The 107,756-nt window shown below is 45.9% G+C and overlaps 1 protein-coding gene across 2 annotated transcripts; it reads left to right on the top strand.

Annotated features, from left to right (window-relative positions):
* Positions 1–17,445: 17,445 nt before the first annotated feature.
* On the top strand, positions 17,446–78,509 carry LOC137415581 (uncharacterized). Of its 2 annotated transcripts, XM_078767267.1 has the most exons (7): positions 17,446–17,650; positions 18,796–18,902; positions 40,371–40,563; positions 40,684–40,767; positions 74,725–74,869; positions 76,053–76,113; positions 78,266–78,509. In XM_078767267.1, exons 1-7 carry the CDS (start codon positions 17,572–17,574, stop codon positions 78,287–78,289), a joined length of 693 nt encoding a protein of 230 aa, XP_078623393.1. In that variant the 5' UTR covers positions 17,446–17,571; the 3' UTR covers positions 78,290–78,509. The 2 variants fall into 2 exon arrangements, with proteins under 2 accessions (XP_078623393.1, XP_078623394.1); XM_078767268.1 differs by lacking the exons at positions 74,725–74,869; positions 76,053–76,113; positions 78,266–78,509 and adding an exon at positions 67,052–67,509 and having other exon boundaries at positions 17,455–17,650.
* Positions 78,510–107,756: the final 29,247 nt, after the last annotated feature.

Below are 107,756 nucleotides of genomic sequence, written 5' to 3'. Positions count from 1 at the left end.
AAGATCGAGGCTCGTGAAAGAGCTAACACTAATCACACAGAAAGACAAAAAGACACATAAAACATATAACATGGGGAGCGGTAGACAAGATGGGGCGAGAGGGGGAGGAACACAAACACAACATCTGAGAGCAGGGACATCGAGAGATCTGTGGGAGGGAGAGGGCTTTGGGGGGGGGGGGGGGGAGACATGGGAAGGGGGGGTGGGAGAGGTAGAAAACATACGGACACTGCCGGGACTTCCAGGAAAGAAGTTGGAATTTCAAACAAGGTGGATCTGGGGTGAATTAGTGGGGGTAGGAAAGATCAAGGTTTTGGATGCGGAAAGATAAGAGATGGTGGTGAACAGCTGTTTTAAAGTGATTTAAGTGATTCTTCACTTGTGGTGAGGCCTATAAGTTGTTTTATTTAATACAAGTTCAAGAAACTGAAACCTCCTCCAGCAGCTGAGCCCGTAAATGGATGGGCGAGTTCATTTGAGGATCCTTCCACATCAACAGAATGAACTAATATTTGCCATGATTGAAGGACATGTTGCATTTGTCAGAAAAAATCTCTAATCAATACCCGAGAGAGAAAAAAAATCCACGTCTACGGAAAATAACTAGGCGTGTGTATGTCGCATTGACCACACTCCGTACTTCATCCAGGAAAATTCCATCTGAGGTTGAAAGAGTGGTGGAAGTTTCAAATCGTTTCTGTGATGTTTCCGTTACGTTATAGCAAAGCACCAATAGTCAGGTGGCTTAGTGCTATATTTAAAGATGACCGTTACCGGGCGGATAAACACAATATTTGGCATGGGCTCCCTTGGGGCCTATTAATTAATGTTAGCCTAGGAGCCCTCCAGAGTTTAAAAAAAATCATGTAAAACACCAAAATACAAGATGGCCGACATCGATGACAAAATATAGCTTTTCTCGAGTCCTGGTAGTCATAAGAAGACCAGATTGATTGCAAAATGTTGGTTTTTTAGGCCACTGAACACACGGAATAGGATTTTGAATAGCGCAATACTTCCAGTAGACCTACAACGAGTTCCAGCAAAGTATTTATGGAACTATACACAGAAACTGGGTTCTTAATATTCCAATATGCTTGTATCTTTTCAGTGTGTGACTCAACATGGAGCTAAACTGGGATCACTGCGTGATTTGCCAGCGGGACACTGCTGAACCCTTGAAGTGTCCCTTGCAGAGCCCTGGGAGAACTGGTGACAAAACAGATGCCTACACATAATTCCTGACCAACGTAGAACAGTTCCGGGCCATTGGTGCTCTTCCAGCTGAACTCTATTTTGGGAGTGATGAAACTGTTGACAATTTTGCTTCTCATTCTGCTTCCTGGCACAAATCTTGCCATTTAAAATTCAACAATTCTAAGTTGGCAAAGGCAAAGACGAAAAGAGAGCACAACCCTGATGATGAACAGAAAAGGCACAGTAAGCGCAAAGCACTGAACGTTCAAAAGTGTTTCTTCTGCGAGAAAGGCGAAGAGGAAAATGTTCTCCATGAAGTTTCAACATTTGATGCCGACAAAAATATCCGGTACATGATCACAGAGCTAAACGACACCCAACTTATGACGAGAACAGTTGGAGGAGATCTAATTGCAATGGAGGCAAAATACCATCTGGCATGTCTGGTCAAGCCGAGAAATCGCTACCGTAGTCTCACTCGCAAGGCAAGCCAAACACCTGAAAACACAGATGAGAAAATGAACGAGTCTCAGGCATTTGTAGAACTGACCAGCTACATTGAGAAATCTGTGGACTCTGGAACTCTCCTCTTCAGACTGTCCGAAATCTACTCTCTGTATGTGAATCGTCTTGAGGAACTGGGCATCAATAAACTAGTCAACAAGACCAGACTGAAGGGTCATTTGTTTATGCTTTCCAGAGGCACAAGAACAGTATGATCAGAGAAACACGGTTCTCATTTTCAAGGAAGGCATGAGAAATACAGTCACGTGAAAAAGTAAGTACACCCCGTGTAAAGTTTTGACTTTTTCAACATATTTCAACATACAGCTATTTGATCTTCATTTCAACAATTTTGATAGATAAAGGTGATATAATATAACAAATATCATGAAACATTTACATTTTGTAGTCCATTGTATAATTTAAATAAACATAAATGCAAATTTCGCATGTGGAAAAAGTAAGTACACCCCTACATTTATCACGACTTCAAATACCTAAAATTAGAATCAGGTGCACCAGCTCAGGTGCAAATGATTAGAACATCATTAGAGAGGATCTTGGAGGAACCTGTCTTATTTAAACCTTAGACATTTAGTTTGGTTTGCTCTTTGTTGTTGAAGTGTGTGGCGTCACCATGCCAAGATCAAAAGAGCTCTCTGAGTCCTTCAGAAAGAAGGTTATAGATGCCTACGAGTCTGGGAAGGGATTTAAAAAGATCTCCAAACAATTTGAAATCAATCATTCGACTGTCCGGAAGATCATCTACAAGTGGAGAAGATTCCAAACAACTGCCAACTTGTTCAGGCCAGGCCGCCCCAGCAAGTTCAGCCCGGGAGCAGACCGCAAGATGCTGAAAGAAGTCTCTAAAACCCCAGAATGTCATCACGGGACCTACAGGTAGCTCTTGCCACTGTTGATGTCAAAGTGCACGAGTATACCATTAGAAAGAGGCTGCACAAATTTGATCTACATGGGAGGTGTGCCAGGAGGAAACCTTTGCTGTCCAGAAAGAACATCAGGGCAAGACTAAAGTTTGCCAATGAGCACCGAGGCAAAGACCAGCACTTCTGGAACAATGTGCTCTGGAAAGATGAGTCAAAGGTAGAGCTATTTGGCCACAGTACCAGAAGACATGTTTGGCGAAAACCAAAGACAGCATTTGACCACAAGAACCTGATACCAACTGTAAAGCATGCTGGTGGAAATATTATGGTTTGGGGCAGCTTTGCTGTATCAGGGCCTGGGCAGCTCACCATCATAGAATCCACTATGAATTCTTCATTGTACCAGAGGGTGCTTCAGGATAATGTGAGGCCATCTGTCGAAAAGTTGAAGCTCAACCGAAGGTGGACCTTGCAATATGACAATGACCCTAAACATGCCAGTAAATCCACCAAGGAATGGCTGAAAAGAAAGAAATGGAGGGTTCTGGAATGGCCAAGTCAAAGCCCGGATCTAAATCCCATTGAGATGTTGTGCGGGGATTTGAAACGAGCTGTGCATGCAAGAAACCCCTCAAACATAGCACAGCTGAAATAATTCTGCATGGAGGAGTGGGCAAAAATTTCTCCCAGTCGATGTCAGAGACTGGTAGACAGTTATAAGAAACGCCTACTTGAGGTTGTTTCTGCCAAAGGGGGCAATACCATCTATTAGAGCCAAGGGTGTACTTACTTTTTCCACATGCGAAATTTGCATTTATGTTTATTTAAATTATACAATGGACTACAAAATGTAAATGTTTCATGATGTTTGTTATATTATATCACCTTTATCTGTCAGTATTGTTGAAATGAAGATCAAATAGCTGTATGTTGAAATATGTTGAAAAAGTCAAAACTTTACATGGGGTGTACTTACTTTTTCATGTGACTGTATGTTGAAGGAAGCTCTGAAGAATCGAGGCTTCTCAGAAGATGCTGTTATCCTGGCCAAAGCTGCTACGATAGTCAGAGAAGACATCTTCAGCCATCAAGGCTTCAAATTCAATGGTTGCTTCCCTGCAGAATGCCAAGAAGACTCACTGCCCTCAAGCCTCAAGTCTGTTGTCTCCATGATCTTGAATGGTTCCAACTTGAAAGATCAAGAAAAGCGTGACTCGCAGGCTTGCCTAACCATCGGCAGTGCATCGTTTACAACACAAAGAAAAAAACATCTCGTACTGCTGTGAATACCAGACACACTCTGGAGCATGAATCACTCCTCCCCCATCTACAACTCAAACTTTTTAAATATTGTGTCAACAATTGTATTGAACAATTTGGACAGAACTAACTATTGGTTGGGATCGCAAGTCTTGAACCAGTTACTTTATCCTACATTCATTGATTTAATCTCCTGCATTCAATCTGAGACGAAATGTCAGACATTCATTGATTTTGATCAACCACATTCAATCTAAGACGAAATGTCTGACATTCATTGATTTTGATCTCCTTCATTCAATCTGAGACGAAATGTCAGACATACATTGATTTTGATCAACCACATTCAATCTGAGACGAAATGTCCGGCATTTATTGATTTTGATCTCCTTCATTCAATCTGAGACGAAATGTCCGACATACATTGATTTTGATCAACCACATTCAATCTGAGACGAAATGTCCGACATTCATTGATTTTGATCAACCACATTCAATCTAAGACGAAATGTCTGACATTCATTGATTTTGATCTCCTGCATTCAATCTGAGACGAAATGTCAGACATTCATTGATTTTGATCAACCACATTCAATCTAAGACGAAATGTCTGACATTCATTGATTTTGATCTCCTTCATTCAATCTGAGACGAAATGTCAGACATTCATTGATTTTGATCAACCACATTCAATCTGAGACGAAATGTCCGGCATTTATTGATTTTGATCTCCTTCATTCAATCTGAGACGAAATGTCCGACATACATTGATTTTGATCAACCACATTCAATCTGAGACGAAATGTCCGACATTCATTGATTTTGATCTCCTTCATTCAATCTGAGACGAAATGTCCGACATACATTGATTTTGATCTCCCACATTTAATCTGAGACAAAATGTCCGACATTCATTGATTTTGATCTCCTTCATTCAATCTGAGACTAAATGTCCTACATTCATTGATTGTGATCTCCTACATTCAATCTGAGACTAAAAGTCCTACATTCATTGATTATGATCTCCAACATTCAATCTGAGACTAAAAGTCCTACATTCATTGATTATGATCTCCTACATTCAATCTGAGACTAAAAGTCCTACATTCATTGATTATGATCTCCAACATTCATTCTGAGACTAAATATCCTACCTTCATTGATTTTGATCTCCTACATTCAATCTGAGACTAAATGTCCTATATTCATTGATTTTGATCTCCGACATTCAATCTGAGACTAAATGTCCTACATTCATTGATTATGATCTCCAACATTCAATCTGAGACTAAATGTCCTACATTCATTGATTTTGATCTCCTACATTCAATCTGAGACTAAATGTCTTACATTCGTTGATTTTGATATCCTACATTCAATCTGAGACTAAATGTCCTACATTCATTGATTATGATATCCTACATTCAATCTGAGACGAAATGTCCAACATTCATTGATTTTGATCTCCTACATTCAATCTGAGACTAAATGTCCTATATTCATTGATTTTGATCTCCGACATTCAATCTGAGACTAAAAGTCCTACATTCATTGATTATGATCTCCAACATTCAATCTGAGACTAAAAGTCCTACATTCATTGATTTTGATCTCCAACATTCAATCTGAGACTAAAAGTCCTACATTCATTGATTATGATCTCCAACATTCAATCTGAGACTAAAAGTCCTACATTCATTGATTTTGATCTCCGACATTCAATCTGAGACTAAAAGTCCTACATTCATTGATTTTGATCTCCGACATTCAATCTGAGACTAAAAGTCCTATATTCATTGATTATGATCTCCAACATTCAATCTGAGACTAAATGTCCTACATTCATTGATTATGATCTCCAACATTCAATCTGACTAAATGTCCTACATTCATTGATTTTGATCTCCTACATTCAATCTGAGACTAAATGTCTTACATTCGTTGATTTTGATATCCTACATTCAATCTGAGACGAAATGTCCAACATTCATTGATTTTGATCTCCTACATTCAATCTGAGACTAAATGTCCAACATTCATTGATTATGATCTCCAACATTCAATCTGAGACTAAAAGTCCTACATTCATTGATTATGATCTCCAACATTCAATCTGAGACTAAAAGTCCTACATTCATTGATTTTGATCTCCAACATTCAATCTGAGACTAAAAGTCCTACATTCATTGATTATGATCTCCAACATTCAATCTGAGACTAAAAGTCCTACATTCATTGATTTTGATCTCCGACATTCAATCTGAGACTAAAAGTCCTACATTCATTGATTTTGATCTCCGACATTCAATCTGAGACTAAAAGTCCTATATTCATTGATTTTGATCTCCTACATTCAATCTGAGACTAAATGTCCTACATTCATTGATTATGATCTCCAACATTCAATCTGACTAAATGTCCTACATTCATTGATTTTGATCTCCTACATTCAATCTGAGACTAAATGTCTTACATTCGTTGATTTTGATATCCTACATTCAATCTGAGACGAAATGTCCAACATTCATTGATTTTGATCTCCTACCTTCAATCTGAGACTAAATGTCTTACATTCGTTGATTTTGATATCCTACATTCAATCTGAGACTAAATGTCTTACATTCGTTGATTTTGATATCCTACATTCAATCTGAGACGAAATGTCCAACATTCATTGATTTTGATCTCCTACCTTCAATCTGAGACTAAATGTCCTACATTCATTGATTATGATATCCTACATTCAATCTGAGACGAAATGTCCAACATTCATTGATTTTGATCTCCTACATTCAATCTGAGACTAAATGTCCTATATTCATTGATTTTGATCTCCGACATTCAATCTGAGACTAAAAGTCCTACATTCATTGATTATGATCTCCAACATTCAATCTGAGACTAAAAGTCCTACATTCATTGATTTTGATCTCCAACATTCAATCTGAGACTAAAAGTCCTACATTCATTGATTATGATCTCCAACATTCAATCTGAGACTAAAAGTCCTACATTCATTGATTTTGATCTCCGACATTCAATCTGAGACTAAAAGTCCTACATTCATTGATTTTGATCTCCGACATTCAATCTGAGACTAAAAGTCCTATATTCATTGATTTTGATCTCCTACATTCAATCTGAGACTAAATGTCCTACATTCATTGATTATGATCTCCAACATTCAATCTGACTAAATGTCCTACATTCATTGATTTTGATCTCCTACATTCAATCTGAGACTAAATGTCTTACATTCGTTGATTTTGATATCCTACATTCAATCTGAGACGAAATGTCCAACATTCATTGATTTTGATCTCCTACCTTCAATCTGAGACTAAATGTCCAACATTCATTGATCTTGGTCTCCTACATTCAATCTGAGGCTAAATATCCTACCTTCATTGATTTTGATCTCCTACATTCAATCTGAGACTAAATATCCTATATTCCTTGATTTTGATCTCCAAATTCAATCTGAGACTAAATATCCTATATTCATTGATTTTGATCTCCTACATTCAATCTGAGATGAAATGTCCTACATTAATTAATTTTGATCTCCGACATTCAATCTGAGACTAAATATCCCACATTTTTTAATTTTTTTTGTATACAAGATCGAGGCTCGTGAAAGAGCGAACATTAATCACACAAAAAGTCAAACCGACACACAAAACACAAAAAACAAGGGGAGCGGCAGACAAGATGGGGAGAGAGGGGGAAGGACACAAACACAACCGTTGAGAGCAGGGACATCGGGAGGACTTGGTGGGAGGTGGGAGAGGTATGAAACATATGAACACTGCAAGGACTCTGGGGTGAATTAGCGGGGGTAGAAAAGTTCAAGGTTTTGGATGGGGGAAGACAAGAGATGGTGGTGAACAGCTGTTTTAAAGACCTGGAGGGAGGAGTGGGATTGAAGGGATTGGGGGAGTTTGTTCCAGAGGTGGGAGAAAAGGGGAATGAAAGAGTGAAGGTGAGCAGAGAGCCTAGATTTTGGCAGTTTAACCATAAGAGGGTTGCAGGCAGATCTTGTGCGACCTAAAGGAAAGGAAGAGCTGGGGGAGCAAGGCCGGAGAGGAGTCGGTAGAAGACAGAAAGACCACCAACCTGCCTGCGGTGAGTGAGTGAAAGGCCCTCGGCGTTGACTACATCGCAGGAGATTCCAATGATTCTGAAAGCTTTGGCCTCAACAACGTGAAGCCGAGCAAGGTGTGAGGCAGGAGCACCAGCCCAGAGGGGGGAACAGTATTCCATTGAGCTGCGGATGAAAGCCTTGTATGTGGTGAGGAGCTTAGGTGTGCCAAGGAAGGACTTCGCACGACAGAGGATGCCCAGTCGGCGACTGGCTTTGGAGGCCAGCTTGGAAATGTGGTTTTCCCAAGAAAGATCATGGCAGATAGTGAGACCCAAAAGCTTGAGCGACAGAACTTCTTGGAGAGGATTGTTGAGAAAGTAGATGGGAGGGTTGTCCAGTCGGTCCTTTCGGAGAGACATTGTAAGAGTGTGAGATTTGTCAGGATTGAAAGACATGTTCCACTTGTTTGACCAGTCTGTGATTTTGTCCAGGTCTGCAGAGAGTGAGGAGGCTGCAGACTGCCGATCTGAGGGATGAGGAATGGAGCGACAGAGAGTAGAGTCGTCAGCAAAGAGATAGAGAGGATTTTCAAGAGAGTCAGAGAGATCATTGATGAAGACCAGAAAAAGCACAGGGCCCAGAACACTACCTTGGGGAACTCCAGCCTGAACAGGAAGAGGAGATGAGAGAAACCCATTCAGGGCCACACGTTGACTACGACCAGAGAGGAAGTCCGCCAGCCATGCGTGGAGATTTCCATGGATACCAAAGGAGGAGAGTTTGGAGAGCAGAGCAGGGTGCCAGACCGTATCGAAGGCACGTGAAATGTCAAGGGAGACAGCTCTAATTTCCTGTTTGGCGTTGAGGACCTCCATCCATTGTTGAGAAAGCAGAAGCAGCATGTCCAGAGTAGAGTGACCAGGTCTGAAACCAAATTGATGATCAGAGATCAAGCCATTGGAGAAGAGGAAAGATTTAATATCTGAAGCAATGATGGATTCCATGAATTTGGTGATAATTGGGAGAAGGCTGATTGGTCTGTAGTTGCTGGGATCTGTTTTTGCACCTTTTTTGTGCAAAGCGGTGATGTTGGCTGATTTCCAAGCAGATGGCAGATGACCTTGAGCAAAAGAGAGGGTGAAGATAACAGAAAGAGGGAGTGAAAGAGCAGAAGAACATGATTTTAGGACCCGTGGGCTGATGCCGTCAGGACCAGTTGCAGAATCAGAGTCGAGGGTTGACAGAAACTTTTCCACCTTGTCAGGAGGAAAGGACACAGAGTCCAGGAGCAGCTGGGTACGACTGGGTACGGTGGGTACAGAGAGGGATGGGTTTGGGACACAAGATTTAGAGGCAAACACAGAGTTGAGGCATTCAGCTTTTTCACGTGCGGAGTCAGCCGTTAAGCCATTTGAGGTGAGGGAGGGGATGGAGGGGGAACAAACACCAGAAACAGATTTGACCAGACGCCACCAGGATTTGGAAGAGGGAGACAGATAAGAGAGTTCGGTCTTGAGAATGGTGAGATATTGTTTCCTGGCTCTCCTGAGGGTGGACACACACTTGTTTCGGGCTTTGTGAAAGGAAATGAGATTTCCTTCCGTTGGATTTGCTTTCCAGGAGACGAAAGCAAGTTGTTTCAGGGCAACAGCCTCACCACAAGATTCCGTGTACCATGGACGGGAGGAAGGGTATGACAACTGAAGACGAGATGGTATAAATCTGTGCATGAGAGAGAGCAATTTACTTTGAAAGAATTCCCAGGATGAGTTGATGTCAGAGGCGGTAGAGATGGGAGACCAGTCCAGATGATTGATGGCTGCTTGAAGACCGTGCCAGTTGGCCTGAGTGAAATGCCAGACTCGTCGACGCTGAGGAGGCTCTCTGAGAATGGTCAGAGAGATGTCCACTTTGACAAGCACATGATCAGATGAGCCGATTGGAGCAGAAGAAGAGCAGCAGACATTTTCAGGGAAGTTTGTCATAACCAAATCCAGAAGAGAAGATGCTCCGTTGACTGAGATCCGGGTCGGGAAATTGACAGATTGTGTCAGTCCCAGTGAGTCGCAGAAGTCCTTTGCTGAAGAGCCATGGCTGGTGAGAGAGGTACCCACACCCAGCCAACTGGCATGGTGACAATTGAAATCACCACATATGAGGAAGAGAGAGTTGGGATGGGTAGATAGAAGTTGGTCCATATTTATCAGACAGTGAGATGTAGATGGAGTCATCGCTGATTGGTGGACGGTACAACACACATATGAACAAAAGGTGGGAGCGAAGGGGAAGCCGTAGCCAAAGGTATTCCTGGGGGTGAGGTGGAGAGAGGGCAGTGGAGGGCGAGTGAGGAAGAGAGTTTTTTATAAAGATAGCAACCCCACCTCCAGGACGAGGCTCAGGTCTATCATACCGGAGGAGGGAGTAACCTGGGAGAGATACCAAGGCATCAGAGACATCATGAAGGAGGAAAGTTTCTGTTAAGCAGATCACATCTGGTTTGTCAGAAGCAACCTGTATGGAGAGGTCAGTCAAGTTTGAGCGAAGGCCCCGGATGTTTGAGGTCCATACCGTTAATGAAGAGGAAGGGGGAGCATCGGGTCCAGAACAGGGGGGGGGGAGGGGTAGGGTAAGATGTGGAAGAGGAGGAAGAGGTAGGGAGAGCTGTTGAAGGTGTGTCAGAGATTTCAGAATAGCTTGGAGAAAGGGAAGAATGGGGCAGACAAAAGGTTTGATGGAGATTGGGTGAGGCACAGTGAGGTGTTATTTGAGGAGGGGGAAGAGCAAGGCAGGAGGTTTGGGGAGATGAAGGTGAAAGTTGGAAGGAGGAAGAAGCAGGGAGGATGCTTTGAGGAGGAGGGGTGAGAGGGGAGTCTAGGAGGGGAGGAGCGAGGGAGAGTCTCGGAGGGGAGGGGTGTGGGGGGAGTTTAGGAGGGAGGGGAGGGAAGGGGCAAGGGGGGAGATTTGAAAGGGATGGGTGATGGGGAGGATTTGGAGGGGAGGGGTGAGATTGGATTTTGAAAAGTGTACGATTCATGGGAAACGAACATTTTTTGCAAAATGAGTTTGAGACCTTCGAGTCAAAAATACGTTTGAGGACACTGGAGGAGGGATGGAGTTCTGGATAGTTTATGGAATGTAGAAAGGAGGAACTGTAAGAGATGGTATTATATATATTTTTTGGAATGAATAGATTTGGTGAGCAAGACGCAAGCATCCTTTTGTAGGAAAAGAAGAAAAGGGTGTTATAATATATGAGAGAAAATAGTTGTTCAGGGGAGAGATTATACATTTCTAACCGCGTGATCGCGAACGAAGAACGAACGAACAAAAAGAACTACAAATAAACGAATAAGACCTGGGAAGGAAATATTTTTTTGGGTTTTTTTTTTTTTTTTTTTGTGAGTACAGATATTAAACAAGGAGGTACGGGGTGAACGACTGGTACGAAACAGAGAACGAAAATAATTTCAGCGCATTCGACGAATCGCTGAGAGAAAAACAAACCACAGGGTCTGAGACGGTACGGTAGTCTAAGCCTACGAGTACTAGGCCGCAGAATACTCGATACCATTAACCGACGATTGTGTATACATGAACGAAAAATTAGCACCGAAAATTTTCCAAAAGATACGCTGTAGGTACATACACCGAAAGATAGATACAGTCTCGACAAAAACACAATTGAGAAATATCACTTAGCTTCGAAAGCGTGAGCGCATGGAGCAGCTTCGAAAAGACGTGACCTCGCCGTGATCTCGCGAGATCTCCAAATCCTGGCAGTGTCCATATGTTTATACCTCTCCCCCCCCCCCCCCCCCCCTTCACATGCCTCCCCCCCAAAGCCCTCTCCCTCCCACAGATCTCTCGATGTCTCCATGTCTCACGGTCCCTGCTCTCAAATGTTGTGTTTGTGTCCTTCCCCCTCTCTCCCCATCTTGTCTACCGCTCCCGATGTTATTTGTTTTATGTGTCTGTTTGTCTTTCTGTGTGATTAATGTTCGCTCTTTCACGAGCCTCGATCTTGTATACAAAAGAAAAGAAAAAAAAAAAAAAAAGCTTTGGCCTCAACAGCGTGAAGCCGAGCTCGGTGTGAGGCAGGAGCACCAGCCCAGAGGGGGAAACAGTACTCCATTGAGCTGCGGCTGAAAGCCTTGAATGTCGTGAGGAGCTCAGGTGTGCCAAGGAAGGACTTCGCACGACGGAGGATGCCCAGTCGGCGACTGGCTTTGGAGGCCAGCTTGGAAATGTGGTTTTCCCAAGAAAGATCATGGCAGATAGTGAGACCCAAAAGCTTGAGCGACAGAACTTCTTGGAGAGGATTGTTGAGAAAGTAGATGGGAGGGTTTTCCAGTCGGTCCTTTCGGAGAGACATTGTAAGAGTGTGAGATTTGTCAGGATTGAAAGACATGTTCCACTTGTTTGACCAGTCCGATATTTCGTCCAGGTCTGCAGAGAGTGAGGAGGCTACAGACTGCCGATCTGAGGGATGAGGAATGGAGCGGCAGATAGTGGAGTCATCAGCAAAGAGATAGAGAGGATTTTCCAGAGAGTCGGAGAGATCATTGATGAAGACAAGAAATAGCACAGGGCCCAGAACACTACCTTGGGGAACTCCAGCCAGAACAGGCAGGGGAGATGAGAGAAATCCATTCAGGGCCACACGTTGCCTACGACCAGAGAGGAAGTCCGCAAGCCATGAGTGGAGATTTCCATAACACCATAGGAGGAGAGTTTGGCGAGCAGAGCTGGGTGCCAGACCGTATCGAAGGCATGTGATATGTCAAGTGAGACAGCTCTGATTTCCTGTTTGGCATTGAGGACCTCCATCCATTGTTGAGGCAGCAGAAGCAACATGTCCAGAGTAGAATGACCTGGTCTGAATCCAAATTGATGATCAGAGATCAAGCCATTGGAGAAGAGGAAGGATTTGATATCCGAAGCAATGATGGATTCCATGACTTTGCTGATAATTGGAAGCAGGCTGATTGGTCTGTAGTTGCAAGGATCTGTTTTTGCACCTTTTTGTGTAAAGCGGTAATGTTTTCTGATTTCCAAGATGCTGGCAGATGACCTTGAGTAAAAGAGAGGGTGAAAACAACAGAGAGAGGGTGAGATAGAGCGGGAGAGCAGGATTTTAGGACCCATGGGCTGGTGCCATCTGGTCCAGTTGCAGAATCAGAGTCGAGGTTTGATAAAAACTTCTCCACCTTGTCAGGAGAGAAGGACACAGAGTCCAGGAGCAGTTGAGTTCGACTGGGAAAGGTGGGAACAGAGAGAGATGGGTTTGGGACACAAGAATTTGAGGCAAACACAGAGTTGAGGCATTCGGCTTTGTCATGTGCGGTGTCAACTATGTAGACATTTGAGGTAAGGGAGGGGATGGAGGGGGAACAAACACCAGAAACGGATTTGACCAGATGCCATGAGGATTTGGAGGAAGGAGACAGGTTTGAGAGTTCAATCTTGAGTGTGGAGAGATAATGCTTCCTGGCACTCCTGAGGGTAGACACACACTTGTTTCGAGCTTGGTGGAAGGAACTGAGATTGCCTTCAGTTGGATTTGCCTTCCAAGAGGCAAAGGCAAGTTGTTTCAGGGCAACTACCTCACCACGTGATTCAGTGTACCATGGACGGGAGGAAGGGTAAGACAACTGAAGACGAGATGGGATAAATCTGTGCATGAGAGAGAGCAGTTTGCTTTCGAAGAATTCCCAGGAAGAATTGATGTCAGAGGCAGTGGAGATGGGAGACCAGCCAAGATGATTGATGGCTGCTTGCAGGCCGTGCCAGTCGGCCTGAGTGAAATGCCAGACTCGTCGGCGCTGAGGAGGCTCTCTGAGAATGGCCAGAGAGATGTCCACTTTAACATGCACATGATTAGAAGAACCGATTGGAGCAGAAGAAGAGCAGCAGATATTTGCAGGGAAGTTAGTCATAACCAAGTCCAGAAGAGAAGATACTCCATTGACTGAGATCCGGGTCGGGAAATTGACAGATTGTGTCAGTCCCAATGAGTCGCAGAAGTCCTTTGCTGAGGTGCCATGGCTGGTGAGAGATGAACCCACACCCAGCCAGCTGGCATGATGACAGTTGAAGTCGCTACATATGAGGAAGAGAGAGTTTGGATGAGATGATAGAAGTTGGTCCATGTTGTCCGACAGCGAAATGTAAATGGAGTCATCACTGTTTGGAGGACTGTACAGAACACATATGAACAAAAGGTGGGAGTGGAGAGGAAGCCGTAGCCAGAGGTACTCACTCCTGGGGGTGGGGTGGAGAGAGGGCAGTGCAGGGAGAGTGAGGAAGAGAGTTTTTGATGAAGATAGCCACCCCACCACCAGGACGAGGCTCGGGTCTATCGTACCGGAGGAGGGAGTAACCAGGAAGAGATATTAAGGAATCAGAGACATCTTGGAGGAGGAAAGTTTCTGTTAAGCAGATCAAGTCTGGATTGTCAGAAGCAACCTGAATGGAGAGATCAATCAGGTTTGAGCGAAGGCCCCGGATGTTTGAGGTCCATACCGTTAATGAGGAGAGAGGTGGAGCATCGGGTGCAGGACAGGGGAGGGGTGGGGTAGGGTCAGATGAAGGGTGAGAGGGGGAGGTAGGAAGAGCAGTTGATAGTGTGTCAGAGATTACAGAAGAGTTACAAGAAAGGGAAGGATGAGGAGGACGAAAGGTTTTATGGTGATGGGATGAGGCACAGTGAGGGGTTGTTTGAGGGGGGGGGGCAGAGGAAGTATAAGGTTGGGGGAGGTGGAGGTATGAGATAGAAGGGAGACAAAGTGGGGAGGAGGCAGCTTTGAGAAGGAGGTGGGAGGAGGGAGAATTTGGGAGGGATGGTTGGGGGGGGAGATTTGAAGGGGAGGGGTTGGGGGAGGGTTTTGAATGGGAGGGGCAAGGGGGGAGTTTGGGAGTGGAAGGGCAAGGGGAGACTTTAGGAGGGGAGGGGCAAGGGGGGAGTTTAGGAGGGGAGGGGCAAGGGGAGAGATTTGGAGGGGAGGGGCAAGGGGGGAGATTTGGAGGGGAGGGGCAAGGGGGGAGATTTGGAGGGGAAGGGCAAGGGGGGAGTTTAGGAGGGGAGGCGCAAGGGGGGAGTTTAGGAGGGGAGGGGCAAGTGGGGAGATTTGGAGGGGAGGGGCAAGGGGGGAGTTTAGAAAGTGGATGATTAATGAAAGATGAACATTTATAACAAATTGGGTTTGTTGTGATTTTCAAGTTAGCGATCTGTTTAAGAACGATGGAGGAGGGGTGGAATGAATGAGAATTTAGAGCATGGAGTGATTTGGAATCATAAGAGATTGAATATTTTTTTGAAATGGAATGAGTTGAAGAGGAAATTGAAAGGAGCCTTTTAAATAGGAAGAAAAACAGCGTGTTGTAATATACGACTGAATAAAACATTCCAGGGGAAAGTTTAAACATATTTAAACAGAACCGTGAAGAACAAATTTATATTCACAAAAATACCAATGGGGAGAAGGAGCCTAGAGGGACGACCACAAGTCACTTGAACAGGGCAAAAGGTGGAAGGCAAGGGGAAAATGGGGGCGGGGCGAGACAGCGCACGTGGGCAGAGGCAAAAGCACACGATGGGACAAAAGCACACGAGGAGAAAGGGAAATAAAAGTTTTTTTTTGTTTTTGTTTTTGGGGGGGGGGTGGGGGGTTGCAACGTTAGACAAATAGTAGATGTTCGGTGAAGTTTGGGGGAGAAGGGAAAATCAAAAAACCAAGCAAAACCAGCGAAGGAAGAAAACTTCGACGGGGGAAACCTGAGGCTGCAAGGCCTCACACGCAGCGCGGCAAACAAACGATTAATTTATGAAAGATAAACACCGAAATACATCCAAGGGGCACACTATAAGTTCACACGCCGAAAGATAAAATACAGTTATGACAAAATACAATTGTGAACAGACTTAACTTTGAAAACGTGGAGACCGTGTGGAGCTTCGAAAATTCGTGACGTCCTGCATTCATTGATTTTGATCTCCTACATTCAATCTGAGACTAAATATCCTCCATTCATTGATTTTGATTTTGGGAGCCTGAACCCCAACCCCGTTTAAAATCCCATGCGGACACGGGCAACTTGCTAGTCTTATGTTATCCTCAATTTCGATTTCTTTAACTTTTTCCTTGCAAAATCGAAGATTTTTCAAGTATATTGGTCGGGTGCACTTGATAGTCTATCTATTTGTCACTCGCCTGCAGATCACAATTATAAACCGATCGTCATGAAACTTCACCAAGTTGTAGAGGTCGTCACAATTGAGAAGCCTGTTGATTTTGAGGTCAAAGGTCATCTGGAGGTCGAATTTCTAAAACTCCCATTTTTCATCCGATTGACTTGAAAATTGGACAGCATTTGTATATTGAGTCAATAAATTGGGAAACCAACTATTTTGAGGTCAAAAGGTCAAAGGTCAACTCAAGGTCAACTTCCAAAATCATAAATTTCCATCCAATTGACTTGGAAATTGAACAGCATTTGCACATCGAGTCACTAAATAGGGAAAATAACTATTTTTAAGGTCAAAAGGTCAAAGGGCAACTCACGGTCAACTTCCAAAAGCATAAATTTTCATCCAATTGACTTGGAAATTGAACAGTATTTGTATATTGAGTCACTAAATAGGGAAACCAACAATTTTTAGGGTCAAAAGGTCAAAGGACAACTCAAGGTCAAATTTCCAAAATCATAATCTGAAAAATCATCAATTTTCATCTTATTAACTTGAAAATTTAACAGCATTTGCATAGTGCCTCACTGAATTTGGAAACCAACTATATTTGAGGTCAAAAGGTCAAAGGTCAACTCTAGGTCAAACTTCTAAAATCAGCAATTTTAATATGAAAAATCGTCACTTTTCATCCTATTGACCCGAGCTTTGATCAAGATTGTCAATTTTAACCTTTATGAAATGGACAATTTGATGGATCAATGGCAACCTTTTTGGGTGGGGTGGATTTTGCAAGTATCGTGCTCTGCATGACGTCCGCTTGTTTATTTTTTGGGCTTCTTTGAAAGCTCCAAATGCTGAACGGTTTTCATTAGGACAACTCCAAAAAAAGTAGGCTGCATATCAGAATCCCCTAAACTCTAAAGTCACAAGGCATCATGGATCCTTCAAAATTTGCCAAAATAGTATTAATCCAAAACCACAAGCCCCACCTTTTCCTTTGTGACTGTAAATACAGTGTAGCGAGTGTGGAAGGAGGTACAACAATTAAAACAAATAGTGGTTTGGACAAAGATTAGCCAAACTGATAACATGGTGAGAATTTGTATCGATATAATTCGCTACACAAAAGTTCTTGTCCATTTGGCAGAACTATTTTCTTTACTCGTCATGGAAACGCTATATTTTATCAAACATATCGTTTTTATTTAATTATTTATTTTTCACATCAGATTACTCCCCTAGTAATAATTGCAAAACATTTCCTATTTCGCAGTTGTGTGTTTTCCACACTCGTTGCTTTGTGGTTTAAACCCATTTCCCCTTCTACTCGCGTTATTCAAAACTGAAGTGGAACTCTGTTGAGGAATCACGAGTCAAGAGTTGATGTTTCATATGAAGGAGCGAGTTTAGTCGAGGGTAAACTCCATCACCGTCGCCATTGTTGTACGCGGATGGTTGTCGATGACATGATTGCTGTACAACGATTGCAAATCTGTCTGTTTGCAGTTTCCACTGTCTGGAGACCATGTGGTAAGGAGATTGATAATGTGTGTTCTCATTACTTTGTTCCATTGCAGTGCAGCCTTGTGTTATTACCTCCGCTAACGAAGGTGGATGGAGATTATGTTTTCACTCCTGTCTGTCTGTCTGTCTGTCTGTCTGTCTGTCTGTCTGTCTGCCTGTTTGTTGCTTTGTTTGTGAACAAGAAATCTAAAAAAGTTGTGGACGGATTTGGAAGAAATTTGGTGGAGAGGTTTTGTGTGTGACAAGGATGAATTGACTCACTTTTGGGAAAGATTCGAATCTGGATAAGGGAATTTTTTAAGTGATTCTGCACCATTAAGTGATAGGGCCAAAAACGATATATAGCACGATATCTCAAAAAGTTGTGGATGAGTTGGATAGGTGACATGAACAAGCTGATTGGATTTTGGTTCTGGTCAGAATTCAGATCTGGCCTAACAGTGGGATACAAAATGTGAACTGTTCAGCCTGGTGTAGGTATGCTCTCCACCGAGTGCCATTCTAGTTGTGTAATGTAGTGATGTTGGCGGTGATTGGGTGAATCTGGGGAGGGCTGCATGGCTGGGGTGAAGCTGGAGTGTGGAGGGTTGCAAGGATCGGGCAATGTTAGGGCAAATCTAGGGTGGTGTGGGTCTGGGGAAAACTGGGGGTGCAGGGCAGGGGGAAGTTGAAATGTGGAGGAGCAGGAGAAATCGTGAGCATGGAGAGGTAAATACATCAAGATCAATAAATCAAAAATATCCTTTATAGCCACATCACATTTGAAAAATGGCCGCCAAAGCTGACCAAGGCACAATCTCGAGTGGCTCCATATCCAGAATTGTTCAGAATACATTAGTCAACATGTGTCCCAGTTTTGGTGCTTTTATGAAAAGTTGAACAATTGGTTCGCTGTGCTGCAGTACTACTGGTGGTTTCGGTATACTATTAGCCAATTGATTAAGAAAATATTTGATGATTATTATTTATTGATTTTAATTGTGCAATTAATCAATCAATTATTGTACACCTCTTCCTCCCAATACAGTCTATGAGCTGCACTGCGGTATTGCCGGCGTTATGATATTCGGCACAATAGATACTTGTTATGATATATTTTTTCATGATATCTCTGTGTTGTGCATGAGTAATGGTTGCATGACCATTTGCAGGTTCAGAGAGTGTTTACGCCAGAGAAGGAGAAGATGCGATACTGCCATGTGTCTTTCCAGGGTTGCTTACAGAGGTCAAGTGGAAGTTCAAGAAAAATAACAGCAATGTAAGCAGAAAGTGTGAATGATTAGCCTATATTTCTTGCCATTAAGATGCAGGTGCTACAATAGTGGTTAAAAGTGAAAAACAAAGGCCGTGTCAGGTTACTAATAAGTTATGTTGGATTAATGTTGAGCCAATTTATCTAAAGGGTGTTACTCATAGTGTGTGATTTATCAAACTGTCTGATCAAACAAAACCGTGTAAACTGTAAACTATTTATTTTACCAGGAAGTGTTTGACATTTTTGCCCCTCCCCTTTCCTTTTTAAAAATTGAACCTGAACTTTTTTTTTCGGTGGAGCCCATAGGGCAAAGCCGTGTAGAACAGTGTTTTTCCGTATGTATGTATGTATGTATGTCCCCTCAAATGTATACCAATCAGAGCTGAGGATCTGGTCACATGACAGGGTGTTGTGTGAGGCAGGAGAAGGAGGGGTGAGGAAGAGAGTGGGAGGAGTGGAAGGGGGTTCATTACCTTATCGTTAAATACATGCTGGCGAATGTGCCGTTCATCACGTTTCTGACTGAATTGTGATGCCTATCAGGAAGAAGAAGAAGCCGTACAACCAACTTCGTACACTTCTGGAATTGTTTGATTTATTTGTGTTCAAATGTCTGGTGATTGTTTTGTATTTATTTATGCGAATATCAGTTACTTGTATATAAAAATCAGTTCAATACATCAATGTTTCGGGGTCGCGCACAGTGACATGAGGATCCCATAATCAAAGATTTCCGGCACGAAGGCGATGAGTCGGCATCTATGGTAGGCCTACTTGTCTGAAGTTACAGTTGGTCTCACTCTTTTCGGCGACGATGTTGCAGATGCTGATAAACTCAAGATGGTCTCCAACATGAACTATGTGGAAGGATCCCTCGAGCCCAGCCCTCGTGTGTTGGCCGTCGCAAGAGACGTCGTTGCAAAAGATCTTCCGGGCTTCTTCACCTCCACAATTAAGAGGATGTTCCACCATCTTGAAATCGATACTGCATTCTTCTCAATGCTCCATGCGGCCTGGATAACATCAGATGGGTACAATCTGGGGAAGGAACGGGTGGGGAAGCTCCTCGTGACGAACGACACTGCTGAAAGAGGAGTGGCCGTCATCCACGAGCTCAGGGCATATGGGCGTAACAAGCACGAGGATCAGCTCCAATACATGATCCAGGTACCAAGCACGAGGATCAGCTCCAATACATGATCCAGGTACCAAGCACGAGGATCAGCTCCAATACATGATCCAGGTACCAAGCACGAGGATCAGCTCCAATACATGATCCATGTACCAAGCACGAGGATCAGCTCCAATACATGACCCAGGTACCAAGCACGAGGATCAGCTCCAATACATGATCCAGGTACCAAGCACGAGGATCAGCTCCAATGCATGATCCAGGTACCAAGCACGAGGATCAGCTCCAATACATGATCCAGGTACCAAGCACGAGGATCAGCTCCAATACATGATCCAGGTACCAAGCACGAGCATCAGCTCCAATACATGATCCAGGTACCAGGCACGAGGATCAGCTCCAATACATGATCCATGTACCAAGCACGAGGATCAGCTCCAATACATGATCCATGTACCAAGCACGAGGATCAGCTCCAATACATGATCCAGGTACCAAGCACGAGGATCAGCTCCAAACATGATCCATGTACCAGGAACGAGGATCAGCTCCAATACATGATCCAGGTACCAAGCACGAGGATCAGCTCCAATACATGATCCAGGTACCAAGCACGAGGGTCAGCTCCAATACATGATCCAGGTACCAGGCACGAGGGTCAGCTCCAATACATGATCCAGGTACCAGGCACGAGGATCAGCTCCAATACATGATACAGGTACCAAGCACGAGGATCAGCTCCAATACATGATCCAGGTACCAAGCACGAGGATCAGCTCCAATACATGATCCAGGTACCAAGCACGAGGATCAGCTCCAATACATGATCCAGGTACCAAGCACGAGGATCAGCTCCAATACATGATCCAGGTACCAAGCACGAGGATCAGCTCCAATACATGATCCAGGTACCAGGCACGAGGATCAGCTCCAATACATGATCCATGTACCAAGCACGAGGATCAGCTCCAATACATGATCCATGTACCAAGCACGAGGATCAGCTCCAATACATGATCCAGGTACCAAGCACGAGGATCAGCTCCAATACATGATCCATGTACCAGGCACGAGGATCAGCTCCAATACATGATCCAGGTACCAAGCATGAGGATCAGCTCCAATACATGATCCAGGTACCAAGCACGAGGATCAGCTCCAATACATGATCCAGGTACCAAGCATGAGTATCAGCTCCAATACATGATCCAGGTATCAAGCAGGAGGATGAGCTCCAATACATGATCCATGTACCAAGCACGAGGATCAGCTCCAATACATGATCCAGGTACCAAGCACGAGTATCAGCTCCAATATATGATCCAGGTACCAAGCACGAGGTTCAGCTCCAATACATGATCCATGTACCAAGCACGAGTATCACCTCCAATACATGATCCAGGTACCAGGCACGAGGTTCAGCTCCAATACATGATCCATGTACCAAGCACGAGTAGCAGCTCCAATACATGATCAATGTACCAAGCACGAGTATCAGCTCCAATACATGATCCAGGTACCAAGCACGAGGTTCAGCTCCAATACATGATCCAGGTATCAAGCACGAGGATCAGCTCCAATACATGATCCAGGTACCAAGCACGAGGATCAGCTCCTATACATGATCCATGTACCAAGCACGAGTATCAGCTCCAATACATGATCCAGGTACCAAGCACGAGGTTCAGCTCCAATACATGATCCAGGTACCAAGCACGAGTAGCAGCTCCAATACATGATCCAGGTACCAAGCACGAGGATCAGCTCCAATACATGATCCAGGTAGCAAGCACGAGGATCAGCTCCAATACATGATCCATGTACCAAGCACGAGGATCAGCTCCAATACATGATCCAGGTACCAAGCACGAGGTTCAGCTCCAATACATGATCCATGTACCAAGCACGAGTATCAGCTCCAATACATGATCCAGGTACCAAGCACGAGGATCAGCTACAATAAATGATCCAGGTACCAAGCATGAGTATCAGCTCCAATACATGATCCAGGTATCAAGCACGAGGATGAGCTCCAAAACATGATCCATGTACCAAGCACGAGGATCAGCTCCAATACATGATCCAGGTACCAAGCACGAGGTTCAGCTCCAATACATGATCCAGGTACCAAGCACGAGGATCAGCTCCAATACATGATCCAGGTACCAAGCACGAGTATCAGCTCCAATACATGATCCATGTACCAAGCACGAGGATCAGCCCCAATACATGATCCATGTACCAATCACGAGTATCAGCTCCAATACATGATCCAGGTACCAAGCACGAGGTTCAGCTCCAATACATGATCCAGGTACCAAGCACGAGTATCAGCTCCAATACATGATCCAGGTACCAAGCACGAGGTTCAGCTCCAATACATGATCCAGGTACCAAGCATGAGGATCGGCTCCAATACATGATCCATGTACCAAGCACGAGGATCAGCTCCAATACATGATTCAGGTACCAAGCACGAGGATCAGCTCCAATACATGATCCAGGTACCAAGCACGAGGATCAGCTCCAATACATGATCCAGGTACCAAGCACGAGGATCAGCTCCAATACGTGATCCAGGTATCAAGCACGAGGATCATCTCCAATACATGATCCAGGTACCAAGCACGAGGATCAGCTCCAATACATGATCCAGGTACCAAGCAGGAGGATCAGCTCCAATACATGATCCAGGTACCAAGCACGAGGATCAGCTCCAATACATGATCCAGGTACCAAGCACGAGGTTCAGCTCCAATACATGATCCAGGTACCAAGCGCGAGTATCAGCTCCAATACATGATCCAGGTACCAAGCACGAGGTTCAGCTCCAATACATGATCCAGGTACCAAGCACGAGTATCAGCTCCAATACATGATCCAGGTGGCAGAGGATCATGGGCGAGCGTACCCAAAGACAGCAAACAAGAAGGACCTTCTTCGCTGAAAAATGCAAAAATTCAATACATCCTCAACAAAGTCTGTTAGCAAAATGTATTTTTATGAATATAAAACACGAATTATGTCTTCATATGCTGTAATGTTTTAAATATTAAGAGTGTTAAACCAGACATAGATTTCATGGAGTTACTTCCCCTGAAAATAATCATTGAGGGGAAACTGATCCCAGAATAGAGGTAGTATGTCGTGTACAAACATTGTAGTGGATGCGCGACCCGAATTAAACAGTTACTCAAATGAAAATTTTTCTGTCGAGTTTCCTCCTTCAGAGGCTTAATAGTCAGGGCCCTTAGGGATATTTTGGTTCAAATTCTTCCAAAAGCATAAAATTTGTCGCAGATGTTGCCCATGCCATACTCTTTCGATTTTTGACGGGCGCCAAGGGCGGTATGTGTCGGGGACCATACCGGTCCATCCCGCCATGTCACCTGACCTATGACGTCATAATTAGGATATGCATCCAATCACATGGCGTACTATAAGTGGTCAAAGTTCAAAATGAATCGATCGAAAAATGAAGGCAGGGATCCATTTTTAAGGTTTTCATAAAATCCAATATGGCCGCCAGGTCACATGACCTATGACGTCATATTTATGACATGTATACAATCATGTATACATGAACCCGGATCATGATCGCACAAAAATTAAACACAAGGATATGGCATACAGTTCATAAAACATCAAAATCCGTACCTTTGGAATTAGACTGATGAACTGCATATGCCTGAAAATTAGGAAATAGACATGTAAATATTTCCTCTAATTGTCAAAAATAAGGTCAGAGTTCGATTACCCAACCCAGAAACATAAAATGGTGAACCTCGCGTAAATCTTGACAAAAAACTCAAAAACCGACATGTTTTGACAAACCCCCCCCCCCGCCCCTTCCCACGCCGCCTCCCCCCAAGCCCTCCCTCCCACACATCTCCCTGCTCTCAAATGTTATGTTTGTGTGCTTCCCCTTCTCTCCCCATCTTGTCTTCCGCTCCCTCTTTTTATATATTTTGTTTGTCTGGTTGATTTGTTTGTGAAATAAATATTAGCTCTTTCACGAGCCTCGATTCAGTATACAAAAAAAAAAAAAAAAAAGACCTTTAAGATGACCTTGAGGGTTGACCTTGACCTCGAATCATCAAAATAACATCATAATTGGATTCCTCGACCTCGTAAACCCCTGAAAAGTGGTATCATACATGATTCCAACCCTTTTGGTTATTTAACTGATTTTCCTCTAATCCGGGTGGCGGCCATTTAGTATTTCGCCAATATGGGGTCCCCGGGGGGGGGGGCGCCCGTCTTGGCGCCCGTCAAAAATCGAAACAGTATGGCATGGGCAACATCTGGGCCAAATTTGGTGCTTTTGGAAGAATTTGAACCAAACGGCCCCAAAATATCCCTAAAGGCCCTGACTATCTATCTATAATTCCATTAATCTCTGTGTGTATGTGTGTATGTGTGTTTGTATGTGTGTATGTGTGTATGTTTGTCTGTGACCGCTGTTTCTCGACAACTACCGGTCCGATATACTTGAAACTTGCCAGGTATATTGCTGGGGACCCGAGGATGTGCCTTTTCAAGGTTTCATATTAATCGGACAAGTAGTTACCGAGCTATGGCGATTTCTTTACCAAACACCGCAAGCCGTTCGCTTTGGACCAAACCATTTCATGTAAATAGAGGGGGGGGTTCTGTGGTCGTTGCGAATGGACCAAACCATTCATGTAAATAGAGGGGGGGGGGGGTTCTGTGGTCGTTACTGCCACGTGGTTTCAAAGTTTTTTTTGTTGTTGTTGTTTGCACGCATGTTTTTTTGCACCCACGTACGGGCACGCCCTAGGATGTTTACACACACACACCCCTACACAAATTTTTTTTTTTTTTTTTTTTGGCAAGGAACGGGCACCCACGTACGGGCACGTCCTAGCTTATATATAGTACGGGCATGCCCTAGTCTATCTATAATTCCAGTAATCTCTGTGTGTTTGTATGTGTGTATGTGTGTATGTTTGTCTGTGACCGCTGTTTCTCGACAACCACGGGTCCGATATACTTTAAACTTGCCAGGTATATTGCTGGGGACCCGAGGATGTGCCTTTTCAAGGTTTCATATTAATCGGAGAAGTACTTACCGAGCTATGGCGATTTCTTTACCAAACACTGCAAGCCGTTCGCTTTGGACCAAACCATTGCATGTAAATAGAGGGGGGGGTTCTGTGGTCGTTGCGAATGGACCAAACCATTCATGTAAATAGAGGGGGGGGGGTTCTGTGGTCGTTACTGCCACGTGGTTTCAAAGTTTTTTTTTGTTGTTGTTGTTTGCACGCATGTTTTTTTGCACCCACGTACGGGCACGCCCTAGGATGTTTACACACACACACCCCTACACAAATTTTTTTTTTTTTTTTTTTTTGGCAAGGAACGGGCACCCACGTACGGGCACGTCCTAGCTTATATATAGTACGGGCATGCCCTAGTAATTGATAAAGCGAGCAAAAGAAATGGACCAGCTTCAGGTTTTCTCCCTTATGCAGTGACGCACCCTAATAATATTCACGTTTTTTTTTTTTTTTTTTTTTTTTGTATACAAGATCGAGGCTCGTGAAAGAGCTAACATTAATCACACAAAAAGGTCAAACCGACACACAAAACACAAAAAATAAGGGGAGCGGCAGACAAGATGGGGAGAGAGGGAGAGAGGAGAGGGGGAAGGACACAAACACAACATTTGAGAGCAGGGACAACGGGAGAAATGTGGGCGGGGGAGGGCTTTGGGGGAGGTGGGACAGGTATAAAACATATGAACACTGCAAGGACTTCCAGGAAAGAAGTTGGAATTAAAGAAAGAAAAAAAAGTATCGAGGGTGAATTAGCGGGGGTAGAAAACATCAAGGTTTTGGATGGGGGAAGATAAGAGATGGTGGTGAACAGCTGTTTTAAAGACCTGGAGAGAGGAGTGGGATTGAAGGGAGTGGGGGAGTTTGTTCCAGAGGTGGGAGAAAAGGGGAATGAAAGAGTGAAGGTGAGGAGAGAGCCTCGATTTTGGCAGTTTAACCATAAGAGGGTTGCAGGCAGATCTTGTGCGACCTGAAGGAATATTGGGGGGACAGAGCACAGAGAGAGCTGGGGTAGCAAGGCCGGAGAGGAGTCAGTAGAAGACAGAAAGACCACCAACCTGCCTGCGGTGAGTGAGTGAAAGGCCCTCGGAGTTAACTTCATCGCAGGAGATTCCAATGATTCTGAAAGCTTTGGTTTCAACAGCGTGAAGCCGAGCTAGGTGTGAGGCACGAGCACCAGCCCAGAGGGGGGAGCAGTATTCCATTGAGCTGCGGATGAAAGCCTTGTATGTGGTGAGGAGCTCAGGTGTGCCAAGGAAGGACTTCGCACGACAGAGGATGCCCAGTCAGCGACTGACTTTGGAGGCCAGCTTGGAAATGTGGTTTTCCCAAGAAAGATCATGGCAGATAGTGAGACCCAAAAGCTTGAGCGACAGAACTTCTTGGAGAGGATTGTTGAGAAAGTAGATGGGAGGGTTTTCCAGTCGGTCCTTTAGGAGAGACATTGAAAGAGTGTGTGATTTGTCAGGATTGAAAGACATGTTCCACTTGTTTGACCAGTCTGTGATTTTTTCCAGGTCTGCAGAGAGTGAGGAGGCTGGAGACTGCCGATCTGAGGGATGAGGAATGGAGCGGCAGATAGTGGAGTCAGCAGCAAAGAGATAGAGAGGATTTTCCCGAGAGTCGGAGAGATCATTGATGAAGACCAGAAATAGCACTGGGCCCAGAACACTACCTTGGGGAACTCCAGCCAGAACAGGAAGGGGAGATGAGAGAAATCCATTCAGGGCCACACGTTGCCTTCGACCAGAGAGGAAGTCCGCAAGCCATGAGTGGAGATTTCCATGGATACAATAGGAGGAGAGTTTGGTGAGCAGAGCTGGGTGCCAGACCGTATCGAAGGCACGTGATATGTCAAGTGAGACAGCTCTGATTTCCTGTTTGGCATTGAGGACCTCCATCCATTGTTGAGACAGCAGAAGCAACATGTCCAGAGTAGAATGACCTGGTCTGAATCCAAATTGATGATCAGAGATCAAGCCATTGGAGAAGAGGAAGGATTTGATATCCGAAGCAATGATGGATTCCATGACTTTGCTGATAATTGGAAGCAGGCTGATTGGTCTGTAGTTGCAAGGATCTGTTGTTGCACCTTTTTTGTGTAAAGCGGTAATGTTAGCTGATTTCCAAGATGCTGGCAGATAACCTTGAGCAAAAGAGAGGGTGAAAAGAACAGAGAGAGGGTGAGATAGAGCGGCAGAGCAGGATTTTAGGACCCGTGGGCTGATGCCGTCTGGTCCAGTTGCAAAATCAGAGTCGAGGTTTGACAGAAACTTCTCCACCTTGTCAGGAGAGAAGGACACAGAGTCCAGGAGCAGTTGGGTTCGACTGGGAAAGGTGTGAACAGAGAGAGATGGGTTTGGGACACAAGATTTTGAGGCAAACACAGAGTTGAGGCATTCGGCTTTGTCACGTGCGGTGTCAACTGTGCAGCCATTTGAGGTATGGGAGGGGATGCAGGGGGAACAAACACCAGAAACGGATTTGACCAGACACCACCAGAATTTGGAGGAAGGAGACAGGTTTGAGAGTTCAATCTTGAGTGTGGAAAGATCGTGCTTCCTGGCACTCCTGAGGCTAGACACACACTTGTTCCGAGCTTGGTGGAAGGAACTGAGATTGCCTTAAGTTGGATTTGCCTTCCAAGAGGCAAAGGCAAATTGTTTCAGGGCAACTGCCTCACCACAAGATTCAGTGTACCATGGACGGGAGGAAGGGTAAGACAACTGAAGGTGAGATGGGATAAATCTGTGCATGAGAGAGAGCAGTTTGCTTTGGAAGAATTCCCAGGAAGAATTTATGTCAGAGGCAGTAGAGATGGGAGACCAGTCCAGATGATTGATGGCTGCTTGCAGACCGTGCCAGTCAGCCTGAGTGAAATGCCAGACTCGTCGGCGCTGAGGAGGCTCTTTGAGAATGGCCAGAGAGATGTCCACTTTAACAAGCACATGATCAGAAGAACCGATTGGAGCAGAAGAAGAGCAGCAGACATTTGCAGGGAAGTTAGTCATAACCAAGTCCAGAAGAGAAGATACTCCATTGACTGAGATCCGGGTTGGGAAATTGACAGATTGTGTCAGTCCCAATGAGTCGCAGAAGTCCTTTGCTGAGGTGCCATGGCTCGTGAGAGATGAACCCACACCCAGCCAGCTGGCATGATGACAGTTAAAGTCGCCACATATGAGGAAGAGAGAGTTTGGATGAATTGATAGAAGTTGGTCCATGTTGTCCGACAGCGAAATGTAAATGGAGTCATCACTGTTTGGAGGACGGTACAGAACACATATGAACAAAAGGTGGGAGCGGAGAGGAAGCCGTAGCCAGAGGTACTCCTGGGGGTGGGGTGGAGAGAGGGCAGTGCAAGGAGAGTGAGGAAGAGAGTTTTTGATAAAGATAGCCACCCCACCACCAGGACGAAGCTCAGGTCTATCGTACCGGAGGAGGGAGTAACCAGGAAGAGATATTAAGGAATCAGAGACATCTTGAAGGAGGAAAGTTTCTGTTAAGCAGATCAAGTCTGGATTGTCAGAAGCAACCTGAATGGAGAGATCAATCAGGTTTGAGCGAAGGCCCCGGATGTTTGAGGTCCATACCGTTAATGAGGAGAGAGGGGGAGCATCGGGTGCAGGACAGGGGAGGGGAGGGGTAGGGTCAGATGAAGGATGAGAGAGGGAGATAGGAAGAGCAGTTGATAGTGTGGCAGAGATTACAGAAGAGTTACAAGAAAGGGAAGGATGAGGAGGATGATAGGTTTGATGGTGATGGGATGAGGCACAGTGAGGGGTTGTTTGAAGGGGGGCAGAGGAAGGTCGAAGGTTGGGGGAGGTGGAGGTATGAGATTGAAGAGAGACGAAGTGGGGAGGAGGCAGCTTTGAGAAGGAGGTGGGAGGAGGGAGAATTTGGGAGGGATGGTTGGGGGGTAGATTTGAAGGGGAGGAGTTGGGGAGGAGTATTGAATGGGAGTGGCAAGGGGGGAGTTTAGTAGGGGAAAGGCAAGGGGGGAGTTTAGTTTTAGAAGTTAACTGTGTGTTCAAGGTAAGGGGTCACAATGCAAAACTGTCTCTGTAAAGGAGACAGGATGTTATACTTGTGAAAATAGTTCAGTCAAGGCGTCGCGTCTTATGTTCTCCTCTGTATAACTGGGTGGGCTGGGTGGTTTGGGGTAGGACATGTCACATTGTCCCTAATTATTGTTAAATCCTCCCCACAGTTGTTCACAGCTGGTTGTCAAAGTGTGAGAGGTGGAGACTTGCTCAATGCCTAGGGTAAAGACTATTGGAAGGCCTTAGGGCAGAGACGTGGTAGAAGGTCATAAAGCAGTGAATGATAGGATGCCATTGGGTGGGGAAAAGTAAAATTCCCCTCTCGATTTTTTTTTGTGTGGGGGGGGGGGGGGGACGACGATTTGTTTGGATTTAGTTTTGAAAATATTTAGTTTGGCGATTTTTGGAATTCAGCCTTTGACGTGCGACAATGGCCACCGGGTGTGGTCGTGTCCTGTCCGGTGGTTGCCGTATAGTATATTAATATTGTTACAGACGTGGCTTAGATGTTATTTACCGAGCGGTTTGGTATGATCACGTCTGCACAAGTTACCCGATTATACCCGAACGTTGACTAATCGCGCTACGCTAGGTCAATGAAGGAAAAGACACACGGCTGGGATTAAAATGACACGACACCATGGATACGGTTCTCAAGACCTCCGGAGGAGATTATATTCGTTCGGAAGGTCAGATTACAGGGACGAGAGGTACAGCATAGAAAGACAAGCACTTAGACACAATCGTATATTAACCCCAACAGACGACAGATAAACGGGACAAAAGGCTGACTCACACGGGGATTGATGGCTAGGAAAGGCAGGATCGATGGCTCCAGGTGCACCTGGGCTCAGGGACAGAATCGACTCGGGCCGGTCCAGAGATGCGGGAGGTCTCACAGCGCTCGAGGTAGTGACTTGCTCTTCTTCAAGCTGGGGGCGCATCTGACCTCACATCCGGTGAGTCGCTTCGTATATCCGGCGGGGAGTGACACGCCCTCGGCTCGTTAGCTCTGCCTCGTGGAATCGGCACGTTGCTTCTCATTGGGTGCGTGCGGGGGGTTTACCAGGCTCCGCCCTTGACGAGGAGCTGACAGCCAGCCCCTTCGTGGTAACCCCGTGGAGCGCATGGTCATGGCGGCTAACCGAGCTGGTGGGAGGACGCACACTCCCCCCACGCGCCATGGTTGTAGTTGTTGTTGTAGCTGTAGTTGTTGTTGTTGTTGTTGTTTGGGGAAGAAGATGGAAGGAGGTATGGGAAAGGTCCTAAACTCACTACTGGTGCCATATAATCACATTCTGGTGCAACGAAGAGTCATAATTAATGGAAACGAGTCCTTAACTGACATAGACTAAGAATAACTAGCAAGATGTCCGAAAGTTGTCTACGTGTGATGCGGTGGACCTGGGCACGACATTTAATGGGGGAAAAAGGGGAAGGTCGGTTCTACAGAGTGTTATTTACCGGCAATGGGACTAGGGAATGGGGGATTGGGGATAGTTGGGGAGTATTGGGGAAATAGGGGAATATTTACAAGCGGATATGGAGGCCAAATTCCATATTCGCAACATTGCACCCTTCTCTACCCTCGGGGCGTCCCGACCCGATAAATTTTTACCTACTTTAGTGTGGCACGCAATGTAGTTCCCTCTACTATTAACTCTACCCTGAGTGCGACAGTTTTACAGATATTCACAAATGAGTAAATATGTCCCCCTGCGACGTTGCACCCTTCTCCTCACAGAAACACACCCACAGGATAACCGAATCCGGAAAGAATCCTCAAACTAAACATACAGCCGGTAGGGAGCATTATTTACACAAGACTACGCTGATATTTACACTACGATCCAGGACCTGTTTTTGGAGGAACACATGCAGATGTTATGCATAGAGAGAGCACGCATGCTAGCATCGATACACCAACCCACGAGTGCTCTGTGGCCTACGGCCTTTAATAATGTGCAGAGCACCCCTTCCAAGCATCAAGCACCACCCCATCACACAGTGAGCACCATCCGGTGCACCAATAAAGTGTCTATAAATCATTGTGTGGTGTCGCAGCCGGCCGATGTTCTGCCGCTGGTCTTGCCTTCGTGTGGTGCACTTGGTGTTCTTACTTCCTTAGAAAAATAAAGAAAGGCGCCAACCGCGTCCATTTCTTTATTGTGGCCGTCAGGGGGCCAACTGTTAGTGGTTCACCTTGTATGGCATAGGTGCCACGTTGACCCATAGGTCCATCCATGGGTGGTGCTTGGCCGCAAAAGAACTGCGGTCCATTGTGGGTGGCCACAAACATTGCGGTCCATATGGTGTATCGATCCAAGCAGCAAGCAGCGAAAGTGCAGGCCCACAACTGCGAAGCCAGCACCTCTCTCTCCTCTCTCTCTACCCCAAAGCCAGATCCTCGGAGGTGGGAGACAAAAGAAGCAGACAAGTGAGTAAGGTGGTAAGGGCGCAAAAGTGCACGCAATGCAAGGTAATGCACACTGGGGGCACATGGGAACCAGGTGAGACAGGTACGTTCCTACCGTACGCTCCCCCCCCCCACCAGGTAACCTACATGGCCCCTCCCTTACCCCTTACTGTATCCACAAAACACAACACTACCCATAAACATCTACTTTACAAATCAACAAACATCCCTACTGTCTTCCCCGTTCCTCCCATATACCAAATTCGTCTTCTCTCCCTCCTAACCAATCAAATTTGCCATTTTCAACTTCCATCAAAATTTGCCATCTCCAACTCAACATCATAATTTGCCATTACCAATTCGTCATCAGTCCCTCCTAGGGAGGGAGAGATGGAATCACCCCAATGTCTCATCCACGTCGTGATGCGTCTCACAAATCCTCACAGCAATTTCATTTCCTGCAACAAAACAAAGAAAACACAGGTGTGGAGTCATCATCTTCACCACAGGTAAGTGGCTGCGTATGGTGCGACAGGTTCATCAATCCTAACTATCTCCTAAATGACTTTAACAACTTTACACTACCCGGGGTCTTTCTCCGGCCAAACCATTGGCCCTCTTACACTATGGGTTCTAAAAACCAATTCCCATTGGCCAACTGTGGTGCTTTTCAATTTGGGGTCTCACTCCCCCGATTCATCTCCCGGTGCCCTCGCACAATTTCTGGGCTGTGGCGTGTACCTCTCCCAGCGGGTCTACCCACCTGCACACCTCCACCACTGCGGTTGCCTCCGAGCTTACCTGCTCCTTACCCTAACCTAACTACCTGGGAAGGCCCTCTGGCGCTCTCCCCACTCGGTGCCCTCTCTGGCACTGGGCTGCCCGATCCACACCCGGGATCCTCAGGCACCCACTCACAACTACCGGCTCCCAGAGCCCACCTGCGGCCTCACCTGGCCGACATCCTCACAGTGGTGGAGTGCCCAACCAACTACACACACTAACAGGCTACACGCCCAGCCATTTCCACAACACTAATGCACCCATTCACAACACCATTCTGCAACCGCACCACAAATGCCAATATCCAACCACAATTTACCTGTACCCTCTACCTAACACTTACACTACCCGCCCCGGGTACTCGTGAAAGGGGTCCACTCTTCCCCATCCACACCTTCGCACCATGCACACCACTCCGTACCACTTACTCCAACTCTCTCCACACACCTGTACTTGCACACCTGTGCTCTCACACCTGGTGCCACCTGCACCCTTCTCTCCCCAAGCGCATTCGCGCTGATCCACAACACTCATTACTCACACACTGTTCCACACACCTGTCCAGTTGCACACCTGTGCAATCACACCCGTTCAATTCTCACACACACGGCATCATCTCAGCTAACTACTCCCTTCTGAAACTTGCGCTTCCCAGTCGTCCCTTTAAACTATTGCGCTCCCACGTCATTATCATCCATACTAATCTACCTGCGTCCCCACTACAGGTATCAGTCACTAACTAAACTTAACGTTACCTAATGTCATCTTCTAGGGCCCTATCAATATAACCTAACCCACCCGGGCTAGTTTTCACTGCCATACACCCCATAATCTATTGCTCCTTTGCCCCCACTTGGGCAGGGTGGCAGGGATGCCACTCTTACCCACCGGGCACATCGCTCACTACAAATTTTGCACATCAAATTTCAACAAATTAAAAATTTGCCAATCACTACCTATCATCTGCCAATCACTACCCATCATCTGCCAATCACTACTGCCAATCCCTTGCCAATCATCAAATTTTGTTTTTCTCCAATTTTGGGTCCAAAACACTAACCTCATCACCCAGTCGACTCACTAATACCTCTCGGTGCGCCAATCCCTGTCCAAAGCCCGGCTTCGTAAAGCCAAGCAATGGATGCTGGTTGTTTTGTGCCAGCGGCTGGATGCGTCCGGCACTCGGTGCAGGGACGGGGGCTTACCCGGGCCGAGATCCCACGCACCCTCTCGGCGTGGAGCCATCCAATGTCCCGATCTCGACCTGCCGGACTGCCTCAACAAAAGGTGGTCGCCATGACGACCCTTTCTATCGGGCTGCCCGCTCCGCCTAGTGGAGCACCGACGCGGCCGTTCAAAGCGAGGCCCAGCACGCACCGAGGGCCCGATTCGGCTATAAGTCGTTCTAAACTCCACCCCGTCTAACGTCGATGCTTCACCTGGACGCTTACACCCCGCAGCCCGTTCCTTGCTCACACATCCAGCCGTTCCCATCCTACCTTTCCTTACACACCCAGGTACACCCATTCCACTCACAGCCTTGGTCACACACCTGACCACCGAACACTTTGGCACACATTCGTTGGTAGCACACCTCACCAACACACCTCTTCGCACCCCCGCCTCTGTCACCTCCTCTGTGACAATCACAGGTGTGCCCTCATTCGCACACCCAACCACGTGCCTCACCACCAACTCCAGCGTGCATTCCCACTCACGCTCTACCATTCCAGGTGTGCATCCTTCCATCCCAGGTGTACATCCTCGCTCACCTGTCACACCCAACTCACGCTCCTTGTCACTCTCACTACTCTCACCACCACTCTTGACAACGCACTCACCCTTACTCTTGACAGCGCACTCTTTCCCCATGCACCTGTCCGTCACACACCTTTCTCGCGCACACTCTCCCGTTACACCCTCTGTAACACTCACCACAGGTGTGCATTCTTCCTTGCCTTTGACAGCGCACTCCTTCCCCATGCACCTGTCCGTCACACACCTCTCTCGCGCACACTCTTGCGCACACTCTCCCATCACACCCTCTGTAACACTCACCACACCACGCTTCCATGTGCTCCCTCGCACACGCGCTACGACAGACTCACTCTCGCCAGCACCCTCACTCCTTGGCACGCACTTTTTCCTCACACACCCCAGAGTCGGACTTTCTCGCACACCTCCTTTTTCGCACACCAGACCTGTCGCACACTTCACCAACGGCCTCTCACGAACACCCGGGTCCATCTCGACCCCCAAGCTTATTAAATCTCCTGGCGCATCATACGCACGACCATATTGGTCACCACTTACACCGGGTCCTCTTCCTCTTCGCTTCTCCTCCATCACCTGCGAATCCCTCATCCGGTTAATGAGCACATCATCACGATCCAAACACAGACTTTGGACCAATTCTTTTACTCCTCTTTTATCTCTTTCTTATCCCCTCTCCGTCGCTTCTTAATTTCGCTCACCCCTTCTTCCACTTCTTCTAATTTTTGCTTCACCTCTTTTATTCCCCGGTACGTCTCCTCAAGCTCGTCCTCCAAGGCTACCTTGACCGTTTCCATGTGCGTCCTCACCTGCCGGTCCTTCGTCTCCATTACCTCTATCACCTCGTCCAGCCTCGTTGTCAGTCCCTCACGTACCATCTGACATTCCCTCTTCGTCGCTACCAAGTCATCTTTTAGTTCCTTCTGTGTCGCTTTTAAACCTCCTAATACCGCAGTGTTCCTTTGAACCTGCTCCACTAACTCCGTCTGTCCCACCGTCAGCTGCTCCACCTCCTGCGTCAGGTCCTCTATGCCCCCTTGTAACTTTACAGTCCCCTTTCTCACCTCCTTCTCCATGCGCTCCTTACAGTGCCTCACCTCCTCGCGCACTCCTCCGACCTCCTCACTCACTCCTCTTCTGATCTCCTCTCCCATCACTTGCATCTCCTGCCCAGATGCCACCCTCATCTGCTCCATTTCCTCCCTGTGAGCATCCAGTTTAGTTTCTACCCCCATTCTGACCCCCTCTATCTGCTGCCCCATTTGGTTAACTTCCCTTTCCGCTTGGTTCCTCATGTCCCTCAATTTGCCTTCCATACTGTTTTCTAACCCCTCTAACCCATTTTTCACTCCCTCTATCTGATTCTCCTGGGCAGCCATTCTATTTTCTACCCCCTCTAACCCCTTTTGCATCCCTTCCATTTGATTCTCTTGAGCGGCCATTCTGTTTTCTACCCCCATTAACCCCTCCTGTATTTCCCCTAATCTATTGTCTAATTTCCCAAATTTCTCGTCTAATCCCTTAAAATTATTGTCTAATCCCCTAAAATTATTGTCTAATCCCTCACCAGTACCCCTCGCTTCGTCCCTCATTACCCCCATTTGGTTTCCCATTACCCCCAATTGCTCACTCTGAGCATCCATCCGGTTCCCCATTACCCCCATTTGGCCCCCCAAGTCATTCCTCAGGTCTTCACTTGTCCGGACCATGAGCGCCTTTATTTGTTCCATAAATAGGCCCCAATCCATCGGCGGCGCTGCTACGGTCGCGGGCGCGGTGACCAGCGAGGCGCCATTTTGTGCGTTTGCTACCCTCGCTGCTTCGCTCTCCTCACGTCCCTCAATTTGGTCCTGGACCGACCCTGCCTCACTCTCCACTACCGGACCCCAGCTGTCTTGGTCTGCCATAGCGCGACTTTCAAAATTCGGGTTTTTATTTCCGTATAACAAATTCAAATTTCACCGTTATAATTTCGCGTGGGAAACGCGCTCCGAATCGACTCTACTACAAATTTGGGCCTAATAAATTTAGTCCCGGGTCCGAATTCCACTCCTCGACACCAATTGTTACAGACGTGGCTTAGATGTTATTTACCGAGCGGTTTGGTATGACCACGTCTGCACAAGTTACCCGATTATACCCGAACGTTGACTAATCGCGCTACGCTAGGTCAATGAAGGAAAAGACACACGGCTGGGATTAAAATGACACGACACCATGGATACGGTTCTCAAGACCTCCGGAGGAGATTATATTCGTTCGGAAGGTCAGATTACAGGGACGAGAGGTACAGCATAGAAAGACAAGCACTTAGACACAATCTTATATTAACCCCAACAGACGACAGATAAACGGGACAAAAGGCTGACTCACACGGGGATTGATGGCTAGGAAAGGCAGGATCGATGGCTCCAGGTGCACCTGGGCTCAGGGACAGAATCGACTCGGGCCGGTCCAGAGATGCGGGAGGTCTCACAGCGCTCGAGGTAGTGACTTGCTCTTCTTCAAGCTGGGGGCGCATCTGACCTCACATCCGGTGAGTCGCTTCGTATATCCGGCGGGGAGTGACACGCCCTCGGCTCGTTAGCTCCGCCTCGTGGAATCGGCACGTTGCTTCTCATTGGGTGCGTGCGGGGGGTTTACCAGGCTCCGCCCTTGACGAGGAGCTGACAGCCAGCCCCTTCGTGGTAACCCCGTGGAGCGCATGGTCATGGCGGCTAACCGAGCTGGTGGGAGGACGCACACTCCCCCCGCGCGCCGTGGTTGTAGTTGTTGTTGTAGCTGTAGTTGTTGTTGTTGTTGTTGTTTGGGGAAGAAGATGGAAGGAGGTATGGGAAAGGTCCTAAACTCACTACTGGTGCCATATAATCACATTCTGGTGCAACGAAGAGTCATAATTAATGGAAACGAGTCCTTAACTGACATAGACTAAGAATAACTAGCAAGATGTCCGAAAGTTGTCTACGTGTGATGCGGTGGACCTGGGCACGACATTTAATGGGGGAAAAAGGGGAAGGTCGGTTCTACAGAGTGTTATTTACCGGCAATGGGACTAGGGAATGGGGGATTGGGGATAGTTGGGGAGTATTGGGGAAATAGGGGAATATTTACAAGCGGATATGGAGGCCAAATTCCATATTCGCAACAATATATTGCGACAGTATATTAATACCTGGTTAGTGTCATTTTGTATGTAGCCTGTGGCTGCTGATTGCGTCACTGCTGGGAGCATGGCTGTGCCGCTGATCCAGTGCCCCCTGTTTCCAGTAAGCTGGAACTCATTTTTCCGACTTCTGAAGGATTACAGGCTGAGTCAGCCCACCTGGTGTTATTTAATGGCACAACAGGCTTGAACTCAAGACCCTGAGATCTTAAGCCAGCCACCTTAACCGTTAAGTCAACACCAGATTTATTAGCCCTTGTTGGACTTATTCCGAAACGGGGGCTTATGGATTGGGTCTCGTCCGTCTGTCCGTCCATCCATCTGTCCATCCATTTGTGCGTCCGCAACCATATCTCAGATATGTATTGACCGATTTTGTTCATACTTGGCACAAAGACAATACATATACATACACTCATACAGTCGTGGCCAAAAATATTGGCACCCTTCCACTTTTTTCAAATAACTCACAATTTTCTCGAAAAATAAGTTGAAATTGACAAAAGTATTTGGTCTCCACAATTCTTTATTTCACTGTTAATTTTACAGAACATTTGATTTTGATTCAGAACTTAATAAATCCTTTTAAATCACAAAATAAAAAGAAGTGGCATTGACAAAATTATTGACACCCTCGACTTAATATTTGGTAGCACAACCTTTGGACAAAATAACTGCAGTCAAGCACTTCCTATAGCCGTGAATGAGCTTCCTCCACCTCTCTACCTGCAGTTTGGGCTACTCTTCTTGTGCAAAAGACTCCAGTTCTCCCAGATTTGAAGGGTGCCTTCTCCCAACTGCTGTTTTCAGATCTCCACACAGGTGTTCAATGGGATTTAGATCTGGACTCATTGCTGGCCACTTCAGAACAGTCCAGAGTTTTGTATTGAACCATTCCTGGGTGCTTTTTGAAGTGTTTTTGAAGTTTTTTGAAGTCAGGTCATTCTCCTGCTGCAAGACCCATATCCTTCGACGGAGACCCAGCTTTCTGACACTGGGTTGAACATTGCACTCCAAAATGCCGTGGTAATCTCCTGATTTCATGATGCCATGCACACATTCAAGGCACCCAGTGCCAGAGGCAGCACAGCAACCCCAAAACATCACTGAACCTACTCCATGCTTGACTGTAGGGAAGGTATTCTTTTCTTTGAAGACTTCATTTTGTGTTCTGTAAACATAGAGATGATGTGCTTTACCAAAAAGCTCTAATTTGTTCAGGTGTGTTTTGGCAAACTCCAGTCAGCCTTTCTTATGTCTCTCTCTCAGCAGTGGGGTCCTCTTTGGTCTCCTTCCATAAAACCACCTTTCATCGAGTTGGCGACAGATGGTGCGAGTTGAAACTGTCGTACCTTGTGTCTGAAGGTCAGCTTGAATCTGTTTGACAGCTCAAACAGTTTGACAGTTTGAGTGCTCTCTCCACCATTCGGACAATCCTTCGCTGCAATCGTCGATCAGGTTTTCTCTTGCAGCCACGTCCAGGGAGGTTGGCTGCAGTGCCACGGGCCTTAAACTTCCTTATAACATTGCATACGGTGGACACAGGAACATCAAGGTCTCGGAAGCTGCACGTGTAGCCTTGAGATTGCCCATGATTGGCTATAATCTTGTGTCTGACATCCTCAGACAATTCTCTGGTTTTCTTTCTTTTCTCCATTCTCATTGCGGTACACACAGTGACACAAAACAGCAGAATGACTCCTTTTCACTATTCAAACTGGTTGAATGAGTGATTTTATATTTCAGGCACCTACAACTCACCATTCATAGGTGAGTTCAATTCCAAAGTAAAGGAGAATCATCCACTTGAAATCTAATTATTTCTAACAACTTCTAAAAGGTGCCAATAATATTGTCCGGACCATTTTAGGATGGCAGTGTGGAATAATGGTAGTAATATTTTTGGCCACGACTGTATATGGGCATCATTTTGTTTCACAATGTAATCAAAGATGACCGACTGGTAGACTGGTGGCCATATTACTATTATTAGTTGTAAAAAAAAAACAATGTTGAACACGTCCTCAACCTTTTTCTCAGACATACATTTACCAATCTTGTTCAAACTTGGCACACAGATAAAGAATGATGGGCTACATGTGTACATCGTTTTGTTATGAGATCAGATTCAAGATGGTCGACTGGAGGCCATTTTATTACTTCAATATGGCCCCAACCATTTCTCGGACATGCATGGACCGATTTTGTTCAAACTTAGCACAATGACAATACCTGAGAGTAAACATATGCAGAAGATTTTGTTTTGTAATCTGACCAAAGATGGCCGACTGGTAGCCTTTAACTCCTAACAGCAAAATTACAAAAATCACGTGGGCTGACATTTTATGTCTTTTTACCCTCGCCAGAGGAGAGGGTATTGCATTTGAGTCCGTTTGTTTGTCCACACAGAATAAATATGATTTTCTCTCCAACAGTTGGTCTGATTGATAGGAAATTTTCACCATAGGTGCACCTCCACCTGCAGAATTTTTTTTATTGCTAATTATGACGTAATAGCTCACATGGTATGGGCGCCATTTGGAAAAAACGAAAAACTTTGCACCTCTGTATCTCCAAAAGTGCTGCATAGAAAAATTGAGACATGGCTCATTGTAAAGAACTCTCCATGGGGAATAACATATGTTGTTAATGATGATGTCATAGGTGCCTCTATTATGATGTCATAATTTGATGAGTACAAAACTTCATCCAATCAAGATGAAATTTCTTGAGTGTCATCTAGAGATAAATTGGTGGAGAAAAAAATGTAATGATGATGTCATTGGTCACGTGGTTCGGCCGCCATATTTATTTTAACGCAAAAGCCTTAAAAACCACTAAAAACATATCCTGGCAAGGGTCTGCAATCTCGAATTGCTCTTTCTTGTTCTCCTTGTCAAAGCCTTGTAAATATCTCGCACAACTCAAGATGAAAGCCGGTTTAGCACTCGTCTTATGGCAATAACTCCAGTTATCTATTCTGCCTTTTCTGTTCTCTCTGCAAACATTGTGTGAAAGACTGGACTTTGAATGCTGTGTGGCCTGGCAATCGATTGACGATCTTTATCTTTCGCCACCCTCAGATTCTCTACTATACAGGCAATGGATCTCAAGCTAATACAAGCCAGATGCGCGGACGCTTTCATGGGAATCTTCAGTTAGGAGATGGGTCCATGCTGTTACCTGCAGTGCAAAAAAAAGATGTGGGGATATACTTAGGATGCATTGTTCGGCCCAAAATCATTACCTCTTGTGAAGTGACCTTGTTCATTGATTGTAAGTATCGGAACTCCAATATATCCTCGACATTATTTGTGCTTATTTTGAATTGGAGGCAAATTGATGTTCATATGTCGCACCAAAAACAGACAAGCTCACTCCACAATCCCACCCCAGATAACAACACTGGGCCGACAGCACACATCGAGGTGAATGAAGATCAAACCAAGAACAGCACAGAAACGTTCATCTCATCTCACAGTAGGCATTGCAAAATCCATGTCTTTTTGCCATTTATTTCCGGTTGCCTCTCGTACGGTGTGATCAAAATGACTACAAAGCCAATGAAGAAGAGCATATGATGGGGAAGAGGCGTAAAGCTGTGGGATGCAGTACGTTGATGATGGATGGCCACAAGTGGCCAAAAGATCCCAAGTTAGTGGATAATTAGACCGAAAAGGCACAGACTACGGTGAGCGACCTTATTGGGCCTGGACACAAAATATCGCTGAATCAGACATTGTTTGGCCTCCATGTTTAGGACACGTTCACTCTTACATGCAGAATTTACAGAAAGATTAGCTTTGCCTTTCACCGTTTTTCATGTATGAACGGCACTTAGGGGTCCATTCAGTAAGAGTGAAAAACCAGGGCCACTTACGGAGTCAATTAGATCTTCTTTTTTTTTCCTTTGCTCTCATCTACACCAGACTCCCTGGAAATCGGCACAGGAAAAGGTGCCAACACACCCAGCACTCTAAGCCCCCGGAAAACATGCCCCAAAATATCATTTCATTGAAGCCAGAACCATCCAGAAGTCATTGTAGGCCGACTAGTGATGTCACAGCATGGCGATCGCGAGATGTTGTATTTGGAGATTTACTTTGGAAAAACTTTGGAAAAGCCATTCTTTTTCTTTTCACTTCATCAAAGCCAGGCAGTAGATTAACTTTTCATTTTCTAGAAATTGATTTAAAAAGGAGTACCCAATCCACGAAACAAAAACCGTCTCGGCGACTGCACAAGGACTTTAAGTGACGTTAATAAATTTAATATTTCAATCTTCATCTTTAGCCAATTGGCTTTGTGGCAGGCTCCTCCAACCATTGCTTGTCATGGTAGAATAATTGTATTTTTCACCCCCAAGTGCCAAAAAGACAAAGTCCCTTGGAATATGTCTCAACAACTCATTGATGTTTTAGACATTGCTTCAAAAGCAATGTGACATGGCACTGAACAGAACCATCGGAGATTTCCTTGCACTATAGGAAAACCGGAAAAGACATCATTTGAACGAGGAAGTCTGACACCAACACGGCACCACAACTCAGTGTGTTACATTGAGTGATAAGTCAGGCAGAGTTACCTAGTAGCTGAATACGACTGTTCACCTGCGACATGAGAACAACTTGGGACAACCCAGACAACAACCACACAGATAATACGCCATGTAACCTGGTGTCGAGGGATTCCCAAGACCACACCACATACCTCCTGAAGTGGAGGTAGGAATTTGTCATTTGGCCAGGGTGCCGCCAATAACTCACCTAATCGTAAAAGGAAGTGATGACTGATGCTTCCTCTGGATTAATATTGGATACTTCCGAAGGAAGGATAACTCCGATGCCGATTCTCTCATACAAATTTTCAATAATATTTGCGTCATATTCACATTTGCGCACAAACCTCAGTGTGGTTTGGCATAGTCTACATTTTTTAAACAGATTCTAAATCTACAGTCATGTGAAAAAGTAAGTATATTTTTACCCATGTAAAGTTTTGACTTTTTCAACATATTTCAGCATACAGCTATTTTATCTTCATTTCAACAATGTTGATAGATAAAGGTGATATAATATAACAAATATCATGAAACATTTACATTTTGTAGTCCATTGTATAATTTAAATAAACATCAATGCAAATTTCCCATGTGGAAAAAGTAATTACACCCTTGGCTCTAAAAGGTCTTTTACAGACCTCAAGTAGGCGTTTCTTATAACTGTCTACCAGTCTCTGACATCGACTGGGATAAATTTTTGCCCACTCCTCCATGCAGAATTCTTTCAGCTGTGCGATGTTTGAGGGGTTTCTTGCATGCACAGCTCATTTCAAATCCCCCCACAACATCTCGATGGGATTTAGATCTGGGCTTTGACTTGGCCATTCCAGAACCCTCCATTTCTTTCTTTTCAGCCATTCCTTGGTGGATTTACTGGTATATTTAGGGTCATTGTCATGTTGCAAGGTCCACCTATGGTTGAGCTTCAACTTTCCGACAGATGGCCTCACATTATCCTCAAGCACCCTCTGGTACAATGAAGAATTCATAGTGGATTCTATGATGGTGAGCTGCCCAGGCCCCGATGCAGCAAAGCTGCCCAAAACCATAATATTTCCACCACCATGCTTTACAGTTGGTATCAGGTTCATGTGGTCAAATGCTGTCTTTGGTTTTCGCCAAACATGTCTTCTGGTACTGTGACCAAATAGCTCTACCTTTGACTCATCTGTCCAGAGCACAGTGTTCCAGAAGTGCTGGTCTTTGCCTGGGTGTTCATTGGCAAACTTTAGTCTTGCCCTGATGTTCTTTCTGGACAGCAAAGGTTTCCTCCTGGCACACCTCCCATGTAGATCAAATTTGTGCAGCCTGGTTCTAATGGTAGACTCGTGCACTTTGACATCAACAGTGGCAAGAGCGACCTGTAGGTCCCGTGATGACATTCTGGGGTTCTTAGAGATTTCTTTCAGCATCTTGCAGTCTGCTCTCGGGCTGAACTTGCTGGGGCGGCCTGGCCTGAACACGTTGGCAGTTGTTTGGAATATTCTCCACTTGTAGATGATCTTCCGGACAGTCGAATGATTGATTTCAAATTGTTTGGAGATCTTTTTAAATCCATTCCCAGACTCGTAGGCATCTATAACCTTCTTTCTGAAGGCCTCAGAGAACTCTTTTGATCTCGGCATGGTGACGCCACACAACTCAACAACAAAGAGCAAAACAAACTAAATTTCTGAGGTTTAAATAAGACAGGTTCCTCCAAGATCCTCTCCAACAATGTTCTAATCATTTGCACCTGAGCTAGTGCACCTGATTCTAATTTTAGGTATTTGAAGTAGTGATAAATGTGGGGGTGTACTTACTTTTCCACATGCGAAATTTCCATTTATGTTTATTTAAATTATACAATGGACTACAAAATGTAAATGCTTCATGATATTTGTTATATTATATCACCTTTATCTATCATTATTGTTGAAATGAAGATCAAATAGCTGTATGTTGAAATACGTTGAAAAAGTCAAAACTTTACATGGGGTGTATTTACTTTTTCACGTGACTGTATATATGAATGATCGTTTTAAGGCCATTTTCCCAGCTAGAGCAGAGGTTAGCCTTGCGGGCCCCACGACAATCATGGTTCCCTGTTTGAGACAATGTTTTTATGGCCGGATGCCCTTCCTGACGCCAACCCTTGGTCACGCTCTTACGATGTGCAGGGATACGGTGTACCTATTCTAAATCGGGGTACACACCGTGGTCATTCATCCCAGCAAGCTGGTACTCAATTTGCCGACCTCGGAAGGATGACAGGCTGAGTCAACCCCCTGGCGTTAATTCAGCGATCGACCGGGATTCGAACCAAGGATCCCAAGCTGGCACCCTAACCGCTAAGCCAACACCAGGCTATGGCTAACCAGGCTATATATATATGTATATATATATATATATATATATATATATATATATATATATATATATATATATATATATATATACATACATATATATATATATATATATATATGTGAAGAATCAGCTCTTCGTTTGCAAAAGAAGTCCACAATAGCCTGGAATGGCGCAGCTTTATTAATAACCAACTTATACGGATCCGGAGGAGACCGACGTCTACAGCAATCTACAGCAAGAACATGCCAAGTCAAGCCTTCCTGGAAACACATTGATTCCCAGTCCATTTATATAGGGACACGTTTTATCAGGAAATCTCCGAGGGAACAAACAACACTGGGAGAGGTTCCTCCCACCGTTATCATTCGGGGGAGTCAGCCCGTCCTTATCATTTGGACCAAATGTTTCTCTGGGCTCCGAGAAAACAGAAATGTAACTCACAATGAGGAGAGTGTATGCTTAGCCAAACAAACCCATATATTTTATGGGTTTGTGTACATGAGTAATCCAAAGCATGTTTATACAGAGTCATGCGTTGCTGAGATTAAAACAAAATATATATAGTTAACGATAGGTTCATGTCATTCTACTTGCATTACGCAAAAACAAGCGCATGTGGGCGTGGTTTTATGACCAGCCTTGAAAAAAGCACACGTATACCATTGTCCGGCATGACCTCATTTTAAACACAAACTGAAGCAAAAACCTCATTGTAACTCAGGCGTCACTGTCATTAAACAAAACAGTTAATGTTTTTGGCAATTTATCAAAGGATTTATGTCTACGATTCAAGCAGCCTACCTAAGGTTCGAATACATTTTATTAACTCATGAAATAACATTATAGAACAGCATTTTATAACATAGCTTACGTGGTAATACGTCAGTCAACCGGCATTTATAATTGAGCATTAAGCAGTAACAAATCTGAGACCTGACATTCCTTCCTCTTGTCTCGTCGAGACAAAGTATCTCAAGAGACAACGTGCCACATCGGGCTTTATTGAAAGACCATCGTGTAATGCGGGTATCTCCCAAGGGCATACCGTGCGCCCAAAGCGCCTCGCCCGTGCATTTGGCGAACGTGTCGTGTGGTGCGTGCTTGGAGCCTGAGGGCTCAAAACATGAAAGTTCATTAACGTTTCGGATCCACAACGAAGACGTCTGGTCCAGATGAGGTTCTGCTCCGCCAGAGGGTGCATCACTTCCCCTGCGGAACTGGCTCCCCCCACCCTTTGCAGACGCAGTCCTTGCAGATCTTCGAAGTTAATCAACGGTCATGCCCATGAGGTCCCTCACGTGTTGCTGTTCTGGGGAATACAAAATGTCGTCAGTATCTTGTGTCTCAATTTCCTGGTCAGGGTACAGAGCGTAAAAATCCGAATCCGAATCACTTGAAGCAAAGAGATCCGCAACATGTGGATCAAAGAGATCCGAAACATTTGGATCAAAGAGATCCGAAACATTTGAAGAAAAGAGAGGGACTTCCTTTATGTCAAAGTCTCCCATGGGCGCCTGGTCGGCTTGCGGGTCTAGGACATCCGCGTCGGGTCCCTCAACCGCCAGACCCAGTGTCGCAATCAGATCCATAGTTGGGTCGGAAGGGGGCGTGCAGCTGTCAGCTTGTAATACATAAGCAGCGTTAGCCAGTACACGCAAGGGGTTTATAGCACAAGTATCACAGTCATCACATACACCGTTACAGGCAGCAGCCAGTTCCCACATGGGATCCACACAAGTATCACAGTCGTCACAAAATTCAATACAATTTTCTGGAGCGCTGGTCGCAACTGCCTTGTTGAAGGACCCGTTCAGGTCGACGGCCTCTGTGGTCAGAGCCATAGTTGTTGTCGGCGGCTTCTTCACTTTCCATCCTGTAAAATACTTTCTCATATAGAGGAGGACTAGAGATTTCATTAGTGCCCCCCAAATTACTACCCCGATTATCACAGCCAGTGCGGTCAATAACCACTTCACTATGGTGCCCGTCCATCCCTGGAACCAGTCAGTGAGCCAGCTAAATGTATAAGAATTTTCGCGCGCGATCCGATCGATCCAATAGTATGTCATGAGCCGTAGCGGTGTCGTTTGCCACCTTTTCTAGGGCCAAAGCCAATTTATCTATCCGGAAACTATCCATGACTGTGCCCGCTCCTGGGAAGAAGAAACCAAACACCTTTTCCCCTAGGCTCCCGTGTAGTTTAGTGGTTCCATCTTCGTTCATGACTGACCTCTTATAACGCCTGTCCAAGGACTTTGGGTCTAGCTCATCCAGTATCTCAACGTCAGGAAGGACTGAACCCAGATAACATGTGCCCCCCCAATTATTTGGTAAATAGGGGTAAGCCTTGTCGCCGCATATAAACATTGTCCCATGGGGTGGGACCAGGTGGGTGGATAAGCACTGGAGTCCCTTTACCACCCCATTAATCCTACTAACCCCCCTAGAGAATGTTATAGCCGTTATGTTGTGGTTGCGTTTATCTTGCAGTACTATTCGTAATGTAATCCCCGAGCTCCCTTGTCCCAGCTTTCCGGGGAGAGTGTAGGCGCATTCTGATTCTCCCATACGCAAGTGGCCGGAACCCTGGAGGCAGACCCTCCCTTTCTGTGGTTTGACCCAGACGGGGGCAGGCCTCTCGGCCACATGGGCAATCATTGACGGGCGATAATTAAATTGTCGATTGCAACTCTTGCCGTTGTCAACCCCTTCTCTTTCCAGCGTGGTGACTAAACATGGGGGATCGATAGGTTGTGAGCAGAGGTCATTGAGGGACGAGGGTAGCACTATCATGTGTATTCCTGTGGTGCCTGCTTGGGGAAAGTGCATGCACGACCAGCAGTGTGTCCTATTTTGAATTGTTGCCACCTCCCTGGCCACTTTCCAATATGTGTTTTCCCCCCTCTTTGGGGCCTTATTCTGGGGTTGTGGCGTGAGTATGTATTCGATGTATGGTATGTAGTTCTTTTCGCCACCGGCCGCGCCAGGGGTCCAGACGCTGCACCGGACCTGCATGGTCATGTCTTTCCCTAGGCGTGTGCGTGTTTGTAGCTTAAAATCAGGGGTTCCCCATTGGTATCCTGGTTGGGCCAAGGTCTTAATGCTAGCTTGCCCGTCTTCCCGGAACTCTCGTTGCTTTTGTAGTACCATGCCAACGCGTCCAGGCCCTGCCGACAGTGCTAGCCAATTTATGTTCACCCAATTTGTGTGCAGGGCTTTCTGTTCGAAACATGGTAGTGATACTCTTTGTCCCCATGTTACGGTGAGGTGTCGGGTTTCGTTTTCGCATCTATTGGAATCGGAATTTCCCCTAGCTGCTGTCGCTATCAATAGTATTGTACCTATGATTAGGCCCATCCTTACTGTGTTCTGGGGGTGTGGTGTCTGGTGCTTGTATGGCCAACTTACAGTGCGTGGCGTGGATCCACGAAGTCTTGCCCTCGCAAAAGACTGCCGTTGGTGTAGTCAGCAACACCTGGACTGGTCCCTTCCACCTTGGTTCCAAGGCGTTCTTGCAGGTGAAGTGCTCCACGAACACCTGGTCTTTTTCCTCTGGTGGAACACCTGATCCACAAGTCTCCTGGGAGCGCCTGGTCTACAGGTCTCCAATTTCCTAATCCACTTTTTTCCAAGTGGATCCAATTTTATTCAATATTCAATTTTTAAATTCAATCCCATTTAATCCAGTCCAATTCAAATTAAATTCCATCCTTCTCTCAGCATCCCATTACCTGTTTCCAACATCAATAAAAATAAAATTATAAAATTAATAAAAAATCAATCATCTCAACTCTCAAATCGAATCAAAAAATAAAAATAAACGAAAATTACTTCAGCGAGAGTTTCAACTAGAATTACCACAAACCAACCACCTTTAACCTCCATTAACACAAACACAAACCACCATTAACCTCCATTAACCTCCCCCTATTATTTATTTATTTTCACGAATAAACAAATAATAGAAATAACCTGGTCTACTTCCAATTTCAATTCTGGTCAGTTCTGGTGTCTGGTCACACACAATGTTTTCCTCACCCACTGTGATTCGCTCAAAATAGATTCTCACTGTTATGTCTGAAATTAAGCTACCCTACTGGGTATTCGTGAAGGGGGTCCATCTTTCCCAACCCCTTCCTTTACACCAGCCACTTCACGTTGTCCACCATACTCACTGAATTGTCATCAATTCTGAAATTCGTCTCATGAAAACACATCCCAGAGTCTAGTGTAACAGCCAGACAAACACATAGACACGCTGAAGACCCCAGGGTACCCATCAAACTAGCTTGTCCCCAGATCAACAACACAGCGAAACATGTAATTTTACTAAAATAATCACTTACTCATAACTAGCTGGATAACTAGCATAACTAGCTCAACACCTGGAACTCATAACTAATACTCATACCACTAATTACTCATAATAACTCATAATTACTTCTGTAATTACTCATGCCAATACTTACTCAAAATAATGTAATATCCCAATCTTCACCCCCTATGCAAATCGAAGCACCCCGGACAACCCACAACCAATATCAACCACTGTAGCCGCCTTCCCCTCCAGGCAGCCACACACAGCCACATACATCTCCACCCACGTCACACAAGACAACAGCCAACGAGTGTGTCCACCACACAGAAACCTTTGGCAATGCAACAACCGAACTCCCAGACAACCAACAACAAAACCCAATCCATCTCCATGGCTCATCCAGTAGTTCCAACTTAATCCAGCTTCACATACCGATTTCCCCAAAACTCGTGAAACTTCACCCCCATTTTGGAAAAACCCTGGACTAAACCCTGACACCCTAAATAACTTCAGACCCATCTCCAACCTACCCTTTCTGTCAAAAGTTTTGGAACGTGCTGTGGCCACTCAACTCAAACATCACCACTCTGCCAATAACCTGTATGAAACATCCCAATCCGGATTCTGCTCCAGCCACAGTACTGAAACTGCTCTCCTCAAAATCACCAGCGACCTTTTCTCTCCTCTGATGCCGGCAACCTCAACATTTTCATCCTCCTCACCTCATTTAGACCAGCTTGTGCCTATTAAACCCAAATCAGTTCACTCCCAAGCTTCACATGGACCACCTACAGCACTGCAAAGATGTCCTCTACTCCACCTACTACCCTCAAATTATCCACTCTGGCTCCGGAATCCCAAAAGCACTCTTCTCTACAATAAACAAACTAAATAAACAAACTTTACAACGTGAACAAACTCCTCAGCTCCCTGGATACCACCACCTTGCTCCACACACCTGTTGGTGCACACCTGTGCACTCACACCTGGTGCCACCTGCACCCTCCTTCCTTCCTGGACCATTCATCCAAAGCAAAATTGACAGCATCTACAACAGCTTAATCACCACAATTCACTCCCCCTTAAGGTGTCCCCCAAGGTTCAGTTCTTGGCCCCCTCCTCTTCGTCCTGTACCTATCCCCCCTTGGTCTCTTAATCCGTCATGCACCATAGCCAATGCACCATGGTCTCCAATTCCACTGCTTCACCGATGACATCCAGCTTTTTCATCTCCACCAAATCGTGCTCCACCACCACCCACTCTATCCTGACAAACTGCCTAACTGAAATAAAATTCTAGCTTCAGATCAGCTTCCTCGAACTTAACTACGCTAAATCTGAATTAATCTTCATTCCCCCCAACATCGATGGTTTCCCAGTATCCACATCCGGAATCTTGGCATCATCATTGACCAAAACCCTCTCCTTTGAAAAATACACTAAACAGATCATAAAGACCTTAAACCTTAATCATAAAAACTGAAAAATGCTTCGCCATGGAATAGTCCACCACTCATGTAAATAATCATAAGAGTTCTGCGAAACATCTCCATCTTTAAAACTTAGCCAACCAAATTTAAACCACATGTTTTCCTCCCAAAAAACAAGTCACATTCTTTGTATATTGCCAACATTGTTCATCGTTTAAGTATCATCCAGACCTAAATTTTTTATAAACCATCAACTTGTAGATGCATTTATTTATATCCCATTAACCCAAGAACTCTCAATTGCTTGGTTATATTTTAGTAATGTCATATATCCATATTTCTTTTCCAAATTGTTCCTGATATACACATTAATCCCATCTGTCTTCGTTTCCAGATGAACTCAAATCAGGAAATCAACACAACTCCTTATTACCTCCAATCAATTCAAAATTAAATCAAACAATTCAAAACCAGATCGGATCAGCGATCAGAAATCACTTTTCCAATCAACACATTCCAAGCAACAATTCATTCAAAGACCAAGCTTAAAAACACAACTCTCATCTTACTGTGACAAATAAGCAACCAACCTACTTCACACTAAAACAAATAACTTTTCATCACCCCTTTCTTCTCCACCGCCTCTTACACTTAAACAGATCATAATTACTCACTCATACACTATTGCCCATCACCCAGTTGCCCCAAACCCAAACACAGGTTTGAAATCCCAGTAGGTTGTTCTTCAATCCCAACCATCATGTGATCCCAACATCTCTCCATTTATTTCGTTCCTCATGGGGTTGGTGTTTTATGGCCTTTACCTCTTACCCAATCATACTGCACATTATTCCCCGTCCTTGATGGATAATTTTACATCCAGATGGGCACAGCATCCCATTTTTGGCGACCCAGCCCTAAAACAAGCCCCTGGACTCCTTGCAGGCTGGACCAAAACCCCCGGACCTGCCTCCATGGAACAATGACGCCTAAGCACTCAATTAGCCCTCCCAGTACCAAAGACTTACAATCAGACCGACAGACAGACAAATAACAGAGGCATGTCGCCAGCCCCAGCACAGGACATCCCCTTTCCGGGCAGGTACAATATAATCCACAGCATCGAAATGCCAATTTCTATCCGGGGCCTCGCAAAGCCAAAATCCATGCCTGCGTGCTCCATCATGCAACCCGATCTGTACTCGGTGCGCCCGGCGCCCCCTATAATCAGTGAGTTATAATAACCACAATATCTCTGGCACCCAACTCGTGATACCACAATTTAATCCACGTTACTTGCATCTCTTCATCCTCACAAATGTCCTCCATTTAACGTGACTCAAATCCATCTCAAATCCCCACCGCTCGGCCCGGTTAAATTAAATTCCAAGCGTACTGTATTCTCTGTCCACTAATTATGTACATGATTTTGGTTTTACCCACAATATAATGTCCCGATATTCTCCCCAGATTTAGGTTCTATATCCTGTCGTTAAAGCAACACCCTGTAGACTGACTCCGCCTGTCGTTCTTCCAAGGTTAGTGAATTACCTCTGACCTTTCCCTTGCATACCTCGAACAAAGGTCAACTAAACTTTAAAAGGTCAAACTTCGAATTGGGGTAACCAGCGCTTTATTATCCCACAAGTAATGCAAGTCCGGCGACAATGGACAAATGACCATTAATGTGGTTCTACATAGCATAATGCTAACTTCTACGAATCCAACAACCGTCACACTTCGTCCAAGGACCTTCCGTACGAGGCGTGCTTCACAATGCCCATCGCACATCCTTCCTCGTTCGCACAACGCTTCATCAACACACCTCCTCGCGCCCACACCTTGGCACAAGCCACACCACATACCGACAGTTGAAACCTCAACCGTCCTCCTTCCTCGGATCAGCGTTCTGTTGAAAACGTGACATTTCTGTTCAAATTATTGAATTTCCAAATACTCTCCCTGCAGCGCCCGTGAGGCAGCTTGTCCCACATTATCTGCCTCCAGACCCATATGCGTTTTAATAACTTAACCTTATCAGCATCGTTCGCCAGCATACCCTTTGTCCGGCGCATCGATCATCCCAAATGCTTCGATGCATCTTCCAGCCGCCACTCCGCACTGTACCTTACTGTATGAACAAGACTTCCTGTTGGAACTTGACTCCGGAAATTAATTACTCTGTCTTGAAATCGTTTATTTTAGCCATCTTAAATAAATCCATCCATCTATCCATCTTATAAATCCATCTTAAATAACGTATTCGTCCTGTGACATTGCCTGGCATATATGTCGCAGCCGGCCACTATTCCGACATGGCTCATGACTCATGTCTAATTCTGACAAGAAGATGAAGGATGAAGGACATGACATGAAGAAGAAGATTCTGACAAGATACTGACATGTGAACGTCCGACATCCAGCAAAGTCGAAATGACCCACAATGCATTTGGGCACACACTTCCTCTGAGAGTGGGCGAGTTATCGCCGGCACTCTGAGCAACCTCATACAGCACACCCGTGACTCGCGGCTCGCTTGGCTCCTGTCTGAACACCCAATATCCCTCTACCCAAACTTCCACGGAGCCGCACGGCGGAAACGCAGGTTTGTACCACACTTTTTAGTTAAACGAACATTGCCAGGATTCTCGGATAGACGTTTAATTTCACAACACACATGACAAAAATCCGATTTAAATTCAGAGATCGCCGATCGACCTGGCACAACCATCTCAACGCGACGACGCCACGCCGCCCCCCCGTCTTGGCGCGCACCCTCGTGCCTCCACACGAATCCCAACACTCCCTGCACGCCGCTCTATTCGCGTTCGCGGCGGGGTTTACCTCGCGTTGGGACATGCAGTCGGCTGTCATAACAAAGTGCTGTCATAACAAATCCACGACCTGACATGTAGTGAGCTGTCAGAACATTGAGCTGTCAGAACTCATCCCTAGCTAACAGGATCTCCGACGCTTGACCTCTCTGACCCAAAATGCACTATATGACACCAATTCCAAAGGTGAGCTGCCTCAGCGATACATCCCACACATACAATACACAATATCTGCCATTGAATGAACTCTTCAATTCAAGTAAAACACACATATTGATTCGAATTCTGCAACCATCTCCGAGAAACCGCTTCATATCAACAGTAGATCGACAAGGGCACTCCGGGTGCTTTCCTGACCCGATTTATATCAATTCGCTTCCCAAACAACTCCCAAACAGATGAAAATCCGGACTCAGTTCAGGACCTCGCCTGTTCTCTCGGATAGACGTTAAAATGGACATTCCCGGCCTGAATTTCCCCCAAGTCGAGCAGATCGCTTACAAAGTTTCACACCGAAACCCTCTGCTTTGCACATGACACACAGACAAACACATTGGCCAGACACACACGTCAATTAACATCCCAATATACATTCATTCCTCATTCATGTTACATCTCTCATTCAAGGAAAAGGATTTTTTGGGACGGGTTTGGACGGGGGGTGGGTTGAGGTGGAAAGGGGAGGCAGGGCGGGGGGTGTTGGGGTGTTGCCTAGAGCCCCGGGGCTGAGCTCAGGTCTTGGGGGGGGGGTTGGGGGCATGGTGGCTACCTCCCCTTTCGCGGGGTCTTGGTCCGGATTATGGACGAGCGGCATTAGCCGCTGATTTGCTTGCTTAACTACCTCCTTAATTGTTTCACCTGGCCCATTTCCTGTGAGCTTATTTATTTTCTCTGGTCCACCAGGTTCTGGCCTGTTTCTATCTGGACCTTCTAAGTTCACCACAGCCCATCTTTCCCTGGCATGCAATGGCATACCCCATCTTGTCTCTGGGCTGTTCCTTCCTGGAAAAATCTTGGCCACCTGGTTTCAACCTATATGGCTGTCCGACCTCATTTTCCCCTCCTGGTGCTAACTGTAACTTTAAGCTTACTGTTAAGTCCTTACTTGTATCCTTACTATTATTTATTTATCCTGGCTTTAACAAAGCTACGTCATTCTGAGGCCTAAATGAGCCTCTACTTACAATTTCTGTTCGAGTGCAGACAGCGGGGAAGACAAGGAGACTGAACCCGCTCGAAGGAGGAAGGTACGAATTTGGAATAATAGCCCTCTGATATAAAACAACTCCCACCTTTAATCAAATCAACGTGCCGGCGCCGGCCTCAGGTCAGCCTTCCTCCTGTCCCTCGGGCTCCGTTTCCCGTCCTCCGCGTCTGTTGACACCCCACTCCTGGTACCATCTGTGAAGAATCAGCTCTTCGTTTGCAAAAGAAGTCCACAATAGCCTGGAATGGCGCAGCTTTATTAATAACCAACTTATACGGATCCGGAGGAGACCGACGTCTACAGCAATCTACAGCAAGAACATGCCAAGTCAAGCCTTCCTGGAAACACATTGATTCCCAGTCCATTTATATAGGGACACGTTTTATCAGGAAATCTCCGAGGGAACAAACAACACTGGGAGAGGTTCCTCCCACCGTTATCATTCGGGGGAGTCAGCCCGTCCTTATCATTTGGACCAAATGTTTCTCTGGGCTCCGAGAAAACAGAAATGTAACTCACAATGAGGAGAGTGTATGCTTAGCCAAACAAACCCATATATTTTATGGGTTTGTGTACATGAGTAATCCAAAGCATGTTTATACAGAGTCATGCGTTGCTGAGATTAAAACAAAATATATATAGTTAACGATAGGTTCATGTCATTCTACTTGCATTACGCAAAAACAAGCGCATGTGGGCGTGGTTTTATGACCAGCCTTGAAAAAAGCACACGTATACCATTGTCCGGCATGACCTCATTTTAAACACAAACTGAAGCAAAAACCTCATTGTAACTCAGGCGTCACTGTCATTAAACAAAACAGTTAATGTTTTTGGCAATTTATCAAAGGATTTATGTCTACGATTCAAGCAGCCTACCTAAGGTTCGAATACATTTTATTAACTCATGAAATAACATTATAGAACAGCATTTTATAACATAGCTTACGTGGTAATACGTCAGTCAACCGGCATTTATAATTGAGCATTAAGCAGTAACAAATCTGAGACCTGACATATATATGTATGTATATATATATATATATATATATATCTATATAATGTTGCGGATATGGGATTTGGCCTCCATCCATATCCGCTTGTAAATATTCCCCTATTTCCCCAATACTTCCCAACTATCCCCAATCCCCCATTCCCTAGTCCCATTTTCTGTAAACAACACTCTGTAGCCCCGACCTTCCCCTATTTCCCCCATTTAAATGTCGCACCCAGGTTCACCGCATCTCACGTAGACAACTATAGAACATCTTGCTAGTTATTCTTAGTCTATGTCAGTTAAGGACTCGTTTCCATTAATTCTGACTCTTCGTTGCACCAGAATGTGATTGTATGGCACCGTTAGAAAGTTTAGGACCTCCCAATACCTCCCCGCAGCTCTTCCTCATGGTACAACAACAACTACAACAACAGCGGCGGCGGCACGGGGAGTGTGCGTCCTCACTCCGGCTTGGTTAGCCGCCATTGAACATGTGCTCCGACGGGGTTACCACGCAGGGGCTCACTGTCAGCTCCTCGTCAAGGGCGGAGCCCGGTAACCCCCCGCGCCCAATGGAAGCGGCGGACCGATTCCATCTGGGGCGGAGCTAACGAGCCGAGGGCGTGTCACTCCCCGCTGAACATGCGCAGGAAGAGGGAGGTGACGTCAGATGCGCCTCAGCTTGGAGAGAGAAGGAACGCCACCTCCGAGCGCGAAATACCTCCCCGCATCTCTGGACCGGACCGTGCTGTATCCTGTCCCTGAGCCAAGGTGCACCTTGAGCTATCGACTGCCTGTCCTTCCCCGCCATCAATCCCTGTGTAAGTCAGTCTTGTCCCGTTTGTCTGTGGTCTGTCGGGGATAGATAAGACTGTGTCTAAGTGCCCATCTTTTCTGTGCTTTACCTCTTGCCGTGTAATCTACCCGTTTCTGCATAACCAATATTATAAATCTGCATAACCAAAGGTCTTGAGAACTGTACCCCTTGTGTCGTTGCATTAATCCCAGCCGTTGTGTCCTTTCCTTCATTGATTTAGCATAGCGCGATTTGGCCAACGTTCGAGTGGAATCGGGCGGGATAGGGTTCTAATCGGGGAGTACCTGTGCGGACGCGGTAATACCAAACCGCTCGGTAAACTAACATCTAAAACCGCGTCTGTAACAATTGGTGTCAGGAGTGGGATTCGGACCTGGGACTAAATTCATTCAGCCCAAATTTTGGAACACCAATTGTACTATTAGAGTAACAATTGGTGTCGAGGAGTGAGATCGGACCCGAAGCGCGTTTCACGCGCTCGAAATTGTTAACGGCGAAATTTGATTTTGTTTTACGAAAATAAAAACCCGAATTTTGAAAGTCGCGCTATGGCGGATCAAGACGGCTGGGTTCCGGTAGAGGAGAGTGGGGTAGAATCGACCCAGGACCCCAGGGAAGAAGTGGGGAAAATGGTGGAGGAGAGTAAAGAAGGTGTGGTTGAGGGAGTATCAGACGCACAAAATGGCGTCCTCGCGCACGTGGGTGTAGCGGCACCAAATTTTGCCGCGCCCTTTGTACCAACGGTGGAAAACATGCAATTAATTATGGCTGAAATGGAGGCCCTTTTGGACAGGAACAGGGAGCGATTGTTAAACCAAATGGAAGCAATAACGAACGGATTGGGAAACCAAATGGAAGCAAAAACGAACGGATTGGGAAACCAAATGGAAGCAATAACGAACGGATTGGGAAACCAAATGGAAGCAATAACGAACGGATTGGGAAACCAAATTGAAGCAATAACCAACAGAATGGATGACCGCATGCAAAAATGTGGGGAGACCATGGATCGCATGGTGGGCGAAAGGGTCCCAGGGGTGCACGGGGAGGTAAAGCGGGTCGAAAAGCGCTGGTTGAGCGAAGCGGAGGAAAGCGCGGGTACAATGACGGGGGTAGAAATCGCGACACAGGGTTTGGAAAAGCCGGCGACCGATGAGGTAAACGGAATTTTATTAAAGCCAACGGTCGTCGAGGTGAGTAAAGAAAAAGCGGAAGTGGGAATTAAAATTGAAGAGATGACGGAGGTAGCCCGGGAATTGCAGGGAGAAATGGAAAATGTGCAAAGTCCCTGCTCACATCACGATGCTGTGCTTAACCCGAATGGAAGTTTGCAGGTTTTGGTGCAGGGAGGAAGAAGAACCCCGAAGGTGAGACGTGCTGTATATTGTGCGGGGAGATTTTGTAAAAGGATGTTTAGCGACAAAAGAATTGTTGCGCGCTTGGGATCGAGGAAGCATCTGGGCGTTGGTGGAGGGTCCCGTGTGAGTGGAAATGGCACGCGTGGGAGGAAAAAGTGTGCGTCGGCGAGTGGGTGTGTTATAAAGTGTGGGAGTGAAACCGAGTGCGAGCGAGAATGCAGGTCGGGGTGTACGGAGTGTACGTGCGAGGGTGAGAGTGACACGAGGAGTGAGTTGGTGGTGGAGCGGGTGCGAGAATGCACGCTTGGAATGGTTGAGGGTGTGCGAGGAAGCACACCTGAGTGGGTCATGGCGCGAGTGTGGGAGAGCCCATCTGAGCGCGTTAGTGGGTGGATGCCAGAGTGCACGCCCATGGTGAGTGTTACGGAGGACGTAACGGAGGAGAGGTGTGGACCGAGGTGTGCGCGAGAGGTGTGGTTTGTAACAGGGAGAGCGTTGGTGGAATGTACGGACGGCGTTGGAACGCCGGATTTTGTGAGGGTGAAAGGGGTAGCGTATGCGTGTGAGTATGCAAGTGAAGCATCGACGGTAACCAGGTTAGCGGTTAGGGCGACGGATAGCCGATGCGAGCACTCGGTGCGAGGGGTGCTTTGTTGGGTGCGAGGCCCGGCGCGGGTCGATGCTGCGTCGCTTCTCTTCGAAGCGTCGTTGCCGATTCGGGCTTGGCCCCGCCCCGCACGGTCGAGTCCGGGCTTTGTCGGGCGAGGCGACCGGTCTGGTTCAAGGGCGAGTGGGAGGAAGCGGAACGGTGCCCCCTCGTGGGGACGGGGTTCCGACCGGGGGAGATTGAGCCATCGGGCCCGGGACCGCAAGGTGCCGCGCCGAGACGGTGCGTGGAATCTCGGTCCAACCAAACCACCTCCCTTGAACCGAAAGCCGGACGGATTCAACCTGCAGGTGACCAAACCACCCGAATTCATTGCTCGGCTTTACGAACCGAGTTTAATGATGTCACGACGCACCGAGGCTAGGATATAGTGGACTGTGATGATGATAGTAGTGATTTGATACGAAATTTATAATAGTGGGTAGAATTGGCAGTAAATGGAAAATTTTTGATTTGTGGATGTGCAAAACTGGTAGTGGGAGATGCCCGATGTGGTGGGATGGCAACTCTGTCATCCCTCACAAACAGGTGGGGCAAATGCGCTATAGTTTATGGGGTGTATGGCAGTGAAAACTAGCCCGGGTGGGTTAGGATCTTGTGTGTAGGGCCCTAGAAGATTGACATTAGGTGACGTTAAGGTTTAGATAGTGACTGATACCTGCAGAGGGGACGCAGGTAGATTAGAGTGGATGATAATGACGAGGGAGCGCAATAGTTTAAAGGGACGACTGAGAAGCGTGAGTTTCAGAGGGGAGTAGTTAGATGAGATGATGCCGTGTGGTTGAGAATTGAACAGGTGTGATTGCACAGGTGTGCAACTGGACAGGTGTGTGGAGCAGTGTATGAGTAGTGAGTGTTGTGGATCAGCGCGAATGCGCTTGGGGGAGAGAAGGGTGCAGGCGGCACCAAGTATGAGAGCACAGGTGTGCAAGTACAGGTGTGTGGAATACAGGGAGTATTGGAATGAGTGGTGTGGAGAGAGTTGGAGTAAGTGGTACGGAGTGGTGTGCATGGTGCGAAGGTGTGGATGGGGGAAGAGTGGACCCCTTTCACGAGTACCCGGGGTGGGTAGTGTAAGTGTTAGGTAGAGGGTATAGGTAAATTGTGGTTGGATATTGGCATCTGTGGTGCGGGTGACAGAATGGTATTTGGATGGGTGCATTAGTGTTGTGGAAATGGCTGGGCGTGTAGCCTGTTAGTGTGTGTAGTTGGTTTGGGCACTCCACCACTGTGAGGATGTCGGCCAGGTGAGGCCGCAGGTGGGCTCTGGGAGCCGTTAGTGTCAGTGGGTGCCTGAGGATCCCGGGTGTGGATCAGGCAGCCCGTGCCAGAGAGGGCACTGAGGGGGTGAGAGTGCGAGAGGGCCTTCCCCAGTTAGTTAGGTTAGGGTGAGGAGCAGGTAAGCTCGGGTGGCAACTACAGTGGTGGAGGTGTGCAGGTGGGTAGACCTGCTGGGAGAGCTACACGTCACAGCCCAGAAATTGTGCGAAGGCACCGGGAGATGAATCGGGGGAGTGAGACCCCAAATTGAGAAGCACCACAGTTTGGTCAATGGGAATTGGTTTTTAGAACCCATAGAGTAAGTTGGCCAATGGATTGGCAGGGAAAGACCCCGGGTAGTGTAAAGTGTGTTAATGTCATTTAGAGGATAGTTAGGATTGAAGTCTCCTCGCACCATCTACATGCACTCACCTGGGATGACGTACCTCCACACCATGCCATGTTTTGTTATTTTATTGTGCAGATGTTTGGAATGTGAGACGCATCATGACGTGGGTGTGACATTGTGCTTTGTTGTTCCATCTCTTCCTCCTTATGAGGATTGATGACGAATTGGGTGATGGCAAATTTTGGATAGAGGGATTGTGGTGACGAATTTGGTATAGAGGAAATATGGGGAGACGTGACAGTAGCGACGGATTGGTAATGTGTAGATTTTGTACATATGGGGTAAGGGCAAGGGTAGTGTAGGTGACAGGGGGGTGACGTACGGTAGGGACGAGCTTTCTCACTTCGCCCTCCGTACGCATTTCGCCTTGCATTGCCTTATTGATGTGTACCCTTGTGACCTTACCCCTCGCTCATTGTCTTTCCCCTTTTGTCTCCCACATGACCTGTGCGCCATTGGGTGCCGAGGGGAGCGTGCGTGAGTCGGCCATTGTGCGCCCGGCACTCTCAGAACCAGCTGTCTGCATCGATGCACCACATTATGGACCACATGCCTGTGGCCGAGCACCACTGATGGACCCCATGGGTTGGGGCATGGCCCCTCTGCTGGAACCGGCCATGAGGGCCCGAAATCTTGCTGGCGGACCTTGGCCACAGGGCACCGATGCCCCACAGGTGAACCACACGTAGTCAGCCCTGTGGGCCATAAATAAAGAAAATAAAATGGACACGTTGGGCACACTTTATTGCAAATAGGCCGCCAGTAAGAAAATGAAAGAAAGACAACAACTGGAAGACAATAATAATAACCAGCAGAGGGAGCCGAAGAGCAAGAGACACCTGCAGGGTTAGGGGTTGTTGTTTTTATTTTCATGAACAATGGTGGCTGCACCGATTGGTGCTTGAGGGTGCTTTGGTGCGGTTTTGGGTGCTTTAATGGTGCATTGATGCAGAGCAGACTGTCTCCCCCCCCCCCAGAAAGAACAATCACAGGTCCTGGGTTAGTCTTGTAAATAAAGTAGCGTCAATTGTAAATAATGCTCCCTACCGGCTGTATGTTTAGTTTGAGGATTCTTTCCGCGATTCGGTTATCCTGTGGGTGTGTTTCTGTGAGGAGAAGGGTGCAACGTCGCAGGGGGACATATTTACTCAATTGTGAACATCTGTAAAACTGTCGCACTCAGGGTTGAGTTAATAGTAGAGGGAACTACATCTGAGTGCCACACTAACGTAGGTAAAAATTTATCGGGTCGGGACGCCCCGAGGTAGAGAAGGGTGCAATGTTGCGGATATGGGATTTGGCCTCCATCAATATCCGCTTGTAAATATTCCCCTATTTCCCCAATACTTCCCAACTATCCCCAATCCCCCATTCCCTAGTCCCATTTTCTGTAAACAACACTCTGTAGCCCCGACCTTCCCCTATTTCCCCCATTTAAATGTCGCACCCAGGTTCACCGCATCTCAAGTAGACAACTATAGGACATCTTGCTAGTTATTCTTAGTCTATGTCAGTTAAGGACTCGTTTCCATTAATTCTGACTCTTCGTTGCACCAGAATGTGATTGTATGGCACCGTTAGAAAGTTTAGGACCTCCCAATACCTCCCCGCAGCTCTTCCTCATGGTACAACAACAACTACAACAACAGCGGCGGCGGCGCGGGGAGTGTGCGTCCTCACTCCGGCTTGGTTAGCCGCCATTGAACATGTGCTCCGACGGGGTTACCACCCAGGGGCTCACTGTCAGCTCCTCGTCAAGGGCGGAGCCCGGTAACCCCCCGCGCCCAATGGAAGCGGCGGACCGATTCCATCTGGGGCGAAGCTAACGAGCCGAGGGCGTGTCACTCCCCGCTGAACATGCGCAGGAAGAGGGAGGTGACGTCAGATGCGCCTCAGCTTGGAGAGAGAAGGAACGCCACCTCCGAGCGCGAAATACCTCCCCGCATCTCTGGACCGGACCGTGCTGTATCCTGTCCCTGAGCCAAGGTGCACCTTGAGCTATCGACTGCCTGTCCTTCCCCGCCATCAATCCCTGTGTAAGTCAGTTTTGTCCCGTTTGTCTGTGGTCTGTCGGGGATAGATAAGACTGTGTCTAAGTGCCCATCTTTTCTGTGCTTTACCTCTTGCCGTGTAATCTACCCGTTTCTGCATAACCAATATTATATCCTCCTCCGGAGGTCTTGAGAACTGTACCCCTTGTGTCGTTGCATTAATCCCAGCCGTTGTGTCCTTTCCTTCATTGATTTAGCATAGCGCGATTTGGCCAACGTTCGAGTGGAATCGGGCGGGATAGGGTTCTAATCGGGGAGTACCTGTGCGGACGTGGTAATACCAAACCGCTCGGTAAACTAACATCTAAAACCGCGTCTGTAACAATATATATGTATGTATGTATGTATGTATGTATGTATGTATGTATGTATATATATATATATATATATATATATATATATATATATATATACACAGTATATATATATATATATGTATATATATATACTAGCAGAAGTACCCGGCATTGCCGGGCGGGGGAGGAGAGGAGAGGGGAGAGGGGAGGGGAGGGAAACGGGGGGGGAGGGGAGAAGAGAGGGGGAGGGGGAGGGGGAGAGGGGAGAAGAGGGGGAGAGGAGAGAAGAGGGGGAGGGGGAGAGGGGAGAGGAGGGGGGAGGGGAGAAGAGGGGGAGGGGAGAAGAGGGGGAGGGGGAGAAGAGGGGGAGGGGAGAAGAGGGGGGGATGGGGAGGGGGAGGGATGGGAGGGGGAGGGGGGAGGGAGGGGGAGGGGGGAGTCAAGTCGGAAGTCATTGTCGTCAATTGAATGTCGCATTTATTTTTTATTCCCTGTCAAATGGCATTGGTCCCGCATTCCGAACCCGGAAGTCAGAAGTCATTGTCGGCAAATAAATGTTTCACTCTGTCACATGCCGTTGGTCCCATGTCAATCGGATGAAGTTGAAAAATTAACGTTACGAAGTTTCTCTGGGACGTACTGATTCCGAATATGAAGTTTAAAAATTAACGTTCCAAAATACGCTGATGACGACATAATTTTAAAACGCGAATTTTTTTTAAATTTTAAGGTGTGCTGTAGTTGCTCTGAGACGTACTGATTCCAAATATTCCTTTGGTTTTGCTCTGCGATGAGTAGTACTTGAGTTATTAGAGGACAAACAAACAAACAAACAAACATACTTTACTGCTTTATATATATAGATGTATATATATATATATATATATATATATATATATATATATATATATATATATATATATATATATATATATATATATATATATATATATATATATATATATAATTATATATATATATATATATATACAACAACAACAACATGCATTTTAAGGCCATTTTCCCTGCAAGAGCGGGGGTTAGCCTTGCGGTCCCCATGACAATCTTCTCAATTTTGCCCTATTTTCTGCATCTCTCCTTGTTAACTCCCTTGCCCGCATTTCTTCTTCCACCATCTTTAGCCAAGTCTTTCTCGGTCTTACCCGTCCTCTACTTCCTTCTACATTCATTTCCATCACTCTTCTCAACCAGTCACTTTCATCCTTCCTCAACACATGACCGAACCATATCAACCTGTTCCTCTTCACAGCATCAGTCACAGGCTCTATTCCCATCATCTTTCGCAATTCATCATTTGTCTTCCTCTCTCTCAACGACACTCCGCACATCCACCGAACCATTCGCATTTCCACCCTTTCCAGCCTTCGTTGCTGCTCTACATTCATGACCCATGTCTCACTCCCATAAATCATAACACTTCTCACACATGCAGTATAGACCTTTCCCTTCAGCTTCAACGACACTCCCCTCCTCATCAGCACGCCACTCAGTTCTCGAAACTTCTTCCATGCACATCTCACTCGAGCAACCGTTGCCGAGTCTGATCCACCTTCTCCATTCAGCATGTCTCCGAGGTAGCAAAATGTTTTCACACCTTCCAGCTTCACGCCGTCTCCAAGATCCAACTCAACATTTCCTCCATCTGCAGCTCCCTCTGTGCACACCTTACATTTGAATGTAGCTGCCACACTGGTTAATGACCCTCTCAGACCACTACATTTTTGATGAACACACTCAGCGCACATTGTACATTGAATGGAGTTCACTCTGACACCCTTCCTGCACACAGCACATTGCCACTTCCCAGTTCTTTCCACCTCACCACATGCTTTCCCACTTGCCATCACCTTCGTCTTTCCTATATTCACCTTCAGACCTTTTGTCTCCATACATTCCTTCCATTTGTTCATCTTTTCCTTCAGTCCATCCATACTTTCCGCAATCAACACCAGATCATCTGCATACAACAACTCCCACGGTAAACCCTCCTTTACGGTCTGAGCCAGCACCTCCATCACAGCTAAAAATAGTCGTGGACTTAGTACCGACCCCTGATGCACTCCCACCTTCACCTCAAACTCACCACTTTTCCCGTCCTTCGTCCTTACAGCTGTGCGCGCTCTTTTGTACATTGCCATCACAACTCTGATCAACCATTCCTCCACTTCTAACTTCCTCAATGCCCATGTCAATACTTCGCGTGGAACCCTATCGAATGCTTTCTCCAGATCAATAAACCCAAGATACAACTTCTTCCTCTTCTCCATGTACTTCTCCTGCAACTGCCTCACAATAAAGAGCGCGTCTGTCGTTCCTCTTCCTGGCATAAATCCAAACAGCATTTCGTCGATCTTCACCTTCTTCCTTATTCTCCTCTCCAACACCCTTTCCAATACTTTCATTCCATGCTCCAATAACTTTATCGCTCGGTACGAGCCACACTCCAGAGGGTCACCTTTCCCCTTGTATAGAGGGACGAGGGTACTCAGTTCCCAATCCACTGGAATGCGACCTTCTTTCACCACCAGATTACAGATCTCTGCCATTCTCTTCACACGCCAACTTCCTGCTGCCTTCAACATATCTCCCACAACTCCCGTCGGCCCTCCCGCTTTTCTACTCTTCATTGCTTTTATCGCTTCCTCAACTTCCTTCTCAGTTATCTTTTCTGCCGGTCCTAAAACTGGGTTACTCTCTATGTTGCCATCCCATTCATTCTCTGTATTCAACAGCATTTCCATATATCTTTTCCATCTTCTTTTAATTCCATCTGGGTCCACAACGATTTGTCCCACTTCATCCTTCAAGCAACTCACCCCCATCACATCACACCTCTCTTTCGCTATCTGCTTTGCAATCCTGAATACCGCTCTCTGACCCTCTTCCGAATCCAAGCGTTCTCCGAACATTTTCCTACATGCCTCCTGCGCCTTTGCTACCTCTTTCTTTGCAGCCTTCTTGGCTGCCTTATAACTTTCATGCTCTGCTTTTTCTGCTCCCGTACCCTTCGCCTTCTGCCACTCCTTGAACTTCTTCCTCTTCTTGTCAATCCTCTTTCCAACTTCATCATCCCACCACCATGTTTCCGAGTGCCTCGGTGGTCCTTTTGTCCATCCACATACCTCACCAACGGCTCCCAACAGACTATCCTTCATTGACATCCAACCACGTTCAAGCTCAACCACATCATCCTCTACCCGACTCAGCCTCTCTTTTAATGCCTCCCTTACTGTCACCTCTTTCAACCTCCACACCTTCATTCTCGGTTGGTACTTCACCCGCCGAGCTCTCCTCGCACCTTTCACCCTTATGTCGCAGACAACCAAGTGGTGCTGTGAAACAGCCTCCTCCCCCGGGATCACCTTTGTGTCCCGGAGGTGCCCCCTCTCTCGCCTACTCCATCAGGTAGTCAACAGTTGTCGTCGACCCACCTGACGTGTATGTAACAAGCTTATTATCCCCTTTCTGGAACTGAGTATTACAAATCAACAAATCAGCTCCATCAGCAAACTCCAAAATCCTTTCACCTTCTCCATTTCTCACACCATATCCGTATTCCATAACCCCCATGAACTCCCTCAAAACCGTCCATACTCCTTCCCACATGTCCATTTAGGTCTCCTCCTACCACAACAACTTCCTCATATTTCACGTTTTCCATCAGCTAGTGTATATATATATATATATTGTTTCCATCAGCTAATATATATATTGTTACAGACGCGGTTTTAGATGTTATTTTACCGAGCGGTTGGTATTACCGCATCCGAACAGTTACTCCCCGATTAGAACCCGATTCCACCCGACGTTGACCAGATCGCACCACAGATATTCAATCGGGAAACCTCTAAAGCGACCGAAAGAGAATGAAAAGAGAAGAAGACAGAGTACGGAGGAAGAACAGATTTATTATACACACACAAGCAATGGATGGAAGAAGCAGTCACACAGCGAATCGTTAACTTACACTATTCATTTTACTTAACCCCAAGACAACGAGTAGGACAGACGACGTTCACACTTACTCGGGGGATATTGCAGGCAGGTAGGGCTTGAGGTGGATTGCTGGAGAGGGAGGAGGGTCGGAGGCAGCAGCTCTCAATTCCTCGCGGTTTTTGGCGGGAAAACCCTTCGTCGCGTATCCGCTGCCGATGCTTTAGACGTCACGCGCTGGCTCGGGCACACCTGCTCCTCTCCTTCTGGTGGAGCCGTCTCCCTCCTTTCAGCACGTCTCTCCAAAGCTGGTTTCCTTTCCGAGTACCTCTCCTCTTTGGCTTGGAGCGTTTCGCATCTCACCGCTCCTCTTGGTGCCGCCTCTTCGCTCATCTCCCAGGTCATCTGGTAAAGCAGTCCCTTACAGTCGCTTTTATAACTCGGGGCGGAATCAAGCCGCCGGCTGCGAGGGCACGCCTACCGGGTCGCTCACCGCGGTGCTGATTGGCCATGTGGGGTTGGCTCACTCCTCCCCTCTATGCCGAGGTGGAGACACGCCTTTCTTCTCCGAGATTAGCACATGGGCAATGGCGGCTTGCGGGATTGAACACAACTCGCACCCTTTTTAAAGGAACTTTGGAGAGCGGAGATGTTTGGGGAAATTGCAAGGGCCTATGCTTATTTTGTTTGATACAATGCAAAGTCAATCTAGTGGGAAACACATATTTAGCCTACATAGAATAAGGAAATACACTATTTAAAAAGATATATCGTGACCTGCGTGTAAGTTTCATGGAATTAACTAGGAGGACGGCTGCGACCATTATTTACATTAACAGGGTGTTACACATAACAAAACCATACTTTTTACATTCGTTACACTTCCTCCAAAATTGTTACACTTCTCAAAAACCGTTACACTTCTCAAATTCGTTACACACTTCTCAAAACCGTGACACTGCACCCTCCTTTCTTCAGGCCCGTGCTCGGGCCTACTAAACTTTAACTTAGTGTGACACGTAGGTGTAATTCCCTCTACAATTAACCTGACCCTGAGTGTGACAATCTTAAAACACAAATAAGTATGTCCCCCTATTGCATTGCACCCTGTCTAACAGACTCAAGCCCACAGCTAACCGAATTACGGAATTATTCTCAAACTATACATTTACGGTGGGGAGCATTATTTACAATGACGTGATTTCTTATTTACAACGCAACCCAGGACCTGTGTTTTTTTTGTTTTTTTTCCTTAGGGAACAAGAAAAAGAAATTCCTGTTGGGAGGGAGGAGACAGCACGCATTGCATCGATGCACCAGTACCAATACCACCAAAGCACCCAAAAGCACCAAAAGCACCACAAAGCACCAAAAGCACCACTCGGTGCGCAGTCACCATGGTTCTTAATAAACACAACAAAACAACTGGTGGTGGTCTTCTCTTTCTCTGCTGGGCCGATGTTCTTCCCGACGTCTTCTGGCTTCATGCGGCCTATTTGGACATAATAAAAAGCACAACTTGTGTTCGTTTTTTTATTTAGGGCCTCAGGGGCCAACTAAGGGTGGTCCACCTGTTTGGCATAGGTGCCACCTTACCGAGGTCCGCAAGCAAGATTCCCTGGCCACTATGGCCGGTCTCCAACAGAGGTGCCCTGCCCCAGAACCTGGGGTCCATCAAGTGGGACTTGGCCGCAGAACAGCGGTCCATAAAGTGGTACATCAACGCAATGCATGCTGGTTCTGGGAATCTCGGGCGCACAATGGCCACCTCACGCACGCTCCCCTCGGCACCCAATGGCGCACAGGTCATGTGGGAGACAAAAGAAAGACAATTGAGCGAGGGGTAAGGTCACAAGGGTACACGTCAATAAGGCAATGCAAGGCGAAATGCGTACGGAGGGCGAAGTGAGAAAGCTCGTCCCTACCGTACGTCACCCCCCTGTCACCTACACTACCCTTGCCCTTACCCCATATTTACAAAATCTACCCATTTACAAATTCGTCACTACTGTCACGTCTTCCCCATATTTCCCCTATACCAAATTCGTCTCCACAATCCCTCTACTTCAAAATTTGCCATCACCAAATTCATCATCAATCCTCATAAGGAGGCAGAGATGGAATTACGCACAATGTCACACCCACGTCATGATGCGTCTCACAATCCAAAACATTTGCATTAATGAAAAATAATAAAACATGGCATGGTGTGGAGTACCTGTCACCTCAGGTGAGTGGATGCAGATGGTGCGAGGAGATCCTTCATCCTATCTATTCTCTAAATGACTTTAATACACTTTACACTACCCGGGGTCTCTCCCTGCCAATCCATTGGCCAACTTACACTATGGGTTCTAATAACCAATTCCCATTGACCAAACTGTGGTGCTTCTCAATTTGGGGTCTCACTCCCCCGATTCATCTCCCGGTGCCTTCGCACAATTTCTGGGCTGCGACGTGTAGCTCTCCCAGCAGGTCTACCCACCTGCACACCTCCACCACTGTAGTTGCCACCCGAGCTTACCTGCTCCTCACCCTAACCTATCTAACTGGGGAAGGCCCTTTCCTGGCTCTGTCACCCCACTGGTGCCCTCTGGCACTGGGCTACCCGGGTCCGTCCTCCGGATCCTCGGGCCCCATCCACAACAACTACTACCGGCTCCCAGAGCCCACCTGCGGCCTCACCTGGCCGACATCCTCACAGTGGTGGAGCGCCCAACCAACTACACACACTAACAGGCTACACGCCCAGCCATTTCCACAACACTAATGCACCCATCCAAAGACCATTCTTTCACCCGCACCACAGATGCCAATATCCAACCACAATTTACCTGTACCCTCTACCTAACACTTACACTACCCGCCCCGGGTATCCGTGATGGGGTCCACTCTTCCCCCATTCACACCTTCGCACCATCCACTCCACTCCACAATTTCCACCATACTCACTCCACGACCATCCATTCCAATACTCCATACCATTTATTCCATACACCTGTCCTCCATTCACCTGTCGTTGCACACCTGTGCCCTCACACCTGGTGCCACCTGCACCCTCCTTTCTTCCTGGACCATTTGGTCAGCACAACACGCAATCACCACTACTCCCTCATACACTGCTCCATTCACCTGTTCAGTTGCACACCTGTGCAATCACACCTGTTCAATTCTCACCTGTTCAATCTTCACACACACGGCATCATCTCAGCTAACTACTCCCTTCTGAAACTTGCGCTTCCCAGTCGTCCCTTTAAACTATTGCGCTCCCACGTCATTATCATCCACCCTAAACTACCTGCGTCCCCACTACAGGTATCAGTCACTAACTAAACTTAACGTTACCTAATGTCATCTTCGCTAGATCCCTACACACGATATATCCTAACCCTCCCGGGCTAGTTTTCACTGCCATACACCCCATAAGCTATAGCGCATTTGCCCCACCTTACTGTGAGGGATGGTGGATTTGCCATCCCTCCACATCGGGGAGGTCCCACTATCAATTTTGCACATCCAAATTCCACAAATCAAAAATTTTCCATTTACTGCCAATTCTACCCACTATTATAAATTTCGTATCAAATCACTACTATCATCATCACAGTCCACTATATCCTAGCCTCGGTGCGTCGTGACATCATTAACTCGGTTCGTAAAGCCGAGCAATGAATTCGGGTTGTTTGGTCGCCTGCAGGTTGAATCCGTCCGGCTTTCGGTTCAAGGGAGGTGGTTTGGTTGGACCGAGGTTCCACGCACCATCTCGGCGCGGCACCTTGCGGTCCCGGGCCCGATGGCTCAATCTCCCTCGGTCGGAACCCCGTCCCCACGAGGGGGCACCGTTCCGCTTCCTCCCACTCGCCCTTGAACCGGACCGGTCGCCTCGCCCTACAAGGCCCGGACTCGACCGTGCGGGGCGGGGCCAAGCCCGAATCGGCAACGACGCTTCGAAGAGAAGCGACGCAGCATCGACCCGCGCCGGGCCTCGCACCCAACAAAGCACCCCACGCCCCGAGTGCTCGCATCGGCTATCCGTCGCCCTAACCGCTAACCCGGTTACCGTCGATGCTTCACTTGCATGCTTACAAGCATACGCTACCCCTTTCACCCTCACAAAACCTGGCGTTCCAACGCCGTCCGTACATTCCACCAACGCTCTCCCTGTTACACACCACACTTCTCGCGCACACTCTTGCGCACACTTTGGTCCACACCTCTCCTCCGTTACGTCCTCCGTAACACTCACCATGGGCGTGCACTCTTGCATCCACCCACTAACGCGCTCAGATGGGCTCTCCCACACTCGCGCCATGACCAACTCAGGTGTGCTTCCTCGCACACGTTCCACCACCACCTTACTCTCCGTGTCACACTCCGTACACCCCGACGTGCATTCTCGCTCGCACTCGGTTTCACACTCGCGCTTCGTAACACGCTCACCCCTTGACGCACACTTTTTATTGCTCTCACTCCCTGTGTCACACTCCGTACACCCCGACGTGCATTCTCGCTCGCACTCGGTTTCACTCCCACACTTTATAACACACCCACTCGCCGACGCACACTTTTTCCTCCCACGCGTGCCATTTCCACTCACACGGGACCCTTCACCAACGCCCGGATGCTTCCTCGATCCCAAGCGCGCGAAAATTCTTTTGTCGCTAAACATCCTCTTACAAAATCTCCCCGCACAATACACAACAGCACGTCTCACCTTCGGGGTTCTTCTTCCTCCCTGCACCAAAACCTGCAAACTTCCATTTGGATTAGCGAGTACAGCATCAGGATGTGCATTTAGACTTTGAGCAATTTCCATTCCTTCCTCCGATTGTTGCTCTTTTAACTTTAAGTCCCCGGTCTCTCCAATTTCAACTATACCCATAATTTCTTTGTTCACCTCGACGACCGTTGGCTTTAATAAAATTCCCTCTACCTCATCGGTCGCCGGCTTTTCCAAACCCCGGGTCGCGATTTCTACCCCCGTCATTGTACCCGTGCTTTCCTCCGCTTCGCTCAACCAGCGCTTTTCGACCCGCTTTACCTCCTCGTGCACCCCTGGGACCCTTTCGCCCAACTTGCGGTCTCTGTCCCTCTGCTCCCTTTCCTCCCTATCGGCCCTCATTCCGTTCGTTGTTGCTTCAATTTGGTTACTCAACCGTTCACTGTTAGCCCTCATTCGCTCACTATGAGCATCCATCCGGTTCCCCATTACCCCCATTTGGCCCTCCAATCGCTCACCCTGCAGGTTGAGGGACGCCTGCATTTGTACCATAAATTGTTCCATGAGGGCCTGCATTTGGGTCATCCCTCCCACTTGTGCAGCGGGTGCGGCCGCTGCAGCCATGTGCGAGGCGCCATTTTGCGCGTCTGATACACCCTCAACCACCTCATTGCTCTCCTCCTCCCTTTCTTCCCCTAAGTCCTGGGTTACCCCTAACCCGTCTATCTCCCCCACCGACATCCGATCGCCTTGATTGTCCATGGCGCGATCTCAAAATTCGGGTTTTATAAAACAAAATAAATTTCGGCAGCTTGTAATTTTGAGCGCGTTAAGCGCGCTTCGGGTCCGATCTCACTCCTCGACACCAATTGTTACTCTAATAGTACAATTGGTGTTCCAAAATTTGGGCCTAACAAATTTAGTCCCAGGTCCGAATCCAACTCCTGACAACCAATTGTTACAGACGCGGTTTTAGATGTTATTTTACCGAGCGGTTGGTATTACCGCGTCCGAACAGTTACTCCCCGATTAGAACCCGATTCCACCCGACGTTGACCAGATCGCACCACAGATATTCAATCGGGAAACCTCTAAAGCGACCGAAAGAGAATGAAAAGAGAAGAAGACAGATTTATTATACACACAAAAGCAATGGATGGAAGAAGCAGTCACACAGCGAATCGTTAACTTACACTATTCATTTTACTTAACCCCAAGACAACGAGTAGGACAGACGACGTTCACACTTACTCGGGGGATATTGCAGGCAGGTAGGGCTTGAGGTGGATTGCTGGAGATGGAGGAGGGTCGGAGGCAGCAGCTCTCAATTCCTCGCGGTTTTTGGCGGGAAAACCCTTCGTCGCGTATCCGCTGCCGATGCTTTAGACGTCACGCGCTGGCTCGGGCACACCTGCTCCTCTCCTTCTGGTGGAGCCGTCTCCCTCCTTTCAGCGCGTCTCTCCAAAGCTGGTTTCCTTTCCGAGTACCTCTCCTCTTTGGCTTGGAGCGTTTCGCATCTCACCGCTCCTCTTGGTGCCGCCTCTTCGCTCATCTCCCAGGTCATCTGGTAAAGCAGTCCCTTACAGTCGCTTTTATAACTCGGGGCGGAATCAAGCCGCCGGCTGCGAGGGCACGCCTACTGGGTCGCTCACCGCGGTGCTGATTGGCCATGTGGGGTTGGCTCACTCCTCCCCTCTATGACGAGGTGGAGACACGCCTTTCTTCTCCGAGATTAGCACATGGGCAATGGCGGCTTGCGGGATTGAACACAACTCGCACCCTTTTTAAAGGAACTTTGGAGAGCGGAGATGTTTGGGGAAATTGCAAGGGCCTATGCTTATTTTGTTTGATACAATGCAAAGTCAATCTAGTGGGAAAAACATATTTAGCCTACATAGAATAAGGAAATACACTATTTAAAAAGATATATCGTGACCTGCGTGTAAGTTTCATGGAATTAACTAGGAGGACGGCTGCGACCATTATTTACATTAACAGGGTGTTACACATAACAAAACCATACTTTTTACATTCGTTACACTTCCTCCAAAATTGTTACACTTCTCAAAAACCGTTACACTTCTCAAATTCGTTACACACTTCTCAAAACCGTTACAATATATATATATATATATATATATATACCATATAAAACACAATGTCAATTTGTGTGTTTGTTCAGATGTCTGTCCCCCTTGATAAGGGTAGATTTTAAGCCAATCTTTTACCATGAATGTATGTTCAGTAAGGTCTATTTTAGAGTATAAAACAAACTGGAAAAACATTTTCCATAAAAGAGTAATTATATCTCTTCTATTGGAAATGTAGAGGGTGGCATGCAAACCGAGCCTCAAGGGCGGTGTACAGAAACGTTTTAAAAAATAACAATAAAGAAAAGGCGCAGGGACGTGAAATTTGCTGCACATGACGAGCAATGAGTGCAGAGTAAAAAAAGCGTTCATTTACATCCATAGGAGGTCTCATAAATAAAGAAGATATAGCACACCTGACACTAGACCATACCCTCAAATAAACTTTTCCAACCCGTCATTCTGACGGGCTTTATACTAGTATATGTATATGTGTATGTATGTATGTATATATATATATATATATATATATATATATATATATATATATATATATATATATATATATATATATATATTTCCTATTTGAGACCGTGGTGCCTCTTTAGTTTGTCAAAGTCCTCTCTTCACCAAACTTTGTCCATTTTTTACCCTGCTAGGTCGACAGTAAGGATCCCTACAACCCTTTCTCAATTTTTCCAAATAATTTTGTTTTTCCCTTACCCCTGAACTTCCTCTTAGAACCAGTCCAGCTGACTCTGTGAAAGGCCAAATAGTAAATGAAGTTAACACAAGGAAAGCAAAAAAGTCATATGGTGAAACTTGCTGTGTTATATGCACACCCCGAATTATAACTAATTCATGCCTTTCCCAACGATGAAGTCCAAGAACACGTCGTACAACTTGGTTGTAACAGCCGAGAAGGAGACAGACAAACAAACAAACAATAATCTCAGCGATGCCAATTTATTTTGGGGAGGGGGCAGGATTGCAGAAAAGAAAAGAGCAAGAAGTATCAAATAATTGTTAGGGGAGGCACACATGAGAAAAAGAGGGTATCTGGGGATTGGATATATAAACATATATGAACATGCACACACACATCTCATTCTTTTATATCTGTCCTTCACAATTATACACCCCCTAGGAATATTAAACAACCATTTTAGTTTTCCTCCCTTTTTTCTGCCAATGTCCGAGGACTGTTGGAATGAAATTTGGCCCCGATAATGGGAATACAATATATGCGGGATTTATTTAACTTTTTTTGACCTTGACCGAATTTTTCAAGTCATGACCCAGTTATAGACATTTTAACATTTTTCACCAAAACTCAACTAAGGCTTGTCCATTCAGAACGAAGTTGACCTCGCTGGACAGCCTAGATCAAGGCGCATTTACGCGTAATGTACATCATATCCCTCCAGGTTAAAGGTCATGGTTTAGCACACCTAGGAGTACTAAACCACCATTTAGGTTTTCTCCCTTTTTCTGCCAATGTTCGAGCTGTATCTCGGATCTGGCTAGGACTTTCGGAATGTAATTTTGCATCATTAATTGGAATAAAAAGTATGTGGGGTTGACTTTTTTACCTTGACCTAATTTTAAGGTCATGACCTAATTATAGACATTTTAACATTTTCACCAAAACTGCACTTGTACTCGAACTAAACATGACAAAAACGAAGCCATTCCATTTGACTCTGTGATCGGTGCAGTTTCTCCTTGCGCACCACGATGATATTGTGACGATTGTGACGATTGTGACAATTTCATTATACGTACGTAATATGTACGCCCCATTAATAATCTCCCACCAATGACCACATGACTGACTATTATATAGAGCTCAGCAGACACCACTCAAAAGGAGGCCGTCTATTTATTATGAACGCGCAGGGAGGGATAAATAATTGGGGATGTTACAAGAGAACTGGGGTAGATGTCACCAAAGGTTTTTTCTGGGGACATAATTTTGCAAGAAGGTAGATGACAGTTCAATAATCCCAACAAAATTTTTTAAAATCACATTTATGATTATCAGGATCTACATCTGATGTTGAGTGGTGAAAGTAAACTTCAGATTCCTAAATCTTTTGTGCATTGTTCATATTAACAGATAATGGAAGTTCTTCATTGGATGATGGAGGATTACCACTTTGGGCAATGTATTGCTTGTATAGTGGTGCTATCCTCTTGCTGTTGGTAATCATCATGGCGTCAATCTTGCTGTACCAACGCAATCGCCTTCGGCGCCAGAGAAGGTAGGTGTTTTTGTAAAGGTACAACTTGAATTTTATCATTTTTTTGTGGGCACAAGGTTAGGAGGTGTATAAATATTTATAGAACCTTGCGATTAATCGATCTGAAAGTTGCTTTGTACTCGATTTATATTGTGATTATGTTGCTCTTTAAACTTTGTAAAGGTAATTCTAAACGAAAACTAGAAAGCATCTCAAAATGCAAAGACTGTCCACGTCCGCTTTAAACTCAAACTAAACTTTATTTAAAACGACCTAATTAAGTTAAATTGAAAATTTTAACGACCTCTTATAGATAATGTGGAGTTCTGTGATTTTGTATTGATACTCGTATGTCCTAAATTCAATATCAAAAAGTTTGTGGCACTTGTTGGCGATTTTGGCGGGCATTTAAAAAAAATGGATGCCATGTTGAATTTTCGAGTTGGCTAACCAATTGGATTTAAAGAGTAGAAGAACCACCTTTAGAGGCCATTTTACCCCGCAGAGCAGGGGTTGGCCTTTTTCAGGCAGTGTGGTCCCCTTTTTAAAGCAATGTTTTATGGCCAGATGCCCTTCCTGCCACCAACCCATTTTACCCCACAGTCGCCTGTTGTGACACACAGGGAATTACCAGTGAACTGGTACTCAATTTGCCAACCTTGGAAGGATGACAGGCTGAGTCAACCACCCTGGCGTTAATCCAGTAATCGACCTGAGTCAACCACCCCAGCGTTAATCCAGTGATCGACCAGGATTCAAACCCAGGATCCTAGGATCCCAAGCCAGCACCCTAACCACTAAGCCAACACACTAACCACTAAGCCAACACCATGCTCCAATTGGATTTGAAGAGTATAAGAATAAAACTCCCAAATTCAATGCTTGTATCACAATGTGAATGGTTTTTTGTGTTAGCCACTGAACTATGACACACAATTTGAAATTGCTATATTTCACCCTTTTTAAACAAATCCAACCACCGCCACCCAATGTTGCACTACCATTTTGCAGTGGGCGCTGGGTGATAGGAGTAGCTCTGGGCTTTGGCTATGACTGAAACCAAGAGTGACACACAATTAACCTTTTCAAAGTCCATGATACAATTTAAATCGATGTAGATTAATAAATAATAATTTGAACTTCGGTTACTGAGAACGGGTATTTTCTCTTGTGTCGAATATTATCTGACGCAGTGTTTTCACAGGTTTAAAGAAGTTTCAAAAGATAACATATGCTACATCAACATGCAGCAAAGGTTTGGCGAGGTAATTCATATGCAACCAAGTACCATTTACACCCATGCAATTGCTCACCGAATGGTATAAAATATGTACATATACAGTATGTATTGTTACGTTTGTGGGGGTAGGGGATGAAATACCATAGTGGAGATAGAACTGTGTAGGGTAGCATGGACCGTGTGCGAGTAGGAAGCCAATCTTGATGTATTTAAGTAGAAAAACTGTGAAATTAAGATTGCTTACGTGTCACCACGCAGGGTGTTATGTTAACTAGGTAGGGTCTAAGGCTAGTTCTCCCAGTATGTGATTACCTTCTGTGATCTTCGACATGTTTTTTTTTACAATTACAACCACAACAATAACGAGCGCTCCATTAAACCACAACAACCGACATAATCGCCTACAGTACCCAGACATTACAATCGGCAAGTAAACCCCGCCCAACCACCCCATAATTACCGACAGAAGCCAAACATTTCCGAACGAAGGCTAAACTTCACCTCATAGGGATCGCAACAGACAGGCCACACCCTGAGCTTCATCATTGGTCGGGAGGACATGGAGTGATGTAATAGAGCTCGGGCGATTGGACGGCGTGACGTCAGAGCGAGAAAGTTCAAAAATGGAAGAAGAAGACTCTCTCTCGTTCTGGCTTTCGTATCGGGCAGTCGCTCTTTGGTTTTGTCTCTCGGGTGACTCGGCTGCTTATGGCTCACGTGCGCTTATGAAGAGAGCTTTCAGAGCCTTTGTGGAACTCTTGGGTTTTTGTGCTGGAGGAGGTAGTCAGTCATTATTGTGTGGGCTGAGAGAGAGCAGTGTGGAACCTTCGCAACGTCGGAGGAGGAGGTGTTGTTGGCTGTGGTACTCTTCGGGGACAGAGGAGGTCACGAGTAAAGCAAAGGAGGCTATCCTGTCTGCTTGTTTCATGCCTGGGCGTTTTGGACATGGGGTTTCGGCGCCATTATCAGAGCACTTCCCGTGCGAGTGGCTACACCGCAGCAATGACCACCAAGCTCCTAAAAGCCTCGTAGAGCAGAGCTGAGTGCCACCAGTTTATATATAAAAAAAGAACATTCTTTTATTTCATTAATCTTTCCCCTTGTGGTTTGTGTGTCTGAGTGGAGACGTCTCACCTTAGGAAATGTACAATTCACCTCCGCATTTGTTTTATTATTTGCTTTATTTCATTAAATTCATTTGTGTTGCATTTTCAATTGTGTCGTGTTTCTTTTTTTCTGTGGGTTTCGGATTAAACTCCATGTGTTTCGTTCAGAGAAGCACCTCGTTCCTTCCCCCACACACGACAGACCAACCGCCATAATTTCGGCTACGCGCCACGGAATTAAACTCATTACGGCCATTCGTCACCCAGCGGTGTTAACCGTTCGGGCTGACACGACAATATATAGTATATATAATGTATACACAGTGTTTGGCCAAGGAGGAAACACCCCTTGGGGAGGTGGAATATTATTAGTATTAATATTGTTTGGTAATAACATTCATATTCTGCTATTATCATTAGTTTTGCTTGTTGAAGCGTCCTTGGAAAAACGCAAAGATAAAGCTAGCTTAATACATATATACACCTCAACACACAACCCTTGATGGAGAAAGCCCCCTTGGGGAGTGGGGGGTAAATTAATTCGCTGCATCCTTCATTGTGTGACCCTTAGTCCTCCTGTCAAGTTTGGTTGAGATTGGATAAGATAACGACCCAATGTTTCACGGTCAAAAATAGTCAGATAGACAGACAGACAGACACCAAATTGCGTATTTTAGTATGATTTTATGATAGATGTAAGGATTTGGTGGCACATTTTGGAAGTTGTAGAATGTACAACCACATTGAGGTTCTACATTTGAAGAAAAAGATAACGGCAAAATTAAGGGGTAAGTTGGGGGTTAAAAAGTTGCCCGGTTTATTAATTTGTGACCTCAATTTTCAATCAAATCACGAACCCGCGTTTCATCTACCCGAAGTGAACCAGTCAGTCACAGCCAGGTCGGTCCTCCTGCAGGCCCACAGTCAAAATGTCGGAGTTGCTCAACAGATCAGTCCTAAGAATGAATAAAATAGGGTTTAGAATTTTTTTTATCTGCGAAGCCACTAAACTAATGATCAACTTTCATTGCACGAACTTGTTGCTGTCACGTGACCCTCGTGTTGTTGCAGAATGAACTGATTTACGAAAACTGACCACAAACGTCGACGGATCTTCAACAGCTCATATTTCATGCTCAAAAGACTTTGCAATGCCAACTGTGACATTATTCATTGTTATTAACAATTAATTAAACTTGAATTCTTAGCACTGAATTGCAAAGTTCAATGAAATTGCCTCAAACACAACCTCATGTAGTTGTGCATATTAAACATGGCAATGTTAATGTTAATAAAGCGATCACACAAACCTGCATCTAATTGATGAAATGGCGTTTTTATTACTTACAAGCAAAATAACCCGGCATTGCCAGGTACCGGGTCCTCCTCACACCCCTTCCCATTTCCCATCCCTCATCCCATCCCCACCCCTTCTCCTCCCTCCGGACACCCAACCCTTCCCCTGTGGTGCATATATGTCTTTTCTGGAGCGCCGAAAAGCATGACGCAGGCCCTCGTACAACGCTCCCAATGTGATCTCACCATTGGCTGTCCCTTGCTGTGCCGATGCCTGTGCGATCCCTCCCTGGGGGGTCTCGGTGGTGTGGCTCGATCTCTGTGATGTGTGTGACCGATGGCTGTGTGATCACGCCATGGGGGGTCTTGGTGGTGTGGCTCGATCTCTGTGATGTGTGTGACCGATGGTTGGGCGATCCCTCCCTGGGGATCTTGGTGGTGTGGCTCGATCTTTGTGACGTGTGCGACCAATGGCTGTGTGATCCCTACCTGGGGGTCTCGGTGGTGTGGCTTGATCTCTGTTATGTGTGTGACCGATGACTGGGCGATCACTCCCTGGGTTGGTGATCACTCCTTGGGGGATCACTCCCTGGGTTTGTGATCACTCCCTGGGGGATCACTCCCTGGGTTTGTGATCACTCCCTGGGGGATCACTCCCTGGGTTGGTGATCACTCCCTGGGGGATCACTCCCTGGGTTGGTGATCACTCCCTGGGGGATCACTCCCTGGGTTGGTGATCACTCCCTGGGGGATCACTCCCTGGGTTGGTGATCACTCCCTGGGGGATCACTCCCTGGGTTGGTGATCACTCCCTGGGTTGGTGATCCCTCCCTGGGTTGGTGATCACTCCCTGGGGGGTCGTGGTGGTGTGGCTCGATCTTTGTGACGTGTGTGACCGATAGCTGAGCACTGGGCTGTTTGAGTCCTGGGCTGAGAGTGTCTGGATGGTATGAGTGGTGAGGTACCAGGAGTGGAGAAACACATACAAGACGATGAAAAAGGTGCAAGAAGATTTCGAGGAGCGTTTTGGAAATCCAGCACCGTCAAAATTAAATCTTAATCTTTAGGGAAAAAAGGAATTTCAGACTGGAGGTGTACTCACTAACAAGCACAGCGGATGACCAAAAATTCGTGATTTGGGATTTTAAAACATTAAAACATCCGTTCTGAGATCTCCGGGAAAAAAAATCATAACAGAAACGTTCTGCAGAGTTGGGTGTTTCATATTCATCATCACGTCACACAATGAAAGAAGATCTTCACATGAAACCAGATAAACGAACTGTCATTTGTGAAGTGTAAGATGCAGATCATGAAAACAGGTTGACAGCTCGTTACAATTCCTAAAAGGTCAAAGATTGTCTAGTGACGAGTGTGCTGTTTACCTCAGTTCATCTCAACGCAATGTTGTCTTTCTTTTTTTTTGTATACAAGATCGAGGCTCGTGCAAGAGCTAACATTAATCACAAAAAGACAAACTGACACGTAAAAAAATAAGATAAAGGGAGTGGGAGACAAGATGGGGAGAGAGAGGGAAGCACACAAGTACAATAGTAGAGAACAGGGACATCGGGAGATCTGTAGAAGAGAGAGGGATTGGGGGAAGGAGGCACAGGAAGGGGGAAGGTGGGAGAGGTATAAAACACAAGGATACCAAGGACTTCCAGGAAAGAAGTTGGTATTTCAAAAAAGTGGATCTGGGGTGAATTAACAGGGGTCGAAAAGATCAAGGTTTTGGATGGGGGAAGATAAGAGATGGTGATGAACAGCTGTTTTAAAGACCTGGAGGGAGGGGTGGGATTGAAGAGGGTGAGGGAGTTTGTTCCAGAGGCGGGAGAAAAGAGGAATGAAAGAGTGAAGGTGAGCAGAGAGTCTTGATTTTGGCAGTTTAACCATTAGAGGGTCGCAGGTAGATCTTGTGCGACCTGCAGAAATATTTGGGGGACAGAGCAGAGACAGAGCTGGGGGAGCAAGGCCGGAGAGGAGTCTGTAGAAGACAGAAAGACCACCAACCTGCCTGCGGTGAGTGAGTAAAAGGCCCTCGGAGTTAGCTTCATCGCGGGAGATTCCAATGATTCTGAAAGCTTTGGTTTCAACAGCGTGAAGACGAGCTAGGTGTGAGGAAGGAGCACCGGCCCAGAGGGGAGAACAGTATTCTTGGAGTGATGTTAATCCACATTATGTTGAAGTGCAAGACCATACACCACTTTGGTTCTTACTTTATTGATCAGTTGCATCAGTCAACTAGCAGTCATATCTGCATATGTTGGAGAATGACCTCACACTTGAACTTAAACGACCTGGACTAGCCCATGAGATGTATTGCTAGAAAGATGGGGCACCTGCGCATCATGCAGGTGTTACAAAATTAGCTTAATCAAATATTTCCTAACCATTGGATGGGCAGGTTTTCGCCAACACTTCTGTGGTCACCGCACAGTCCTGACCTGACCACTTGTGACAATGCTCTGTGGGGGTACGTCAAAGCTAAGGTTGCGGAACATTGCATGGCATCTGTTGATGAACTGAAACAATACATTCAGGAAGCATTTGGCACCATAACATATGGTATTTTGCATCCGCACGTGGAGAAAAATTATATTGTGCCATAACAATGGCGGAAGTCATACGGACGCACTCGATGTCTCAGGAGGAATTTTAATTGTTGTATTACTGTAATGTTATTACTCCTGGGGATTATGACTCACCCTGGTAGATAATTAATATGAACAAATCATGTATAAGCAGCTAAAACCATGCTCTGGGACTTCTGACTCACCCTCTAGATTACATGAATGAACTAGAACGAGCAATCAGATTGCAAACCCTCGCCTGGATGTGTTTTCAGTATTTTTTTAAAGGCTTTTGTGTTAAAACAAATATGGCGGCCGAACCACGTGACTAATGACGTCATCATTAATTTTTTTCTGAACGAATTTATTCCTAGATTATGTTCAAGAAATTTCATCTTGATCGGATGAAGTTTTGTACTTGTCGAATTATGACGTCATAATGGAGACACCTATGACATCATCATTGACAGGTTTTATTCCACATGGAGAGTTCTTTACAATGAGCCATGTCTCAATTTTTTCTATTCAGCGCTTTCGGAGATAGAGAGGTGCAACGTTTTCGGTTTTTCCAAGATGGCGGCCGAACAACGTGACCTATGACGTCATAATTATCCTTAAAAAAATAATTCCACAAGTGGAGTTTCACCTATGGTGAAAATTTCCTGTCAATCGGACCAACGGTTGCAGAGAAAATCATATTTCTTCTGTGCGGACAAACAAACAAACAGACAAACAAACGCACTCAAATGCCACGCCCTCTCCTCTGGCGAGGGTAATAAAGCATGCAGGTTGAAGGGTTTAAAATATTTAATGGATGTCAAGAGGTCAATGGAAAAATAATTTTCTACAATCTCAAAGTGATATGTGGCTCAGGAGGTTCTCAGAGAAGAACATTGAGAGAGGTTTATAATTTCACCTCTGCTCAGGAACGATATTTAAACCAAGAAACAAGTTTCACTTCATATTTTGTAAATATAATTGACGGTGACAGAAGCGAACAGAAAATTAAGCGATTCCCGAAAATAGAACAAAAACAAATATTCGTTGGTTCGCAGTTCGAGTATAATGAAAATATTATAGGTGGGAATAATGTGAATCACCATCTGTAATAATCAACCCCCTTGCTTTCCCTTTACCTTTCCCGACCCCTCCTGCCCCCCCAGACCACCCCCCCCCCCCCCATGGCTCTCAACCAGTGAAATGCATGGTCAGAGGACAATCACTTTGGAAACAGAATATTTTCACAAACGTGGGCTAAAGCTTATGGTGGACAGATGGTGGTGCAAGCATGCCTCAACTACGAAATAAACATGCCGTGACAAGTGCACAGCAACATCTATCTATAATTCCAGCAATCTCTGTGTGTGTGTGTGTGTGTGTGTGTGTGTATGTGTGTGTGTGTGTGTGTGTGTCTGTGTGTGTGTTTGTTTGTCTGTGACCGCTGTTTCTCGACAACCACGGGTCCGATATACTTGAAACTTGCCAGGTATATTGCTGGGGACCCAAGGATGTGCCTTTTCAAGGTTTTAAATTAATCGGACAAGTAGTTACCGAGCTATGTCCAAAAAACGATTCAACCAATCAGAGAGCAGCGAGCTATCACGTGTGCCGAACGTGGCGAACAGACTCTGCCTCGGACGGCACATTTGAGAGCGTATTCATTTATTTCACGTTGGCAAACTATGTTGGCGTTAAACTATGTTTTAAAACTAATTAAAACTAATTTGCGATTCATCGTAACTGCGATATGCGACCTTCCGGACAGTCAAATGAGGACGTCACTTCCGGACTTACGGATAGTCATAGTGACGCTGAACGTGGCGAGCAGACGCTGCCTCGGACGGCACATTTGAGAGCGTATTCATTTATTTGACGTTGCAATCTGTGTTGATTGTTGTAAGGTACGATCGATTGTAGTACATACATATTTATATTTTGTACATATTCATTACGGGCACGTCACGGGTACGGGTACGGTACGGGTACGGTACGGTTACGGGTACGCCACGTACGGGCACGTCCTCGTCTATCTATAATTCCAGTAATCTCTGTGTGTATGTGTGTGTGTCTGTGTGTGTGTGTGTTTGTCTGTGACCGCTGTTTCTCGACAACTACCGGTCCGATATACTTGAAACTTGCCAGGTATATTGCTGGGGACCCGAGGATGTGCCTTTTCAAGGTTTGAAATTAATCGGACAAGTGGTTCCCAAGGTATGGTCACCGTACTCGCAAGCCGTTCGCTTTGGCTTTGCGAATGGACCAAACCATTTCATGTAAATAGAGGGGGGGGGTTCTGTGGTCGTTACTGCCACGTGCAAGCCGTTCGCTTTGGCTTTGCGAATGGAGCAAACCATTTCATGTAAATAGAGGGGGGGGGGGTTCTGTGGTCGTTACTGCCACGTGGTTTCAAAGTTTTTTTTTGTTGTTGTTGTTTGCACGCATGTTTTTTTGCACGCACGTACGGGCAAGCACGTACGGGCAAGCACGTACGTGCGGGCACGCCCTAGTATCACAAAATTCTAAAAGAACAGGACAGACTAACAAGTAAAACCTTTTCTCTACAGGTCCAGCACTCTTTCCCAGCCTGCTCACATTTGCATAGCTCAGGGAATACTCGAGGATGGTACGTGGACAGAGGTTGAAATACACTCCAGGACAAGCATAGGTGTACAATGAGCATGCTGGAAAACATGAAACAGGAGACATGCAGGAAGCCCGCAGAATTCCAAAATTGGCTTTTTCCGCCACTTGTCGGACTTGTAACTCCTGAATTGGTGATGCAGCCCATTTTGGTCCGAAGTAACATGATGTGCTTACTGCCATGCTTAAAAGAAACGGGGTGCAACTTACATGAGCAGGTGAGTAGACCATTGATGCCGAGTACCAACTCACATGGAGTTGTGAAACTCATTGAAAAATTGGGCTAGATCTGAGGTTATTCTCAGGTAAACAGATATGCATTTTGGGGTTAAAGCTGTAAGACCAGGCGTTGAGCTGAAGTTTTTTGGGGGTTGGGTGAGAGGGGAATGGGTGGAAGCAGCGTCTCTTGTGTTAAAATATTGAAATACGGGAATGTAAGGAAAGACGGAAAATGCTTCGGATGAAGCTTGCACTTAGGCCTCGGCAAATGACCAGGACTTGGATGCCCATTGTGCCAAGTGAGGGGGAGGTTATGCTTGACTCGAGTCTGAAAAGCCAACTCGACTTCCTGGCCTAAAATCTGGGTGTCGAAGATCGGTTATCAGGTCCTTGGGAGTCATCAAGTGGGTGGATCCTGATGAGGAGCATAGGGACGGATACATGGATAAGAGAAATCAAGATCAGCATTACATTTCCCAGGAGGTGTATGAGGAAAGGCAAGGGGTGTGATGGTGAGATTAGTAATGAGAGTGCTATTTTATTGAAATAAAATGTAAAGGTTAAAAACCCACCCATAAGGACCTCCCAGTTTCCATTGGTTGCGGTGACCTCGTAAGCGCAACGCGTTTCTGCGTAGGTTGCTCCGCCGAGAACAAAGAGCAACAGTCGTGGACCGCTGCGGCCTTCATGCCAGCGGCCATATACATTCTTCCACTGGAGGGGTCAAATAGGCGACATTTCAGAGGTCATAATAAATAAGGAAAATTGCCATAAAGTATGAACGCTCAAGAAAGGTTTTCAAAGAAATTCTTAAAGGTCACGTGGATTTGTGCGTGGGATCATTTAAATATTACTTTTACAAAATGGTGGAATTTTTCCCCCTCCACTCTTCCCTACCCCTTCTCAATGTTTTCAAACACATTATTTACCTTTACTTCTTTACCCCACTGTCCGAGTTTTTCCTTTTCTAAATTTTGCAACCCCTTCTCCATTCCCTGGACCAAGCAATATCTCCATCTATATTTCCTCTTGGAAGGCAAATCCAACTGAAGGCAATCTCAGTTCCTTACACCAAGCTTGGAACAAGTGTTTGTCTACCCTCAGGAGTGCCAGGAAGCACTATCTCTCCACACTCAAGATTGAATCTCAAACCTGTCTCCTTCCTCCAAATCCTAGTGGCGTCTTGTCAAATCCGTTTCTGGTGTTTGTTCCCCCTCCATCCCCTCCCTTATCTCAAATGGCGACACAGTTGACACCGCATATGACAAAGCCGAATGCCTCAACTCTGTGTTTGCGTCAAAATTTTGTGTCCCAAACCCATCTCTCTCTGTTCCCACCTTTCCCAGTCGAACCCAACTGCTCCTGGACTCTGTGTCCTTCTCTCCTGACAAGGTGGAGAAGTTTTTGTCAAACCTCGACTCTGATTCTGCAACTGGACCAGACGGCATCAGCCCACGGGTCCGAAAATCCTCCTCTGCCGCTCTATCTCAACCTCTCTCTGTTCTTTTCACCCTCTCTTTTGCTCAAGGTCATCTGCCAGCATCTTGGAAATCAGCAAACATTACCGCTTTACACAAAAAGTGTGCAAAAACAGATCCTTGCAACTACAGACCAATCAGCCTGCTCCCAATTATCAGCAAAATCATGGAATCCATCATTGCTTCGGATATCAAATCCATCCTCTTCTCCAATGGCTTGATCTCCGATCATCAATTTGGATTCAGACCAGGCCATTCTACTCTGGACATGCTGCTTCTGCTGTCTCAACAATGGATGGAGGTCCTCAATACCAAACAGGAAATCAGAGCTGTCTCCCTTGACATATCACGTGCCTTCAATACGGTCTGGCACCCAGCTCTGCTCACCAAACTCTCCTCCTGTGGTATCCATGGAAATCTCCACTCATGGCTTGCGGACTTCCTCTCTGGTCGTAGGCAACGTGTGGCCCTGAATGGATTTCTCTTATCTCCCATTCCTGTTCTGGCTGGAGTTCCCCAACCCAGTGTTCTGGGCCATGTGCTATTTCTGGTCTTCATCAATGATCTCTCTGACTCTCCGGAAAATCCTCTCCATCTCTTTGCTGATGACTCCACTCTCTGCCGCTCCATTCCTCATCCCTCAGATTGGCAGTCTGCAGCCTCCTCACTCTCTGCAGACCTGGACAAAATCACAGACTGGTCAAACAAGTGGAACATGTCTTTCAATCCTGACAAATCCCACACTCTTACTACGTCTCTCCGAAAAGACCGACTGGAAAACCCTCCCATCTACTTTCTCAACAATCCTCTCTAAGATGTTCTGTCGCTCAAGCTTTTGGGTCTCACTATCTGCCATGATCTTTCCTGGGATAACCACATTTCCAAGCTGGCTTCCAAAGCCAGTCGCCGACTGGGCATCCTCCGTCGTGCGAAGTCCTTCCTTGGCACACCTGAGCTCCTCACCACATACACCGAAACATACACCACATACCTTTCTCTGTCTCACCGAAACCTGGCAACAACCTCTGGACTACTACACACTCAACCTCACCACACCCAATGGATATTCCTACGTCAATAAACCACGCTCGGAGGGCCGAGGTGGTGGAATTGCCGTTATCCACCGTCAAGACATCAAGACCAACCTCATCTCCATCTCATCTGCTCCATCATTTGAACACCTGGCTTTAAAACTCTCTGGTCACACGCAGTCAGTCATGGCTGTCGTCTACCGCCCTCCCAAACCACACCCATCATTCCTGTCTGACTTCTCCTACTTTCTGACCCAGCTATGTTCCCTCTCCCCCTCAATCCTCCTCCTTGGTGATTTCAATATCCACATGGACTCCACTGACTCCACAATAACCACTGACTTCACTGATTTACTCACCTGCTTTAACCTCACTCAACATGTCGACTTTCCTACCCATATCCGTGGTCACATTTTGGACCTTGTCTGCTCCACTGGATTAAATTTGCACCATCTCTATGGCTCCGACCTCACCCTCTCTGACCACTTAGCCATCACTCTGACCATCAACATCCCCGCCCCAACACCAAGGCATTATCGCACAATCAACTTCCGTAAGCTAAACGCTCTTTCACCTACCTCATTCTCATCCACCCTCTCTGAAAAAATGTCCACTTCTCCCTTCATTGACCTCCACACCCCTTCCGACCTCACTGACTACTACAACCACACTCTCTCCTCCTGCCTTGACCAGCTTGCGCCTGTAAAAACCAAAACAGTTTCTTTCACCCATTCTGCTCCCTGGTTTACCCCTGAACTCCACCTGATGAAAACTCGTGCTCGCCAACTTGAAAGACTCCGCAATAAAACGGGTCTCACAGTTCACTCCCAAGCCTACAAGGACCACATACAACACTACAAAGATGCCCTCTCCCGCGCCCGCTCTGCCTACTACTCTCAAATTATCCACTCTGGCTCCGGAAACCCAAAAGCACTCTTCTCGACAATAAACAAACTCCTCCGCCCCCTGAACACCACCACCCAGTCATTCACAGTAGACAACTGCATCTCCTTCCTCTCTTTCTTCCAACGCAAAATTGACAACATCTACAACAGCTTGACCACCGCCGCACCCGCTCCCCCTCCAACCACCTGCCCCCCCTTGTCCTGCCATCCCCTGTCTCGGTTCTCCCCAATCTCTCCTACTGACCTCTCTGAACTCCTCATAGGAATGAAAACTGCCACCTGCACTCTTGACCCCATCCCCTCCAGCTTTGTCAAAGCCTCCCTCCCTGCTCTCTCTCCACTTATCATTGCAACAATAAACTCCTCCCTGTCTACAGGCATCGTCCCACCTTCCCTCAAAATTGCTGCTGTTACCCCCATTCTAAAAAAACCTGGTCTAAACCCTGACACCCTAAACAACTTCAGACCCATCTCCAACCTACCCTTTCTGTCAAAAGTTTTGGAACGCGCTGTAGCCACTCAACTCAAACATCATCTCTCTGCCAATAACTTGTATGAAACATTCCAATCCGGATTCCGCTCCAACCACAGTACTGAAACTGCTCTCCTCAAAATCACCAACGACCTTCTCCTCTCCTCTGACGCTGGCAACCTCAACATTCTCGTCCTCCTCGACCTCAGCGCTGCCTTTGACACCATCGATCACACTATCCTCCTCACCCGACTTGAATCCACCTTTAACGTCACCGGCACTGCCCTCTCTTGGATTAAATCATACCTCTCTGACAGATGCCAGTTCATCTCCATCAATAACTGCAAATCCCCCACTGCTCCCCTCCCCCAAGGTGTCCCCCAAGGTTCAGTTCTTGGCTCCCTCCTCTTCATCCTTTACCTGTCCCCGCTCGGTCACTTAATCCGCCGTCATGGTCTCCAATTCCACTGCTTCGCCGATGACATCCAGCTTTTCATCTCCACCAAGTCCGTCTCCACCGACACCCACTCTATCCTGACAAACTGCATCACTGAAATAAAATCCTGGCTTCAAATCAACTTCCTCAAGCTTAACTGTGATAAATCTGAAATAATCATCATTGGCCCAAAAACGCTCACAAAATCCACCCATAACTTTGCCCTCAACATCGACGGTATCCCAGTATCCACCTCCCCTCACATCCGGAATCTTGGCGTCATCTTTGACCAAACCCTTTCCTTCGACAAATACACTAAACAGATCACAAAGTCAGCCTTCTTTCACCTGAAAAACATTGCCCGTCTCCGCTCATCCCTCTCCTCCACGGCTGCAGAAACCCTCATCCACGCCTTCATCACCTCCCGTCTGGACTACTGCAATAGCCTCCTCTATGGTTCACCCTCAAAAATCACCAATAAACTCCAATACATTCAGAACTCCGCTGCCCGTCTACTCACCCATTCCCGGACCCGTGACCACATCACCCCCGTCCTTTACAAGCTTCACTGGCTCCCCATCCCCCAGAGAATCCAGTACAAAATCCTCCTCTTGACATACAAAGCCCTCCATAACCTGGCCCCATCCTACCTGGCTGACCTCCTCTCCAGACACACTCCCACCCGCAACCTCCGCTCTGCTGGTACCAACCTCCTGACCCCCTCCATCCGGACCAAATTCAGATCCTGGGGGGACAGGGCCTTCTCCATCGCTGCTCCCACCCTCTGGAACTCACTACCTCACACCATCAGAGACTCCTCCTCACTCACCACATTCAAAACATCACTAAAGACCCACCTGTTCAACGCTGCATTCAACATTCAACCCACAGCATTTAACCCCTGACTATCTCTTCTCCTTCTCCCTCCTTTTGCTTTAAATATTTCCCTATTGATTCTTGTCTTGTCTTTTTGATTCTTGTCTTATATATATGCCGTATATCGCTGCTGTTTGTTTTCTTGATTCTTGTCTTTTTGCAATTGTTGTTTTCATGTATTGTTATGCATTATGTTTTCCACTCTGTCAAAGCGCCTTTGGGCTTCTGGAAAAGCGCTATACAAAATAAATGAATTATTATTATTATTATTATACAAGGCTTTCATCCGCAGCTCAATGGAATACTGTTCCCCCCTCTGGGCCGGTGCTCCTATCTCACACCTAGCTCGTCTTCACGCTGTTGAAACCAAAGCTTTCAGAATCATTGGAATCTCCTGTGATGAAGCTAACTCCGAGGGCCTTTCACTCACTCACCGCAGGCAGGTTGGTGGTCTTTCTGTCTTCTACCGACTCCTCTCCAGCCTTGCTCCCCCAGCTCTCTGTGCTCTGTCCCCCTAATATTCCTACAGGTCGTACAAGATCTGCCAGCAACCCTCTTATGGTGAAACTGCCAAAATCTAGGCTCTCTGCTCACCTTCACTCTTTCATTCCCATTTTTTCCCGCCTCTGGAATAAACTCCCCCACTCCCTTCAATCCCACTCCTCCCTCCTTGTCTTTAAAACAGCTGTTCACCACCATCTCTTATCTTCCCCCATCCAAAACCTTGATCTTTTCTACCCCTGCTAATTCACCCCAGATACACTTTTTTTGAAATTCCAACTTCTTTCCTGGAAGTCCTTGCAGTGTTGATGTGTTTTATACCTCTCCCACCTCCCCCCAAGCCCTCCCCCTCCCACATTTCTCTCGATGTCCTTGCTCTCTAATGTTGTGTTTGTGTCCTTCCCCCCTCTCTCCCCATCTTGTGTTCTGCTCCCCTTATTTTGTGTTTTATGTGTCGGTTGCCTTTTTGTGTGATTAATGTTAGCTCTTTCACGAGCCACGATCTTGTATACAAAAAAAAAAGATCATTAAATTCCAAAATAATTTAGCTGGTGTCAATGATAGAATGGATCTTGAAGACGGACCCTTTCCTCACCCTATAAAATGACAGGAAATAGAGATCCCCACAGGGCTCGTGCAAATACAGGAAATAGAACAAATATATGTTGAATCTGTTGATTTTTAATGCGGAACTTTTGAAATGATATATTCCGCCACAGAATGCATGGCATGCATGCGCAGAAACCTCAATAAATGGCGGCATTCACAGCATCATAGAGTATATAGTGTGTCGGAGATAAGGATTGTTACTTAAAATGGCTCACCAAGCTTCTAAAATAAGCTGAAAATACTTGGAAAAGTACCAGAGAGGAAGTGCTGTGCCTTTGTACAACGAAAGACTTGGAAAACTTTCTCAGCTCGCCAAACGGGGAGCTGCCCTTCATGAAAACTCCCGATGATGTAGACTGGGGCAAGGCCCAAGTGTAAATCCCCGGAGGATTGCTACCATTGAATGGACTGTGTATCTGGATTGGTTGTTTATGAACACCAATGGGAAGGACATATCTTGGGTTTATGAATGTACAAGGTAAGTTGAAAATGACGACATTTACTATGCATTACGTTGGAAAAGAGGGTGGGATGGGGGGCAGGTGGGATATATGGCCTACGGGAGCTGAGACGGCCGTCGTAAATACATTGTTTCTTTGGTTACGCAGCCACAAGAGAAATTAAACTACATTTTTGCATCAATGGCTAAAAGTTGAAGTGTCCGTCTCTGTGTGTATATGTTTTTTTCGGCATTCGTAGATCACGTGATTTTACCACGCCCCTCTCGTTCGCCAGACCTTTCGCAAACTGCAAGCGGGATGTTTCGCAGCCTTTCTCGCATATGCAGGAAGTGATATGTTGGAACAAGGAACTTTAGTGAACAAAGCAACTTCATTTATCAACATTATACACCTCCTAACCGGGCACTGCTTAATTTTGTCTCCACACCACTACTGTGGCTTTCGAGCGGCGACACCGGCGGGTCTTCTCTGTGCTGCTGCCGGCAGTTGAGGCTGGCCAGCCCGGCGACGCTTTAGGGCTGCCTGGTCCACGTACTTACCGAGCTGTTCGTTGAAGGCCTTCTGCATGTTCGGCACTGCGTTGAGCGCAGAGAGTATCCTGAAGGGTTCACCTGCACATGTGGACTCACTTGCTTCGCGCATATCTGGTTACCTTGAGAACGAGCTTCCAAGAACAACGTGAAGAACAAGCTTGCTGTGATCTTCCTTCCCGATATCCATGTTTTCACTGTGGGTCATCTTCACAATGTAGTCAAGGAAGCTACTTGAACTTTCCTTCCCATGAGCAAGCCCTGCTCATCCTTGATATAGAGCGCTTTTAGCTGCATGTGTTTTATTTGTTCTTGTCATTTGTTGTATATTTTTGTGATATTTTTCATGTTGTTTTATTTTAATTTTATATTTCTTTATTTTATTCGACTTTATTTCCTTTTTAGCCGCGTCGCAGACGCTGCTCATAGAGTGCCCTCTGCTGTTGTTGTTGTTTTTATTGTTCTTCTTCTTCTTGTTCTTCTTGTTCTTGCAGAGAAGACAAAACCTCAAAGCTCCACCCATTCTGGGAACCATAGCTCCATCCATTGTGGGAGAGGCTTCATATAAACAAATATCCACCATTTTATTAACTCGCATAGCTTTGAGGCCTGTTTTGTAGGCCCGTGGTGTCTTCCTCTCTCACACAGTTTTCTTTCAAATCAAATTCGATATATCATTTCATTTTTCACAGTCGCTAACATAGTTTTAGACTCGGTTGAAAAAAAACGGGAAGAAAATCCGATGAAAGTTGCCCTTTATATAACGAAATGAATTCTCAAAGGCCTGTAACTTCAAGTCCATTGAGATATATTTTTTTACAATCACGGCATGGTCAGTCATACACCGCCCGAAATAACAGACGGGAAAATGCTGAGATATATTAAAAATTCGTCCATTTGATGACAATCGTCACGATGAAATATTTAATTTATACGTCGTCACAATAATGTGGAGAGAGGAGCATAGCTTCGTTCACGTGTCGCCACACACGGGAAATTGCCGAGATATATTTTTTTTAAATCGCGGCATGGTCAGTCATACACCGCCTGAAATAACAGACGGGAAAATTGCCGAGATATATTTTCACTTTGCACAAAAATAACATCAAGTAATCGAATCAATAGGAATGTCCTGTGCCTATAACATCGACGTTATAGGCACAGCTGCATCTAGGCATTGTGTAACATCGACGCGGCTTTTGTTTTCATTAAAACTTTTTGTACTTTTTCTACATCAAATGTTATCATTTTATTTATCAGTTTTCAAATTTTCATAACAATCGGCATCGGATTTTCATTAAATTTTCATAACAATCGGCTAACAAACTTTTTAACATTGGACGAACTTTCTAACATTGGACGCTATTTTGTTGAACAAACCAAATTCCGTGTTGACTTGAACATTTCGAAAAGGTTGTGACTCACTCGGAACATGCGCAAGCAAAACACAAAGAGGATCTCAGGGTGGTATTCATGAACAAAAGCAAATTAAGGTTCAGCTCAGTAATCAAAGAATGAAAAATCACTCATCGAGCGACGCTTGCCAAAAGATAATAAAGCAGAATGGCACTCTGTGGAGCATCCTTTTGACCTCAAAAATAATTGCTGGTTGAATTCAGTGACCTGATATGCAAATCGTCTTCAAATTTTAAGTTAATCAAATTAAAATTGACAATTTTAGAAATCTGAAAAAGTGCTTGACCTTTGGACTATGTTGACCTTTTGACCTCAATAAATAGGATTCTGTGAGACCACCAAATCTACCATTTGGTGAAGTTTCGTGAAGATTGGTTTAAAGAAGATTGATTCCTTTCATTGATCTTCATTCAAACAATCTGTATAATGTAAATCAGATCATCATGTCTCAGGCTCCATATAGCAGAGCAGTTAAGAGGAAGCATCGTTCATTTTTTCAGGAAAGCACCAAATTTGGCACAGATGTAGTATGGACCTATACAATTGTTTTCCTGAGGGGCGCCCAAAAATTCAGAACCCCTGGTGGCCGCCATATTGAATTTCAACATGACCGCCCTCTGTGACCTATTTCCCTCAATAGGTTCTATACTATGAGTGGTCTTGGTCTTGTATTGTGGTCTTGGCAATAGCACACTACTTTACCTACCAGTCTTACTAATTTACTAATTTACTAATTTCGAGATCATTTGAGCAAATCAACCAGGATAAAATGTGGAATTTATTGAATTTTTTTTAACACTTACATTATTTTCCTCGCCAGAGGAGAGGGTATTGCATTTGAGCCCGTTTGTTACTTGGCAAATTTATTTTTTGACAAGTTCACTACATGGCCAAAAGTATGCGGACACCCCTTCTAATTAGTGAATTCGGCTGTTTCAGCCACACCCATTGCTGACAGGTATATCTAATCAAGCACACAGCCATGCAATCTCCATAGACAAACATTGGCAGTAGAATTGGCCGTACTGAAAAGCTCAGTGACTTTAAACGTGGCACCTCAAATGTGGCAAACGTGGCACAATCATCATAGGATGCCACCTTTCCAACAAGTCAGTTCGTCAAATTTCTGCCCTGCGAGAGCTGCCCCGGTCAACTGTAAGAGCTGCTATTGTGAAGTGGAAACGTCTAGGAGCAACAACAGCTCAGCCACGAAGTGGTAGGCCACACAAGCTCGCAGAACTGGACCATCGAGTGTCGAAATGCGTAAAAATCGTCTGTCCCCAGTTGCAAAACTCACGGCGGAGTTCCAAACTGCCACTGGAAGCAATGAGAACTGCGGTCAACTGTAAGTGGTCAACTGTAAGCCTTAAAAAAAACCCCACTGAAAACACGTCCTGGTGAAGGTCTGCAATCTCTGATTGCTCTTTCTCGTTTGCTAATTACTATCCCCACCCGGGTCATACTATCCTCTGCAGCTAAAGTATCAAACAAACCCGGCTATGCCATTGTGAGACGAGCAGTCTTGTTTTTTTGAAGAAGCAGAATGTGATGTGTGATGAGACCTGGGTCAATCATTTCACATCAGAGTCAAGTTGAGCCAACATGCAATGGATACATTGTTGGTTGCCACCACCAAAAAATTCGAGCTTCAGCCAACAGGAGGAAAGATTTGGGCAAAAGTGTTTTGGGACCTTCATGATCTCATTCACCTGGACACCCAGTTTAACGTACATCCAAAGGACAGCACACGCATATTGATGATTCAATCTACCTGTGAAACACCAGTATCATAATTCATAATTATTAGCTGGGTTGGGATTGAAACCCCAGCTGGACAGCTCGAAGGCCAGGGTGCATACCTCCAGGACCTGGGCAATCCTGTCAGCCCATTGATGTTTTTTGAATGAAGAAGACATCAAAGCACGGGTCCTGAAATATCTGCGTGCCCGTCCCATTTTTTACACAGATGGTATCAGTGTGCTGCAGTATCATTGGGACAGGTGTGACGTGCAAGAGGGAAATACCGCGAGAAATGTCGGATGTTTCATCAACCCTATGATACCTTTTCATTTTCGCCAAAAAAATAATCCATATAATTACATACGCCATACGACACAGCGATTGTGAACACGATTATCGATCACGATTCGCGATCATCACGATCATAGGGTATCGATCACGATTTGAAACACGATGGAATAATATTTACCGATATGAACAGTGATGTGGCTTTTATTGAAATTCTAAAGATACTGTTTAGATTTTGATGATTTGCGTGTAATATGATTCAACGGATGTTTATATGAATCGTTTAAAATAAAGAAACCTTCAATTTCTGATATTTTGCCTTTTCATTTGGGCCTCCCAATTGAACCCCGCCCATGGGGCGGGTACCGTTGCTAGTTATTAATAATAACATCAATTAAATGAACAGGTGTCTGTCATGGAATGTCGGTAACTTGAGTGTCCCAACTTATGACCTGAACGTTTTTAATTCTCTACTCGGTGTAAAATATTTGAAAAATATAAAACTCGTGGTGTTCAAACTTTGGACCACGTGGTTTTCATCGAAAGAGAGTAATCGGATCAATAAATAAATAAATGAATATACAGGTTATTAATATAAAAAATGCATAGGGGGCGTGGCCACAGTCCAATGTGACGTCACTTTGTTTGCTATTTGTCACAATGAGAATTCCTGCAATAGAGAACTCTTAAGACAAAGCTCTGTGGTTAAAGCTTCATTCGTGGATTGGTGTGGACGAGAGATGTGGTTCATTCCCATTGTGGTGTTCATGCTGGTTCGTTGTGCGACGTCCCGACCACCACAGCAGGTAAGCCGTAAGCGGGGATTGTAAGAGACAACAGGTACACAACGCACGCGCTCGGACAAGGTACACAACGGACGCACTCGTTTTGGGTCGATGGGAAAGCGAACAGGTGGTGTGTTCCGTGTTAAATTTCTAATGTTTTCGATTGGAGAGGGAATTGGATTCGACGAAAAAACTGTGCAAAGGCCTGAGTGGTCTGCCGCGGCATCATCTTGTCTTGGATTAGATAACATGTAAATATGGTCGAGTGCTCTGATCGAGGGATTTCCGGTGCCGAGTCAACTCTTACTTGGGTGTTTCTTGTCTTTCACCCCTTTGTCATGTATGAAGCTGCTAATATTCACCGTTGTATCCCTACACCGTGACCGCATGGTATCCCTCCGCCCCAGCTCGGATGGTTCGGTTAATCGGGCCTGTATCAGCAGAGTCAATAAACGTGTGCTCCAATCGATCGTAGTTTGTCGAGATACCTTCCATGGCGACGAGGATAAACATCAAGACCATGACTTATTTTGGCCATATCGATGAATTCGACCCTAATGAGCGAGATTTTGACACGTATTCCGAGCGGTTGTCTTTCTCCTTCGAGACGAACGGCATCGCGACCGAAGCCCGGATGAAGGCCGTCTTCCTGTCCGTTTGCGGAGGTGAGACGTTCACACTCGTTAAAAACCTGATTCGGCCTCGGACAATCCAGGAGCTCACGTATGCACAGCTCAAGGCCGCTTTGAAGGAACATAGTAATCCATCTCCTTCAGTCATCCTGTGTCGGTTTAATTTTTACATGTGCAGACAGCAGCAAGGTCAGTCGATCGCAGACTTCATTGCACACCTCAAAAAACTGTCACATCTGTGTGAGTTTGGGGACACGATTGATGACATGCTCCGTGATTTGCTGGTGGGTGGCATGTCCGATGACCGCACTAATAGATCGTCTGGTACCTTAGTAAATGGATTGTTACACGCTGGACAAAAACACCATTTTTTTTACACAATCCCTGCATGAGGTCACTTGTTGAGAAAAAGCTAAGCTCCAAACATTCCGTGAATCTGGAAGCTGAAATGGCGTCGTTTATGACGTCATATTGCCGAAAATAGCATTTTGTGGATAATCAACAGGAAACAACAGGTACCAAATGTTCAGCAATTGTGTTTTTAATGAAATACATATACACTGATGACAAACGAAGTGTTATAAAAATTGAAGCTAAAATGACGTTAGAATGGCGTCATTTTGACGTCATAATGACGTCATTTAGCTAGAAAATGACATTTTTGGTGTATTCAGCAACCTTGTGTTTATTGAAGTGCACGCATGTTTGTAGTATGAGAGTTATAATGACGAGATCGGAAGCAAGACCGTTAAAAAAGAGCCAGAACAGTATTCCATGGCAAATAATTAGCTTATTTTTGACATTTGCAACAGCACAGGTCATCGCCTCATCGCCTTCAAGGTGCCTCATCTTGACGTCTTGACATCTTGACGTCGTCATGACGTTCATCGATCGGTGAAGCAGTTTCAGAGAAGGGATTGTTTTAAATATCGCCTTTCAAGCTAATATGGCTGCCATACCACATGACAAATGACCTTTAAAATGTACACTCTGCATATGTATGGGCAGGGAATCACATTTGTGAAGTTTTGTGTTGATCGGATAAGGTTAGTTTTTCTATCCAAGATGGCTGCCAAACCATGTGACATAAAACATCATCACGGCATCGATATGCGACAGTGCTGTTCGATGATATTTGTTTTCGATGAGGCGATATTTTCTCAAATATCCTTTTTTGATGTCAAGACTCAAGACGTCAAGACATGATGACGGTGACTGACGACCTCATCGTCAGTACATGGTAGTCCGACTTTGGAGCATTTGCATCTCAAACAGCCTATGTCCGACTTGCAGTTGCATTTTATGAGTTCCGTACAGGCGTCCGCTGCTTGAGGGATAGTTATCCACACTGGTAACCACTTATTATCCTCCATTGTCCACCCCCAACCCCTGGGAGACGGAATCTGTAGATCGTACTGTTCACTTGTGGTCCAGATCCCTCCTTGATAGGCGACTCTTTTCATGTGCTGATGTAAGGCATTCTACAAAGACGTAACACAGGATTAAAATGCTGTCATGAGAGAAAAAGTTTGTTGATATAACAACTAAATAGATTATTTACCTGCGGAGGAGGGATGTTCTCCAGACTCCTGCTTTTCTTGCAGAACAGATCTCGACGGGCCTCGTTTACCATGTCCACATTGCTGGTTTGATCATATAAGACAACCGTAAGCCGTTCTATGATCTGAAAGGTTCTAGACGATGTTTCCACTGGATCAAACGGCTTGTCGACCATGGTATTAAAAGCCTCTGCAGCCAGTGGATATGCTTTCCAAGCTTTCCATGAACTCTTTTTTTCCTTTGTTGAAGAAACTTGAAGTTGTGTCACACCCACTGAAGGCATGGAACAACGGAAGCGCACGAGATGTTTTCTCACCGAGACTGCTGCTGACAGTGTTGATGTGGTCATAACGGAAGGCTTTTCCCATAGCGAATGCAACCCATATATCCATTTCTGGATAACGTGCCAGCAACTTGAAAAATAGACTGACGATGATGACAATGACATCCGTTTCTACAGTGCGTACAAGAAGTCTGTTGGAGCCATTTTTCAGTGCGTGAACTACATGAACTACAATTCGTGTGTCTGCTTCTTCGTGTGAACAATCCGGCATTGGATCACTGCTACCGATGGATATTACTGAGCGGTCTGAACAGTAAAAAGAAACGGAACATAAGTTATCGAATATAATTTTCAGATTTGTTAAGGAAATAATTTATGTCAAAGCAAACCAATATACCTGCATTGATGTACATTTCCTTGTCAGGAGGACACTCTTCCCCATCAACGATCTGGGATAAGAGATCAAAAAGCTCTTCTTTGTTCCTGGAATCTCGTAGGAAGTCCTTCCAGTTGGATGGCATTTTAGTCTGTGGCGATACCTTCTTTCTTACTCCAGAGCCTCTCTTATCACGTGTTGACTCTTTGATACTACTCGGTAAATATCGATCCCATACCAGATCTAACCGACTGTCCTTGTCTAACTCTTGCCGCATGAACGGTTTGAATACACTTTCAGCATAATCCTTGAAAGTGGACGAAGATGAAGTTGGCAAACTATGGACAATTGCTGCACCATCAAGGATTTTGACGTCAAAGTGGTTTGGTGGATTAGGCTGTTCGCTGCTGTCCAAACAGTCAAGCAGGTCAGACTTCGTTCCTGTACGAAGTTTTCCAAATGCCGACAGTGATGGAGGATGGAGCTGATTTTCATGGCTGAAAAAGAGGTCTGGGTCACCTTCCCTTAGCTGGTTTGCTATATACAGACGCCCAAATAAGTTTACATCATTGCGAAGGGCAGCAATTTGTTTCGCTTTTGAATTTACTGTTCGTTTCGGCGATTTGAAAAGTGGCAAGTTGTTTTTCTTAATGGGGTCTTGGATAAGTTTCGATCTTTCGTCAAGTACTTCCTTCCTAAACTTGTAGTACTGCAGCTCCCCTAACTGTTCCATGTTGCGAATTGTGTTTACCACAGACTCATCCACACAGTCTCGTGTAACACGATTAGCTCAGGGCATTCATCCATAAATAGGTTGCTGTACTCTGTTATAACGTTTAATAATTCGTTGGTCTGGTTTTTGAACAACTCCTGTGTGAATAATCCCTCCTCGTGATGGTGGTAATTGATTTAGTGGTTTGTTCTCGCGAGATAAGTGTTCTCGAATTCGTTGAGCAGCCGAGCTTGCTCAGGTCTGGAAATCATCCACCGCCTAAGAGCATTCGGGTTTGCTGTCAGGCCTATTACACCTCCGACGCCCTTGACCTTTGCATTTTCTTGCTCATGGACCTGATCAATTGGCAGAGAAGAAAATCTGTGATTTGTCTTATTAACCACCCAACACTTGGTGAAATATCACGTATGGCAGCAGGCAGCGACTGCATATCTCGGATATGTACCGAAATCCAGCGAGAGTAGTTGTAATGATCGAGAGCAAAGAAAAGAAACATCAGCGCTCCCAAAGCCTCGACATACAGATGGAAATTGTTCTCTCTTTGAGCACGAATGAAGACGAGGATAGTGAGTTCTGTGCGAAGCACAGTATCCCAGAACTGAAAGGTTGGGCTTTTCTCTATCATTTGCCGTTTCCATTTATTAAAGTCATCTGTTACATCGGAGGAATTAAGATGAGTCCCATATGCGTCACGTTGTAATTTTGACAGTACCAACGCAGTCACTTGGTGAGCATGTCTCGTTCTTGTGATGTGGGCTGCTTTGAGAAATGAATCGGCCTTGCAAGTCGTTGCTATGCCAGAATCAGTGAGTGTGTTAGTCCAGCCACTATCTGCTAAAAAGTCCCCAAGAGTGTTCCACAAAGCTTTTTCAATATGAAGCCCGCCAAACATGATAATGAGTTTGTCTTCTCCATGGGTTTCTGAAAAATTCCACTGGATATACTTAGGGTTTGCAAAAATGGGACAATCGCTATCTGGAACCGGGATTTGGCCCAGGTTGAGGAATTCTGTGGCAGACTTTAAAACATGCATTCCGTGCTTAATCATAGAAGGAGTGTCGGCCTTCTCAGCAAATGGAGGTAGAGGCGCGGTAATAGCTGGTGGGTTCGTCGGGGGGCGGGGGGGGGGCTGAGTGGATGCGTGATACGCCGCCCAAGATAAAGCATCGCCATTTTGTAGGGTATCCTTCTTGAGAGGTGTAATGGCACGCTGCACCCATTCATCTTCTTTGAACTTCGCTTCCCCCAGTGGCCCATTGTGTGACGTTGTTTGTACTGCAGGGATTCGTGTGGATGTCATGTTCACATTTAATGCCTGTACTATTGCAAACGAGTCTGGAAGATATGGTTTGGTGTCTGGGTCTTTCTCGACGAGAATTGTTTGTCCAGGTATTACAGGATCATCGAGGGTTGGGAATTGTGTAATGCTAATACCAGTTCCATGAAACGACACCTTGGCTGCAGTAGATGCCGGATCGTGGTCAATATTGTCCAGAGCCCTGACTGTGAATAAACCGTTTCTTAAGTTGGGTGGACACACTACACCTGTTGTAAAAATCAGATCTACAACATTGTCCCAATCGTAGGTTTAATTCAGAATCGATCTCTAGCAACACCTGTAAGAAATCAACAAGAATAATATCAGTATACCGTAATCATAGAAGTAATAATGAATTGGCAATTGATACAAGCAAGCCTGGAACATCTAGCAATACGCACCATTCGAATATGCACTACCACACAGAATAAATGTCACAGGAATGAATCGGAGCGACGTCCGTCCGAGTTCTTATGGAAGCCCATCAGTGGTCGGAGACAGCATAGCACCTGTGTTCAACTAAGACACAATTTCATTACAACACCATCAATCTTAAATTGCTCACATGTGGATAGGGCCAACTGATTTTCTATTTTAAGCACACGACTGTAGGAAATGCTCAAACCCAGATTGGCAAGGTGTTCCACTAATGTTCTTTGTCTGGTAGCAGCGTGTATCTTCATACCGACATATACCGGGAGCGGAGGCTCTTTGTCAGTACTGTATCGACAACTTGAGGCTGCGGAAGGAGTTCGTTTCTTACTGTTATGAAGTAACAGTTGTGCTATGGAAAGACATGCCTGGGGATATTCGATTGATCCATCAACCCTTGGTCCATACAGAATCATCGCCACAAGCAGTGTCGTGTTGGGCAAGCTGTTCCTCTGGCACTCAGTCAAATTTCCAGAAAAAGCACACCCCTCTTCCGCAAGAAATTCTTTCCTGCACATTTTTGCAACCTTGGCAAACTGAGGAGCTTCTGATTCATAGTTGTCTTCCTCTAAAGTCTGTTTAAGCATGTCACGCATACCTTCTGGAAATACAAGAATTATGTTTTTACCATCTGACTGTTCTTGTAAACCCATATCCATGAAATGATGGAGGAGCCTGGTTTTGAATCGTGTCTTGTCCAATGAACTATCACAGCCAAGCTCAATAACCCTGGTCTGGAACAATTGATGGAGGTCACCCAGCTTGAAAATAAATGTTCCATCCTCAATCAAACTTTCTATGTGCGATACAAGCTTGGCAAAAGCTCTTGCTTTAGCTCGTTCGACGTCTGTGCTTGTATCTGTATTCATTTGCCGTTGGTGAGTTCGGTACTGATTTCTGTATTGTGTTACGGATTCGTCACTTCCGTCGTTGTGGTTTTCATCCACTGTAAGCATTTTTGGTTCCATATACTATTATTGTTATCGTTTAAGTGAAATGGAGATAACTGTTTTCAAAAGGTAAAAAAATAGTGTTTTAAAAGAAACCGGAAACGGGATCGGAAGAAACCGGAAGAAGAAGAGCAAAAAAAAAAGCGGAGCAAGTGAGGTCGGGAAGAAAAGCCGAGCTGCTTTGAGGTCTCGAGGAGACGCTGGCGAACGGGGTCACGAGCGAACTTTGGGTTTCCTGGGAAAGGGATTCCTGCAACAGAGTTGTGATCGTTGTGACAGATAAACCTGCGTGACAGGTTTTGCGGTTGATTCCGAAGAGAATCGTTGTTGGAGTGCAGGTACGCCTCCAGTACGGGCCCGTCGGCCATTTTGCCTCGCTCCCGCCATTTTGCATCGCTCCAGCCTTTTCACCTCACTCCAGCCATTTCACCACACCCAGCCGTTAGCCTGGTTTGCGTGTGTAACGTGGATTTCGATTGGGAATTTGTGGTTTTCCGTTTGGGAGCCGTTGAACGTTCATACCCGAAGGTGTGATTTCCCAGTTGCCTTTTGGGGGCACCTTTGTGCCTCTTTGGCAGCATGACTGTCAGCCAAGCTGGCTTCTGGTCTCGATACGACATTTTTCTTGCGATCACCGGAGCGTGGATCGACTTTGGCTTGGTGCCGGGACAGAGACTTTGGGAATTTTATTTTCACTCACTTGGAGCACAGTGAGTTATATTGTAAGAAACTGATGGTACCATCATAGGAATGATATAATATTTGTTGTACAATTGATTAATATTGTTCTTGTGCTGTTATTCTTGTGTGACCTTAATACAATACTTGTTTTTTCGTAACAATTGGTGTGGTTTCACCATTGGTCATTGACACACAGAATAACACATCTTTCTGCCGTGACTCCTTTCGGGGCTCGGAGGACGGAGGTACACCGTGACCGGGGTTTGGGGAGGAGCACGTAACAATTGCGTGAGACAAGACATGTGATACTTACTTTCCAAGGCAATCAAATCGCCCCCAGCTAGTACTGAAAGCATTCGCTGGTCTTGCATTTCAAGTGCCATATCTCTCAATGACTGATCTGCAGAGAATGTTGAAAACTCATGAAGCTTGGTTATCGAGGTTTGTTCACAAAAAATGCAAACATCCTTGCTTCCTGGTGCTGATTGCCTGATTGATCGGCGAGTAGTTGTGTCTGATGTCTTGTTTACCTGTTGTTTTTTTTTCTCTTGCTCTCTTGAGTTTAGCATTGTTAAATTTCTGGTGGCATGAACAATGCCAAGAGGCCTTGTTTGAAAGGAACTGTTCCAGTGTTGCATCAGTCCCGAACTCAATGCGCACGGGTAGTGCATCCAAGGTTTTAAATTCCTCGACATTTTCGAAGAATGCCTTGTAAACTGATAAAGCATCACAGCTTTGGCGATTTTGTGGACAATTAAGCTGCTCTGGGGTACTTCTCTGACAGATAACACAAGCTGTCCAATACATATCGACCTGTGGGTGGGGTGTCCTTTTCTTTACCACATCAACATCATCTAAGAAAAAACAGTGAAGATAAGTTGTTTAATTCTGTTGGTTATGACTGGGAGCAACAATGCGTTATACGAGTGCGAGTACAGCAACGAACATTATATTCTATCGGCTACAATAAAATGCTGTATTTTAGCTTGGAAAAGGTCCTTAGAGCATGACAAAATTCATTGAAATGCTTATTAACAAATTTATAAGCTTTAGTACCACGCGAAATAGTACATGAAACACAAAAAGTGGGACCACATAACAAGTAGGAGCGCCTGTTAACCCAGTCCAGCATTTGTAACACCGTGTGACGTCATTGTGACGCCACAGCCCTCAGATGCATCGAATTTTTTGGAGCTTAGGCAAAAATCACATATGTGGGACTGTCCAAAAAAAATTTGGTGCTTTTGTCCGACGTGTAACTATTTCGGCCAGTTCCGTCGTTAAGGCACCGAACTAAGACGCCTGCTTGCTGAGAGAAGACTGACGTTCCAAAATGCCAGAGACACCGCCATTTCCATGGGAAGTGCTGAACGCAAAGCTACAAGCATCGGTGCCACTCGCTCGTCTGGTACCAGCTCTGCTGTGAATCGGTTGGATCATGTTCAGCCAAAACGTTGGAACAAGTCTCCTCGTCAGAAGCCAGTGCAGTCTCAAACACACAACAAATGTTTTCGGTGCAACGGAAAGCACCCTCCGGAAACGTGTCGGTTCAAAGATGCAACCTGCCATTTCTGTTCGAAAACTGGCCATATTGCTCCAGCTTGCATCACTCGCAAATCGGGAAAAGGGAACGCTGCTATCAAGAAGATTCATCAGTTTATCAGTTCGGAGGAACCTGAGTGTGACCAGGTGAGCTCTCTTTCCAACAACTCAGAATCGTGTGACCTGTTTAATATTGATTCTCACCATAAGCGGGACCCTCTTGTTGCCACTGTTGTCGTCAACAATCGACCATTGCAAATGGAGGTCGACACTGGTGCGGCCGTCTCGCTCATCAGCCATGCAGTTTTCACAAACCTGTGGAGTGATGCGGACCGACCCCATCTGAAACCTACTACCTATGGACTCTCCACCTATACAGGTGAGAAGATTGTTCCCTGCGGTACATGTGACGTCACGGTGGGCTACGATAACCGTGAGTTTCACCTACCCCTGATCGTCATTCCTGGAAAGGGCCCTTTATTACTCGGCAGGAACTGGTTGAGCATAATTCAACTGAAGTGGAAAAGCATTCATCAACTCCGGGCAGACAACGTTTCTCCTACCGCAGCATACACACTCACAAATGTGCTGGATACGTACCTGGATGTCTTCAAGGATGAGCTTGGAACCTTGAAAGGACATACGGCTAAACTCAGTGTTGACCGGGATGCCAATCCTATATTTTGCAGAGCTTGCCCAGTCCCTTTCGCCCTGCGGGAGCGGATTGACAAGGAACTGGATCATCTTCAAAATCTGGGCATCATCGAGCAAATCCAGTATGCCGAGTGGGCGGCGCCCATCATTCCTGTCATCAAATCGGACCAGTCCATCTGCATATGTGGAGATTATAAAATGACCGTGAACAAGTCTTCTTCATTGGATAAATATCCAATCCCGAGGATCGAAGAGCTCTATGCTCGTCTCACGGGAAGCAAGACTTTTACGAAACTCGATCTCAAATCTGTCTATCTACAGCTCCGCTTGGACGAGAATTCGAAACAGTATCTTACCATCAACACACATCGTGGGTTGTACAGGTACCACCGACTCAGTTTTGGAGTGAAATCTGCACCTGGAATTTATCAGCGTGTCATGGACAGTTTGTTTGCCGCCGAACGCAACGTCGTTTGTTACCAGGATGATGTTTGGTTACTGGTCGTACGGACGCGGAACATCTACAAAACCTGGATAGAGTTCTGAAGAAGATTTCAGAGTCCGGCCTACGTTTGCGTCGAGACAAGTGCAAGTTTATGGTGCCATCAGTCACGTACCTGGGTCATACGATTGATGCCGAGGGTCTACACCCGACAGATGAGAAAGTCCGAGCTATCAAGGATGCTCCTGCCCCACGAGACGTGACCGAATTGAAGTCATACCTCGGTTTGCTTCAGTTATATGGTCGTTACATCCCAAATGTGACCGACATTTTGGGCCCCCTTTATCGGCTTTTGAGGAAAGGAAACTCCTGGAGCTGGGTGTCTACTGAACAATCAGCATTCCAGACCTCTAAAGATCTGCTCAAATCGTCCAATGTTCTCGTTCATTTTGATCCAGAGAAGGATGTTATGCTGACATACGATGCCTGTCGGTATGGAGTGGGGAGTGTATTATCACAGGTGATGCCTGATGGTATGGAAAGACCTGTTGCATTTGCATCCAGAACGTTGTCCCCGGCAGAGAAGAACTATTCCCAACTTGACAAGGAAGGATTCAGAATCGTTTTCGGCGTCAGCAAATTTCGCCAGTACCTTCTTGGACATCATTTCACGATTCGCACTGATCACAAGCCGCTGATCAGTCTGTTTGGTCCAACTAAGGCGACATCTGACACACTACTGCCCAGGATCATCCGCTGGTCCCTGTTTCTTGCTGCTTATGACTACACCATATGTTATAAGCCCGGTTCGTCTTTCACAAATGCAGATGCCATGAGTCGGTTACCCCTTCCAGAATCCGTTGATGATTCGCCTACACCAGGATCCATTATCGCACTGATGGATCATCTGGAAGATTGTGCTGTCGATTCCGGCCAGATCCGCACTTATACTCGACGAGACCCCTTTCTGTCCAGAACTGTCCAGGCTGTACAGGTTGGATGGCATTTGCTACCTGAGGGTGACCCAGCTTTTGCGGCTTTTAAAGCACGTAAAAACGAACTCAGCGTGGAAAATGGTTGCCTACTCTGGGGATGTCGTGTCGTGATCCCGGAAAATTTGCGTTCCAGGGTCATGGATGAAATCCATAACTGTCACCCCGGGATTGTGAAGATGAAGTCACTCGCTAGAAACTATGTGTGGTGGCCGAATCTTGATGCTGATATCGAAGATCATGTTCGACATTGTTACCCCGGCCAGAGCACCCGGAATACACCTGCGAAAGCGCCACTGCATCCCTGGGAATGGCCCAGCGAACCGTGGCATCGCCTACATCTCAATTATGTCGGGCCTATTAACGGCAGCATGATTCTAATAATTACGGACGCGCACACAAAATGGATTGATGCCTATGTGACGCGTGGTACTACGTCAGCCATTGTCATCGAAAGACTCAGACGCTGTTTCGCCACTCATGGTCTGCCCAGGATGATCGTGAATGATAACGGTTCGTGTTTTTCCAGTACCGGGTTTGCCGAGTTCACACGTCGGAACGGCATCAAACATAAGTTTGTCAGACCACATCACCAGGCTTCAAATGGCTTGGCCGAACGATCCGTGGGAATCATCAAATCCGGATTGCAGAAACTTCAGGAGGGAACCCTGGAAACAAAGCTTTCTCGTCTCCTGTTCAAATACCGCATCACGCCAGAATCAACAACCGGTGCAGCTCCGTCTGAGTTATTGATGAAACGACACTTGAGATCGACACTTGGCAATCTTAAACCAGACATATCATCAAACGTTTATCAGAGCCAGCTTAATCAAAAGTTGGTGCACGATAAGACGTCCAACAGTCGCTGTATCAACATTGGAGATCCAGTGTTTGCCCGAAATTTTGGTGCACGTGCGACTTGGCTACCGGGGGACATCATCGAGAAGCCAGGTCCACTGTCCTGTGTGATTTGCCTGCAGGACGCCCGCGAAATTCGTCAACACCAGGACCACATAACCTACCGTCACTGTGAGTCGATAGAGCCTGCAGCATCGTCACAGTCAGAACAACAGTTCGACCCGCCACTGCCGGAGATCGTCGTGGCCGCTCCAGCCGGCTCGGATGCCCCGAAAACCTCTGCGAACGCTACACCCTTCGTGCAGACCAAAGGAATCACCTCGGACTCTGTATCCACTGGTACACCGCCACCCAAAGGGATCACCTCGGACTCTGTATCCACTGGTACACCACCACCCAAAGGGATCACCTCGGACTCTGTATCCACTGGTACACCGCGACCCAAAGGGATCACCTCAGACTCTGTATCCACTGGTACACCGCCACCCAAAGGGATCACCTCGGACTCTGTATCCACTGGTACACCGCGACGCTCAATGCGTGAGAGAAAAACACCCGACCGGTTGAATCTTTGAAGATGTTTTTTTTCACGTTGACACATGTTCTATTTTCACGTTGACACATGTTCTATTTTCAGGTTGACACATGTTCTATTGTACACCGCTCCTTTCCTATGCCATCTCCAGGCATTGCAAATCGTCATTGCCGGGCACCAAAGGGGGCTCGGCAGTGACGCATGCTGAAAGAGAGTACTCAGTTTTCACTCTGGTTTCTTGCTTTCTTGTTTGTTTTCTTTCTTGGTTGTCCGGGCGATATCTCAGCCATCCTTTGAGCTAGGAAGCTGAAATCTCGG

Source organism: Myxine glutinosa, chromosome 13 (assembly GCF_964187855.1).
Source record: "Myxine glutinosa chromosome 13, kmMyxGlut1.1, whole genome shotgun sequence".
NCBI classification, from domain to species: Eukaryota; Metazoa; Chordata; class Myxini; order Myxiniformes; family Myxinidae; genus Myxine; species Myxine glutinosa.
Note: the sequence above shows the minus strand (reverse complement) of the source record. Positions and strands in the feature narration are given on the sequence as shown.

What these genes read in the sequence shown, in the direction of transcription:
- LOC137415581 (XM_078767267.1), top strand. Translation starts at nt 17,572, where the DNA reads ATGGTTGTCGATGACATGATTGCTGTACAACGATTGCAAATCTGTCTG. An exon ending in CACTGTCTGGAGACCATGTG is followed by an intron (nt 17,651 to 18,795) that starts GTAAGGAGATTG and finishes GACCATTTGCAG; the next exon opens with GTTCAGAGAGTGTTTACGCC. An exon ending in CGCCTTCGGCGCCAGAGAAG is followed by an intron (nt 74,870 to 76,052) that starts GTAGGTGTTTTT and finishes GTGTTTTCACAG; the next exon opens with GTTTAAAGAAGTTTCAAAAG.